The 144,179-nt window shown below is 39.0% G+C and overlaps 1 protein-coding gene across 10 annotated transcripts; it reads right to left on the reverse strand.

Annotated features, from left to right (window-relative positions):
• Positions 1 to 4,631: 4,631 nt before the first annotated feature.
• Positions 4,632 to 80,914, reverse strand: LOC104046888 (TLE family member 1, transcriptional corepressor). Of its 10 annotated transcripts, none has more exons than XM_064439009.1 (21): positions 79,449 to 80,914; positions 78,581 to 78,681; positions 76,875 to 76,938; positions 76,737 to 76,781; positions 57,688 to 57,750; positions 56,667 to 56,771; positions 47,377 to 47,466; positions 37,230 to 37,434; positions 36,486 to 36,502; positions 28,117 to 28,233; positions 24,984 to 25,037; positions 23,291 to 23,443; positions 21,740 to 21,884; positions 20,830 to 21,020; positions 19,360 to 19,436; positions 10,830 to 11,079; positions 8,805 to 9,052; positions 6,711 to 6,858; positions 6,254 to 6,404; positions 5,737 to 5,813; positions 4,632 to 5,578 (listed from the first exon to the last, which is right to left on the reverse strand). In XM_064439009.1, the coding sequence occupies exons 1-21, from the start codon at positions 79,470 to 79,472 to the stop codon at positions 5,471 to 5,473; spliced, it is 2,433 nt and encodes an 810-aa protein (XP_064295079.1). In that variant the 5' UTR covers positions 79,473 to 80,914; the 3' UTR covers positions 4,632 to 5,470. The 10 variants fall into 10 exon arrangements, with proteins under 10 accessions (XP_064295079.1, XP_064295074.1, XP_064295073.1 ...); XM_064439004.1 differs by lacking the exon at positions 79,449 to 80,914 and adding an exon at positions 78,913 to 79,401 and having other exon boundaries at positions 56,697 to 56,771; XM_064439003.1 differs by lacking the exon at positions 79,449 to 80,914 and adding an exon at positions 78,913 to 79,401.
• Positions 80,915 to 144,179: the final 63,265 nt, after the last annotated feature.

Consider the following 144,179-nt stretch of genomic DNA (forward strand, 5'->3'; position numbering starts at 1 on the left):
CTACAGAATTTTTCTATGGCAAGTCAACTACACCAACCAGCTATTCCACAAACAAAAAGTATGAGTATGGAACAATGACACTATCTTTTCTCTGGGTACTTGCTTTAGTAAGGGAAATTATTATTACAACATACATTGGCTGATATTATCTACACAACTATCCACTAAAAGGTTCAATCAGATTCTCCTGTAGTCTACATGTCACCAGACTTGTTAGCAACAAAATTCTTACTAATGCATGAGCCAGAAAGGGCACAGCCTGTTGTTCAACTGTGGGACCTGACAATAAGACATATAGGGAAAAAACCCAACCAAACTCTGCTCAGATTTGAAAATCATAACTAACATTGGACCCCATACAATCAATATTTTGGCGTTCAGTTTTCTAAGAATAGCACTTTAGCTCCAAGGAAACAAACCCAGCTCTCCCAAGAATTACATAGAAGCAATGTTTTGAGATATAGCATCTTTAAGGACATTCTGCCCTCTGACGACAATTATTCATTCATTCTTATTTTCCTTCATGTTTTCTTGTATTCAATTTATAGATTTTTTTAAAGTTACATAAGAGGAAAAAATTAAATAAATCAACACAAAAAAGGCAAAAAAAACCCTAAAGTGCATTCAAAGCACAGTTTTTGCTGGTTTAGAAAATGTTTAAGGGATATCTCCTATATAGGTGAACAGAAATTCTGAGTAAACTTCTCAGAATTGTCAGAAAGCTAGACCCGTGGGGCAGATTTTGAAAGCACCTATTCCTACATGTCTCGTTTCCCTAGCAAAATCTACCAAGCTGCACTAAGCACTTGAGCTGCAGCGGGACATCTGGGAGCATGTTGCTGAAAATGGGATTATCAATTGCTGGAAAGCTGATCTTGAGCTACAAAAATATTAAGTAATGGGAAATGTTGAGAACTGGCTGTGATTTAACTCCCGTTCCTATTAGGATTAGATGACTGCTTATGGATGTCAAAGAAATGCCCACTTCCAGGTATAGAACAGCTCAGGTGTCCTTGAATTACTATGCAGAAACATCTGAACAACTTTACGGAGAAATCGAAGTCAGTGAAATTGCATAATGGAATCTCATTCTAGGTGAATTTCATAGATTACATGTTAGACTACCACTAAATTGTATTGGTTGCATGTTCCCATTCTCTCTCATCCCAATGTGTATTCCCTGTCACAAACTCTTTCCTTCATTCTGGCGTTGATCAGGTCCTACTCTGAGCTGCTTCATCCTCCTCATTCTGTAATACGACATCTCTGGCAGGACACCATGACTCAAGTCTTGTATAGACCTACATTTTCATATTCTTTCCATGCACTTGGAGGGAAGAAAATTAAATCCTTCAAGGAGACAGCACAGTTGGAACCAGTCCAGCTTCTCCAGTGAAGTGGCTTAAGGGGTAAACACTATCAGCAGTGCAAATCTGAATTCAGTATTCTTCTCTAGCCTGAAAACATTAAAATCCACCTTTCTTAATCACTAGAATGGCAGAACTTCCCCATCAACTCAAAATTGCACCAGTATAATAGATAATATGAAGGACTACTCTAACTAGATCACATGATCTCACAGGCTCATAAGTGGGGCAGTCTTTCCACCAAAAAGAAACAAAACACCACCAAAAAAATCAATTTACCCATCTGGGTTTAAGTTACTTCATCAACTTAATTGCTTCTGAAAGTTCTCTCTGCATCACCAATGCAAAGATGTGCCAGAAAAATTATGGTCAATCATTTTACATGAAAGTATGCTTGTGAGTAGATGATAGATTCTACTTTGCTGTTTATATTTGAAAAGTAACACTATTAACAGTCTATGACTGGTGCTCCCTCTTACCTTTAAAGGAAAAAAAAGCTTTTGAAATGCTGAATGAAATTAAAAGAATTTAATGCAGATGAAAATTCTCTCTCAAGGACCAGCGGCTTGTGGGTTGATGTGGGGAATTATCTTTGCTTGTAACTACAATCAAAAAGAGGTAATCTGACACACTGGCAAATGCATTGTGTGGAATAATATCATATTTTCTGCACAATGATTTATAAAAGGTTATGTCTAGTGCACATATACAAAATATACATATTAGAGCTTGCAAAGGTTCAGCTGAATCAATACTACTACAAACCTCTTCTTCATCAGTTATTATTTGCACTGACACCCAATATGTCAGTTGTAAGGACTCCCTGCTTCTATCTGGCACTAGTGTTTGCCAGAGTGGCATTCAGACATCTCTGAATACTGAGGGACACTCAGCAAACACACACAGTCCCAGAAAGGGGGTAATCAAAGGAATCTTCTAGAATTGTAATTAAATTGATGAAAAAAATTTTCATTACCTACACAATAGTTACTGCTATACCTCTTTTTTCCATATGCTTTTCCTAGTGCCTCTTCAGTTACTGCTGGTCTAGGTTGGTCTGTTTCTTCATTCAATATGCAATTATTACCACCCACTACTTTACACAGAGCTATAAGGACTTATAGAAGTTTTAAGCTCTAAGTTTTAAATCTTGTACATAATAGCATAGACAGACATGCCAAGATTTCACCAAATATATCTTTTCATTAAAAATTACATCTGTTGGTGGAATAGGCTTTACTGTTTGACAAATGAAAAAAGTTTCACAAACTGTAAGTGAAACCAGAAAAAAAATTCAGGACTATTGTATGATGTGTCCCCAAGTTTCCAGACCCAAGGCTTAAAAGTAAATCTGGGAAAAAAAAAGAAATAATTTCTTAATTACAACCAAGAAACATACGGTACATATGATTAAATTCATTCACATGCATAAATTAGGTCCAGTTCCACAACTGCTCTGACTCACTGTGTGTTCTAGAAGCTAACAAGAAATCACAGGGTATTTCATGATTTTCCTGACACTATGATTTTGAACTTCCTGATTGCCAAGAATGTGGTCTTACTAACAAAGACTATAACACAATTTAGAGTGGATCCATTATATACATGTGTATATTTTTTGAAGGTCATATGAATGTGTTAGAATACTTCCATTCTTGCTTCCTCTGATATCAACTTTTAAGAAAGGCAAAAGAACACCTATAAAGTAAAAGGCAAATTAATAGTAGTTTGGAAGAAATCTGAATGTTCCTAACTACAGCAAATTTGCCAACGCTGCTAAACAAAGTCAATGATCATTGGCAGAGTCAACATTCAGAAAAACTTCCAATATGAAAACAGGGTCAGTGTAAAAATCAAGTAACCTAGAACATATTCTTTTTTGAAGTTTCACTTTTTAAAATGGCATAGATCTTCACAATATTTCAATGTAGCAAATGTAACTATTTGTTTGAAAAGCCTGGTGAATCTGGTTTGTGCCTCACTATGACCGCCACTTAAGCTGGTCTGTGATTTTCATACAGATAAATATTCACAACACAGCAATAGACAAAGATATATCTATATGTGGATAGAACACTAATCTTAAGTGTCTAGGAAACCAGATTCTCCTGAATGGTTAAAATTTTACATTCCAAATGCAAAGATAATGTATTAAGGCTATTACAATTCTAGGTGCTCTAAAATGTTTTCAGTAGAATGGCCACGTAAACTGAAAAGAAAACAGATGTCTCTCTGAACTGGAAATTGAAAGAAAATTTGCCCCCAGATAAGAAATTGCCTATCCAGTCAATGCATTCAAACCTGTTTCTTCCTAGTTACGTGTCTTTGAAAGAACAGGGATACAGGTCATTGTCAAATGTTAGCTAAATAAGAAAGCAGCTCGTCAGAGATGAGTCTTAACCTGTCTGCCAGTTCATGTAATCTGAATTATTTGTCCAAAGATATCGTTCCGTTCATCTGTACTCGCCATTAGCAACAGAAATTCTAATTAAACTACAGAATGTAGGAAATGTATGGCCCTCACTGGTGCAATAGCTGGGTTTGTCTAGCACACAGGGGTAGAACTCATTAATCTGAAAAAACAGAATAAAACATACACATTCTCTCCTCATCCACTTCTCTTGAGTACACCAAAGACGAGTTGATTTAAAGATGCATAGCTTTGGTAACCGGCTGCTTAGCTTGGCTCTTCACAGATGTCACAGACTGATACGACAGTGGAAAAGGAATCCAGGATTTCTCAGTACGAATACATAAAGCCTATAGGCCTGCGTAACATGGGACACTCAGGAAAATGAATTCTAATTAATTTGTACAGTGGATTAGTTAAAAATCAAAATATTCCTTTGTCAATATTCTCACAAGAAATTAAGCAAATTTAACTTAGTTTAGGTTAATTCACTTCACTTGCAGTCCTGCAAGTATTTAACATTACGTGATCCCCCATAAAACTCACACTTTTGGTAATTTAGTTAAATTTACCTGAGTATCTAAGTATAGACAAGACATTAAGAAGGAAATGGTCATTAACTACCACTTCTCTGTAAAATACGAAGGATGCAACTTATCTAGCTTTATTTAATCATAGACATCCTCTGTTAATGAATAAAGACTCTGATGCACGTAGCTGAAATGTAGTCTCGCATGAATTCTGTTCTGCTGGGGGAGAAAAGTCAATTCTTCTTCTAGAGAAATGACCAAATGAGTTATGATCAGGCACAGATTACTGTATCTACCAATGAACATATATATGGGACATCAGAATAAACTTAAAATAAACTGCACAACTTTATGAAATGTTCAATTTTTATATTTACACTATAATTAGTACAAAATTGCCTTTTAAATTTTCTGTAGCACAAGACAGTATCTACTGGACTTGATACCCTAATTATGTGAAAACAACTACTCTGAAGTACGATAAAGGAATCTAGGAAGAGTTATAAAGAATAAGACACCATTTTCAAACTATACATAGTGTTTGCTTTTGCTTCTAAAAAGGTACTTATATCCCCAAAAGGTTTTTTATTTTAAATAAGCAGGGTGGGCAGGGAGGGGGTGGGGGGGAAGACTGGTTATTGGTACTAAAGCCTTTACTGTAATAAACTAAATATATTTACAATTTATACAAATGTTTGACCTTCAACAAAAATACAAAAACATATCACAAGATGCAAAACCAGGAAACAAGTTCATCTGAGACACCACTGCTCTACACAGGACAGAATGCAACTTGAACTGCAAGGAACAGAAAAGGTATTTATCCCCCATATTCAGGCAATGAGAACAATTTGCATGAGGTCACAAAGAAAGAAAAAAATAAAAGGCTCCAACATTCTTCAGTAGACTTGGCTTTTAAAAACTATGTCAAAAACCTAGGCTACATCTGTCCGTCTTGCCTCTGCGTTCCATTTGGTCCACGTAGCCAATATTTAGTTGCTGGATGTTGCCTTCTATTTTGAAAAATCGGAGTAGTGTCATTTCAAGGTCTCGAACCTCAATACTTTTGTTCCTTTTAAAAAGGCAAAGCCTTTCTACCTTTACAATTAAGAACAATTTTGGCCCAGTTCAACTTCTAAAAGTTATATCCCCATCATTTTTTTTCAGTAGATAACTTCATAGACTGTAGCCTTTTTGTCTCCAGAGCCAGTGACTATGTACTTATCATCCACAGAGATGTCACAGCTAAGCACTGATGAAGATTCTTTGGACTAGAAGAGAAACAGAAATATAATGTATCATTAAAAAAAGTCTGTTACCCTCATCTCAGCATCCCATTTTGGGCAGACCACATAGGTGAAGATATCCGAGTCCACTCTTGGGGCCCTGGGTGTTCTAGTTTTTTCTTTAAAAGCATCATCATCCTCACCTGGAAGATACTGGCTCCATAAGGAGTTCTCCATGCATTAAGAAGGTTATCTTTCCCAGTACTCACAAACCATTTACCTAGAATAAAAAAACAGGAGGACTATGAAAACATAGCAAACTGCCATCTGACAGATTTTGGGTTTTGAACTCATACCTATGGAATCTGTTAACTAATTACTATTATAAAAGTTCTCACCACTAATCAACATAGTATTTTGCATACAATCAATGTGGACACTCATGCTTTTGCAGAGTCTTACATACTAGGAAATCCTTAGACTCTAAGTAGAAATAGCTTTTTTACACACAACCCAATCCTCACAGCAGCCTTTAGAAAAATGAATAGTTGTTTGTAGATAAGTACATTTGAATCCATAAAGCAGAGATTTATTCATAACTTCAAAAACTGAGACACTAAGTAAATTTTGATTGTCAAATAAGCTATGGCTACACAATAACTAATCAGCAAAGCATGAACTAGAGACCTGACCTCCAGTTCTGTGTTTAGGACAACTTACCACAGTAAGCAAACTTGAGCGACAATACACAACTCTCATGAAGGTGCAGTTGATATTTGTCTGGTTTATTTACATGTAGCACTTCTACATTGCTGCTCTCCATTCCCACAGCTAGCCATTCACCAGTAGGACAGTAACCAAGGGAAAATATCTGAAAATTAAACCACATTTACACTTTTTGTTTTTCCCTACAGATATACTTTTTCTTTTTTATTACAGGGGATAAATTAATTGGGAAAGGCAGAGACAGAGAAGGGCCCAATAAAATTCACATAGTTCAATAGCAAGACTGCTGTTCAACATTCTGTTCTGGAAGCTAAACATACAAAAGCTCCAAAACATTGTGTTGTGAGACGCAACAATCTACCAGTTGCACTGGGCTCAATCTCAGCTTTCATCCTGAATGTTTCCCTCCCACCGTACCCCTCCTCACCAAGCTGCACAAAAATCCAGTTACCTGTGATGTGAAGTCATGCTGCTGTAGCTGTCTCCCCTCTCTCAAGTCCCAGGATCTGACAGTGTTATCCAAACCTCCTGTCCAGAGCTTGGTACCATCATTAGAAATGTCAATACAGCTGGCTCCATCTGTGTGGCCCTGGAATTGCCTGATAAAACAAACCAGATTGAATAATGATTTCCTGCCAGAGCTCAAGGTAAACACTGTTGTGGTATTAGTGTTGGACTCTGTCTGTGTCATCTCTTCTGTCTGCTGATGGACAAAAATCAGCCCCTCCTTCTTACTGAGCATGAAATACAACAGTATTACAAAAACATTTTCCAGGTGCTAGAGAAATGAATTGCATCAGGGCTAGCTGAACAAAGTCAAGTATTTCCTATCAGCTTTTGAAAAGCAAAAAAAAAACAAACTGTGGGAACACTGAAGTACAGTAGCTATGGATAAGTGCACTAAGGACAACTCAGATTAAAACAACTGCTGAGGGAAAAAAACTCCTCCAGTTTCAGAAAACAGCTTCTGTATTTTATTTTGGCTGCAAGTCAAGATGATAAAAAATGAGCAGAGATATTAACAGGAAGGGATCCAGACAGAGATCCAGATAGTTAAACACAAGCATTGATGAGTCAGCAAAGTTGCATTCTCTGTGGCAGGAGATCACAAAAATCTAAACAGTGCAGTGTTTTAAAATCTTCTCATTAGTAATTCTCAGCTTTCAGCAACCAGAAGGTCATCTCAAGTTTTCCTTAATCCTTTGGCAAAAGCCTTCTGAGGCTCCTACATTTTTCATCAGCATTTAGCTTTAGGGACATACTATGCCTCAATGTGAGAGGTGGAGGGCGGGGAGGGAAACACAACTAGCTTGGGAATGAAGGGTATGAATCACGAAGAGCTGCCACAGAAAGGTCACGCGGCACATTTTGTTTTGTAGCTCTGGTCTCAAAATTCTACGTGTTATCAATTAACAAGATCAGCCAGCAGGTGGTGGGAACACCTACAGCAAACACTCAAAAGGCAAGAGAGTCATAGGTGGAGAGAGTGCACAGAGACTAAGCATGCATAGGGCAAACTGAAGATTTTATATAACTAAAATCTTTGTTGACCTAGATGTTAAACAGAAAGTAAAATTTGCATGCACATTAATACAGCACTCTGCACATAAATTCAGGCTAATTTTTGATATACAAGGAATTTAACTGAAACATAGCAGACTAAGCAGATTCTTCAGTGTTTGTATTTGGAACTTTTAAAATATCATGGCCTTTCCCAGATTAGGCTCTCTTCTCACAAAATCGCACGTCACCACTACTTTAGTAAGCATAAACCAAAATTTATCTTCTAGTAAACCATACAGCTAGCTACTAAGTGCCATTTCACGCATGGCACTATTTTTCTTTCTCTGTCATAGAACTAATGATGAATATTGCCCTGCCAGTCACTTTAATCTTCTACTAGTATATTCATTAATCAAAGGACAAACAAAAGATTTCTGAAGTAATTTACATGGCAATCCATTCATTATACTCTTTGCAACCCATTCTAAAAGTTTGAGATCAAATTCCCCAAAAAAACTCAAATATCTTTCTCTCATGAATGACCAAACATCAGTCCTTTATGCTTTCCTCAAGAACTGAGGGGATCCACACTTTCAGCCACTTTTATAAGATTGATTTTATTACTTACCACTACTAAGAACTGAAAATTCTCTTCATTACTTAACAAGGCTTAAGATAAAGGAAAAGAACAAACCTCAAACATTCCCTAAGAGGTATGTGAGTCTACATCAATCACAAACCAGCAGAAACACTGCTTGTAGAAACCTGCAGACAAATCCCAACTAACCGAAACCAAAAGGAACTTTTATACTGCCTGCAGTAGGTTACAGACCAACCTTTTAAGCCCTGAAAGTGCATCTTCCAATACTAGGATGAAGCTACCAAAACTAGTTTCTGCCCAACTCGGGTGCAAACTACATTCTTTGGATAAGAAATACTATTTACTTTGGTGTCATGAACCACTGCTCAGGGAGATAAGTACTTATGTAGCTGTCCAAAGAGTAACTCTATTGAAGTTTTCTGTAAACAAGTAATGACTCACCTGACCAACGTCTGATTGTGCAGATCCCACACTGCAATGTTCCCATCACTACAGCAGGAAAAGCACACCTTGGAATCAGGGCTGATAGCCAGAGCATAGCAGGCAGGGGCTGAGGATGTCAGCTCTGCTTTTATACGAGGAGTTGGTGCTGCCAGGTCCCATATGGATAGTGTGCTGGCTTCCCCGCCAACTATTAGGGTGCATCCATCAGGCAGCAATTTACAAGAGCGGATGTAGTTATCTCTGTTCTGTACAACACAAATCACTTCCATGTTAATACATGCCTGCCAATAATGACCACTAATATGATTCTCACTGCATCCAAGTTTTAAACAGCATGCTATTTTTCCCATTACTGAAATACTGAAGAGGAACCAGCAGATCCTAAAAGGTTTCAAACACCTACTTCTCATCACTAACCAGAGACTGCAGCTGCAGAAATTAAACTGCAGGCTCCTGTTGCCACAGTCTACTCTGTTTTAAACCTGACGAATGGCAAGCCTTCCATCTCATTACACAAAACCAGAACCAAAGTAAGTTTGCATTTCTGCAAGTACATTCAATCAGCTATGGTCACCAAAAATAAAAATACTGAAGCAAGTGACCTTTCATTTGACATTTAGGTAAACTTATATGAAAATGCAGGTCAAGCCTCATGACTTTCAGGTTTTAGAGTTTTCTTTCAAAAACTATTTTGCATTCAGCATTTTTAAGTTAAAATATTAAGTATTCCCATACTGGTCCTGGATTTATGTTGGTCCTTTGTTGTTCAACATGATTCTTATCATACTTATATTATTATTAGTTTCACATTTGTGATACTATTGCTGACTGAGAGGTACTACAGGGGATTTAGAGGTGGAAAACATTTCAACCTTCTTTTCTTACAAGCTTGACTCTTAAGTGTATTGGATATCCATTTCTCCGTAACAGCTGCCAAATTAACATCATAAGCCTCGATTTCCTAAAGAACTGTTAAGATCTGTAGCTCAAAACATACAAAAAAAACCCACTGCAAGAAGTAGTCAACAGAATTCCTACTACTACTTTTTTATTTATTTATTTATTCATAGAAAAGGAACAGTACACAATAGTGCAGTGGAAACGTTGGCTTAGTTAGTCAGCCATTACTGGTCCATAACTAAAATGAAGGCAGCTAGGATTGTGTGTCCAGGCACATAACTGCCACAGAGCAGAATACATATTCAGCCATACTTTTGCTACTACACAACTAACATAAGGGTAGCAGCAAATGAAGGGTAAAGGCTGGAAAAACCAAACCAAAACCCCACCACATTTAGTTGGATCAACATTGAAGCTAGAATTATTTTCATTCAGAATATATGTACTGTGCTTTACAACATCAAGTCTTCTCAGTTAACATTTCACAAACATCTATACTGCTTCCAATATGAGGATCACCTTTTACTGAGCTGTTAACTTTTTTGGGTTAGCTTTTCAGCTATCTCTAACTACCGTACCCAGTCCCTTTTGTATCCTGCAGATGTGAAAACAATGAACCAAAATATAACTTGTGGATCACCAAAAAACATATAGCGAGACTTAAAGTGACCTTGGTACCATGCCACATTATTTCAGTATATTTCTTACAAAAAAAAAATTGTCACTCCAGGTGTAAGTAAAACATCTAGCAAGGTTCTCTGCAGCCCCGCACAAGCAGGCTGCATTCCATTTAAACTTATGCACAAAAATCATCAGCATGACTAGAGGGGAAAAGAACGAAAAAAAAGGAGAGAGAGAAAAAATGAGGTACACTCTCTTCTGAGAAATCTTATCTAATCTGTTATTTGACCCTTAGTGCTGATAAGTATCCCTGAACTAACCAGTGCTCTTTCTCTGAAACTCCACCTGTTATGTGTTAAAGACAGCTCAATACATAAAGCAAGAAACAGAACTGCCTACTATTTCCTTGTAATATGAACAAAATCCAGAAAAGGACAGCTATTTCCTTATCGAGTCTCCAAGGAGAAGCCGTCCCTTGTGCACAACTTCCAGTTCACCTACCAGACAGTCCAGCTGAGAGACGGGGCTTTTGTTGCCAGGCTGGCTGATGTCCCAGACTTTGACACACCCCTTCCCACCTGTGTACACGTGTCTGGTGGGGTTGCTGATGGTAACTGCACACACAACTTCCCCGTGGTTCAGAGTGTTGATCTGGCGGGCATGGCGAGGGATTCCTGGACCGATGAGGGCATCAGGAGGGAAAGGAACCGGCTGCATCTGACCATCTGCAGTTACGTGAAAGGAGTAGGCTCTTTTGGGGAAAGGAAAGAAGAAAAAAAAACCCAAAAACCAGCCAGTTACAGTGCTATAACACAAGAATAACAGTGTATATTTAAAACTTTTTCTTTGCCAATCTTTTTCTCATTAAAATCAGACCTACAGTGTTAAGTAATAGAGGCACATGAAACCTCAGAGAGAGACAAGGATTCACAATAGGTATCTTCAGCTTGCCTCACCTAAAGAATTCACGCAGTGGGGAAGCATGTTAAATTCTACCCTTAAATCTACAGACCAAGGCCATGGCTGCTAACCCTCAGCCACCTGGATAACCAAAGGACTTTTCAGCCCCTGGTTTCTAGACAGCAGTTCCAAGTCTCAGCACGACAAATCCTGCAGCAGCAATCCTTCGCCAGGCACTACTCATTCAGCCTTCTTCCATGAGGCTTGCACCTGTTGCCTTGCAGTAGCACTAGCCAAAGTTCAACTTTATGATCTGCACGAGCTGTGTTCACATGCCTCTCTTTACAGCTAGTAACTAGTGCTTTAAACAGAAAACAGAAAAATACAGCATGGCTGCACAGACCTTTCATCAGTAAGTTGATACCATCATCTCATAATTATGTTTTCTTAAGTATGTATTTTGGAAAAGCTGAATGGCTCAGTTTCCCAGGTAGTTTTGGCACTTCTGTAAGACATTTTATTTGTATTCAGTGCATGATTTCAAGGAGGATTTCATGTGGAAGTGAATCCCACCACTGAATAAAATACTTCTCCTTGGGGAAAGTACACAAAATTATTTCTTCACCTTCACTGTAATGTTTAAAGGCAACTTTACTCAACGACCAGGGCACAAATAGCAGCTAATAAAGGTTTCAGGTACCGGGGGATTTGTTTCTTTGTTTTAAATAATAATGAAAATACTACTGCAAAAGGCTGCTTTTTGTTATACTGGTGAGCTCCTTTTTTGCTTCTTCTGTTTTAAGCATATTCATAGCTCACGTTTTTGATATTGCTGTTTAATGTAGCAGCATTCTTTAGGAGGCCAAAGTGGATAATAAATTGTGAGATATGAATATCTTTTTTTAAACTAATAAGCTACCATCTCCCTAGTGATACTTTTACTTTTCTAATATATTCTTGTGTTCAGAATTATCCTTTCTTTCCAAATGTATCTTCTTCCTCAGAAATCTTCAGTCACTGTAGCTCAATTATTAGTATTGCATCCATCTTCCAAGGACTCAGCAACAGATAATTCAATTTAATCTTCTGTTCTGAGTTCTGAGCTAGTATTTTCAAAGTATTTTATTGTATGTTTCCAAGTATTTCACAGTTTGAGAGGAAGGAACAAGCAATATGCCTGGATCTGTAACAGCCATCACAAAGCAACTGACTATGCCCAGGAGCAGATCAGAAGGAAAAAAAAAATAATATGTGGAGAGGTGAAAGAACTCTACAGTTCTTTCATATGAATGGTAACAGTGGAAACAGTCACCCCATGCAATCTCAGTTTTCTCAAAAGAGAAGGGTAAAAACTGGTTAACAGTAACTGCTATTAAACAACGAAGAAATTAATAGTGCATATACATGCAATCCTGTACCTCTTCCATGTTTCACAGTTGAACATGTGAGTTGAAAATCTGCTCAGAGAATACACAGAAATGGAGGACAAGCAAGCGTAGAAGATGACAAAATCTTTTTTGTCATGGAATGTCAGGAACAGGAGATGCAAGATAAGAAAGGAAGTGCAAAGTTTACTCCCTTACGTGTATACAAGATGCACTGTATATCAAATTTATTTCTTCCTATAGGGCCCTTTCTCTTTTTTTGCATGAAGAAGTATAGCAATGATAAAAGCTTAACTAGAAATTTGTATCATTTCTGTGAAGAGCAGTAGACACAGCACTGTCCCAAAGCAGTTATTCACTGAACAGATGAGACACAGGACGGGAGAGGAAGCAGAAGAAGAGTGCCAACAAGACTGCTCGAGGCTGAACAACTGCTCAGGTTCAGGTACAGAATCCAACTAAAGAGTCATAGCACTTAAGAGGGTGAAAAGCTGGGCCCCATCCTGGGCTGCAGATCAAAGTCAGTTGCAGAATATTTGTTAGCACTAAAAGTACACAGAACTGTACAACTTTGAAGTCTCAGCCTGCCCTTGCTTTTATCATGGACAGAAGAAAAACAATTAAGCAAGTATTAAGCAATTTTTTCCAGCATGTTTAAGATGAATAATCCACTTGCACATTAATATGTTTTTTAATAGAATGTTACAACATAAATGCTTTGTTCAATTCAAAATAAAAATAATTGGTGTTTTCAATGCTTCTATGCATACACACAGCTTCTCAGTTCTTGCTGAGATGGGCTGGAGGAAGACAACAGGAACGTTTTTCAAGTGCTTCATGCATCCTGTAGAATTACAATTACTATTCTGCTCTGAAACACCAGAAACTTACTTTTAATTATGTAGAATTTTACTAGTATGCCCATGTGTAAAGTGCAGTTATAAAAGTAGCCTCTCTTTTATCATCATGAGCAGGTATTTGCTTCCAAGACTGGCTGGTCACAACTCAAGATGACTGAGATTGAGGGCCTAACAAACAGACCAGCAATACTTGCTTACAAGCCAAGACAGCTTTTTCTACAGTCAAAGTTACCAGCAACCCACTGTGTAAAGGAATGGCTGCACATTGCCAGATCCCTCTGCCTCTACCAAGACAAGCACACAAAAAAGTAAACGTTCCTGACTGCTTGAAGATGTGTGGCACGTCATGCTAACATCACCACTGTCAGCATACTTATGTGGTCTAGTGTCTTGTATCTACTAGGTATTATGGTATAACTTTTCATTACACACACTTTACATTGAAAAAGCTTGCATCATTTGCAAGAGTGGCACTCCCTAGACGAGGACAGCTTTTGTCTCCAGGAGAACACAGTACTGGAGATAGCAGTGCAAACAACTACTTGCAGCTCAGTCACTGCTCTCATTGGCTACCTCTCCATCAGGTCACCATGACAGAGGGCCTACTCTGCTACTTCTGGGGAGGACTGTACTTCCAGTGCTACACCTACAAAGTTGTAGGTGTACTTACATACAATTAAGAAATTACTCCAATTTTTAATGCACTAGATATATTCACAGGTCTGAATTCTCAAAACTGACAAGCAGTTTGGTTGTCCAACCTTAAAAGTGTTAATAGTAAAATTTGGTAAATTCTTGAGTTTTGTAAAGCTCAGGGTATTTCTCGTCAGGGACCCCTTGGCCACCCATCTTTCTCCTCAACACATTACTACTGACATCCAAATTCCATAACAATGCAAAAATATAATGTGCGTTTTTGTCCTTCTACGATGATCTTTTAGAACTGACAGTGTACGCCAGAAGCTGCTGTTCACCTTCATGATGATCATGGATTTCTGTCTCACTCACGGATTTCTGTCTCTATGAAATGACTGGGTTCCATGATTATTCATCTTTGGTCAAATGACTATAGGATTAAGACAGCCCTTCCTCATGCTGGGCTAACAACCACAGCAAAAAAAGAAAAAGTTCTTCTACAATGCAATTACAATTTAAGATAAAACAAGTTAAGTACCTATCAATTAATATGTAAATATACACTTGTAATTAATTGTATATTATGAAAAGAACAGTTACAAGACAAACTTGCATGAATTTTATTTAGGAAAGTTCTGAAAAACAGTATATAGTCACTTATTATTATATTCTTTCTGAATAACAGAAATAGTCTTCTGATCTATTGCATCCAAAGACTTCTCATCTGTGTCAAAGCAGCACTGCAAACCTGCAGAGTTCCTATACATTACAACATAGTAGGTGATACTAATACAACGCAGTTTCTCAGCTTGAATCTTGTAATTATGGCCCTCCCGTTTTTAAATAAATTTCATATAAGTATATAATAACTAAGTATGATCTGACATGCTGAGGAGAGTTCAGAATAATTCACTGCTCAAGAACACAGCCAACTACTCTAAGTAATCAGACTGATACAATGTATACAATTCCTGCCTACTTAAAGTACCATGCCTTTGATAAAAAAAGCTTCCACTTCATCCCTCCAATTCAAATAGATTTCCTTAACCAACACAAAAATACCCCAGCTGCAAAACACAAAAGCAGACAGTTCCTGCTATTGATGAGTTCATTTTACTTTCACCTCTTCTTTGTACTCCAGCTTATTTTCAGTTGTAGTTATCACAACAAACAGTGAATATCTGAGTATCATGTTTCATGTATAGGACAAAATGCCAAGAATTAAGGATAAAGGTATTTGTGCAGAAATAACAAAAGCTTTAACTTCATACATGTCATCAAATAATTCTATCCAGAGATACAAGGGGGGGGGGGAACCAACCTGTTATTCTAGAATATAATAAAATTAGCCTTCCTTTAAGATATTCCTCATTGTACATTCACTGAGCAAGTGTGAAGATCAGGAGAATTGATATCTTTTTAAACTTTTGCCTTGAGCAATTCCAGAACAGTATACTATTCCTTTCCAAAAACACAAAGTCGGCTTATAACTAGAAGTTGAAAGAGATAACATTTACCACATGAAATTTCCCTTTTCTATTAAAATGAGAAACGTGTTTAACAGTGTGTGCTTCAATTAAAACCACATTTGACAAAAACACTGAGAAATACATGTGTCTTCAGTGCTACCATTAATTCATGAATTTAGACACCAGGGAAGCAATACTGTGGACAAATCACCACTGAGCTTGAAAATCTTGTGCACAATCCGAATATTAGAAGGTGTGATTCACATCAAGGAGGAATCCACAAGAATATTAGTTTAGCAGCTATAGAAGATGAAAAGCTAAATAAGTACCTTGTTGTTAGAAAGGTTATGCAAAGCAAAAAAACATGATTACAACAACACACCAAGAACTTACATACTTAAATGTATCAGAACAACACAGTACAAGACTCAGACACCACATGTCCATGTCCAAAACTAGTATTGATTTCCCACCCCCAACCTAAGACAAAGATAATTACTGATTAAGTGACACTCAAGGCAATCTGGAAGGGAAAAACACCACCCCACCCCTCTCCCCCAAAAAAAACCTCCAAAACCAGAAAAGCTGTTAAGAAAAGAATAATCTACTGATCGGAATCAACTCTGAAACCAAGAACAGGAACACTTATTTTATGCACATTCATACACACACATAGATATCAAGTCCTTGTCCATAAAATAAATTGCCGAACTACAAACAGCTAAAGAGAGAAAACAACTAATATGATATCACATGTGTGTACATCAAAATATTAATGTGAAAAACCTTAGAAGCCTCATAGGAAATAATTAAAAGTAGTCCCACAACCTGCTACCAAATGCAAAGACTAGCTCATTCATGTCATTAAGAAATTGCTAAAGGCACTGACTTTCTAGATAGCTACCCAGTTTCCCAAGTACGTCTGTACCACTGCTAACAAGGTTAGACTCTGCAAAGAGCAAAACTTAAAGATTCACATTCAGGAACATAAAGAGATGGTAATAAAGACTTAGTTTAGTCAAGTTACAAAATAAGGCAAGCAAAAGACAAGCTTTCTGGACAACAGTCCCTTGATAAAAGCAGATAGACAAGTAGGACTGGGTTTGTAAGAGGCTACTAAATTTTCTAACAAGCTAGCATTAACAGGTCTCAGAATACACAGGGGTTAAAGAAAACTGGGTGCTATCAGAAAAGTCATTCGTTTGGAAAGAAAGGAACTTCATTTTCTCTTAGAAACAGGGCTGGGTGAAAAAACCAGTCCCAGCATAACCTTTAATAAAAATGCACAGCCATGAGCATACACATACGGCTGAGGATTCAATAGTTCGGTCTGAAAATTCTCTATACCACTTACAAGACTCAGACTAAAACTCCACCTCTCATTCAGTGTGGCACCTTAATTGCACTTCAGGAAAAGGCAGATTTTGAAAACAAACCAGGAGTAATCCACTAGCTTGTGTGATTATATAACCCATGAACTTTCTACAGAAAACATAGGAAATTTGCCTAATACAGGCAAGAGATAGGCAAAGATGCTACAGGTAGCAAGATGGCATCTAGCTAGCTGTACCCAAGACTAAAACAAGACATCATTCTGAAGCTGTCAATGGAAAGATAACAGATCAATTTATGGAATTTTAGGTTTGCCTTACATACAATAAGAATAAGCAAAGGAGTCACTTTAGAGGAAATTACTGACTCAGTCCAAGTAACACCACCATAAAAAACAGTACAGAAAACATCAAACCAAGTGGAGAGTAGGGAGTATGTATCAAAATAGGCAATCTATGAAGGAGTGCGCATAAAGTGCTGAAAACACCAAATAAAAATATTTTTAAAGAACCGCAAAACCACACAGACTTTAATTTAGCTATGAAATACCAGGATATAAAGTATAGCAGTGCATATATGCACTGCTTTTGTGCCCCAATTAGTCTAAAAACTAGAACTCAGCCGCAGAAAATTTCTCACTGAACAAAACCAGGTTTTCATACCTTATAATATAAAGTATTGCCAGGCATTACTGATGGAATGTCATTAAAAGCTTAAGAATATACTTCTTTAAAAGTAAAAACTTACAGCCACTGGATTATTTTATCTCTGAAAATATTTTCTTTAAGTATGCCAAATTCTACTTAAGTCGGCAAGAATGAGTCTGACCCTTAATAAAAGAATGTTTTAAGAACAAAGCCTGTTCCTTACTGTACTAAATTTAAATACACTACCATCTGATACGTAACACCAATTCACTGAGCCCTCACTTCAGTAATCCTGTCAACATACCACCAACTTTTCTTTAAGTAAATCAAAGATTTAACAGGTTTCTCACACTGCCAATAGACAGCTAAGTCTGTCTCAGAAGCATGGTGGATAACAACAAACAAACATTCAGGACAGGTTACCTTATCTAAGCCTACTGCTTCCCTACTGTTATAGAACAACAGTAGAAGAAAATACTCACTTTTCTGCCTGTACTCTGGTGTACTTTTAAGGACATTTGCATGACTGACATGACAATGTACCACCAGCTATTAACTGGAGTTCAAAATGAAGGCAAACAGAAATGTGTATATGTAACTTTCACCACAGTGTGTCTTCTAACTTAGACAGTATCCTAAAAGTAACAGTTTCTGAATTTTTCCTGAAGCTGCAAAAGGAAAAATTAAACCATGATAGAGCGGTCAAGACGACAGTATGTAACAAGAACACTCAGCATAGAACTGTGAAGTGTTAAATGAGTCTCGAAATTGTGTTATGTACCTAGAGACAAACTACTCTAACTGCAACTTTCTGCTGAAAGGGAAGACAGAACTGAACGCCAAGTGCGAAGGGACAAAGAACAGGTTCTAACAGAGTGCTGAAAAACCTGTTAAATTCTCTCTGCCCCACTCTCTACAAGAAAACAGACTCGTCAAATTTGCAGCTTATGGTCTGTTTGTACCTGCACAGACTAGTTGTCCAGAAATACTTAAAAAGTAATCGCTTTTTTTTTTCAGAGGTCATACGTGTTCAGTACTCTACTGCACATGGATAAGCTCGGTGTCAACAGTCTACCAAAGCTAAATTACTGAAAAATTTGATATATCCTGTTTTGGTGATTTTATTTTATTGTAACATCAATAAGCCACAGCATCACAGAAATATTTTATTTAACCACCTCTTCATCAATAATTAAAATTTTCAAATAAAAAGAACATATTCTGGAAGTTATCCTACATCTGTGTACCACCTGCTGCACAACTGCTTCATCATCCTTTTGCTTTCCAGCTGCACACTTACACAAATGTTTTAAAGAGCTTGCTCCATTACACAAGGTGTGCATCAGTTGCTAAAATAACTGCTTCAGAAAACCACTGTGATAACAGTTGCAGACTCGCATGCCTGATAAAACAGGTGACAGACAAGGAGTCTGCAAGTTCACACTATGCACTTATGCTCAGTATAGTACTAAGTTTAGTTTCAATATGTTTTTATCTTACACGCTTTACCACTCCCAGTCTGTAGTCCTCTTAACTTCCCCTGGAAAGGAGGAAATAAAAAAACCCCTTGAAGTATACATGCAACAGCTTTTTCTTGGAAAAGGGTATATGCACACCTGTTTTGGGACATGACAACTACCATTTGAGAGTTTATATACTACACCTCTTACCGACAGAAGTCTAAAACAATCTCTTGGGAACAACCAGACACTACCTGCTTTGGAATTCTTGTTGACTCACACAAGATAACTTTATTCTCTCTAGATATTGCAGATGTTATAAAAATGGTAAAAGTTACTTACGGTTTTCCCCCAGGAATCCCTGCTAGATTTGGAGGGATTCCAGGTACTCTCATGTGAGGAGGAGGATCAAACCCAACCTGACAATGAAAAATGAATGTCACACTCAGTTTCTCATTCAGCAAGCCCCTTTTCTTCACCCCCAAAATATCACGCATTTAAGAAAAATGTGACTTTTACCCACAGTATTAGATAAGTGCATGTCCCCTCCCAGCAGGGCCAAAACAAGATGTTATCTCTGGGCATGCTTCTGCTGAAAGTATTCATATGCGAATAGAAAACCAATCATGTATATAATACATTCACACCACTGAGCATAACACAAATACTCCCGTGTTAGCACAGAGCTAGCCCTGGAATTAGAGTCCATGGTGTGTCGGCATGTAGCCCTGTAGGCGCTCTTTAGCTCTGCGACAGGGAGTGCGTACCCATGCAGGCACAGCGCAGTGCTGCAAAGCAGCTTCAAGCCCCAGCATGGCTCCACACTGCATTGTGTGGGAACATCAGCTGAGAGATCTCTCACAGAGGCATGCTGCGGGGTGCATACAGATTTGTCTACAGCTTAAATATAATATGCTCTCTTTACATACTGCAATTCCACTAAACTTTTATATCCTGAATAAATACGTAGATCAAATAATCCAAACAGAAATTCTGGACCAAAGAGACTTAGTATTTCTTCTAAACACTATACCTGAATTAAAATTCTTACTCCTTTAAGGAGTACATACGCTATTTAGAATTTCCAAATTTTCACATAAAAGCCCTGTTTACCTGTCTGAAAAAAGTAGCCATATCTACAGTGATAAGAAAATTACAAGCTTAAGTCCAATCTTGCAAATTTACAAGTAGGTAAGTTTGTCTATGCATAAAGCTCCCATCAAGTTCATGTTTGCAGAATGAGGCCCCTAGATTATTCTGCTTGACAGTAGCTATAACTACTATGCTCTATTTACTTACTACACCCGCAAAAGCAACTATTCTTAACACACCTTATCACAGAGCTCCGACATATGTACCAACCAACTTCTCATGTTGATTTCCACAAAAATCAAAATACAGGGACAGAGACTTAGACAAAAAGACTTCTACATGCTTTAAGATTAATTTGTTGCATCTGTATGAAAGACAAATCTGGTTCAGCAGGAGAAAAGCAGATGTCCACAGCACCAATGAAATACTTTGTAGCTACCAAAACTGCCTCTTCATTTAAACAACAAAATAATTTTTGGCATCTATTAATCAGTCAAAACACTGAAGAAAAAAGGAAATGTACATAAATACACCCAGATTCTTTGTCTTCAAGGTGCAAATTTGTTTCTCCAGCCACACAGAAAAGTGAAACACACACCGACGCTCTCAAGCCTCTGGCACTTTAGAACGTGGGAATTTGACAGTGCTAAGTGAAGCATGTAGCTCTTCCCAGAGAACCACAACTCACATGACTCAGATTGCATGCAATGTATGGCCTACCATAGGAGATCTTCCATAGGCAACCACAGCAGCTGCAGCAGCAGCAGCACTCATCTGAGGTGACATATTGTGCAGACTGGCATAGGCTGCCCCTGGACTGGTTAACTCTCCATTCATGCCAGTATGAGGTACCATTCCAAATGGAGCAGGGTATGGTCCTGGTACTGCCAATGGTGTCCGCAAACCTGCAGCTATGGAATAATGAAATCAAGTAGTTTTATTTATATATTCCTATACACAGGGAAGAAAACAGCCCTTCCCCCACAAACACCCAATACCTAACCTTCCCCTCTCACATGCACACACTCACACAAAATATTGCCATAATTTATCAGTACCACCACCTCTTTTCACTCAGTGCAAATAGTATCTACCGAAGTCTGAACTTGCTGATTACTTCTAACAATCTCTTCTAGCATTACCTGTTTCCATTTCTGTAATATTTCCCTGTTTACATTAATCTCGCCTTTGCCAAATTAAGCAGTAAAGCTGACAGACATGGTTTACACAGCTCATGTCTGAAGCAACTGTGCTGCACCACCCTGAATAGCAAAAGTAAACTTCTCCCTGCATTTGTCAAGATTTACACTGCAGCAAATATTAGTAGACTCAGACAAAGAGCTGGAAAAGAGACTGCATTCAGAATAAGTACCAGAAACTTCTCAGAAGTCTTTTTATATTTCATTCAGTCTCTGGATTATTTGCAAAAAAGATAAAGACCAAAGTAAACAAAGAAGGATAAGAGATAGAAAGACATTCATACTCTTAATAATCTAAACATCTGCTTCTCATCAAACCCTCTCTTGATATCACGAACGAAGCAATATATTTAGTTAACATTTGCACAGAAGTACATATGTAGAAAATGATTAATTCTGGAACCATAAAAATATGTGAGATAAAGCATTACCAGCTTGGTTAACCAGAGGGTCCATTGTTGGAGGCTTGCCAAGGCCTGGACGAAGTCCTGGAGTTGCACTAGTGCCGGGGGTTGGCACATCACTTCGAGGAGTTGGTGTGCTGGATTTCAGAACAGGCGTGCTGGCTTTTTCATGCTGGTATCATTAAACAAATTAAATGAGTATTATTTTTAATCCAGGCCATATTACACAATTTATCACAACAGCAGCTGGGATGCTGGGCACCTACTACCTAGTCCCCCAGCCAATTTTCATAAATCCACGCAATGCTGACAACATTAACTTGTGAGAGAGAAATGCTGACCTTTTTGATTGCTGCCAAAATTAAAATAAGAAAAGAAACTTAGAAAGTTATTTTTCTTTCTTCCATTGGCATAAAAAAATGCCTTAGGAAGTTTTTTTTTCAGGACAATACAGGATGCATCAACAAATTATTTTAGCCTGAAATCATTACTATTTCAATTATTATTGGACACAGCAAATCTAACTACCAAACCAAAACACTATCACTGTTGATACTACCAGAAAATTGTGACACAAAAGCTACACACAAAAGCTACAGAGAATCTGATCAAGTTATTAGTGATACTCTTTGAAGCTTTTTCCTGCAGGAAGAACTCATTTAGAATAGCTTAACAAAAGCCTGGAGAACTTCTTAGTGACTATATACAGACTATGTTAAACCATAAATTATTGCTCCAGACAAAAACATTGCTTAAGCAACCCTTCTAGTTTGTAATGAATTTGCAACTCATTTGACATAAATGTAGGAAATACAAAAAAAATAAGTGAAGTAGTAAATGTTCCTGAGGAGGAAAGCCAAATAACAATTTAAAGGTCTGGTCTATTGCAGCTTCAAATGTTTAGAGTCATGTACTTTCTGCGACAAGTAGTTGCAGGAGAATGGAGAGTCAAGACTTTAAAACTACACTGGTTTTGGCTGGGGCAGAGTTAGTTTTCTTCATAGTAGCTAGTATGGGGCTATGTTTTGGATTTCTGCTGAAAACACTGTTAATATGCTTAGCAGTGCTTACATAGAGTCAAGGCCTTTTTTGCTTTTCACACCTCCCCGCCAGTGAGTAGGTTGGGGGTGGACAAGAAGTTGGCAGGGGGCACAGCCAGAACAGCTGACCCCAACTGACCAAAGGGATATCCCACACCATATGACGTCATGTTTGGCACAGAAAGCTGGAGCAAGAAGGAAAGGGGGGGACATTTGGAGCAACGGTGTTTGTCCTCCCACGTAACGATTACACCTGATGGAGCCCTGCTTTCCTGGAGCTGGCTGAACACCTGCCTGCCCACGGGAAGCAGTGCAGTGAGTGAATTCCATGTTTTGCTTTGCTTGCATGCATGGCTTTTGCTTTACCTCTTAAACTGTCTTCATCTCAACCCATGAGTTTTCTCACTTTTACCCTTCTGATTCTCTCCCCCATCCTGCCAACAGAGAGTGAGCAAGTGGCTGTGTGGTGCTTCCTTGCCAGCTGGTGTTAAACCACTACAAGAACGAACATTTAGCTGGAAAACAGACTGCTACCCACCAGACCCATTTCTTTGGATTTCAGGGAAGTAGAACTTCCTGAAGAGGCTGTAGATGCTGGACTGCTAGAGGCATCTTTCTTCAGCAGACGGGTTTTATCTATACCATTTTCACGTGGTGAATGAGTGGGAGTTGCCCTTGGAGATGAGGGGTCCTAAAACAATGGGAATGGAATAACAGCACAGAACTGTGTTATGAGTTGATACACGAACACCACTAAGGAATCTACGGCAAAAAAACAACCTACAAGAACTTAAGCAGTAAGTTCAAATGACAAGATGTTTTGTTATCTCTACAGAAAAAATACCTGAAATCCCTTCATCAGTTTAGAAACATAAGTTCATATAGTAAGCAATCTGGTTTTATTTTACACAACATGTAATCATAAAATATTTCCAAGCATAGAGCTTGTAATTTAAGTGTACCTAAATATACAATGCACGACTTACACTAAGGCAAATGCACACAATGTGTGGTAAGAGCAAGAAAGAACAACAGTAACTGCAGTAAATTTACACTGTTTTCCATACAAGTTGTGCACGCACTGCTAGTGACAGAAAACATTTCAATAATCTCTTTTAGGCCATACAAACCTTGCTCATCTCCGTTTTCAGAAGAAGAGATAAAGGAACATGTTTATATGCCATAATATCTGTCGCTTCTTTCTAAATACCATTTGCAATTCCCTTGCTTTTAAATCTACAAGAAAAACTGAAATCATCTCTCAGGTGATTATCTTTCTTCCAGAGGCACTCTCTGCATTTACTTTAACCTGAAATAGCCAGCCCAGCAAGCTACAATGCCATGAGAGCTCTGCAGGTTCTCCATGCTCCTTTGGCTCATGAGAAGAGCAGCAGGGAGGAAGTAGTCCTCACAAGAGGGCACCATGTCTACTGATGAATTATTGAGCAGTTTCATTATAAACAGGGCTTCTGAAAGGTTTACCACAATCCCTAGTTGGATACCCATATTTCTCCTTGGCTGACATAATTTGGGCACTTGGAGCTACTGAAGAGACAACTTTTCTGTCAGCTTCTCTCCCTGTGCTTTTCACAGAGCAGAACCACCTTGCTACCATATTCAGGCTTCCTAAATCTCTTTGTTGTATGAAATAAAGGATGAAGGGAAGGCCCACCTGTTCACCTTGATGCCACCGCCAAATCTCTGCCCTTAAAAAAAAAAGTGGCTACAACATCTGGTGAATTTTGTGAACTGACTTCCTTTCTGACTTCAGCTGACGTCATTCAAAAAAAAAAACAGTTCTGGAAAATGCTGTCTTTCATGTAGGATGTTAAAATACTAGTAATTTTTAAGGTACCAAAAATGTTTTTAGTAATACTCCTACTATTAAATACAAGGTTAGGTATTGCCTTCCTTTTTAATTTGAAGACAGTGGTTTGAAAACCTCATCCCTCCACCTGCGTCTCACCACAACTCTCTCCACTACAAAGCAGCTATGAAGAGTCAGAACATAACTGCAGAGGGAACAGACCTGGACAAAGCAGCAGAAGGAAAACCCAAGAAAGCAACCAGATAAAGCTCAGAGGAAGACAAAGTAACTGCAGTGCTAACGAAAAGTTGCTGTGAATATTTTAACATATCCACACAGAGGATTCTTTTTCTTCTAACATCCAACCATACTTTTCCGTTAGCCTTTGGGCAAATGTCAAGACTACAAAAATGAAAAAAGTTACCTCATTGGATACATCTACAACCAAGTTATCGTCACTCTTGTCCCCATCACTGTCCTATTAAAAATAAATAAATATAGTTTTCATTTCAATTAGTACATTAAGAGCCCAGAAAGACTACACATCTACTCAGACATTTTGGGTTTTTTCCTAAACAAAAAGCAAACAGCAAACAGCAAAGGCAGCCTTTCATTAAGTTATTAGCAACAGGAAAAACAATGAAAACAGGAACATAACACCTTATTTCTGCTTCAATAATAAGACCCAAATAAGGTAGGACTAGTTGAAAGGTGGTGGTCTCACCATCAGTGCAAGACGGTCCAAAACCCTTCCTTATTATTATCATAAACAGTGTTATCACTACTCCTAAAAGAAACTCATTCTGTTCATATGCTAATCTTATGTGTTAATCTTTTGGAAATTACTGCTTGTGCATACCTAAAAAAAAACCCAAGAGATCTCAGAAAAATGGACCTTTTTGGCATTTGTTTGATGAATCAACTTCCTCAGAATGATAGGACTTTTTTTCCTTTTCTAGAAAGGAAAGTTTTCAAATTGAAACTCTGGGGAAGAAAAAGCTTCAGAAATGCCAAGGCATTTCAACATTTCTGCCTCACAAAACCAAAATACTCTGACATTCCTAAACACAAATGTTTTGTTGTGGCTTATCAGGCTGCATTTTGACCATTTCACATAAATCCGCGTTCACGTGATTTGCTCTAGTGCCTCATAACAGCTGTTTCTCAAGTACCTCCTGGTCCCTATCTCCAAAATGGGCTGGGACGCCCCAGTAGGCACATTCTATGATACACAGTGGTCCACAGTGCACCATGGTCGTTCAAAAAGAAGGTGAGCCTTGACCCAAAACCAAACAAAATAAAACCAAGTGAGCAACAAATCTCAAAATTTTTGTGTGGGGAAGTTTCAAATTTCCAATAACAATACTTTTAGTTAGAAAGTTTCTACACAAACAAATCAGACATACATAATTGCTCAAACTGTCCCCCATCTCTTGCTTTCTAAGCATCTGGGCTATCACACCTAACACTGGCAGGCAGAAAGTAAAACACCAGTTCCTTCCTCTCACTTCAGGCCATGTTTCAAACCCTTCCCCCCCCAAAAAAAACCCAAAACCCACAAAAACCCACACACCAAAATAACAAAACCCCCAACAGCTAAGTTTCAACCCTTCCCTTCTACTTTAGCGGCTGAATATTGCTCAAAGAAATACCACAAACATTAGGGACCCAAGAGTGCCATTGAAGACAGAATGGTGGCTCTGTTTGCCACTCAGGAAGCTGCCCAACCGAAGGGTGCAAAAGGAGAAGGAACAGGAAAGCTTCAGGCCCAGTTATCTGCCACCTCTTGAAACGTATGAAGCACCAGAAGGTAAGAATAGTTTAGAACACATCTGAGCATGTGGGAGCACAGTAGGTGGGACACTTGTCCACCAGAAATACCACCCCTGAGGAGGGCAAAAATAGCTGCCATGCAATGATTAAGTGCACTCCACTGACTTTCAGAAGATTCTCCTCACTAACAAACCCACAGGTTGAAACTATACAGGTCCTAACATGCCAATTAGTCAGAAGTAAAAAATAACAAAAAAATAAAATGCATTTTGGCTCTCATTTCCAAAAGCAACAATTCCTACAATTCATTTCTCTTCCTTCTGACAGAAGCAGCACTTCCTTGTCCGTACAATGGCCTCATCTAAAATAAGCTCAAACTCAGCAGCTCTGTGCAGAATCAGGGAACCTTTAGAAAGAAAGCTCTTCTTCCACATTAGAATAAATCTGGAACTTCCAAATATCCTCATTTTGCTTAATTCTTTATTTTGATGCTGCCTTTATCTGTAAAATCCATTTCAAGCCAACAGTAAACAGAACCACACATTTAAAATGTGGATTAAAACAAGCTGCTTCTGCAGTGCAATAATATCCTTTCCCTTTCTTTCTAGTAGAAATACAAGAAAACAAGCAAGTTAAGCTTTTTCTTCCTTTTTTTCTTTTTTTTAAATCAAATGTAGCTTAAGAATGCTTAATCTTTAAATATTTGAAATTAAAAATTCCCACAGAATATCAAACCCTCAAAGTTGAGGGAGTTACATAGGGAAGTTTTCCAAACCCTTCTGCAATCAAAACAAGATTATTACAAAGTGGTGGAAATACAACTGGCAAAACTGTTACAGTACTACAACACCACAAAGTACAGAAAGGGGAAAGTAACCCCATCTACTGGCAGTAGCTCCAAGGATACCCAAATAGCTGCTCAGAGATATTTTGGGTTCAGGTGGAGATATTACCCTATCAAATACTGAGGAAATAAAATGGCACCTGATTTTCTCCAGGGTTTCAATAACCAGGAAATAATGAGCGATTGGATTCATATAAACCAGACAATTTGCCACATTATTGCTATGTCAAAGAATAATATCTTTTGTTAGATTTAAGTTGTGCTTTTCAGTACTCTTTCATACCAGTCCTAGTCTCTAAAGACTGTTCAAGTACCATCCTGTGATTTCACTGAGCATTTAGACTTGAAGTTGAAAGGCTATGTGAAGTTCACATAAGCCACACTGTTGTGGCTGAAGCATCTCTTCAAAATCAAACAACAAGCTAGTCAAAAATGCAGAACACAAGATGTGAAGTTTTTATATTTTAATTTGCTTTCTGCTAAAACTGCCATATCAACCAAAAGCAAACTTCAGTAAGTTGTTACAGCCTCATAAGATAATGCAATTTGCAATGGTAAATATTAGTCAACATGGTAAATAGAAAAACATATATCAGGAAAACATACTAAAACCCCCACAAAACAACAAAATCCTCCATTTCAAACCTGCAAGTTTTAGAGCAGTCCAGAAAGGATCTCTTGCTCAAACTCCTGAGAAATGCCACAGAAGGCTTGTGAATCCCAAACAGCTACTCCTGGCTCATTATTCCCTGTTGAGGAGTATTACTTGACAATAGGCCGAACTATTGAGTCACTAGTCTTCCCACAACATGAATAATGGTCTCTGTACTACATCAGCTACAGGGAACACATTGCCTTGTTCTTCACAGCTCTTTTACTCCTCATACAAGCGCAGTATGTGCAAATAAATTAATCATTTCTTTGACACAGATTTGCTTACATAGTGGCTGGAATCCTTATCATCCACCTTTCTCTTTTTGATGTCATTGGTATATTCAGGGCCATTTCTGCGTTTATCTGTGCTTCGCATACTGTCCGGGACCAACAGAGAATTACTCTGTAAAGACAAAAAAACAAGGTCAATCAAAAATTCCTTTCAAGATTCCTTCATATATGCTTTAAAACTCAAATTGGGTGTGATAGATGCTTTAGAAACGTGATAGCCACGTAGTCTTTCATTCCATTTAATTCAACTCAAAGTCCTCCAGGCAAACAAGTACAGCTTCATGCATTCTAAGAAGCTTGGCTTTTCATTGTTCAATTTATCAAAAGTTTAGTTCACTTGTCAGTCACCATCTATTTAACTAATTAATTCAACTGAATTTATTGTTTAGGAAAAGCACACTTGCTGTTTATTCATGAGCAGGTAACAGATTTTTTAAAAATTTTTTTTAATATGCAGATCCCATATAATAAGAGACTTAGTAAATATAATCTGACTGGTTGCTCAATTCTAGACCATCATAAATAGATGAGACCTGCACGCATGAACAGATATACAGCACCTTCTCTTTAACTCTTAAAATAACAAATATTTACTAAATAAGGTTATGCAGTAATCATCCAATTGGATGCCTTCAACAAATGTATTGCAAACAAAGATCAAATATTTTTACTTCCAGAATGATGTTCACTACTAGTGTGAAATTAAGGCTAAAGTTGTTTAATCAGACTTGATCTGAAAAACTGAGGCTAACACACAAACACAAAAGACAAAAGCAAAGACTAATCTTTTCCTCAAACTACATGGACTGCTTTCATTCATGCTAAGTTATGCTAAGTACAAACTGTTGACCCAAAGAGAAAGGCATTTTAGACATTTTTCAGTCACATGACAATTTGACATGCCTGCGATTCCCATCCCCATCTCCGTTCCAGCTAAAGCATTAAAAACGTGTTACAATGAGTTCTTTTAAGTGCAGGATTAGCATATGCAAGAGAGCAATTTGTTCAGTGATGTGTTAATGCTGTGAACAATACTGAATGAGTTGAGAAAAAAAAATCTTCTTTCACAAAGACCTGGTAAGCCTAGTTCCTAAAAGCCAAGTACATGCTTACATAAATAAATATATGCCCACATAAATATCTAAGTAAATATGTATTTACATGCATACGCTTATCTCTCACAAGAGGAAAGCCTAATACTGACAGTCCTCAAAGGAAATACTTACATCTGCCCAAGAGCCAGAGATACTTACTCTTAACATATCATAAGCACATACTAATAGCCAGTGAACTGTGCACTGAAAGGCTTCCCCTTTAAAACCTGAGGACACCACGGTAGTTTTGCTCAGACATTAGTGTTTAGTCCCAAAGAGAAGGAAAACAAAACAGGGTACATAAGGCAATCTGAATCCTCTTTCTCCTAACTTCAGAAGCTGCACTTTAAAGCCAACTCTAAGCTCTTTTATTCATGACTATTCAAGCTAAACAAATGCCAAGGGGCTTACATAAAGCATATAGGAGGGTCTAATGAAATTCAGTCTAAAGCAGCTCAAAATAATGTCTTTACCACAATGTTTTGCAGCTAAAAGGTGGGCTTGTTGGATCACTGAACTAATTGCCTTGACAAATACAGTCTGAATTTAACCTCTTATCTCCTCCCAGAAGCACACAAACTCAGGGATTCACTAGTTTGAAAAACATTAAAAGCCATCTTCTTTATTTTAATACTGAATCCATCGTGTCTGTAGCAGTAGAAATATCTTAAGGAGCAAGCTGTCAATTCAAACAGATTTGAGTACTGCACATGTCTTTTCTAAAGTAGGAAGTCTTTTAGTTGAATACTTTGATGAACAGAAATAATTTTTTAAAAAATCTATTTTACTACTGAAGAGCTTAGAATAAAGCAATGAAGGCAAACATAGTAAAGTTAATACATGCAGCTTCTCATTTAAATTGCCAGAAATAGGGTGAATAACAGAAAGGTGGCAAAGGGGCAGCAGCTGGGAAAAAATTAACCACCCTACTATTTGAAGTTACTGCACAGAAGTGTAGGGAGCAGCTTGCAAATTTTGGCATCAAATATGTGTAACTACAACGGCTGATATTTTTTTCTGTTTTAATGCAAAATCTTCCTAGACAACGCTGATAATATTCTCTACAGTTTTTCTTGTAGAATTTCAATACTGTGAAATATACCTAGGAACTCCTAGGTTTATCTAGCTCCCACTGTCCTAAATGCCAAAGATTATTGGATTTGATTTTCCCTCAAAAGACTGATGGCTTACTTATCACGAAAAATATATAATTATAACAACAATCTACAGTCCTAAGGAGCCTGTTCTGCAAAATGCCTCCCCTACAGTCATATCTACACTGCCTTTCTCTAACTTACCACATTCGTTTAAAGCACTGTTCTCTGGAATCAGAGCATCCACGCTAGGGGCTGTTGTAGAGCAGCTTATTCACAATAGCTATACTGCCAATTGCAAATAAGGTCATGCTGTTACTCTGGCAAAATTTATGAATAAACTCAATAATTCAAAAGTTACTGTTTTGTTTCCCTTAGCAGTACAAGGAAGTTCTAACAATTGTGACTCAAATCAGGTAAAGTATAATTTTCAATGAAAAAAGAGCTTGCTACTGTAACCTACTACCATAATTCAAACGACCAGTTGTGTAATATTTCATTCAACTATATGAAAATATACATCTTTTTAAGTAGTGCATATGGTAGATCCAGAACACTAAAGTAACACAGGAAATAAATGAAAATACAAACAAGAACTGGGAAAGAGACGATCATAAGTCTTCAGCTATAGACATCTCTTACCACTGTAACATTAAGGTTCAGGGAACAGTGAGGATAGCTCACTAAAAGCCACCTTTCCTCATTTCAGCCCTGGTGGAGTTTATATTTGCTATATGTTCACTATTGAGCATAGGACCAGCTAGGAGACAGCAGCAACAACTTCACAATGATAGAGTTCTTATTTTCTCTTTAAAGAAAAAAAAAAATCTGTTTAGTTCTTCTACCAAGCCTACTAAGTTCTGACTTATTTTCAAAAGTAGGACAAGCATTTTTTTTTTAGCTATAATATTTACATTATTTTTAACAATATTACAGAAATATTCAGTTGAGATCGGTCTTCAATAATAATTGGTTTGCACAAAAAGATCAAAAAGATACATACAAGCATAGTTGATTTCCTAAAGAGAAACTGCATGACACCAGTTTTCGTTTTGCCTTAATTTCAAGACTAGACACATGATTGAGGATAATCCCTGCTTTCATACTAGAAGTTCAATTTATTAGGGATTACCAGTGTAACATCTGTAAATCATGAATCTCAGATCAGAACAAACGGTCAAAATCAATTTTATGTATTTCTTTTTCTTCTGATAATTCAGAATTTATTCACATGAATCCCTTTTCTTCCATAAGTCCCAAAAGAAGAAAAAGAAGCCTAATGTAGCACCGCTTGCTGTCTGTCACTAGACTGCATAAGGGCTGTACAACAGGCAACTTGGGATCCTAACGCAACTGTGCTGCCAGCAAAAGTTAAACACTGAAACCACTAGCAGCAAATATGAAACGAAAACCTAGTCATGACGCACAGAGAGAATGCAGGTTCCCTATTACCAGTATAATCCACACTATTCAAATGCACTTCTCTGACTGCCTTGCCATTCCCCATAGGAACTACTTCCAAACCGCAAGTAAGCATGCCAGAGGTACGGGCTGAGAGCCCACAGTCTCTCATTTAGTCCCCGTTACAATACAGCACAGACAACTCACTAGAACATGCAGGACTGACAATTAACTTCATGCTGATCATTACAGCAATTAAATAACAGTATTTACATCACATCTGTGCTCACAGTTCAACTACACCTGGTCCCAGTTAAGATCTCTAGTGCAGTGCAGGCCTCCTTATCACTCCCACTCCCCTTTCCCCCAAAGGCACACACACACATACTTGCTCTGTGCTTGGCCATTCACTGACTCACAGTACATCCAAACCAACTGCACCCACCTGCCATTACTACCAGTTATTACAGCTGGCAACTTGCACTTGCCCATATCACCAAGCAGGGCCACTGTGTTGACTTAACCACTATGCTGGCACCACAAACAAGTGCTATCTACAGATATCCATATGTAGATGGAAACAAATGCAATCCTTTGTTGGGTAGGCAAAACAGGATCACGTCTAACATCTACAAACAAAACATCAGCCGCTCAGCAGTCCCACTGCTCATTGTCAGACTCGCTGATAGGAATATGGTGGGCACTGGAGTAGGGACTAGTGCTTAACCAAGGCACAAGATTGCACTCAAAGTTATTTCACTCAAGAATCATTAACTTCCATTTGCTGAAAATTATTCTTGCAAACACACATGTCAACAACCCAAAAATGTACTTATAAAGTTTAGGTTTTGTTTTAAATTACTGGTGATGGAAAGCTACTGACTTCTCTCTCTTTTTGCCCCCCATTTTAAGGTATATTTAGACTAGGATGTTCATATTAGAAACAAGGAGATCTGGAAGCCTAAATGGATTTGAACCACTCAATATTGATCCAATAATTGGGAGATATTAACAGAGGATAAGGCTTCTGTTGATTTCAGTATTTTCTAGCTAATGTTTCTCAGAATCAGGTTATCCATAAAAATTTATACCAGACCACCCCCTAAACCTTTTGCCCTTCATCATCAGCCTCACACTGCTTTGTATCAGCAATAAACTAAACTGCAAAGCAGCATCCCACAGTTTTTCGGTGTGAGCAACTCCTGCTGAACCTAATTTGTGGCTTGCATCCATAAAGACTAAGATTTGACTTATTTTTAAGTTGAGACAAAGCCAATAAAAATAAAAGATATAATCGATTAAAGAAATTAAACTTTTTCGATTACAAGCTATATAATGGAAAATAATACCTTCTTCACAAAGGACAAGAAGCATTCACATGCTACACTGAACAGTGCCCTACTTTTTCATGTAACTCCTACAATTCCCCCTCCCTCCCCCCCATTTAAAAGAATTAAAACACAAAAACATGTTGCATATAATATCAACCAAAAAGTAGCATACAGTTGTGCATGCCCCCTTCCTCCAAGACTGGGAGGGGAAGAATAGGTCAGACAGCTAAGGATACAGAATACTTCTGCTGTAAGAAAGGAGCATTTGCTTTACAAAACAATAGCAACATTTACACTTAACAGTGGAGGCAAAAAAAGTTTTTTGGAAAATTTACGAGTACTTCCTAAGCCTTAGCAAACAAGCTCAACGTTTTTCATGAGGAAAAAAGATAAACACCAACCTTAATGTAAACTCCAAGCACATAATGAAGCCAGATTCACTGTCTACAAATTAGTATTGATACAATAGAGCACTTCAGAGCATTTGCATTTCTATGCTGTCCAAAGACAGTGGGAAGACAAGTGATAAATGAACATCTAGGATGAGTTTGAAAATGTTGCCAGTATGTTCCCTGAGAAAAAAATGTGGACAAAGTTCTTTCATATTGATGTCTCCCCAAATTTTATTAAGCTTCAGTTGCAAAACTTCCTCACTTTGCCTGGCTTCATTACCTGCAGCCAGACTGCGTCACAATAGTAGGGATGCCTGCATTCCCACAATAACAGGACCCAATTTTGGATGGTTAGAGCTACATTAGCCAAAAACAACCTGCCGTTACCTATGTAGTCCTATAACTTAGTTCCAACCAAATAGCTTTAGCAGTTCATGTATGAAGTACACTATTACTACAACTTAAATATTATGTCACAAGTATGCATTTACAAAGAACTTCCTTTCATTTTACTTCCTGAAACTTTAAGTAATATAAAAAGGAATTATATAGCCCTTGACATTTAGATATAGCAGAAGTAGGCAAAATGGACACTGATCACAATCAAGGATAATGAAATTACTACATCTTTATATTCCTTTATAAATAAATACATAAATCTCGCTGCATTGTGAAGTATTTCTAACCATACAGTACATGAAAGCTTGTAACACCTTATTTGCCTATGGAGACTTCCAAAAAATAAAACCAGATCTCATTCAGAAATGAATATGCTCAAATAATATGTTACAATATGCAAAGTTATGTTAAAAAAATCAATTCAAAAACCAAATAGGCAAGCGCTAAATTGTAATCTTTCAACCTTGCACATTTAAAGCTGTCAGCTTCTACTGATAATACCGGAAGGTCACACTAGACATATTTGATGGAAATCATACTGTAGAACTGCACAGTAATACCAAATATCATGATTAATTTAGGTAGCTAGCAGACAGCATGGGTTTTGGTGTCTTGGATGATGAAAGCCAGCCTTTGTCATGATTTCTGGCAGCACTATTACACTTAAAATGTTACTCTGAAAATCAAATTGATCTTATCTTGGTGACCTAGATATTAAAGTAATTTGCAAAATAAGAGCCTACTGCTCAGCTGGAACCGCACATAATAATTAGGCAGACCTGTTGGTATGCCTTGTGTACTTGTGACCAGTTTCTATATTATCCTTAAAAATGTATTTTAAATTTAAAATAATTCCATTAAAAATACAAGAGTTAGAAGTTCAAAGAGCAAATTATTCCCAGCTGATCATTTTAGCCACAATTTGAACTTTACTATCACTTGAAATATGATTCTTTTGTTGAACGTAACATTTACTGTTAAGCCAAGATTCTAATGCAATGCTGTATTCAACAAATTTTAAGTTCAAGTTTAAGTTTACCTGTATTCAGCTATTGAAGTTTAATTTAACTATTAAGTGTTTTCCTCCACAGGGAGGAAAGAAGCTATGACCAGGTAGTAACCTGAGCTCCATATCTCCATATGGCAAAGTTCCTTTATGAAATAAAACCTCGGATTGTTTAAAGGCCACTTATTGGTAAACCCAGCATAAAAAATTTCTACTATAGATAATAACCAAGCAAGCATGAGTTACACATACAGAGACAGAGGTGATAATTTTATGTACTTCAATTAAATAAAATTGACATATATAATAAACTAAGCAAGCGATATTGCAAATCTCCTACAACACAATAGCAGAGTTTAATTTTTGACAGTTCTCAGCTATAAGATGAATTCAGAGTCTGAATTTCACATCACAGTGAAGCATCCGATTTTAAACTCAAAAACCCTTCAGTCAAGTACATGACAGACAGGGCAGGGGAGGATGGGAAGAGAGCAAGAACAGGAACTATAACAACCAAAACACAAAGCTATCATTCTCATATGTGCATGTGTGCGTGCACACGGACACAGACAGTGACACTGCAAACCTCCTTCCTTAGCTCTTAAGAAAAGTTGTAGAGAATCCTGCGCTTGACTAACATCACTCAAAGAAATATGTCCCATTCAAAGAAATATGTCCTTAATAAGGCCAAGGCTTCAAGAAAACCCAGCTTAAAATGATTTCCACAGTTGCACTGTCATTAATAACATCAACCAAGCTGAAATGAATGCTTCGTGCTTAGTAATCTAGAAACAAAAAAGATTGCCACAAAAGATATGCAGATAGTTTCCAGTGAATAATTGTCAAGCTCTAGTATAAAAAAAAGCAGCAATAAAAATGAAAAGTTTAGTACCATGAAGACATCTGTCAAGTAACTTTTCCTAGTTCTTGTCTTTTATAATTGAGAAAAAGAAACAAAATTGAGCCTAAATTCACCTATGACATCAACAAGCATACTAGCTTTGTTACTTTACATGAACGTTGCACGTGCCCATCTCCAACAGATTATACAGCCATATCACTCAAACCACAACACTATTAAAAAGCTGTAGCAAAGTAGTTCTTTCGCTGGTTTTTGGATAAGATTGTCTTAGACCAATTCTAGTACAGCTTATGTCTAAAGGGAAAGAAGTATTGCTATGGAAGTTTTACCTGAAGCACATTCATACAGCTTAAATAGATTCAGTTAAAGAAATTTCTAGGGCCAAAAACCATCATGACACATGAACTTTAAACTTCTCACTGGTTCTGCAACTGTAATTCCTGAAAATCCTACAGGAAAAAAAAAAATCTTAAAGCTGACTAATAATGTTATACTTTAAGCAGCAGTCAACATTGTTTGATTTGTAGCTTCCCCCCCACTCCCACTAAGCAAACTAAAGTTTAAGCTTCCCCAAAATCATCCTGCTCAGAAACAAACCTGATTCATATAGTCCTCCAAACAAATGACTTGGTTGTTCTGCATAAACCAAGAGATAACTTAACAGAAAACACGTATGCCTAGTATCATGAAGCTGACTAAAACGAAGACAAAACAGGCAAACAGTGCAAGGTCTGATTATTACATTACGTAGAAGTGGAAACATTAGCAGGAATGTCGGTACTTACTGTGCCCGGCTCTCTGTCTGCTCCCGCAGTAACCAAGAAATGCACAGACATGCCCGTTCAGACACAGAGGCAAGAACAGAAATAAAAAAGGGGGGAAAAAAAATTAGAACACAAGCCACGAACAGTTTTAAAATGGCTTTTATTTATATAAGTCATTGCACATTCCTAATACAGTGATTTCCTGAAAATTACAGTATTTCGTAAACATGATTTACAGTTTAACCATACACATGGCCTAGTTTTATTTCATGACAGAATAAATTACTTTCTTTTCAAAAATTAGTCAAGTGCAATTTTGCCCAATATTTAATTGCATACTTGAGTTTAAGCCTATGAAACAGATGCAATTCTTGTTTGAACACATTCATCTCAAAATATAACTTCCTGTTCCCCCTACCTTCCCACCCACCCACTTATTGACATTACTTCCTTTGAAAAAATTACCCATTATGCAGTTTAACAGGTTTCCACAATATGGTGCAGGCCCCTGGTGTTACAACTAAGCATTTACCAGGATGTCAAAATGCCCTGCAAACTACAGAGCAGGTGACACCTAGTGATCCCCTTTTAAAATACTGAAAAATTCCAAGCTGAATTTTGCTTCAGTGATATATATGCAGACATTTTTAAGTTTGCCAACAGTTTTTTCTCGTTCTATATAACTTGAATTCTTTAGAGATGCACAAAATTTGCAGCAATGCGCAAATTTGACAATGTCCTAATCAGGCCTGCCATGCCTCTCACCTCTGTGGTGTTCTGCATCATGATGCTTCTTGTCATCTTTTATTGCCAAGTGAGACTGCCCACCCAAAGCACTAGATAGGGCAAGAAGGCCAGCACTGCTTCCGAGTGGAGGAATTCCTGGAGGCTGAAGTCCTGATGGATGTGGTGTTAGAGGCACTGGAGGTCCATGGCCATGTGAGAGATGTTGAGCCTGCAACTGCTGCTGCTGTTCCCAGCAGTATCATCATCCCCAGAAGAACAACGCATAGCACATAGTTTGGGAAGGAGAAGGGAGAAGTTTGATTAACTGAGAGTCAACAGTGGATTTTTTTTCATGTTTTTGTTTTAAATCTAGCCTGTCCTTTTTGTCCCACTACACTATACATACTGCATTACATCATGCTGTCTGTGGACAGCTCTGCTCATGTCCCACAAACCAAAAAACTAGCTGGATACTTGTTCTGCAGCCTGAGGAACAGGTTCAACTACTGTAGGTTGTTTTGGGCAGCTACTGCCTGCCACTGAGTCATGAGTGACAAACAGCAGCAGAAGAAGGAGGCCCGAATACCTTTCCCTTTCTGTAGAGAGGAGTATTGCTGCTCTCAGAAAGAAAACAAGTTTCACTGATTTAAACTCACCCCCACCTCTTCCCCCAGTTTATAAAGAGTAAGTAGGTTTCTATTTTGAATATTAAAAACCTAAAGGACACTGCTCAATTTCATATTTAGTGTAGTTAAATTTATATTTCATTCTAGCCAAACTTTTGGAAAAAAATTATTCATGAACTAACACTGTGTTTAGGAACCAACTTTGAGCTTAAAATCCAGGTCTTCCACGTAGCATCAATGTGGTCATAGAATTCCCAAAAAGAAACACAGTTTTAATAAATTAAAATACCTCCATCTGTTTCAAAAGCAGTTTGCAAGTTCAACATCTTAATGAGTGGACATACAACCCTGTAACCAATCTGGCAAAATAACCTGTAAGCAATTTTAGAAACAGAGTCCTTATAATGGAATGACTTCCCCATAGTTTAAATATTGAGATATTTTCTAGTTAACACTGTTACAGTTTTATTAATATTTTCCAAGTTCAGCTAACCATTTAATTTGCCCAAAATGCTCAGCACAGATTTATTTAGAAAATTAGGCTTCAAAATCATCTTTAGCTGAGTCATAGCTCCCCTTGAGTCTGCTACAGGTAAACAGATTTTCTGCCTTTCCTGCTCCCTTGTGCCTGGGCATATGAACAGAAGACAGAATGAACCCCTCCACCTTGGCCACGCTCCACTATCCCTCCGCTCAAGGTTGATACCATGAAAAAAGCTAGAATAATGCCCAGTTCATGGGATCAAAGAGAAGACAGAGAAGCAAATGTCTGAACAGGATGAGCTCAGCTAGACATGAGAGTTTGACCTGGTGAATGCTAGTGGTCCTGTAGGAGCAGTCAAAATTGTTACAATACTGCTGACAGCTACTGAAATCACACCTAGACTAAACCTCACAATATGTCACAAGTTATAGCAAAATAAATCAGCTCAAAATAATCCAAAAATTTTTTTATCTGCTTTCATATGTCCCAAGACTCTTCAAGACAAACTGTCAACAATACCTGCATAACATCTACTGGCATACGAATTACTTATCTAAATAGTAATAAATTAACTACTGCACCCTACACTTCTATTTCTCATAACCCCTTCCCAAGATGTGCCTTGAACTGTTTATAAATTTATGTAGACACAAGTGACTAACACTGAAGAGCTATGGACTGGACATGCTAAATCTTTCACTTTTCTACTATCAAAACTAATGCAGCCATCATTTACTTATTTTTGATATACAAGACAAGTCTTCAAATTTACCACAATCTTTTTAGTCAATTCTGTAAAGCCACAAGTTTAGCAAATCCTTCTCACACCACGTATCAGGAATTTCTTTTCCCATGCTGCATAAAAAGCCTCACTAGTCTTCACTGTAACACATATCACTATCATTAGGCTTGCCAACCTTTCAGTATGGTGAAAAAGCAAAGTAAGAAAGAGGTACTTCTTATTCTTCTATTTTAATGTATTTACAACAACCCAAAAAGTAACATTTTGAAGGAAATATTAAGAATTATTTTTATTTTAAGTAGTTAAAGTAGTAGACCACTTTCTACAAAATCAAGAAGCTATTGCTAGCGAAACAATTTAACTAAAGAAGTATCAGCAAAGAGCACTGTAAAGTATGACAGGACTGCAGGATTTGGGGGTTTTTTGAGGTTTTGATCCAGCCTCTTAAGAGCAAGACATCTCTCTTCTCACAGACTTTATCAAGACTTCAGTAATTCCCAGCATGTTTCCTTGAATCAGGAGATAACATCATGTTTTGGCAGGCTCTCTCAGGTAAATGCTATCTTAGTTGTTCCCTTCCTGATTGACCACTTAAGCCAGGTTAGTCATCTGCATGCATCAGCGGTACTGCACTGCATTCCCCTGGCATTGGTCTTACTTACTCGAAGCTGCACTATCACACTGGATTGCCTAGTTGTGGTGTGCAATTGGCTAAGAGCACAAAGTGATTTATCCCTTCCAAAATGGTTTAGTGGAGAACAACCTCCTCCCTTCTCCAACAGTGAGCTCAAATTAGCTTCTTTTGCATGTGGGCATTGGAAGGTCAAACAGGGAAATGAAGTTAAATTGTTTCCATTCTTATCCCTATCCCATCAGAAAGTCAGTGACAATTCCCTTTATTCATGCCTCTCTTGCTTCACTTAATTAGCAAACAAGTTAACCCACATCTTTTCAGAAAGCACAGCTTAATGGCTTTAGAAATCAAACTGTTACAGACATATTACCTACAATTTCCCTGGCTCTACTTTGTAGCCTATGCACAGGGTATTTCAAAAGTCCCAGAAATGAAGAACAAATTAATCCCCTCCAAGAGGTTCTGATGCTGAAAGCATGTTATGAGGAGGGCTATGTCCTGTTCCTCTGATGGAACTGCATACGAATGGTGGGGAGCAATGCCAAGCGTGAGGTGGTTAAACAGAATACGAGAGCTGTAAGTGGAAACACGTCACTCTGCATGGCATCTTAGCAGCTTTACAAAATGGTTACTGAGGGTAGCAGAGGAAAATGGTGCCCAAAGATACTTAAATATCCAACTACAATAAACAGACTTAAGTCTGAAAACCTGATCGTGGTCTTTTAAGCCAACAAAGATATATTATGATGTAATGTTTGTTATCTGAGGCTCACTGCTGTTTTAGACTGAAGTATATTGACTAGTTCATATATTGCCTATTCGTAATAGGTTTAAAATTCTCCCTAATACATGGATAAAGATGATCCTTTCCAGAAGTTCACGCTCTTCTTACTGAAAAAACTTGAACTATTAACAGTATATTGTATTCTCTTTCTAGAAGGGGAAAAGGGAATATGTGCTGCACACAAAGGCAGAAACTAAAGACCAGGGGGGTGGATAACAGCAGCGCTCACCAGATGTACTTAGTAACTAGACGTTTGCCATAGTAGAGCCTAGAAACAATTATGTTATGCATATAATCACTTTCCCGTCACTTCAAAGACACTAATGCCTGCTCTGTCACCTTTTAAGAGCTTAGCAGCAGTGAGATATAAAACGGAATAAGTTGGCAGCAATATCATGGTCTACTAGGCATGTTCATTAGCAGTTAATTAAAAACTAGACACCTGCCATAAGAAATGCGTTCAAAAAAGGATGAGTAACAGGTCTGTCTTACTACCAATTATTATCATTACTTGCAGAGCAAGGGCTGTGTCCACTTTCAGAGGGAAGTGGGAAGTCAGAGAAGGGTGCAATGATGTGTACATAACTTATTGCACTGAGATAATTAGCCATAGCACTGACTTTAAAAGCATCAGTAGTTCACCCACCATTTTGTTGCAAAACAGAAGTTCTTCATACTTGCAAACGGAGAAAAGAAACCGCAAATTCAGTTTACTGTAGTGTCCAGATGTACGTTTTACTGCCTCAAATTTCTTTTCCCAATATCCCCATAATCAGAGCACAAAGATGCAAAAATCAACATATGGAAAACACTGAACTTGCTTCTCTGAGAAAGCACCCCCCAACAACTGTAAAGGCAGTACCGTTTTTCACCTCTAACATCCTAGGCCAGTTCCAGCTATAAAGAGTTCTAACTATGACTTAGAACTTGGAATTAATTTTCAGTCTCTGCCAGAGACTTCCAGAGACAGAGTTAGTAAGTCTCTGTGAAACAGAATTCCTAAACACATGAACAATGACACATCTGCTTTAGATTCCTTGCTTACCAAGATGAAGCACAAGCTCCTACAATCCTACTTTCTACCTTGACGTAGCTCTGTTAAGGTCACAAACACCTATGGCTTACTTAAAAATTTAGTTCTGAATTCCTAGCATTAAATTAAGTGTTCTTCTGTTCTTAAACAGATGTGTGATGTACTATTCAGCATCGACTGAAAGCACTGAATTAAAAATTCAGATGCGATTGTACATGAACAGTGGGGAAAAAAGGTTATACTTGGTCCCAAACTAAAATAACTGCCTTCTCTTATGCCCTTCTAAATAAACACCTGAGTGGAAAAAGTTTTCAAAACCTTATCAGCACCAACACATTCCCTTAAGCTACATAGAGGTGTTCTAAAAAAATATCTGGCAAGCACAAAAGTAATTTAGAGACCTAAAATGTAGAAGGCACTATTTCATGTCAACTTCTGTAAAACTGAAGAAATGTGATTTTTTTTAGACTCAAGCAGGCAGAAATACATGAAAGAAAATCATGTATTACTCTCTTCAATTTCATTGCCATATTCTCTGCCTTCCCGAAGGGAAATCCTCAGGTTTTTATTTGCTTGCTTAAGTAGCAGAAAGAAGTGAGAGCCTGTATCAAAAGTCTACGCCCAGTGAACATGAGGGCCACAGTCTGAGCACTGTCTACAGCTAGCTAACTAAGCAATAACCTTCTCCCTCACTGTTCAGAAATATTCTTAAAACCAGCATTGCAAATGTAACCTTCCAAAAAAAGAAAGAATCAAGATTATGCTCCTGTATGATTCAGTCTTCTCCCTCACTCTAAAAAAAAACCCAAAACCCAGCACACACCACCCGCACTACCAACAGTCAAATCTAGCAGGAGTAAATTCATTAGAGAGTTGAAAACATTAATTAATACCTGCATTTAAGTTTCTGGATGTACTTTCAAAAGAGTATTTCAGCAATGGGGAAGAACATATCGCAGGATAACAAACAATGTCTCTTAAGAATATATCCACATTCTTCTACAATGGAGTGAATGCATCAGTGTAGAAGGGAAAAGCTACATATACCATGCACCTAGAGTTCTGCAAGGCCTTTGATAGAGACCCTCACAGCATTCTTGCCATTCAGTTGCAAAGATTTCTGCATTGATGGATGGATTGTTAAGACAGATGAGGAACTGGCTGGATGACCACATCCAAAGAGTCAATGAGAATCAATCCAGAATCAATGACTCAACATCCCTGTGGAAACCAGTAACTATGGACCTGTGAGGGACACCACTAATGGGACCAACACTATTCAGTATCTTCATCAATGACATAACTAGTGGGATTGAGTCCACCCTCAGCAAGCTTGCAGATGACAGCAAGCTCAATGATGCAGTTGATTCACTTGAGGGAAGGGATGCCATCCAGATGGACCCTGACAGGCCTGAGAAACGGGCCCATGCAAACCTCATGAGGTTCAATAAGGCCATGTGCAAGGTCCTGCACCTGGGCTGGGCAATCCCCATTATCAGTACAGAATGGGAGATGAATAGATTGAGAGCAGCCAAGGAGGACTTAAGGATACCAGTGGATAAAAAAATTGGACATGTACTAGCAATATGCATTTGCAACCCAGAAACCACTCGTATCCTGGGCTGCATCAAAAGAGTGGCCAGCAGGTTGAGGGAGGTGATGCTGCCCCTCTACTCTCATGAGACCCCCATCTGCATCCAGTTCTGGGGTCCACAAGTGCAACAAAAACATGGACCTGTTAGAGCAGTTCCAGAGGAGGACCACAAAAATTGTAAGAAAGGACTATAACACCTCTCCTATGAAAGGCTGAGAGAGTTGAGGTTGTTCAGTCTGGAAAAGAGAAGGCTCCAGGGACACCTTACCACAGCCTTTCAATACATGAAGTGGGCCTATAAGAAAGATGGAAAGAGACCTTTTTGCCAGGGCCTGTAGTGACAGGAGAAGGGGCAGTTTTAAACTGAAAAAGGCTAGGTTTAGATTGGAAATAAGGAAGAAATTTTAAGATGCAGGTGGTGAGACACAAAAACAGACTGCCCAGAGAAGCTGAGTGCCCCATCACTGAAGTGTTCAAGGTGAGGTTAGGCAGAGTTTTCTGCAACCTTATGTAGTGAAAGATGTCCCCACCCATAGCAGGGGGATTGGACTTGATCTTTGAAGGTCTCTTCCACTCCAAACCGTTCTATCATTCCATGATAGGTGAACAGACTGATATATAAGCTACCCAGTATGGCTTGCTTACTAGTCCATTTTCAAGTTTTGCTTCAGCAGCAGCAGCTGTGTTTCCTCTTCATTGCTTTTACATATTTCATTTTCATTGGTAACATCACCATTAGACTAACTAATAACAAAATGTATTAACAGTCCCTGCAAGCCACTTCCTTCAGACCTATTTGAATCCTAATCTTTAGTACCATAGCAGCAATCTGCAAAACTAAGGTCCCAGTTTGCTTTCTTTTGCTGATGACACAAAACTGGGAGGAGTGGCTGATAACCAGATGGTTGTGTTACCATTCACAGGAACCTTAACAGGGTGGAAAAAATGGTCTGACAGGAAGCTCATGAAGTTCAACACGGTAAGTGCAAAGTCCTGCACCAGGAGGAACAATCCCGTGCACCAATATGTGCTGGGGGGCACCCAGCTGGAAAGCAGCTTTACAGAAAAGGACCTAGGAGTCCTTGCAGACAAAGCTGAACATGAGCCAGCAATGTACCCTTATGGCAAAGAAGGTAAACGACATTCTGGGCTACATTAGACAAAGTGTTGCCAGCAGATCCAGGGAGGTGATCCTTCCCCTCTACTCATCACCGCTGAGGCCACACCTGGAATACTGTGTCCAGTTGTGGGATTCCCAATAAAAGAGAGACGTGAACATATAGGAGAGCACCTAACAATAGTAGAGAAGGCTAAGCAGTCCCAGCTTTCTCAGCTTGTCCTCATATGTGAGATGCTCTAGTCCTTTAACCATCTTTGTGGTCCACCATTGGATGGTCTAATGGCAGGGCAAGAGGCAACAGGGAGGTTCTTCCTGAACATCACAAAACACTTTTTCTACTGTAATGGTGACCGAGCACTAGCACAGGTTGCCCAGGGAGGTTGTGGAGTCTCCATCCTTGTAGACAGCCTTGTAGATGTTGTCCTGCACAACTGGCTCTAGGTTGTCCTGCTTGAGTGGGGGCGCAAACCAGATAAACTCCAGGGTTCCCTTCTAACCTCAGGCATTCTATGATTCTGCAATTCTTATCTCCTACTGTTTCCTCCTGTTTAAACATGTTTTAGAAAAATAAGTCAGCTACTACTATCATTGCTTAATTTTCTACCTAATTCCTTTGAAACATCTGTGTTTATTTTGGTTCATTTGGTTTCCTTCCTCCCCTTTCTTCTAAATGCTCAGATTTTATTCAGACAGATAGGAAACTACACTATACTACAGTAAACAAACTTGAAACTGCCCCTCACTGCATCTCCAACTGGTGAGCCGAGAACGGAGTCTTTGTGTAGTTGTTTGAAAACTATCCATTATGTGAACAAGCCACAGTGCCTAGGGTGCAGGAAGAGAATGTTCCTTCAGAACAAAGGATCAGTGTCTTCAGCAAGCCTTTTCCATCCATAAACCACGTGAAATGTCATTGTACCTCAGAGATTTAAGTCCACAGACAGTGCTGGCTGAAGTTTGATCTTTGTTATTATTTTCTGCTGTGGGAATCTGCTTTAAACTAATGTTAAATTTCTGAAGAGAAGGCTGTTCGAAGTTTTTAACAGTTCCTGTTTCCACTTGTTCAAACAACACAAACCACACTACTAAGTCTCAATTGTCCATCAATTGTTTTGAAGCAGTAAGAAGTTGCATAAATTGCCTCACAAAAAACAGAAAACTGATGCTATACTAGGAAAAAGGCAGCTTCCCCCCTTACACACTCTGCAAGCAGTTCTTTTCTCACATATTAACTTCATCCCTAAGGTAACTGAAATACAGCTGAGAAGTTGCATTTCATTGCTCCATTGATATATAGCTATATCATAAATGATCTTATGATATTACATAATTATTACACACTTATAAGAACACTAAAACTAAGCCCTTCTGCCACCTTATCTATTAAAGAAATATCAGATACAAGACCCTCAGCATGTCCATGGTACTCCTTGAAGCTACTGCAAAACTACATGAAGTTTATGGTTCTCAAATCTGTTTTCCCTTCTTAACTCCTTTTCTACTTGGTCACTTGATTACTTCCTCCCTGTGTTATTTCCCTCTTTTTCAGAATTCATCTTCAGTTCTCTGCTATGGGATCTTCCTTTAGGAATCAAGTCTTGTCTCCTCTTTGTTCTTAAGAAAACTCAAAATCGGAAAAGTAATGCTGATTTCAACTGGCTCATGAAGATTAAAAAGAACACTTCATGCTTTTGTGCTCTCGCTAAGCTTTTACACTGATGCATACCTGTTTCACTGTAAAATGTATTTCTTCTACAGATTCATGCTACACAGTTTGGCCACAGAACACTAAACCTGGCCAGCTCTAGAGTCTGGGTTTTTTTTAATCTCTAGTGCAAGGAGAAAACTACATTCTTTAATCTTGCTAAAGTAAGGAAAGAGAATAAACATCTAGAAGCATAATTCCCCATATACTTGCTCTATAAGGCTAGAAGTTCTTCTACAGTCTATCTAAAAACCAGTTGCAGTCATGAAGCTGCCACTTCTCTGAAACAAAAATATATATTTATTGATTCACAGTGTAGCTCACGAGAAAAATGATTCCATAGAAAAATTACAACACAAGAAGAGAACACATTCTAATGTGGAGCCAAACCACTGGTGTACATGGGTCACCTCCAGAGAGCCCAGAGAAGGCAACTGAGAGAGCCGACAAGGGTCAAAGCAGTTATACCAAAGCCTCCATCTACCTAGCAAAACTCTAAATTTAATTTTTCACTACTAACACAGGAAAATTTGAGGTCTTAAAATCCTATGACATAAATACTAGCTATATTCTTGTATTTTAGAATACGTTCTGTATTTCATTAGGATTTTTTTTTAATGAGGAAAATTAAGTCTCAACACAAGAAAGGCTTGGGTTGCTATAAATTTGAATTACAAAGCCAGCACCAGCCTTCCTACAAGTACAGACAGTATTTGTGTTGAACCACAAGATCCCATTTTAAATTTTAATACCGTAGTTAGCTTTACATCCCTACAACTGAGAAACAGGTCTTCAATGCTCTCCAATATAATGTAAATAGCAAACCTAAAAATAATTTCCAAGGGTAGCTTATTAACCATTCATTAGCTCCCACATCACCATTATAGATTGCAGACAAATAGACTGCAAGGGAGAAAGAATCACTCTATCTTTTCCTTAGCACTATACTGAGCAGCAAGTCTAATCTTTGCTGTGTGGTTCTGTCTCACTTTAAACAGCTAGGTTACTTTGCCCTTCCTTCTGGCATTTTGAAGGGCAAGCCCAGGCACACCAGGATTAGAGAGAAAAAGAGATATTACACTTCAGGGCTCTTCAAAAAGATCACACTTGTGAAGAGTAATGACAAATGTGGGTGACCCCACCCAAATGATTTGCCACCACACCCAGTGAATGAGCACATCTGTTTTTCTGCTGAAGTGATCAGCAATTAACTATTTAACAAAAGTTTAGCGATAATTGTTAAATGGCAAGATTTTTAACATCCCATTGACATAGGGGGAATAATTATATAGTGCTGCCAGCATGACTGGCACTTCCAGAAGAGCTAGATCTGCGCTAGCAGCCTAGCTACACTCTGGAGCCTCTGCAGATCATCCCACACCAGCAGAGCCCTGCAGTGAGGATGAAGGATATTGCCAGCAGATGTAATTCTTCCAGCTCAGCGACATCTTCTCCCCAAGGTACCTTAGCGCTCCACTGGTGTGGCTGCATCCACATAAGGGCTTTTGCCAACAGAGAAGAAGGATTTTCTTCCCTCCTCCATGCTTTTAGGCACTGTAAATCAAAGTAAAACTTAGTAGCTTATACCAAGTGCAGATCCATTGAAGTACGGCTAGTTATCGTATCAGCAGCTATGCTGGCAACACAACAAGCAACCCACAAACTAAAGAAGCCCTCTTGCTAGCATAATCTTGTATGTGTATACACACCCATATAATATTTTATATATCATATATACAGTGATCTATTTTATGCATCTTAATATAGTCTCATTAATTATATTGTTATATAATATATATAATATACTATACATTATATATTATACATACTATTCTGTATATATTACATATATAGATCATTTATACTTTCATTTGTCATTATACCATTTCTTCTGTGTGTTTGCATATATAGCTTTTTCATTGATAGCTGCTCTTCTAGAAATATGTATTACAGGGCTGGCTTAAGAACAGTTCCTGTCTCAAACAGTTTATAGCAAAAAAAGGAAAAAAATAGAGAAGTTGACGAGCACGTTCTAAGTGTCCTTGTATTAATAATGGTATTTTTTTTCCTTAGGTTAAATAAGTAGAGGTTCTTTTCTCATAGGCTAAATTCTGAAGAAATAAAGGACAAACAGCAAAGCTGAATTCACATTGGAGGAAAAAGCCTCTACAACAACAGAGGAACATGAGAAGCCTTTAAAAAGGGCAGATGCCACAGGGCAGGATGGAGTGGAGGGGTAGTCAGAGCAAAAAACAGAAAAAAAACTATCCTTGTCCAGGAAAACATGTCTTCACCAACGGACTTCTCACACTCTAAAAGAATGTAACAAATTCAAAAGCATGTTCTAAAAACTACAGAAAACGACCTTAAATTCTCTTGGTCCAAGGCAAAGGCTGGTTTTCTGAAACCAGTTACATTTTTCTGATCACTGTCAGTGTAAGTCACTTTGCGAACAAAGCTTTTCTTTAGACAAGCACACACTGCTTTCTCTGAAAATTCAGATGCAAGCCTTAAGTCTCTAAAATTACGCTGTCAGCACACACTGTCTCTGGTTTGCAGAAACTGCCAGCGCATTTTTTCTTCTGGGGCAACCATAAACTCCTGCTATTACTCACCTTCTAACCTCAAATCTACATATTTGCCTTTTTAGCTACTGTTAGCATGCCGCTACCATATAATCACAGTTCAAAAGCATGTTCCTGCTGCCACAGCAGCCAAAACCAACTAGTTCAAGCATGCACCAATTTGGAAATGACTTAAAGATATTACTCTAGAGGGTTTTATTACTGATATGTGATTATCTTAAGAAGTATTTATTTTCCCTCCAAAGCTCTTTTAGTCTCCAGAAACTTAAATCTTGCTGAACATGAAGATAGTAACGATGGAGTAGAAACTTTTTGGTAAATTAAAATCCAGAAGTTAAGGGTGATATTTTAAAATACTATATTTTTGTCCCAGCAACTACTAACAAAAAACTAAAAATATGAGGGTCATGAGAAAAGCATTACACTGATATTTATTTAACAAATGACAATCACTTCTGAACATGGGTTTGAGCAATCTACTTTTGCTAATCCTTGCTTTTACTACCTCAGTACTACCGCTTCTAAGTATTCAATTTAAAGAGCTACAGATACTCAGCACTTTTAAAAACACTACTGGATGTTCTCAGGAAATTAGGTGTTATACATGAAAGCAGCCTTGTTAGTTCAGCAACTACTTCAAAAGAAAGAAAAATTAATGCAGTTACCAGATAACAGGAATCCTGAAGTTGACACAAACTCTTCAGTGTAATGAAGAGTTACGGCAAACTGCTGTACAAACTGTGTCTTTGACCTCCTTTAGTATTTCCTAAAGTTACCCTAAATGCCTATGGTAGTCTTGCTCTATACAGGAACAAGGAAAGCAAGCTTCTCTCCCTTCTCTTCCAGTCCTCCTCCAGAGACAACAGTTTGCTTGCTGTTCCCCCATGAAAAGTAGGTTGCTGTTTTCTTGCACATTTCCAATGTTCTTCCTCCAGCCCCTCTGTACCCTCCTACTCCCACTGACTCCATCTTTGTCACAGTCACCCAGTTACAGGCATATTTTACCTGTGATATCCACACCACTCCCATCAGCACACTGCATTAGTTCACTTCAGTGTATCAGTGTTCTCAAAACTAGACCTTAGTTCCTTTCAGTTTGTATGCTTCATTCTTTGCACCTCTCCTACTACAAAGCAGTCCAGCTTACAGCCCTACAATATTCAACATGTAAACTCTCAACACCTTTCTCTATTCCTACACACGTTGCAGAGCAACTCCATGACCACGCTCTGCTTCATCCTTACTCAACTAACTTTAGATTTGACTTTTGAATCACAGAACCATAGAATGCCCTGAGTTGGAAGGGACCCACAAGGATCATCTAGTCCAACTCCTGTCCCTGCATAGGACAACCCCAATTTACACCATACCTCTGAGGGTGTTGTCCAAGTGCTTCTTGAATAGTGTCAGGCTTGGTGCCGTGACCACCTCCCTGGGGAGCCTGTTCTAGTACTACACCACCCTCCAGATGAAGAACCTTTTCCTAATACCCAACCTAAACCTCCCCAGCACATCTTCCTGCCATTCCCTCAGGTCGTATCATCAGTCGCCAGAGAGAAGACATCAGCGCCTGCCCCTTCTCCCCTTGTGAGGAAGCTGTACACTGTGATGACGTTTCCTCTCAGACTCCTCCTCTCCAGGGTGAACAAACCAAGTGACTTTAGCCACTCCTCAGATGTTTTCTCCTCTAAACCCTCCACCAACATCATGGCCCTCCTCTGGACACTCTTCTAGTAGCTTTATATCCTTAATGTACTGTAGCACCCACAACTGCACACAGCACTCGAGGTGAGGTCACACCAGAGCAGAGCAGAGCGGGACAATCCCCTCCCTCGCCCGGCTGCAATGCAGCGCTTGATGCACCCCAGGACACGGTTGTCCCTCTTGGCTGCCAGGGCACACTGTTGGTTCATGTTCAGCTTGGCATCAGTCAGAGCCGCCAGGTCCTGCACAGCTGCTCTCCACCTCTCGTTCCCCAGCCTGAATGTACATCCAGGGTTGCCATGCCCCAGTTGTAAAATCCAGAATTTGCCCTTGTTAAGCTTCATACGGTTGGTGATTGTCCAACTCTCCAGTCTGTCCAGATCCCTCTGCAGGGCCTCTTTGCCCTCAAGAGCATCAACTTTATCTCATGTGCAGTCCCCAGCTGACTTTCTCTTTTGTCTGGTCCAACCGATTCATTCTTCCCACCCAACTCCTTCCTCCTCCAAACCTACCATATCTCAGACTTCTTGCAAGAGAAGCACTGAAGGTCACATCACATTTTTATCTCAGCCTACTGATTCCACCTACACCAATTCTCCCACTTGTCTCGTTTCAAGTATGAACACAAAGCAGACATTTGTAAGAAAGAAGGAGGTATGCTCACCCATTTAGTTTGTCTCCTCTTACTTCCTTCATAACTTAGGGAAAAAGTGGATAATATTCACAAAAACTATCTTCAAACATGGAAAGCTATTCTGCCTGCATGTGCTTTAATCAAAAGGTGCTCTGAATCACTCTCAAAAGGATTACTTCCTCTACTCTGGGATTAAATAACCCATCCTTCTGTACCAATGACGTTACATATATACATACACACACACATATATATACACACACATAAAAATGTATATATATAAATATATATTTTTAAATGTGAAAAATATGCCCCTTTGCCTGAACCACCTTCAAAACCCTAACCCACAGTTTGTCCTTCTGGTAGCCCTTCCACTTCCTCTTTGAAGCTCACTGTGCACACCTTCTGTAAATCCTTGCCTTGATCTGTACTCTTCCAGAATTGACACAACTTTACTCCTTTCCATTCTACTGAAACTATTCCTTCCAAACCAGTCTGTCTACCAGAATCACTTGGAGCCAAGTTCACAAAAAGATGGAATCATCTCTTCTAGCATATCAGTCTCTGCTTCTATCTAACTAACCCTTCCTGAAACCACATTCTCCATAGACTTTTCTGGTCTTTTGTTTACTATTGCCACATATGCAGGTTTTTCTTATCTTACCAGTCATCCCTGCAACTATCTCCTGCTGCAAAACAGACCAACTTGCAGCTCTACACCATTCAACATGTACATCCCGTATCCCCAACATCTGCTCAAGTAGACAGAATTCTAGCAAGTGGTACCAACTCACTGTTGGTACCTCACATGCTCATCAGAATCTACCTTTTCTCTGCATTCACAGTTGCAGCTGCATATCTTCAGGTTTGAGCTCTAGCTAAGCACAGGTTTTTTTCCAACCATCTCCCTTTCACTCCTTTCTTGAAAGCTGTTTAGCTTCACAAATTTGTAACCATACACTTAGTCTCACCTTTGACTTAGAAATTAGAGCTAGATGAGAGAGCTGCCTAAAGACGTTTTGGTTTTCTTTTTGGACAAGATCCAAGATGCAGCTTTTTCTAACCACCCACACATGAATCCTTGCAATATAAGGGAGGTCTGGCCTGCAACTCAAGTTTGACTTTGGAACACAATTTTCCCCTCTTCAGAATGTCCGAGAATATCTTCTCCAGGAAATTACTGTTTCGTTTAGACACTACCCTCCTCTGTATTGCTGCTTCAAGGTCCTCCATTTCCCCATCAGTCCAGAGTGCATGGAGTGTGTGTGTGGGTCAGGGGCTGAAGCATCAAGTGGAAACCAAGTTTGGTTAACACGATCTATTCATTCAAATTTTACACACCTTCTCCCAGGTCTTCAATTCTGACTAGGACAAACTACAAATGCACATCAGTAATGCTTTCTTATTTTTTCCTCAAAACTTAGTGGCACTAACTAAGAATCTGACCACTGTTTGAGGACTGGTATATTTTGAGAATACCAGTTGTCACGCTGACAAATATCTTCTTCCTCTGCTACCTATTTTAAACTTAGTTTACAAGTCTGGGGCCTTTGTATTCTAAGAGCACCTACCATGACAGAATCCTAGCACGTAATTAAGGTTACTGCATATTTTATAAAAGCAAAATATAAGTAATAACCCAGGATGTTGCCACACAATAGAGTTCCTATTGCCAGTGTCTATTAATTTAGACTTGGGGTTAGCTCGTTTATGTTAAAAGTGAGGACAGAGTCTTGTGCTTACTAGATCTCATTTTATTTAATTTAAAAGAACTAGGCAATTTTCCCTCCCTCAGCACATAATGCAGATCATGGCTGAGGAGGATCTAAAGTAATGCTACAGCTGCTTAGCTCTTTCCTTGCACTAAGTTCTGCATTCATTTCTGCTCTAGTCTGTATTTCTATTTTATAATGAAACATACAGCCTAGTTATTTATAGGCTTTCTAGGGATTAACTACACACTCATAAGAATAAACCCTCGAGAGGTTAACCTCATCCTCTTAAGCTTCACACTCTACAATCCCAGAGATAGCTGGCAACCACAGCCAACAGAGAAAAAAAATAATCCCACATCTTGCTAATCCTTTAGCCAATCACCTCATGCAACAGTGGAGAGGCCTCTCAGAGGCCTACAACTCAATCTGTCTCAAGAGTACCGTCAGTCCAAAAGATACGTATTTCACAGAACCATCAGCAACCCACCTCAAAAGGCAAAAATAAGATATACCTGGCTACTCAGTGGTACACTGAAATTGTGCATCTAAATGCAATGCTAAGAGATTCCAGTTTTCTGCTTATATTTCCCATTCAGATATTTGCATATTCTACTCAAAACTACCTAGTTTATTAATTTGAAAATCTAACAAATTTCACATTGTTTACATGTAGACAGACCAATTTAACTGTCCCTTATACTTCCTAGCATGAACTTTGAGTACTTTCGACTTTACAGCCACATCATATCTCAAAAACAAACAAAAAGAAACACCTTTAAGTTAAACCATGATAATCTAATTCTTTCATACCATGATCTGGATTCTTCATTAACCCCAGATGTGGACACTGCCTGTAGCTGCAGCAGTGCCAGAGTTAACAGGTGCACTTGTCTTAAGTCAAAGGTTTATGTTTCATTTATTATTTATCTAGCAAAATTGCTACTTCATTCAACTTTTATATAACAAATATTAAATGGTGTCATTCAAAAAATTTAGCAAAGAGGTTGTTTAGCCACACTGCTACCCTGTAGGCTGGAAGTTAAAGCCTTCAAGAACATGTGGGAAAATTATAAGGCCAGAGGTATGTTAATAACTAAATATCATTCACAGTTTTCCTGAAGTATGAATTTTTAATCAACACAGAGGATTAGCACTGCTTACAAGCTCACTGAGTCCAACTATATTACTTTTGGGTTTTGTTTTTTTTAACGTGTCAATTCATTCATTCTCTTTTGTACATAACTAATATACAGCAGTTCCGAAGCCTGGCTTTTAACTTTGTAGGCAAATTCTCTGAAAAATCTGTCTCGTAAGACCACAAGTCCCTGTCCTCACAGTCTGTCCTCTAATAGGCTTCCACCTTTTCAACTGGAAATAGAAAAATGTATAAAATAAAAAGGTAGTTCAAAAAAGTTGTTCCCAATAATTAAAGGCTTTGTTCCCTTCCAGAATTCACATATGGCCCAGTAGCAACAGGAATTGCTCTAACTCAGGCAAGCCAACTGGGAAACTCTTGGATTGTCTTGTGTCAGGGAACTATGGCCCATACAGAGGGAAAGGAGGGAGAAGAAGAAAGTGCAACCTCAACAAAAATGCAGATTTTATCTAATCAAGTGAAACTACACCAGTGAACATCAGCTAGCAAAAGTAAACCTTCCTCCTATCCTCAAAATTTATACAATATACTTTATATACAATATACTTGATATTGTATATAAAGTATCCTCAGCAGTATGACGCCAGAGGCTACTCGATTACATCTTCTACTGTTACAGATTGTTCCAGCCTATTTGCATTCTGAAAAGAAGTTTTGTGATCTTTCATGCTCATAATAGATGTCTAAACCGTTAAATTACTATTTCTTTTCTTATCTTTAAAGATGCTGCACTTTAACAGCATGGCCCTTCCATTGTTCTTTACACTAAGTCGGGTCCCTGAACAATACTGACAGCTGCTATCAAACTGGGCCGTGCTCACTCTCAGTGCAGCTGCCGCTTGTAGGAACAGACAGGCTTCTGATGTGTCCTCCCCTCTGGGGAGAGGGCTTGACACACTGCGTGCTCAGTGAGGGGGAGCAAAGGTCCACTGAATTGTCAACCCAATTTTATGCTATTCAGATTTTCCAGGATGCACACCGTACTTTTCAAGCAAAATCAAGCATATGTCAGAGCATGAAACTTATTGTGCAGCACAAGATAATTATTGATCATGTAAGACTGTAAAAGATCTCTGTGACATACATCTAATTTTAGCATTATGTATACGCATGCAACTACATGGTCAAAGAAATTCTGTGCCCAACACGTTCAGTTCCTAAATTCTCAGTTTTGGATTTGTATGGGATCATTTAAAAGTCTTTCAGAAGACATAGGGAAGTATCTCTTCTGGTGACTTCTAGATAATTTAAAAACAAAACAGTGGAGGCTTCTATTCCTGCTTCCAAAGAGAGTTCTTAATTGCTTGTGGTACTTGTACATCTTATTGGTTTTAGAAGACCATATTGTGTAGACTTTAAAAAGAGGCACGTGACATACTTGAGATAGCAAAATTTGTTTTGGCTAAGTAGCACTATCCTAAGTCCAGCAAGAATGCTTTTAAATATATTTTAATACATACTTCCATTGCCCGCATAACAGTCTTTAAAACTAGTTCATTAAAAAGGGTTTTCCATTCCATTTTCATCCTAAAGTAGTAATTTGTTTTAAAAAATGCAAGAAAATACAGTTCTCTAATCTTTGCTAATCAAATACCACAAATGTACATGTGCTGTATTTCAAAAATCAGATCAGGTATTCATAAAGTAATTCATTACACAAGCAAAGCAGAGGAGAATGTGACAAATACAGATGTAATTGTGTGGGTTTTTAAGATGTGATTAGCAAATCAACTAAGTAACAGTCAAAATTTGATACGAAGGAAAAAACAGCACAGATTTGAAGGGGGGGTATGTTTATGCAGAGCTAATCTGTCAAGTGTAATAAAGCAGCTTGAACAAAATTTAAGCCGAAAATCCACTGAAGCTCCCCATTTCAGGGAGGAAAAGCTATTAAAAGGAAATGAAGGTCACCCTCCCAGTTTATTTCACCTAATTGACTGCCAATAGCTTACCACAGGCAAACCGACTGCAGATCTGCAATTGAGAAACTGGTGAAAGGAGAGTTTTCAAGCTGAGGCTCATTCTTTTAATCCTCCCTCACTCCTTTTTTTTTCCATCTCCAGTTGGGATGTAATTTTAAGCACAGATGGATTAACTGGTTCCATTGTCTGTAGACGTCATTGGACTATGGCACTGTTAATCCGTACAGCAGCATGTCTAATTACCATTACAAAGTGTCTGAGGGAACTATAAAGACCAGCAGGGCATCTTCTCACAAGCAATTAACATAAATTGATAAATGAGTAATTTGAATCCGCTCAAGGCGCTCACATATGAATAAAATCAGAAAGGACGGGTTCTTGTTTCAGCTACTTCTTTCACTTAGTCTGGAAGGGCAGAAAACATGAGAAATATTCTAGACTTAGTGGCGGTGCAAATGAACTCATGCAGTGGAAGGAATGTATAGTTCAGAAAGTTCATTAATACAAAGCAAATTACTTGTGATTGACAACCAGTCACAAGCAAGTACTATTAACTTATTTCAGCATATTTAGAAGCACATACTTGGTGAAAGGCTATTAGAACACTGTGTCAGACAATTAATACTACTTCAAAAGCAAGTGAAGTTTCTTTTCATTGCTTGCTAATTTAAAATTCATGAAAGATTCACAAGAAAAGGAAAGAAAGAATGAATAGTTGTACAGTCTCCAAGAACTCCAGTGTCACAAAAAGCATGAGGCAAAGGTAGCTAGATCAACTGACAGACCATACCTACAAATAAACAAGGCAACTCTCCTAATCATGATAATTCTTGCAGGAAAAGTTTTGTTACACACCGCATTGCTGCACAAAATGATGTTCTGACAAAGTAAACTATTAGCTTTATCCCTGCTAAAATCTGTATAAAGCAAAGCAAACATTTCAGCAACATTGGGCATCAAAACAGTGTAAGATATCAAAACATTAAGCTTATTTTTTAAATAGCAAAGCAGTAAGATATGAAAGCAAGTTATACACACTGTAGGAGGTAGACCTGGAAGGCCACGTACCCCGATGATGGCATTCAGTTCAGCCATGGTCACTTGTTTGGCACGTTCTACAGCTTGGGCCACTTGCTGCTGATGCTGTTAAAAGAAGAAAGGGTATGGGGAGGAATTCATATTACAGTATTGACTGCACCAAATCAAACAAGGATCACAAACACCTGAATAACCCATTTGTCTACAGAAGCCCAGGCTGCCTATTGCAAGACATCTTATGCAGGTAAAAGGTAACAGTGCCCTATTTCTCACCTGTTCAAAAGCAAACAAGAGCCTTGGCAGCAGCCAGCTCACCTCTTCCCCCATGCCACTTCCATACTAATTTTCTGGCAAATGAATAATTAGTTTCTAATTGAGCTGACAAGACGCTAATGTCAACTTCACACTACTGTCAATTTTACCATTTATATACTGTGCCCACACAGCAAAACCTACTGAAATTTCAAACTGAGAAAAGTGCTTCACTGAACTCAGCAAGAATTACAAATACTCTTTGTAAACTGTGGAGTTTTAAAAGACATATCTAAAATCTCAGGCTTCAAAATGTAACAGCAGCTACCTACAATATGCTACAATCATAGTTATTCAGACCAGATGCAGGTTTGTAACTCTAGTGTTTTGCATCCAAGTTAACAACTCACCTTTTACACTAAAATTTGATATAACTTATGTAGGCAAGGTAAGCATGCTTATTTCAGAGTCACATTTGATAACTGAATATCGGATAAGCAATCACCAAGATTAGAAATGAAAGCATTTTGTTGCATTGGTAATATTTTACAGACTCCCACTCTCCCCAGGCAATGAATGAAGCTAAGCCATTGTCACTAGTTTGAACTCAGATTTGTTAGACCAAATTAGCAGGGGGTTTGCACACTTCAGCTATAACAGATGTTCCTTACACTTGTGCATTGTGATAAAATTAACATCTTAAAACTAGCTAATTTGCAAACAGAAAAGCAACATAATTGCACTTTAACAGCTGAACAGTTTTACTTACTTCCTGAGACAAAAATGGGATGACTTGTGCACAAATTGTATTCAATCTCTTGGCGATTTCTGTCTATAGAGGAAAAGTATTTTGATTAAAACTGTGTTTTAGATTTGTTGCCATATATTAAATACTGTACAGAATTACAGTTCACATGGTGAAGAAAGTAACAGAAAATCCATGTCTTCATACTACTGCAAGTATAGATAGTTAATATATAAGCCCAGACGAGGACAGAGATTTAGTTAGCTTCTCTAGGACATCTGCCATGTCTAGAGCACCTAATCTGTGTACACATTTAAGCACAAATCTGGTCCTTGTACATAGCTCATTAACAAGTAGAGCATTTCTGAAATCCATTAAGTCCAAGATAAAGCCTTTTAAAAGGTAGATTTATTATTAACCAAATTATCAAGCAGCATAACATGAAGGTGACAAGCATGGAAGAAAAATGTTTCTTTCATGATCAATTTTATCTGCCTATTAGAAGGTAAAATTAGTTTTGCTAACAGAAACACACCTTAAGGAGTACAAAAGAAATACCAAAACAGAAGCGAAGCAGCATGGAGACAAAAGGCAGAAACATCTGAAACATCCATATTGAGAGAGAATTAATATAATGCAGACAAGAAAGAATCAGATCAGAAATGAGATAGTCAATAACAGCAAATTAGTGAAACCGTAACAGAAGAACAATACGGCTAGAAATCAGCCAAGAACAGAACAATCCTTCACTGAAAGCAACAAAGACAGCAGGGCGAAGTGTCTGAGTTCCACTTTGACAGGTTCTTGTATCTCCCTCTTTTATATTTCCAACTTTTGGCATGTCAGCGTGAACACAGGATTTCTGGTGGGGTACAGGCATCTTTTTCTCTCATTCAGTCTTAACCCTGCTTACAGCTTTTCAGACTATACATCTGCCCACTATTCAGAACCATCATAATTAACCCTCAAGGTACTTGGCACAACTACAGTTTTCCTTAAAAACACCTCCTGCAGTCACAGTAGCATAGTTGCACAAAACCAAAATTAGCATCCAGATGTGAACACAGCCTACATACAAGACAGTCTTAACAGCTCTGTCATGTCATATCATTAATCCATGTAGATATTTCTCGGGGTTTTTATTTTGTTTTGAGACGGAAGACAAAGATCCCTGCTGAGAATCATTAGGCCTTCCATGAAGTGTCATGCATAAACCTGAGCAAAGATAAACTCTTTGAAAGAAGTCAGATGAAAACATTTCTAACTCATCTGCCGAGCCTTTCCCTGAGCCTCCCATCATCCTGAGTGTTTCAGGAAGACACTGCAGTGTGATGATCCTTATACATCAGTCAAGCAGTAATTAGGATACAAAATCCACCCTCTGCTTTTACATCTCAGCAGACAGGTGATGTGGGATCTAAATACGACTAGCAAGCTTTAACAACTCTTTCCCCACTTCTGACAGACACAGGGGAAATAACTGATAGCACTGAGGCTTGTAAAACACCACGTCTCTCTGACATAAGCTGAAGTCCTACACCTAACCAAACTCGGTCATTTGACACACCCACTCTAAAGTTCTGTGGAAAGAAGAGTCTCCAAAGCAGTTCTGGGGTGGTTTCTTCCTAGGACAAAAGGTTCCCCTTAAATAAGGGCAATGAAATGATAGTAGCTTTACAACAAAGCTTTCTTCTCCTGAAACAAGGGGAACAGATACCTATTCTCAGTAGCAGCAGCTACCATTTCACACAGTACCATAGCAGTCTGTTACTGCTGTGTTCAGGCTGCAACCATAAAATATCCACCATTCTGTGTGTGCCCTTTAGGACTGCATCCATACCAGCAAATGCGATACAAAGAAGTTACCAGCTTAACTACTATCCGTTATCAGACTTAACTATTACCAAATCTGTTGGTACTTTCAGTGTCTTAACAAGGAAAAAAACCCACACAATTGTGAGAATTTATGTACTACAGGGCATTTTTTCCACATGCCTAGTATGTCTCTCCAGAAAGCAAGGTATGTCAGCTATGGAAAGAAAGTCTATTACACAGCGATCTGGTTGGCTGGTGTTTAGCCAAGATGTTTAGGGTCCAAGAAGTTCATTGTTCTAGACCAATAGGATTAGCTTTGTTGTCGGGACAGAAGCCAGGATGAATCATAGCAGGTAATAATAGGGGAAAGTAAAAGTAAAGTAAGAGCTCATTTGGTTTCTACTGAAAAGTTCTTTGACCTGTATGACCAACATAAGAGTCTCCCTGTTTTGTAGAACTGAGGTAAGGACCTGATTGTAGCTGCAAGAAAAAAAGTCTATTTTCAGTAGTCACAGAATCACACAATCCAAGTTGTCCACATTACTGGGTTTTCCTGAACAGGTCCCAAATATTTTGACCTTCACTGTAACAACATAGCATACAGGATGACACACAATAAGACATGAGAATGTAACATCATTCAATAATTACCAGTCCCAATGCAGGTCAGTTAGATTTTTAAATTTTTTATTTCTTTTCTAAAAAATTGTAGGCAAAATCAACTTTCTCGCTCTCCCAGTCAACCTTACTTTAAAGTGATTATCTCAGTACTATCAAACCTGAAAAAATGTATCCAAGTTTGTCTTTACCAATGCAGGGCATCGCTGAAGATTATATATGAACAGAATCCTTAACATTCATCCACAGTGCTAGGTAGATTTAAATGTACGTGCCATAAATAAGTTTGTTTTGAGATTTCTTGCTGCTGTTACAAGTGCCAGTTTAGAGACATTTACACTGAAAGGAAACTGAAAAGACTATTCTGTACTTCATAACAAAAGTCTGCTTACATTTAAAAGGCAGTTTGCCTGCTGCGCTATTTCCCATGCACAATTAAAGTACTTATTTATCCACTATGAGTTGTCATACATCTCCTGTTTGCTCCCCTCCACTGTTTAGTAAAAACTATTATTATTCACAAACATTAAGTATTTTTGTTCGCTAGTGAGTTCTGAAAGCTAGGTTTTAATGCACAATTCACCTAATCTTGCCCATCAGGAATTGCAAGACGTTTTCAGAATACGAAGGAACTTTCATTACTTTAAATACAAATTTAGCTGTTCAAAAGGCAATCTATGTTCACTTTTCTAGGGGAAATATATGCACATGTGTGTATATATATTCATTCTTGAAAGTAAACACCCTTTCTGAAGGAGTCTAGTCATTAATCAAGACCAGACATCAGTAATTGGTGGCATTAGAGTAAGGTATATAATCCAGATTCAGGGCTCATGCATTGAAAGCCTCTAAAAAGAGGTACTTATCAGTTACTTCTGGAGGCCTCCCAATGTAACATAGCTATTACCTAACTGCTGATCCTGAGACATGTAGGGCAGTCAGAAGAATGAGTAAACAAAGAAAATTTTGCAGAAAGCTGCTCAAGCATAGACAAACATGACTAATTGCCCATGTTCTTTGGCTCCTTGGTAAAGCAGACTGTAGAAGCCTGCATCTCTCATGAAAGCCCTCCTAGCTCTATGGCAGCTCTTAGCAAAGCATCTGAAGTGCCCTTAATTGTTTGTGTTCTTAATGCAGAGACTCTTGAATACATTCATTTTTAATAGAGGACTTGAGTGTGGGGCCCATCAAAGAATGACAAAACTACATCATTCACTGGTTCTTGCTGTTGTAATGATTGTCTTTTGATTTATTTGCAAATGACGAGCTTGTCAGACCCCTGACTGAAGTGGTACCCTCCTTTCTAAAGTACCATTAAAAATTAACATGAAGGAATTCAGCTGCATTTTGCAAAAATTAAGTTGAGCGGGCGGATTTTTTTCTTCACTCATATAATTTTTGCCTCAATTCCATCTAATTAAGGACTTAAATGTTTTGACCTAAGCATTGCCAAACTCAAGTGTTTGCACTTAAGTTTGTCTCTTGCTAAAGTGAATTCGTAACATAATGACAAAGAACAAAGCACCCAGGCTAGTTACTAAATATAATACTCATTTAGATAAGTTATATTACTAAGCAGTTAAGAAAGAACTTGTATATACAATTGTAGTTTTTTCCTTCTGCAATGTTAGAAAGTATTGAAGTGTTTTCTTCTACAGTAGTCCATTCCAGATCATTTTGCGTTTTAACAGCCTGTACTTTCCAAAGAACCATATAAGATATCATACTTAAATCAACATGATTTCTTAAACAACTACAGATTTTTGCACTGGAATGAAAAGATAGTATAATAAAAGTATCCAAACTCTAACTGTATTGCTCACCACACTTAACACACCTGTGTATTTTATCACTAATGCTGGAAGCCCTAGTCTATTGCAGCCACCGCTCTCACTTGTGAGTAAAGAATGCAACCTTCCTCCGAGAAGAATTAGTTCAGCACCTTTCAGCTTCAGAGGTTTCAACAATAATAATTCTGGTTTTGCTCCCATCAGTGTCTACCACCAATGTCCCAGTAGTGACTTTAGCTATAGCATCCATGGTGATCTAAAGCAAAAAAATAGATCTTAACAGGTTATTTTTAACAATCAGTTACATTGTGACAATGGCTCTATTAGTGCTCAGACTCCACACAGCTGTCTAGACCTACCTTTACAAAACAATGCTCAGCTAAAAATGTGCTTAGTATGTCAAGCTTGTTATTCTTTCTTGCAATCTGTACTTCCCATATCACAAAATTTGAAAGCATTCTATCACCACTTCCTAAGGACAGGCTTATGTATTCTCATTTGTTACATTTTTATTTACTTCAATTGTTTCAACACAATTTTGAGAATTACATTTGTCATTACATTGGGACGAATACAGCCCAAATCCAAGAAAACCTAAAGTTCTCATGATACCAAAAAATGCATGTCCTAATCCATTCCTTTAAAGAAAAAGATCAGATAATCAGACATTAATGCACAGAAAGGAATATACTGTCAAATCACATTCATAAAAGCTTTAGAGGGTAATTCTTAAATACCCTGCTTCCACTTCCACTTTCAACATGCAGAAAGCCAAGTACAACATTGAACTCCTTCTGGAAGAACAAAATGGACTTCCTGCCATTTACAGCATGTAACACAGTAATCCACTAGGGAGTAAAGGTCAATGTTGCACTTTTGGTCATTACTGAATCATTTGAGATTATCTGTGGTGGGGATGAGAAGAAAATCGAAGGCTATGAGAATGCTGCAAATGGCTTGACCTCAGACCAATTTTCATCTCCATCTGTCTAACAGACATGTGGATAAAAGCCATCTTTATGGGACATGCTTGACCATTTTTTTTTTAATCCCTGTTGCAAGCCAGAAGTCAGTGAAATACTGCATTTCAAAAGTCCTTGAGTAAGAAACTGCATCTGTATATTTTAATCTTGAGCTAAGGTTTAGTCCCCATTTAGTATTTTCATTTTTTTCCATCAGAATCATTGAAACAGGTAGTACACTTAAACGACATAGCCTTTATTCTTTTTGTGATTGAGATCTTCAAAGACAACAAAAAGCACACATATTATTCACAGAGCAATTACAAAAAGAGAAACATTCCACTGTGCTTAGCTCTCTGCATGCTTTGTTAGAACTTTGCTACAGAAAGACTCAAGCACTTCCAAAAATTTGTGAGGGGATGTTGGAGGTATAATCAAATCTCAAAACTTAAATATTCAAAAGCCTCAAATGATTAAGGCTAGCATTCTGTGAACTTTGCTGTTCATGAGAGTTATTGAATCTATGTTGAGCACCGAGATATGCATATATTATTAATGCCCTTTTATTTAAAACTAATACACTACAATCTGTTTTGGCAATGGCTGCAAAAGGAAAAAAAATAAAGGCAACATGCCATTTAAAAGTTTAAGCCCCCATAGTATATCAATGTCAAACAACAGCATGTCAAGCTAAGATTCAATTCAGGTAAGTGCCACTGCCAAATTTTCTTGTTCCCAGACGTGCTTTAAGATTATTTTATTGCTTAAAATTTAATTTGTTCCAACCCGCGTCTCCATGACAACGTTGGCTAACCCTGCAAATCATTTGGGTAATTGGATATCTTATCTTTCTATTGCTCTCAAATCGAATGATTCTGCTAGAACTGCAGCAGCCAATCAAATTTACAGGCCTCCTGAGAAATAGACTCGCACAAGTAGCCACATCCATCTCCCCTTTACCGGTGTATTAACCACCCTGTGACAAACTGTGGAAGTTGGCCTTCAAACTCTATTTCAAATTATAAACACTGTCATTACTAATATTCTCACCAATAGGAGGGGGTGGGAAGGTTTATTCTCAACAGATACTTGAAATTCAATCTGACAAGCAGCAACGGGTAGCATTTATTTCAGCGACAGGAACAATCTCTGTATTTTGGGCGTAAGCTGTCAGTTTAACATGACATATCATTAACAAATACAGCTTTCCCTCTGCCCCACATTTGTACTACTCATTTAAATTGCGAGATCAGCCACCCACAAGAGGATGATATTAAAACCCCCAGAAGACTGGCATGAAAAATCTTTAGCTATGAAAAAACCCAAAACATCACCATATTGCAAGTAGGAGTGGGAGAAGAAAGAAGTAACAGAAATATTAGAAGAATAAAACCTCAAAATGATAAAGCTACAGAATGCTAGATAGTTTGCACAGTCATATTAGTAGTTTTTAAATCCAGTACCTAAACTACATTTACCTGAATCCTCTTAGATGTCAGTTTAAATTACAAAAAGGTCATGTTAATTTAAACATAAGCTACATATGATGCACAAGTCAACAGCTACACTTGCCAAACATCTACTACAGGTTTGGACTTCGTTCAACTGTAAAGTGAAGTGACTGGATATATTTCAGATGTCTAATTTCAATGCTTTCTATAATAATAGAAAGAGGCTGCTGTGTAGCTCAATGAACCACTGTGCACAACTGCCCTTCCCATTCGCAGCTGTAAATCCTGCTGAACCCAAGCCAACTGGCAACAAAGCAGCTGTTGTCAGGATGTTAAAGTGCTCCTTTCACACATCTTCACTGTCTCAAGACTCTTCTTAAACTTAACAGGACAGTTATCACATTTCTCCTTTAATCCAACTTTAGCCCATCTTGCTTAAGCACTCACAACTACAAAAGGTGCATTTATCCAAATTTTAGTTCCACAGTTTAGTTTCAATGCTGAAGCTAACCTTCAATAAACAAAAGAATTTAAATCTCAAAGTGAGCACCCACCTTCATCTTGTTTTCAAGTTGTTTTCCAGCACAGACAGTTTCCACTTTTAGATTCCATGAGATGCTGAGTTAAGTCAGAGGCTGACTCAAATCCAGAAGAGGTGGTCTTGCTACTTTTGCTTTCAGACACACACATTCTTCAAACTACACTGGAGACATTTGGATTTGTCCAACATCTCAACAAACTAGTCAAGCAGAAAACGCTGCTACAGGAGGAGTGAAAGGGGCAGCTTAGTAGGCCACCACATCAGTGAGTGAAATGTAAGCTATTGGATGAGCTCCCATCTTCCCACAGGACTACACTCATGTGCTCTTACAGTGCTCTAGAAGCATGGTCTCCAAAATTATACAGCATGCTTTGCATTATTACCCTTAAGGGTAGTCAGGGGAGGTTTAGCCTGGATATTAGGAAAAATTTCATTACTGAAGGAGTGGTCAGGCATTGGAACAGGCTGCCCAGAGAGGTGGTGGAGTCACCATCCCTGGACGTGTTCAGAAACAGCATAGATGTGGCACTTCAGGGCATGGTTTAGGAGGAAGCATGGTGGTGTTGGGTTGATGGGTGGACTTGATGGTCCTGGAGGTCTTTTCCAAGTTTAAGGATCCTACGACATTAAGAACTTGATTTACTCTGGACAACTGTGCAACACTACACTATACAAAAACAAGGAGGAGCAAAAAGGAAGAGAAAAAGAAAGGAGGCATACAAAAGAAGTATCTGTAACTGCTACATCAGAAAAGAGCCCTTTTAGCTTTTCATTTAGTTTAGGACATTAGTTTAAAACTACTTCCTAATTTGCTCTCACTCCCACAAGCCACATCCAACTTTCTGTATACATTCTTGCAGCACTTGCCACAGAGCCACTTTGTTGGGATGGCAGGAGAAAGTCCAAGCTCCTGCATAGCTGGAGAAGTGCCTAGAACCACACAGCTTCTAAAACTTAGACCATAAAGTTCCTCAAACCAAGCATATGTGTTTATAGTATGCAAGTCAATAACAAAACTCCCAGTCAGGATCAGCCCTTATCAACTTTCAAGTAAGACTGTAATAGCAGTAGAATCTGGACTTGATTAGAACAATAAGCTTGCCGTATGACAACAAACAAGACACATCAAGACAAGGGAGTGAAATATGGGGGGAAAATTTTGATATGCTACATTGACCAGGAATTTAGAGATAATTACCAAATTAAACTTACCAAGTCAGTCACATGCACTTTTGTATCTTAAATATAATTTCACCATTTTACAATACTTAGTAAATTCATAGCTCAGTTTCAAAAATCTCGCGTCAGAGAAACAATTTAAGGCCTTAAAAAGGTGTTCATATCAATGCTTTAGGTGCCATCAGGTGACTTACTAATGAATAACAAGCTCGACAACTCTTCTATTAGCAACTAGCAGAATTATCCATCATACAGGATTTGGAGGGAAGGTGAAAATAATGGAGACTTTCATTACCTGGGAAAAAGGTTTGGAAGTCTTTCAGCAAGACCTTAGGAACACATCAATAAGTTTTTTCCCCATTTTATTTTTATATATATATTCTGTTGCTCACAGAATAGAAAAAAAAACATCTAGATTACATTCTAATAGAGAAGAACTGATTGCAACTATCAAACAGAAACTGATCTGATTGAGAATGATACACATTGCAGATTTTATAATCATAGGGACAGGAAGGAAGACTGAAAAACCCAGTAAGGCTTCAGGAAAACAAATGCCAACTGGTAAGATCAGCTTTATATGACCTTTTACTGAGGGAGGAAATAAAGTGGCATTATGGAGAGCTGACTTTTTCTTTATGAAACAATATTAAGGACATGGACGACAGTTAACACACCTGAGAATGGAAGGAGGGACAGATAGAAAAGGGGAGGGAAGGAACTGTGCCAAGAGACCAAATCCCAAATTCTTAACTGACTTCATGCAAACAGGAAAGTGTACAGGAAGTGGAAACTAGGTCAGGTGAGGCAGTATGAACATATACAGCACAAGTACATATTCTTGTAACAATGTGCCACTAGTAAGCAACAGCTAAAGTAAAGGTAGTGCTACAGGCTGGAATAGTCAGAGGACACCAGAAAAAATGGTTCCACCCCCTCAATTACAAAGGGAAAGATATGGTCAACGGACACTAAGGCGGCCAAAAAGTCTACACTTTTTTGCATCTGTTGTAACTATACAAGAATCATTAGCAACCACATAATTAACATAAATTACTAGTTATGTAAGGTCAACACTGCAGCATAAACCAGGAAAGGAACAGAACAGAGCATTTGAAGTAAAACGTCTTCAAATTGACTAGGTCTGATAAAATAAAAGAGCATATTAGTGAAGACTGAGCAGCTAGTGGACACCTTGCAGAACCTCTGCAAACATCAAGTGGATAGGAAACTATGAAAGGACAGTGCCTAACAGAAAACAGCAAATGAAAGAGCAAAGACACTCAAGCCTAGTTATTATTCCTTAGGCTTGGGGCATTAAAAAGGCTATAGTTTATAAGCATCTAGGTGAAACATGAATATAAATCACAATTCAGAAGTATTTTTTCAGCAGTAAACAACATCAGAATTATGCAGTGTCCAAAAAGGTAAAGTCATTATGGCTAGGAGAGGCAGATGTTAACATCCTCACTAAGAATTTGACACTCATAGCACTCTTAGGAGCAACACAAACAGCACAGCCCAGATAATATTTCACGAGAACAAGTACAAAACTGCTTGATGATTAAACCATGTATGAATACATCCTTCCCTTCTGCAAATTAAGAAGGTCTGCATGCATGATAGGCCCAGTATTTTTCAGTATTTCCCACTAACAAGCATGAAGATCTCTTCATTTGCCCTAATCCTTAATTTGCAGAGACCTTCAAACTGAGAAAGAGTATGCCAGATAGCTTCAGAACTCACTTTGCAGTGAATGGAAAAATGGACTACAAAGGAAGAAGAAGGGTAGGGATAAATAGGGGTAAAGGACCATAGCATGCCTAGACAGGAACATAAAGGACAAGGAAATAATGGGCCAGGAAGGAATCTCTCGGTCACAGCAGATCAGAAGTTGAACATAAGTCAATGGCATGCTGTTGCAAAAAAGGCTGCACCACAGTAAGCCGTACGCTAAGTAAACCTTCTGTGCTACTCAGCATGGCATTTCCTCCCCTGGAGTACTGCACTTATTTTGGCCACTGTACTTCAGCAGAGCAACAACATTCAGAGAACGAACATGACTGTAGAGGTATACAAAATGGTTCTGGAAGGCAGAGGAATGAGAAAATGCATAGTAAAGAGCTGAAGCTGCAACAGAAAAGACTGAAGTTGCAACTGAGGAAGTACGTCAGCAGCAAGGACATAAAAAACACTCTGCTACCTCGAGAACTTGTGAGTCGCCACTATTGTTAAATCTTTGCTAACATAACAATCACCCTATCAGGAATGACACTGGTAGAGGCAATCCTACTAGGACACAGGGAGACACTAGGTCCTTTCTGGTGCTGCGATTCTACAGTTTATATTTCAGTTTAAAGAAACAACCTAAGAAGTTCCCATAGGTCCTGTTAATTAAAGATTTTGTTTGCTTAACTAGCAATTTATGTCCATCATTTGAGGCCACGGTCTGCAAAGTAACAGCTGGAAGCCTTATAACCAGTTACAAAAAAATAGGAATTCAGAATGACCTTACACCCAAATTCACACAAGAACAGCAGCGATAAATGTTTCAGCTTTTTTTAACAAAAAAAAAAACCAAACTTTTTTGTAAATGGAAACTGTTGTGGCAACACCACAAAAGAATGATCTTTCTATTAGTTATTTTTCCCAAGAAATTATTGGTTTGCCATCCTCTCCCCCCAGGGTTTTAATTCAAACTTCTACATTTAAAAAAGTTGAGCTCATCACACCATGAAGCACAGACCACAGCAATTTGGGAGTTTCAGAACACTTTGAAACAATTTCATTAATAGGCAGATTTCCACAGATCATAAAAACCACCCAGTTTCAGATGTCCTTCCCTTTTCTTGACCTAAAAAAAGCAGGTTTCCTCACAGACTTAATACCTAATCAAAATGCAGCTGAACAGGCATACCCATTCTTTCTCCCCTTCACCAAAACTGAAAGCTATCCTTTTTTTTTTTGGTTTTGCTTGCTAATCCATAGAAGCCTTTAAAATGGCACAAATAGAGGCAGCAGCATTTTGTTCTCTAAATCAATTTTATCCTCAGCCATCAACTAGATGTTCCAGCACAGAGAAAGAACAGTCCTTCCCTTCTAATTCAAAAATCCATACTACCATTGCCCTTGCAAACTGCTAAACAAGCAGTATCGGCAATTCACTTGTGTTCTGTAATATATTTACTGCAAATCCCAAGGGCTTGCCTCCTAATGCAGTTTTCTGTTGTGTCTGTTCTTGTCAATACACTGACTGGTCACCTTACAAGTAAGTTGCTTTGACCAACTGTTTACACAAACATCAAAAAGCTTCAAGAGGAATAAAAAAAAAAGACTGAACAGAAAAAAAAGAACATCCATGCTGCTAGGGGAGGGAGACAAAACAAACAAAAAACCCAACCCTATACCAAACCACAAATTAACCTCAGTTTTCTGTTTTGTTATCATGTAGCCAAAAAGGCTAGTTAGCTTTTCAGATCACCTGAGCAGTACAAGGTATTTCCAGGTAAGCAGCCCTGACACAAAGTTTACCCAATACCCCTCGAAAAACTTTAATTTGCAATCTAATCATCTGTGCTAATTTGTCCACATATCTGAAGAACTGAAAGAAAAGGTGAGAGCAACTCAGTCAATCCCCAATTACAGATTAGAGCAGTCTTAAATACTAGTTAGTCTTAAACACTAGTTATCATTAGCCACAGAAGACTATCATTATAAACAGTTAAGTGAAACCTTCCAGATTCATTTCCTGAACTGCCTTCCCCATGCTAGAAAGCATTTTATAACAACTAGGCTTGCTAACAACTAAAATAACCCTCAACACTTACAAGCCTAAAATACTACTACCCTAGGAAATAATGCTGTAAACCTTTTCCTATTCCAATTTTGCTTAAGCATACTACAATTGTAGTTCCAATCAAGAGAAGTCTACATTGCATCCACTCGTTTACATGAAGCAACAGGGTAGGCTGCTGTACTTTTCAAAGTACCAAAAAAGTGCATCACTATGCCTTCTTTTAAAAGAGACAACCTCATGAAGAAATAACTTGGTTTTAAACATATTCAGATTTCAACTATATTTCAGTTAAGAACAAACTCAATTTCAGCAAGCTCTAATCTACTCTTCAATCATCTCCAGCACTATGCCACAAAGCAGTCACTGGTGGAGTTTCACAGGGGCCTTTACTGCAATTTTTTATGAATATGTTCAGCATTGCAGCCTAGAAAAGACAGCAAGCAGTGAGTACGAAAGCTTGCTCCATAAAAGAATTCATTCCAAGTAAAAACAGTGGCTGAAGAACTGCAAAGACACCTTACAAGACGAAGCAGGCAATGAAAAGAATTGTATATAAATAGAATTTATGCACATTGGGAGTAGCCATCCCTAGCCTCAACGTGAAGTGATGGCTCCTGAGCTTACCGTCATCACTCATGATCAAGAACTCAAATGTGAAAGGTGACTCCAGCAGTTCAGCATTTCGTGGCAGCCAAAAGAGAAATCTGATATTGGGAACTTTTAGTAAAGAAAAAAGAAAAAAGAAAACATCCAGAAAACAGAATTATGTGATAATATAAATATCTGGTTCACCTGCACCTTGAGAACTGCATGTAGTTCTAGTTCCCTTACTTCAACAGGCTAAGTTAAAAATGGAAAATGTTGAGGGAAAAAGCAAGGAAGATGATCAAAGCAAACTACACAACTGTGTAGGCTGGGACTGCCCGACCTGAAAAGGAGTCAACACATGCATTACAACAGAGAGATAAAATTTTGAGTGCATTGAAAAAGCAGCCAGGCATCAACCACTTGTCTATTCTGACAAGGACCATCAATAAAGATAGTAGAAACCAGGTTCAAAGCAAACAAAGGTTGGCTTTTGTCCTGCACCTAGGACAACCTCCTCCCCCAACAGCATAGCCACAGTGGAAACATACTGGAAAGCAGTTTTGCAGAAGAGGGCACAGGTGTCCTGGAGGACAAGTTGAATACACATCAGCCCCACACCCTTGTGTTGGCAAAGACTACACCTCATACTAGGATGCAACAGCATGACTGTAACCAGCTGGCTGATTAAATTAAATTTTTCCCCTATTTTTTCCCCTTGTTTGGCAAGTAGAAAGATGTTGCCAAACTGAGGCAAGTCACTATGTGACACCAGGAAGATGATCAGGGAATCAGAGCACACAACAAACATACCAGGAAGAAGTTAGATTTCTTTAGTTTCAAGTGGAGGATTAATGGGAGAGAAGATCCGATTGCTGACAAAGAGGTGATCATGGAGAAGACTAAGCCAGACTCTTCTCAGAGGGGCACGGCAGAAGAACAAAAGGCAGGCAATGGTCATCAGTGCAGAAAACCCAAGTCCCAGTTAGTGAAGGAAAAAATTCTCCACAATAAGGGTGGGTCAAACACTGGAAAGTGTTGCCCAGAGATGTCACAAGATTACTTCCATAAAATACTTATGATGGAAATTTTATACTTGCAAAAGCACAGGTTGCAAGTCCAGGTTGAACATGGGACCAGCTTGCAAGTACTTTAAAAGCCATGGCTTACGAGTAGTCATAAGGACTGATCCGTTAAACTAGCTGTTTTGACAAATACATGCTGAACAACTGGGAATTCTCCCTATCAGCTGTTGGTTTTCCCCTTTCTGAAAGGAACTACGTAAGCAACTACTATTGCTCAAATAGCTACACCCAGCGCCCAACTAAGAAGTGTGATGCATAAGATGAAAATAATAGTGTTTGACATAATTGCCATTAGATATCCCTAAATCTTACTTCAAGTGGAACGATAACCTCATTAGTTCTACTCGAAGCTGTTATCATTTTTAAGATAACAATACCATGCAGTCTTCTGATAAGTGCCAGTTAACCTAAAATTGTTTCTAAAGGCTTTTACCGTACACCAGTGGTGGCCTACTATCAAACCTAGAAGATCCTATCTTCGATTTTTTACAAGAGACAATGCAATTTTACTGCTTTACTACAAACACTTAAGTTCTGGAGCAGGGTGGAAGGAAAGGCAAGTCAAATGCTCAGCTTGATTTGGTGTAACAACTAGCAGAAGGAGGAAAAACGTTAAGCTTTTTCCCTGGAATCTGTTGTGACTTGAAGGGGTACTGCACATTCACAAAGCATCTTCCCTCTCACTCTTCCCCCTGCCTCCAAAAATACCAGGAATTTTTTCTGTCCTCTTGAACCGATCCATGAAGTATATCAACAGACATTTGGCAACCTAAGTTCCAACAATGCAATGGAAGTTTAACAACGTAGCTGATAGGAAGGCATTTCCTCTCTTCCTCCACGGTTCTGCGAAGAACCTGAAACCTGGTAGACATCTAAAATGCGAGATTATCAGGCAGTATTTAAAATACAGTGTTTATACTGTGACAAACTTTCAGATTAAGTTTTGTAAGGAGTTGACATAATACATGGTATTTGACAATATGGTTACCTAGAAGCCTCATGGAGATGTACTTCACACAGTGCCCCGAATCTGTCAGATAAATCCTTAGGAATAATGCTGACCTCAAGCTTGAATGTGGTTCAAAAGTCAAGAAAGTTAGGGTCATTACTCTAGTCTTTCCTCCCCATTCAAACTGCCAGATCTAGTTATGGTTGAAATAGCTGCACTGGTGATACAACTGTACTCATTTAGAAACCCAGTATTTGTAGAATAAGTACAGTTTTTTGAGTGAAAAATATTGTCCCAATTAACCTTACCATTTTCTCTTTTAAATAAAAACAGGCTTTGCATGTCTTATGTGGCAGTGACAACTGTAAAATGCTCCTGAAACACACACTGCACACCACCAAAACCTTAAGGATTCATGAAGTTTTTCATTCCAATAATTAAAATGCAAGTAGGAAAAAAAGAAAAAAATTAATTTATCTTTAAATCCTTTTCAACAGCACAGCCATCCTACTCAGGAGCTGTAGAGAGCTAACTAAGCTCCTTAATTCTCTTCTATTTAACCCACTCCTGAAGACTGATGTTCTAATGAGATATCAGTAGAAAATTCTGTCCTTTGCTGTAGAGCATTAGAAATGATTCCTCAAGACGGTCCAGGCTAAAACAGACATTTAACTCTTGTACTATCGGTTAACATAATGCAGTTTGGGAGTTTGTATACTTCTCTACAAGAGGCAAGGTACTGAATGACAGGTCTGCCTCCAGGCAGGTCACAGAGATCACAATAAGCCACCCAAAGAGAGGGAAACCTAGCTGTCACTGTTGGGATAGCAGAAACCCACATACTGCAGTAGTTTATATAGTCTGTCAGTTGGTTCAGCAGTGATGAATTTTTCTTTCTTTGGCTGCCTGCCACTGAACAAAAGCTAATCTTGCACCTAAACAATCCAGGCATTAAACACACAGGAAGTCTTATCTTCTGACTTATGACAGAAGATGACAGACAGAGCTGGTGAAAATAAGGAGGCACTGCCCTAAGAGCCAAGGGCAGCAACCCTTTAAGTACAGCGTGATTTTTAACACCCAAGCAACTCTACATCTTGGCATTAGCAGTTGATGCATCTGCTTTGCCAGCCATCGATGTCACAGTGGGAAAAATGTGACTTGGACAGTATAACACAAAGAAACTTAAGACCACACAAAACATCCTTATTCATTCTGTCTTCTTGACACATATGAAAATGACATCCGAATCAAGTGCGTCTATCCTAAACAAATCCTCAGGTGCTTGTTTCTGTTTCAGGTAAGCAAACTTTGGTCAGTAACTATCCACCTTAAAATAATTACCTCTGAAAAACAGTGTAAAAATCCACACACATCATCCTCTTAAGAACCGACCTTTGAAATTTTAAAAAAAAAGAATTAAAAATTTTAAAACACCAAACCAGAAACAAGACCAAAAGACCCCCAAAACACCCCACAAACTAGCCACAAATATGCTAAAAAGATTATTTCCTGACCACTGTTCAGCCAGCAGGCTGAAAATCAGCAGCTGTACCTGGATTTAAGCACACAGTTATGCAATTAAGCACTACAAAGTGCCAAAGCTAAAGTTGTGAAGGAAGCCTTACCTGGCCATTTCTGGACTCAAATGCAACATATTCAAGTGGAAAGCTCTGCAGTACAGCTGTTTGTGTATGCAAAGTTCACCTCAGTTAAGACTGTTTACAGCAACATTCAAGTGCTGACTAACTTTGTTTTAGTCAAATTGTAATAGATTACCAAATCAAATGAAGAGGGAACTGCTGAAACAACTGTATCAGTACAGGAAATCAACCCTTTCACACGCAGGCAAACTGCAACTACTTCATTTTATCGATGTGGCTCTACCTCAACAGTGATGTACGCACTGCACTGCATAAAAGAAACACCGCTGCAGTGTAATTTTTTGTTTTTCAATCAGCAGCCCAAGCGCTCTGAAGGGCTTCACACAGAGCGAGTGCAGCATCCACACAGGAGGCAGGCCTTAAAAACATTAAAGCTTGTTCAGTGGAAAGTTTCCCCATCACCGCATTTTTCAGTAACAAAGATGTTGTCAGAAATGACAATTTTTCGTGTCCCCTGATGATGCCTTGCTAGCATTTGGTTATAAGCCATAAAGCAGGAATAATTTCAGCCTGTCAGGAGTCTAGCTAATGCCCAGTTTCCCCCTAGAGAGAATTCCTGTCAAACGTAATGAGAGCTCCAAAGGCCCTCTCTACAACATAATGAGCACTTAGGCCATGCTGGTGATCAGCCAGCAAAAAGCATCAATTTGAGCCTGGCTACACCCTTGGGGCTAGACGTCACCAGTTTTAATAAGAATTATGATTACTATCTGCCAAAAGCCTCCTCAGAACTCAGCATTAGCAGTGGAAATTGAGAAGAATGTCATTGGTAGATCGCAGGAAACAAAAATACCTAAGACCACCTACATACCGAACTGTAACACCATTTGACATCCTCAGTGCAGGCATCTAAATCAGGACTCTTTTACAAGAGGTGCTACTTTTATGAGAAATTAGAATTACTTAACATGTAAAAGTATAGTATCTGAGACTCATATCCAGGGGAATATATTTATGTCTTCAAAAGCTTATTCTTTTCTTAACAGCATACACAGAACGAGTGTGCTCTACTCTCCCCAGTTACAACCAACACAGGAATAACGCTCTGTCATAAGTCTTAAAAGCTTCCGAAGCATCACTGCCTACTCGATACGTAATTATAGTTGCCATACATACAGAACATTAAACCCTTGCAATACACAGATGTTAAGGTCAAAGTGGAAACCTCAGTTCTCACACTCTTTAATCTTGTGGGTTTAACTGATTTTATCTAAAGTTAATTCGTAGTACATTTACTGAAGTCACATGTTCTCATCAAAGATCATCTGAAAACAGCATCCATTTTGCACCAAATGAGGCTCCCATACAGATGTTGCCTTCCTCACAGGTTACAGTATGCCAAAGTTGTTTAGAAGAAAAAAAAAACACAAATAAATCCAATAAAGAAATCTCTGTATCACAAAGCTGGGAAAAGAGCCACCTCACAGAAAAACTGATGTTCTTCTAAAACACAAGACGACTAATGCAACTACAGTGGAGAACCAAGTCAAACATTACTCTAGTTGTTCTGTCTACCTATTCAGTGCATTCCTTAAAACACACAAAAATGAGGTTGTATAATATTTCTTCTTTTACTGGCACTATGGATTCAAACCAGTTTACCTCTAAAAACCAAGAGAGGATACACCTACTCAGCCTTGCAGACAGAAAGTTATCATGGAATTACAATGCCACCTCATCAAATATGGTATTTTTACAGGAAAACAAAACAAAAATCAAAGAGTTCAGAGTTAGAAAAGCAAAACTCAACTCTGCAATTCACTTGCTGAATGAATGTCTTTGAATATACTGAAGATCCAAAGCCTGAACTAATCAATTGCTTCGCTGTGCCCTAGCCGGTCAGCCATGCTCTTTAATTTAATGAAACAAGAGTTTTAGATGAAATAGCACATACACATCACGAAAGAATTGTATTGTTGCACTTTGAAATGTGTCCAACTGTGCAACTTCATCTAATGATAATTTTTTTTAAGAGGCCATCGATTTCTGAAAGACTTATTGTACCAGCATCTTGATGAAAAAGTGAATGTCAGCATATCTACAGAATACTTACACCCTGCCATTAATGCTTTATTTGGCAGACAATGACTACTCAATTGAGGGTCCTCCGGGCTGAGCAATCATTTAGCTTTTCTTCTCTTATGAGGTCCTTAGTGTCTTGTTCCAGTTCAATACTCTTTTTATTCACCATTATAGTGGCCATAAGTGTGAATTTTATGGGAACTTGCAAACTCATAGTCATAACTAGAGCTTTCCAAGTCACTAATCTTTTCATACCTTTAAATGGCAAGGATTTGAGCAACTATCACTACATATGCTACACACGCATAAGACCAGTTCTACATATCAAAGGCTCTACCACCGACAAAAGGAAACCACGTAAAGTACTGAACTATACTTTTGAAGCCACAGACACAAGACTTCCTATTTTTGCCAATGTCTTTCAGGACCAACACCAAGAAAGCCTTGTCACTCAACCTAACCTATACCTCATTTGACAGCAGGTAGGCAAAGGTTTACTAACCACAGCTGCAAATTAGCCTATTGATTCAGGCACATGAACACAAACAGAACAGCTACATTTAAATGAACTAGGCAGACTACAGATTTTGTGGTTCAGAAATCAAAAATGCCTTACCTGTTTGTGCATTTCAATGTTTAATCCATACGACATTTCATAATACTGCAAATAAAGGAGCATACATTATTTTCTTATGTTGGTTTACATTGTATTAGGAGATAATTACTGAAATAAAGAAAAAACAAATATACTTACCATCACATAGTGCCTCTGCATTTCTGTCTTTTCGCTTGCCAGTTTCTCACATTCCAATTTAAGGCTACAAAATAGATCATACTTTAATGTAACTGTTATGTCAATCGTTTTGACATCTACCCACTTTATCTGTATTTTGACAGAAGCAGCTAATTAAAAGAACACTCATAAACTAACAGGCAAACAAAGACTTAATTAATACTTTAAATACAAAGGCTGAACAGGAAATTTAAGAAGTATTTCTTGGGTGCTGTATGAGACCCAGACTACCTCCAGAATGCAAACACATCTAATCTGCATGCGCTGACAAAGAGTTGCTATGAAGTGCTACAACTTTCAAGCTGTAACAGGGTTTGAGTTTCTCCAAAGTACTTCTCAGTAGTAAAAGAGAGGTATTTCTTTGGATACGACATCTAGTCGGCTACTGCCACGTAAAACCACTCACGTTTACAATTACACCTTGAGTACGTCTACAATTCTTAACCTTAAGTACGCTCTAGCTAATGTTATCTTGTCCTCAGCTTGAAAAAAATCAGTAACTTTGACTATCATTTACCAGCAAGCTTGTTTCCTATTGTTGTTTTCATAAATGAAAAAGTGTTGCATTTGGCACTTGCCTATCTCATCAATAACAAAGGCACAATTTTGACTGCTTTCACTGAGGGCTACACTCTCTTTGTTCTCTGGCAAACTGATATTTTTTTTTTTTTAGTGACACTAGTAAGCATCCTAGGGAAGAGTTAGTGTGTTAGCCAGCATTTTTCACTTACAGCTGCGATACCAAATGGTTATAGCTTACACTGCATTCCCAAAGTAATAAATGGCTTAAACGAGTTAACGATTTTAGATAAGACTAAGACTACAGTTATCATAGGTAAGAAAGCAGAAGCCTAATCAAAACCAAGCGATTTCTAACAGGGAAACCTGCAAAGCTTTTGTTCCTAGCCAGACCTTGCAGGTGCGCCTAAGAGCAAAATTAAGGAAGATTAATGCCCCTTACCGCCAATTGCCCTGTGTACACAAGAACCCATACCCTCAGTCTCTGCAGGGACCTTAGCAGCAAGCACAAATACAAGAACGTCTGAAGGACAGCACAGCAATCAGAAACGCATGTCATGGCTTCAATAGATTCATGTCAACTTTATGCCTGTACTCCAGTACTTGTGTGCTTTAACAATCCTTCTCGGCTCTTTAAGCACCGCACGTCGGCATCTTATTAATCTTTGCATTAACACCACACACAAATGAGCAAACATGAGAATTAGCCTCCTTAACGCTCTGCGCCACAGAATTAGCGCAGGTTTTCTCTCGATACGCTTAAAAAAAAAATCTTCCACATACGGATCCCTAACAAATTTTTTGTTTTTAAATGAACACAAGTGCCGAACGCCTCCAGCTTCGACACTACCGCCCTTCCGCAGGTGCCGGGGCAGGGCAGTACCCCGGCGGGAAGACCCGCGCAGGGCAGGGCTGCCTCCTCCCGAGCCGCCCCGTCCTCCGAGCACCCCCCCGCCACCGCCGGGGCCCGGGGCTCCCCGCGCCGCCCCTCACCAGAGCGGCCGGCAAAGGCCGGGTCCCGCGGCGGGACTCAGCCGCGACGCCGCACGCCACCGCCTGGACGCGGCCGCTCGGTGCAGCCCCCCCGCGCCCGGCCGGGGGCGGCGGGGCGACTACCCCCGGCCCCGCGGCGGCCCGCCGGCGCTCACCTGTGGTATTGCGCCTGGAGGAACTGGAACTCCTCCTTGATGCGGTCCAGCGACTCCGGGATGGTGAATTTGAAAGGCTGGCCCGCAGCCTGGTGCGGGGTCTGGCTCGGCGGCCGGCGCGGGAGAGAGGCACGTTCAGACAGAGCCGCGGTCGCCCCAGGGGACGGGGGATGGGACAGGACGGGAACGGGACGGGGACGGTGCTCCCCGCCGCGAATGGGCCAGAAGGATGGAGGGAGTCAGGGGGTTGGGGGGGGGGGGGGGAGGAGGAGGGGGGGAAGCAAGGAGGGAGACCCCGGCCCGCCCCGGGGCGCTGCGCACTTGTTACCCACCTTCCCGTCCCTCATCTGCGGGGGGAGGGAGAGGGGGGCGAGTCTACCCAGCCTCCGGGAGCCGCTCCGGCCCCGACCCGCCCGCTCCTGCCGCCGCCGTCTGCCCGAAAGCGGGGCGTGCCGGCTCCTCCCCGCCGACCCCCTCCGCGGGGGCACGGCCGGCCCCGGCCCGGGCGCCCCGCTCGGCCGGGAGGGGGGGATGCTGCCCGGCCGCGACCCCCCCCGCCGTCTTTCCCAAGGCATATAATAAGTTGCCCCACGAAACAAAAAAGGTCGGCGGAGGAGAGTGTTGGGGAGGGGGCGCGTCCCCTCCCCAGCCGCGCCGGCGGGCAGGATGCGCCGCTCCTCCCAGGAGGGGACAAACTTAGGAGGGCGCTCTCCCGACGCCCCCTCAGCCGGGCGGGCGTGCACCCCGGGGGTGCGCCCCTGCGGGGCGGAGGCGGCAGCTGGGGGCCGCCCGGACCGACCGACCATCCCCGCCGTGCTCCCCGCCCGGCCCCGCGCCCCCACAAAGCGGCGCCCCGAGCCGTACTTACGGGGTGCCGGCTTTGGGGGAACATGGCTCCGGCCGCGGCGGGGCTCCCTCGCTGAGCGGTTCTCGCGGCGAGCCCCCCGCCCTGTCCCGGCTTCGCACCCGGGGGACCGAGGGGGGCAGGAGCGGTGGCAGCCGCCGGCCGCCTACCCTCCGCCGCGGCGGGCAGCAGCGGAGCGAGGCGGCGCTCAGTGCCCCCGCCGCGGGGACATCCTCCGGCCGCGGCGTCCTTTGTTGCTGCTGTTGCGGGGAGGGCTGGGGGTGCCCCGGGGAGGCGGAGGGGCCGCGCTCCAGACGGTCACCACCGCGCCGCGCTCCTTCGGCGGCGTCCACAGCTCCCGGGCGCGGCGGGACGGGACAGGACCCGACGGCGCGGGGTGGTGGTGATGGGGTTGCGGGTCGGAGGGGGGTGTGAGCCGCGGCTGCCCCGCTGCGGGAGCGAATAATCCCCCTCTCGGGCTCGCAAGTTGCCGATGCAGTCGTAAGGCCGGAAACCCCGGGCGGAGGCGACTCCTCTCCCCACTTCTGCCTTTTACCAGGAGGGGAAAATCCAGCCGGAGGAAGCGGGACGCGGTGTCAGCGGCGGGACGGTCGCAAGCCGGGGGGGCGAGAGAAAGTCTCCAGGGAGGGCCGCGCTGTTCCCGGGCGTCGGCAGAGGGGCCAGGTCATCGGCAAGACATGGAGCGATGAAAAAGAGAGGAAGGCGGGAGGAGGAGGAAGAAGGGGGTGGGGGGGGACTCCGCACAGCCGGCCCCGGTCGGAGCAGCTCCAGTAGCACATGCACGAAACGCAGGAGGGCAGAGGAGGGGTAACCACACACGCAGCAGAGACTCTTCCGTTAGTTGCAAAGAGGTCCCTACGACAAAAGAAAATCAAATCTCCTCAAAAAGCCCGCTGGCCCGACCGGCCAAGCTGCCCGCCCCGTCGAGGGGGGAGGAAGGAGGAAAATAAAAATATATATAAGGGTCCGTATCGGGGCTAAATCAGACGCGAAGCTCCTTCGTGCAACGGCACCACTGCAGCCTCCTCCGGGCGGGCGTGCGGGCATCGGGGAGCTGCGCCTCTCACCAGAGCTCCCCGAGCGCGGTACATCGCAGCGGCATCATCATCACCAACAGCAGCAGCATCCTCCTCCTCCCCCTCCGCCGCCCTGCCCCACCGCTCCTCGCCGACCCGGGATAAAGTTCTCCCCGGCTGGGAAGAAGAAAAAAAAAAAAAAAAAAAAAAAAAAGAAAACAAACCCAAACCCAAAATGCCCCCAAAACCCGGACCACGAGCGGCCGGAAACGCCACCGGCCTCCTGTCCCCTTCCCCTCCGCGCCGGCCGGGGGCACAGGGGGAGCCGGGGCGGCGGGACGGGTGCGGGGCCGGGGCCGATCGCTGCGCTCCGCTCCGCGCCGCGCGCGCTCTCCCGCGCCGCTTACATTAGCACGCGGTTTCACACTCCGCCAGCTAACCAGCCGCCCGGCCCCGCCCACGCCGCCGCCAGGAGGGGGGGGGGGGGGCAGCCGCCGCCACCGCCCAATCCCCGACCCCGGCACCAACGTGGGTCCGTGATGCGGGCCGGCTCCGCGGGCCAATGGGGAGAGCCGGAACGCGGCCGCCTCTCAGCCTTTCGCTGGGAACCGTTTCTGGCGGAGCGGCAGGAGCGGTGCGAGCTGGCCAATAGGAGCGCGCGGAGCGCTCGGAGCGGCGAGGAGGCGGGGAAGGTCGGTGGGAAGGAGAGTAGAGAGGCTGAGCTGTCAGTCAAAGTAACGTGGGGCAGGCGTGCGGGCGCGGAGGGGCGGGGCGGGGCTGCCGGCGGGGCGGGCGCGCGGCGGCGGCTCGCGGCCGGCGCGGCGCGGCTCTGTGCGGTGCGGAGCGGTGCGGGGCTTTGCGGTGGCCTGCGGTACTCTGCGCCTGCAGCCCGCCGGAGGGTTCTCCTCAGAGGGGCTGCGCGGAGAGGGGCGGCGCGCCCGGCAGCTTCCCCCGTGCGTTGCGCGCATACGCTGGCGGGTGGAGGGGGGTTGGCGGGGCACACGCACGCACACACACGCACGCATTCACCGTGCGCGGACCTGCGTCCGCCATCTCTTGCGGTCGACTACGGGCGCGCGCAACGCGGCTGCGGCGGCGTGAAGGAGCCGGCCCCGCACCCACGGCACTGCCCACACGGAGCCTGGCCCAGAGCGCTCAGGGCGGAGGCTAAACTTCCCTGACCCCAGGCTTTGCTTTGTAACCCGGTCTTATTTCTGTAGCGATGCCGGTGCGTGCGGTAGCACCTGCCACAGTGCTCTCAGCTCTACAGAAAATACCATAAAGGATAAAACCTCATGCTCGTTTGCGTCACTCAAATATACCAACTGAAACGCTGGTTAGAGCGACCCTCCATTAAGACAGAAACTGTCCTTTGGGGAAAATTGGCTTCTTTATAAGAGGGGCCTGCCGGAGGAAAGCTGTCAAGAACTTGGCTGTTGGGAATGGTTTGTAGGCCCACTTGGGGTAGATGAGGGTCAAACAAATTCCACGCTCTGTGTGTGACTACTGAGATGGCAAATGGTGACACACCTTGCAGTGGGAAGTAAACTTCAAAACATATTCTCTATTAACAACCACCTTATTCATAGCAGAATTACATGATAAAGTGTGAGATGTGGTACCTTCAGACATAAAACAACATCGTAAGACATTTTTATGATGTTAGTATACCTGCAAACTACCTAAAAAGAGGCCTTAAAATGTTGTATCACATCATTTAAACACAGTAAGGGTGATTTTATAATTTGAATTTTCTTTAAATTCCCAGTTAATGTGTACTAGATACACTTATGTAGAACCGTATTTCGCTTCGTCTTGTATCCTAAAGAAAAAGCAGCCTATGTTTAAAATTTGATGTGGAATTTGGTATGTTGCAATATCAAGATACAGCTTTACTTATTCAGAGCGCTAATCTCCATACTACATTATTGCCAGTTTCACACAGAATTGAGCAAAGGAAAAGAAAATGAAACTGTCCCAGTCTTCTGCAGTGAAGTTTGGACTTCATTCCAGGACCACAGAGATTTGACACTGAAGACAGATGCACCTATGTCTCTGTGCATGCGTCGGTGTGCGTGTACATATAATAGTGTCTGGTACCTATAGGTGTCTGTACCTATACATGTGTTTGTGTGTGTGTGTTCATATTTTTATACATAATATGTATGTGCAAACATGTTTGTGAATGCGTAATGTCAAGACGTCTAATGTTTTTTAAGATAAGGCAAAATATCCTTGATAGGGTGACCTTTGGTAGATTGTGGTTCCCAGACAGGAATGTAAACTTTTCTGGTGTTCTGCGTGCAAAAGTAAAGCTAAAACTCATGCGTTCTGTTCCCAGCTCTTCCCTTGTAGTCTTGGACAAGCAAACTCACTGCTCTGTTCATGGCATTAGAAAGCTTAATTAATTAATGCTTATAAAGTACTTAGATCTTCAGATGAAAGATGCCATAAAAATGCAAGCTATTATTATATACTTTGTGTGTGTACCTAGTAGCTATGGAGTCTGTAATAACGTAACACTTACCTAACTTTGGTTGTACTTTGCTTAACCTGCTGGCACAAGTTGTTAATGAGATATTAACAGATATGACATTAAAACAACACTATGTTTTGGAACATAAACAAAAGCTTGCTTTTTTTTTTTTTTTTTAATTGCTCGCCTACATGAAAGTTGAAACGTCTTATAACCTTTATTTGTCATCATTAAAATGTCCAAGGCATGTTTTAACAGAAACCGAAAAGCTCTATTTTCCTGATGTTTTTTAAAAAGTGCTTTTAACCTACTTAGATTCTGGAATCAGACACTTAAGGCTATTTTGAATCTTCTTCATTATAATTGAGATAGAAGAGCTGTAAAAGTAGTGGTAGAATAAAATATGATTATTTCTATTCCTTTTTTTTTCGAACGAAAGTCACAGACATTACATAGGATGAACAATATCCGTCATGATCTAATACTTATCTAATTTATAATGCATCATAATTGGCTGATTAGAGCATAAAAATTTCCTTTTTGTTAGATGGGTATAAATCTGGATTAATCCAAGAAAACTGAGCATCCTTATTCCATGGTAGTACTCACTATTTACACCACTGAAAGACAGGCCAGAAATTGACGAAGCCTCGTTGTAAAGAGCTGTATTCCTCTAAAGGTAGTATTTTACACCAGATCGTTATGCCACAATACTGTACTCTACACAATTCTTCAACTGGATTAAAAATGATTGTGTTTAAACCTTTGTCTCATATTTTAAAAATACAATAAAAAGATGGCCTTCAGCATTAACCCCCCAAACCATTCTGTTTAATCACCAACCTGACTCTGCTCTTTGAAATCAATTGTTTTTCACTGTAAGCATTTTAATGCAGTGTTCCTACCTTGTATAGAAAAGGGCCTAATCCTGCATTTACTATGTACTGAAAACTCACACTGGAAGCAGTTGGAACTTTGAGTCAAAAAAAGCAGTATTGGGTCCAAAATGTAGTTTGGATATACTGAAAGGGCTTCAGATGTAGCATCTGTTCTTTAGGGAAATGACGTATTGTATGATGCTCAGTTTACCATACTGTTTATGTTTTTTCCTTTGCTGTTAACAGTACTATTTGCAAGCAATATTTTTTAACTTCCCACGAACTGGCACATAAAATAAAAATGTTGATGATGTTAATCACCAGGAGTTTGCTGCAGGTGGGTGGGAAACAATTTAGCATATTTGTGATTTATCCCACTGTTCTACTACCTATGGTAGTGAGAGTAAATCAGTGGAGGAAGCAATAACAGAATTCAATAGATTTTATGCTTTCAAAATTTTAAGTTGTGACATCATTGGATTTCAGCTGAAAGAGAAACAGTACACTGAAAAATTATGAATATGTACGTGGGGGTAGGGGATTGTTCTTTTTTTGTTTAATGGTGGTACAGCACAGGTGGAATAGAGAAAAAAACTTGTGTCTGAGTCATACAGTGCATGTGGTGTAGTAGTATACAGCTGCAAGAATAATAATTATTATGAGGGCATGCAAAACAATATCACTTTTAAAATATTTCTCTATTTATAAAGTGCAAATGATGTGAGCAGGGTAAAGCAATTACATTTCTAATTATTTGCTATCTTTTGGCTAATAGCCATTGCATACCCTCTTTGTAATTTGATTTCTTTTTAATTAGTAGCTTTCCTTGTAGGCAAGAATGTTCAAAAAATTGCACTAGGTCATTTTACCATAATGTCTGTATTCCCTTCCCCCATTCTTTCACCCTTAAAAATTTTCCAAGTAGAATTTAAAAGAAAAGTCAGTAGCAGATCGTGCAGCAGTAAAACCTCAAATAAAATCAGATCCGAAGAATCCCTTGTGGTTTCACACAATATGGTAAAATTAGAGATTGCAGGAAACCAACAAAATTAAACTGGGAACATTTGAAGAGAAATGACCAGGCTTTATGAAAATGACACATTGACTGGCCAGTGTGTTTTTTTATCGACAATTTCTTTGTTGAGGCGTAGATCAAAGAAACCTGCATATGTTTTCGTTTTGTTCGAAGTCTAACTAGAAAATTACATCCAGATGTTTAATAGGCATTCTGTTGGTTTTTCTGCATTGATTGGATATGTTGGTACTGTTTGCTTACAAGTGTAGCCGGATCATTAGCTAATGCAAAGAAATGTTTGCAGCGAGTTGCTAATTAGGTCTTTTGGAAACTCTCCATACTCAGGAACAATTTGTACAGTGGCCAGAAAAACTTGCGGTACTTGAGAAGTCGCTTTCCCTTCTGTGTCTGGGAAAAAACAGTCAGTCGCTTTCCCTAATCTTCTTTTGCCTACAGGGATTGCAGCTTGATCCCAATGGGCTGAAGTGCAAATAAATTAGGAAGGGACCACACGCACGCGCGCGCACGCGCGCGCACGCACACACCGCCCCCCCCACCCAATCTGCTCTTTCAGTAAAAATGCAGTTGTACAATCTTACAAAAAGTTAACCAAAATAGAGTGTTTAAAACTAAAATGTGTTAAATTCTCAACCTTCATGTTATCAAATACACAGCATTTTTGAGCATACTTTAGAGACAGATGGGGAAGCCCTTTATGATAAATGAGTGTACTTGAATTCATTACTGTGGTACTTAAAGTAGCTCTTTCACAACTTCGATACTTCTGCAGGGTACTTCAAGACAAAGCTTATGGGAAGTGTATACATGGAGGGGTGAAAGAGGTGCAGAAGAACTTTAATCTCCTGTTTTGTTAAGTCTAAAAAGGGGTCAGAGATATTACCTGTTTATAATATTGTCAGAGAAATTGTTGTAGGCTTCATGGCTCTGGCCTGATAACCTTCTAGGTGCAATGTCACCTTTCAAAAGAGGCTTGACAATGTCAATGACCTTTTTAATAAAGACCACCTGCTGGTATATCACACTTCAGTCTGTTGCAGAATGAGGTCTCCACCACAGGAGGTGACAGCAAAAGGAGCAATGTGTGTCCATTTTGTACAGTAAACGGGGACACCTGCTCAAACCAGCTCCCTGATCCTGTCGTCACACACATGATTAAGCTTACTTCTAGAAATAGTCCCTCTAAAGTCAATGACAATACTTGCATGGAAAAGGGTATCTCTGTCTCAGACTTCACCAGACCAGGGCCACACATACAGAATTCGTAGGCTGTGTGTGATATACATATGCAAAACACATGTATTTTACCAATGAGGCTACCTGTAGGGGAATAGACAGGGATCGGCGACCGGAAGATTACGGGATGTGACGGAAAGATAGACTCCTCCCCATAGGAGTGGCAGGAACAGGAACCGCAAGAGCTATATAAGCGTGTGACGCAGCCAAATAGACGGACATTTTGTATCCATCATATTGATGTCTGTGCATCACTGTCCCCAGGGCGGGTAGAGCCCTGTGTCCCGGAGGTATGCGGCCCAAGATAAGTTCTCCCGCAGAAGCGTACAGCTACAGCTACCCAAGTGTAGAAGACTGGGGTTTATCCCCTTTTTTAAGGAGTTACCTAAAAGGGAAGGGTGTCATAGATGTGCAGTTAACCATTTCACTTCAGCAGACTAGTCATGGTACACTATTTGTCCTTGACTTGTAAAACTTTTCCAGCCTCTTTTGGTTCCTTACGTATTGTCTTTTGACACAAATAGTAGAATCTTTTAATTTTTTTTTTCCTAAGCTGTCAATAACAACTTAACATCTTAGAAAGAACCTAGAGATCACCAAAGATCCTTAGACTTAAAACCACAGGGGGAATAGCATTAAGACAAACGGTCTTTGGAAATGTTGTTTTCACATTTGTTGAAATGTGTGAAGGAGGTTTTGTCTTAAAAAGAAAGAGATTATCCGAGGGGGAGAGACAGCTCCAGGTGGTCTGGCATTTCAGTGTTAGGAACAACAACTGCTTGCTGCTGCAAAGGTACATGAAGCCCTGTCCTTTACCCTGTGTATGACAGCAACAACCTTGAGGGATATTTTAAGTACAGATGTGATACAAAAACATTGTGTGCAAAATCATGACTCTCTGTCAGCCAATAGGAATTAGGTTCAACTGGAAGTTGTCTGGATTTTGGCAGCTATTTCTCTAATACTTCTGCCTCTCAATTCTTCAGAATTTGAGTTCTTGCCTACACTGAGGTTATAAACCCCATATGAGCTGCTTTCATACCAACCTTCTACTCCAGACATCAGATTTCAGTCTGGTGGAGTCTAGATGAGAGCAGATTGTGCTGTCCTGCTGTCTCTTCATAATGTGGATGCTGTAATGCGCTGGCATGCTACGGCTGCAACATCTGCGGAGATGCTCTTCCAGCACTGGTGGCACAGAGGCACTAGGTCTGTTTCCAACTTTCCCCATGCCGTAAAAGCTCTGGGCTCCCATATTCTTGGGGGAATGAATTTACCAATATGTCTTTTAGGATCCAATGAGAATTGGAGAGATTATGAGAACGAAGTTGCTGGACAGGGATATTGATGGGGAGGAGAACTGGGGAGAAGGAAAGGAATTATATGGGAGGGAACATTTCAGTACCAACGTGATGAAATTCGTAACAAATGTGGAAATTTCCTTAGAAAAACACCATTGAACTTCAGACAAGATTGTAAACAGTTACAGTTGCTCACAATATAAAAAGAAAATAATTAAATATCTCCGTTTTCCAGCACTGTCCACTTCTCTGTTCTTCTCACTCTGAACTTACTGCCTTCCAGTACTCTCAATGCTGGTGTCTCAGTTTATATCCTGAAGGACTAATATGTAATGACAACTGTTGATTATTAGTAGAGAATATCTGTCCTCTAAAATATGAAATCATAAATTCCATAGTTTGACATACACATAGAACTGTCACTAATATGGATGCCCTACTCACCCCTGAAGTGAATGCTCAAATGAAGCATCCCATCAAAAAGACATCTTGCAACTATTGATCTTTTCTGATACATGGGTATGTTTGTAATCAGTGGCATCAATCAGTATCAAATTGGTATAAAGAAGAGGAAAAATAGATCCACCACATGCAATGCCTCTTACATATTACTGCCTCTAAAATACCAATAAACCCTCTCCAGAGAAAACCACATGGTATGATTACAAAGACAGTAACCACACATCAGTAATCCAAGTATCTGAATATTTAGCAGTTAGAAAGATGAAGAGTTAAGATTAATACTGGTTGAGGAAAGAGCAGCCAAAGTCACTGAACAGACATTTTTTTGTGAAAACAGAGGCCTAATGAGTACAGTATAAATAGGATGTTGTACACTGAACTGCTTGGGTGGTGAGGGGATGTTACATGGGTTTTTTCATCTTTTTTTTTTTTTTTGGTGGTTTGTACAAGTCTGTCCACCTGAGCTCAAAACCAATGAGAACTATGTACATGTCCATAATTTACTATTATAAATTCAACAGTTAGTAGTGAAATATTTTCCATCCAGCCCCTCACATTTTTTGCTGTAGCTTTACTGTCTGTTAATGTGCTTATGCATACTCAGTTGCTCAGCTGTCTGAGTTAAGCAGCATCCGTGCAGGAGAAAATCTCTGTGTTACATGGCCCCAGAGCATAGCCCAAGAGAATGTCTGTGTTTTAAAACTGGCAGTAGACTGTACTTCAGTAACAGACTGGATCACATAGTGAAATCATTATATCTTCATTAATTTTGCTGTAAAATAGTTGCAGATCTCACCAATGCAAACCACGAAAAGCAAGGGTTAAGCAACATACAGGTGTGTGTATACACCATTTTACATACACACATGCAGCATAATTATACCTGGGATTAAATATCATCATATTGCCCATATGGACAGATAGCAGTTAAGTGTCAGTATTTTGCTTTTGAATTCAGGTCTTTCACTTAAATGGAAGAGACACATGATTAGTTGTCTGAAGGCAGTTCAGTACAAGAGAGCTTTTACCAGTCCTCTTCACATCTGCAAGTGAGATGCCCTTGAAAGATAACAGTATTTGGGGATTTGTAGAAAGCCACCACTTGTGTAAACCATTACTGAGGTCCTATGAAGTCGGACACCTTTTCTGAAAACATTCTATTCCATCTTGATATACCGACAATACTTTCCCTTCTTTTTCTTTTTTTTTTTTCCTTCCTCCAGATTTTGCTTTTAGCTCAAGAAAGCTGGGGAATTTTCATCTAACAGAAGGAAGATGTGGATAAGCATTTGGGGATATGTTCTACATGCATTTTGCATGGCAAATTTTGCAGTCTTGTAGAACAATTCAGAATACGGCATTTAATTTTCAAGACAAATGTACTATCGGCAGTGAAGGGCAGTAACTTCAGTGCAACTCCTCTAAAAGAGCAGAGGTATTTCATTCATTTAATTAATCTGGTAAATCTTCATCCGTTTTGTTTCTATTGATATCCTTTTCTTAGGAGCTTGCTTTTGCCTGTGTTTCATATAAATTGTGGTATGTCTGCATGTAGATAGGCACCTGAACATCTATCACAGTTTTGTATTTAAGTAAGTAGATATTTTTATTTTGAAATCACATCCTCTAGTTTGAGTTAGAGGTCATACAGTTTCTTTTCTTATGCTATCAATTCTGCTGAAGAAAAAAAGCAAATAAATGTGGGTATTAAAACCAAATCACAGGTCATTGTTCAACTTTAGGTCTGGCGTAGGCTGAGACAGTATGGAAAGAGAAAAGGCGATGTTCTAAACCAGTTTTCTTTAAGTGGTTCACACAGGGCTCCTGCTGAACTGGCCAGATGGTGCAGACAAGGTCACACATGTTTTTAAATAATTTTTGAATATTGGTTGGTTCACTCCAAACTAGCCAGCCAAACCACAAGACAACTTCTGAATCCTCAGTTGAGCAAAACTCCCACAAGCAAATTGCTCAACAAAGCCTGGCATGTTTTGCCCCTGTGTTTGAAAACAATAGGAACGGGAAGCATATTTCCCAATTTACTTCAATCCCAAGCTGTGAGACACCTCGCAGAAGGCCCTAGGAGGGGAACAGGTCGTGTTTGTCTTCTAATGGTTTCCCTTGAATGGGGGCTGCCAGTTGCAGCACAGCCATAAACTTTGTCTCCTTTCTCTGCCCCACACATCACCCTACGTTGTTTAATATCATAAATCAAGCTGATGTGCATCCCTGTCTCCTGGGTCATAAAGCATGAGAAACTCTTAATGCATGAGGTACAGGGCTAACTATAGGAATACCAACTGTGTAGGTGTCTTGCTCTACACATTCAACAGGTGCTATTCACTTCAGCTGGGGTAGGATTTCATCCCAGTTATCTGACATGTCTAGAAAATACACTGTTTAAGATACCCCAAGAGTTTTCCTGCTTGGGATATGTGATGAGAGTTTAAAGCAATGATCCAGAATCACTTATCTTAACCTAATTGTCAAGCATAGCTTTCTTCTCAAGAAACCTCTGCAACTGCAGAAATATTGCTGGGTGTAGTTTGCAGAATTTTACTGTAGAGAATAGTTGTCCCTCTTAGTCCACCCTTTCTTATTTTAAGGTCATTAATAATTTTGCTGCCCTGCATGAATACCTTCTTCTTTTGCCTGCAAAGGACATCTGGGGCTTGTTACTTGCACAGAAAAGTGCTAGAATATAGTTTATCTGGAATACAGTACTAGAAAGTATATTAGCAGCAGCTGTTGAGTTCAGGAAAAGATACATCTTTCTCTAAATAGCCTTATATCACTTACTTTTGTTTTGTTGTTGTTGGTTGTTTTTTTTTTTTAATTCCACAGAATTTTTAACTTCTAATGGGAATGTAGTGGAACTTTAAAAATAGAAAACTTCAAATCAATCAGCTTATTACATTGGCAGTCACCTGGAACATTGTTATATCATTGCAGGAAGTTGAAACTCTGCAGTAAATCTCCAGTAAAACCAAAGAACACATTTATCAGGATAATAAGTATTTGAAAAGCATGACAGAGTGGAAAATAAAGTTTAATTTATTTTTAAGTGCTACTTTAGGTATTTGCTTTGCTGGAATATTATTTTTTTCATTGAAATTTGAGAAACCATTACAGTTTGGGCCTAATTAGATATTTTCTTAATGAGTGAAAGACTACTAGCTAGACTACTGGCATCTGGCCTAAGCCAGAAATATTATTATTTTGTAGAAGATAGACTGTATTCACCTAAGCCTCTGATTGAGCTCCTTATTCTATCTAGTATGTGACTATTTGTTGCCCACTCATGAATAAGTTGTATCACTTTTAAAATTTTACTTGAATGAAAAACGTGATTTTTATGCTTTTGCAAATTTACTGGAAAAGCACAGTTTTGTAAGCATGCTCTACTGATAAGATAATAGCAAAAATATATAAATGTTATTCCCATCTTCCTCTTACATCAGCTAAGAAGAAAGGGAGACTCATAGGCACTATTTGGGTCACTAAGTGTGGACATTATACAAAAGCTTGCATGGTACAGGGTATAATTTTGTGTTTCTTTGTTGTTTTGAAAAAAAGAGAGGTATGTTCTTCAGTAAGTCGGGAAGTTAGTTATGCATACATACATATATATTGGTAATATATGTACATGTGCATATACATGTATACATATACAACAGCATGAGGTGACAATTGACCTGTTCAATTCCCAGGCAGGGCATTCAGTAAACTCAAAGAGTTGGGTAAAGAGAACCTGACCCAGAGGTTTAAAACTTTCAGTTCATGCTGTGATTAATTGAATGTCAAATCAAAGTAACCTCACTTTTTTTTCTACACCTGTTTGAAACAATTATTCAAAATTAATACAGAATGCTTAAAAATATCCTTGTTAGAGTATCAGATGCCCGGGAATGTTGTTGTCTTCTGCTTTCACCATTGTATACCTTCTGTTCCTCAGTATAAATGGCAAACTGCAACTGGCACGTGAGAAAGTGTTAAAACACACTGGAAGTATTGGAATGATGTTGATAAATGCAAACAGCCTGCCTGAAGGAATACCACCTTCATTTAGATCATCTGTTTTCAACTGTGTGTATCTGTGAAAACAGACATATTAATATAGCTTTTTTCACCAAATCAATACTTGGAGAATAATTTACATGAAATCTGTAATATCTGTTGATACCTTAAGAAGAAAAAAAAAAGCTCCTGAAGATAATTCCATAATTAAGAGTCCAAAAGACTTTAACTTTTTATCATACGATAAAAAATCATGAAACATTCTTCTTGCAGTGTAAAAGTTTCTTTTTTCTCCCAAAGTATATTTCTCCCTTTTCAGTAAAAAATTCTGATTTTAGTAAATGCAAACTCACTCAGCTGTAAAAGTGCCACCATATTAACTGATCCAAAGTTGTGCATTAGACTCTTTTATTTTATTGTTGCACTTTCCTTTGAAGGCAGCCTGTCCTTTTCTGGGGCAATATGCTTCATTTAGATGGGGTTTAACATTCACGTTTTCAAACATGAGAATATGCTCAACTTTTTCTCTCCCTCCATATGCACACGTGTGCACACACACACACACACATTCATATATTCAAACAAGCAAATACAACACTAATCAAAAGATGTTTCATTATCATGGAGATGGAAAGCCACGGGGATTTGTGATCAATTTATGCAGAGTAGAAGAAATTAGAAAAAGTATTTGACTGTGTACTGGTGGAAAGGGTATTTTAGCTGATGTATATGCTTGGTCCTTTAGCTTATTAGATGAAGGCTGACATGACATTTTACATTTGTAGATAGGAAGCAAACAAACTGTGAATTTCTCTTCATCCTTGAGTCTGGTTAAGGGAGAGTATAAGAATAGATGTACTTTTCATCTGCATACAAAGGGTAAACTGTGAGGCCCCGTAGCTAGCTTATGTGAGGTTCACACTGGGTCTGGTAGGCAAGGGCAAAGTGACTGCCGTATTCAGTACCAGACTGAGATTTAGTACCATGAAGAATGACACATTAGAGCTCATAGGGAATGGTGGTATGTCTGTATTTCCTCTGTTAATTTGAAACTCTCAGATATTGTTTTTAGAACACATGATGCTTTTTCTGAGATGACACTTTTTCTGTTCCACACACCATGCCCGCATTTCCCGTTTGCATTAATCCTGCTGCCTACTGGTAAGAGGGGGAAAAGAAGTGTCTTGCAAGGCTGCAGAGCATTACAACAGATGTGCTCAAAGGTTACGTCTTGCTCTCCAGCTGCTGTACAACAAAATGAGGGAGTCAGTGGTTCGTTAGGGGAATCCAGCAACTTCCACTGTGGTGTACTCCTCTGATTTTATGAAAGAACACTAGAGCAAATCAATTCAGAGGTTCCTGCAGGACTTGATGTATATAGTTGTGTTGGTTTGGTCCCACAAAAGCACGACTAGGTGTTTTTTGTTTTTTTGTTTTTTAACATGCTAGGTAACACCCCTAGATTTCAGGGTAAAAACAGCCACCGTTATGAAACCCTGTTTCATCTAGTCTTGTAATTCCAGATTGGAAAAATTGTTTGGCTTGATGTCTAACCCATTTACTTTAAAGGGAAGTGAGAATGTTTCTGTCAAGCAAAAAGAAAATTAGTCAAATATTTTTTCATTATATTAAAATAGTGTAATTAAAAATCTTGGTTTTGTCAGTTTAGATCAAAGAGGCTGTTGTTCTGTTACCACTTAAAACTTATCCTTTACTTAAATCTGTTGAATATTCATGTGCCAGAGGTATTCAAGAAAGAGGATTTAGTAAAGTGGAGTTATTAATCATTTGGTTGCAAGTAGGTTGGGCCTAGTCATTTCCCGGCTTTTTGTAAACCCAGCCTTTTATTCATGGGTATCTGAAGGACTGAGGGGTTTCCGTCTCTGAGGACAGAGCTGTTATGTGTCCAGTGATTGTTTTCAGTTCAGTAAGGGCTTACAGGTCCAGCTACAGCTCACTGCTAAAAGACCTCTCCTTTTAGTTCAAAAGGGAGAAGACTGTAGTTTGGAAATGAAGTACAGGGTTCCAGTTACAATATCTGTAGGTGTTGAAGGTTGTTAAAGGGAAATAGTCACATAACCAAGATTAGGTGTTACCCCTTTTGATTTTTATTTTTACCAAAGAGAATCACATAGAATTTAAATTTAGGGCTATACCTTTGGCAACAAGAATACATTAAAAATGTTGGCTAAAAAACTAAGGACTGCTTTTAAAGTATTTTTTAATAACTGCTTTGGACTGCTTTGCAGAATGCCTAAGTTTTAGCTTCACCTATCTGATTATTGTGCTATCTTTGTAGAAACTGAGGATAGGATTAAGAACACTAAAAAATAAGTAATGTGTATTTAATTTTTTCTTTCATGTTGTCAGAGGGGCAGAAACAAAGATTCATGTAACCGAATTTCTTCACAAATTCTATTTAACATTATGTTTCAAAATATATGGGTCTATGCTCATAGCAGCTGTGGAAAAGAAGATTTAAAATGGAATAGGAAGCATGCTAAAATATGGTAAAGAGATGCAGTTCAGAACCTGCTTTACAATTAGTGATCACAGCTAGATCGCTTCCCGTGTCCGGGCTACCTCCTTTAGAGCTTGTTATCAACCACGTACTGGGTAGTTTGGAGGAAACTAGTCCTTGGAGCTTCTCTGCAAGGAAAAAACCTGCAGTTTTGCAGTACACTGACTTACCATGTGGAGTAAGGATGAGGTAGTTCAACCCATTGTAATGGGGAACTAGCTGGAATAACCACAAAACAACATTGAAGAACTGAAGAAATGTGTCTGGGTGATAATGTTATATATTAAAATAATCTCTAAAGATCACACTCTGGCCTCCACTGGAAAAAAACAACAGTCAAAACATTGAAATTTTTGTTTGGCATTTACAGTTGCTGACATACAGGAACAGCAACCCTACTTTACTGATTATTTCAAAATACTGGAATGACAGCAGCACAAGACGATAAGGTGCCAACGTGAGAGAGGAGCAACAGCAGCCATCGTGGACCATCTTACCTTTCCACAGAACATCAGGATAGCCAGTAGCTAGAACAGCAAGAGGAGAAGCTTGGTCTTCCAAAACAGGGTAGCCTCTATGTTCCTTTTCAAGGAACACTTCCCATGGTTCCATTCTCCTTGTGTCACGGAGGGTGTTATTGTCAGATACTTGGAATTGATAGCTGCATAACAGTGCTTTCTGATGTGGAAAGAGCCTGTGCAGGTCCTTCTGTACTGGCACAGTTCCCTTCTACTTCTTGAAAAATTTTGTGTGCATAGTCAGGTATGATCACGACTATATCTCACTTCTTTTCCTTTTGGTTTTTATTTGTTTGTTTGTTTTCATCAAATATTTGCTTTGACATTTTAGACAGAAATTCAAGATAGAAGAAAGATGCAACTGAAGAAATAGTAAAAGTCAGATGATGTACCCAGAGATACAGCGACAAAGACAATATGAGAAGAAAGAACTCCAGACATCATGGATGACAGCTTTGTGCTCTTAAATGTCTAGATCTAATAGAGCTGCAGTAACTTGCATGGGGAAGAAGCCACATCAGCAGACACACAGATTTCATGCTAGCAACCCCATGCTACATTGATAATGTGTGGTCTTAAGCTATGTTTTCTTTCTAGTGGAGTTTCTCCCAATGTTTAGACAAAAAGAACTTTAAAACAATCTTTTGTGGCAGTTTGAGGAATATAGGCAGATATTTCTATACAGAGTGAATGGTTTGGTTTACGTATACAAAAAAGCTCTCTTTTAAATATACTTAAATGATGAAAATTATGGAAAGTATAAAAAAATCAATTGATCTAAGTTTTTAATCAAATATATTTTGAACATTCTCACAAACAGCAAGTCACAGGCATTCCTGCATGTTTATATGTATGTTTGAAATGATAAAACTCATTTAATGTGAGTCTAATTCTCTTTATGCTATTGTTCAGGTGCTGCATTATTTAACAAATGTAACTTCTGGAATATTTTTTTTTCATAATATCCATTTTATAAGCATTGACTCAGATTTCTCAAACGTGTGAATGAAGCTTAGTGGGAATTGATAAGCCTTGCTTAAATAAGAAAGAAACCTAATGGCTGTGAGTTGCTGTTATGTGGTAGCAGTCAAACTCAGTTGTCTTTCAATTCTACAATTTTCTGTCTACCAAGACGCTGTTTCGAACCTCTACTAAGTGTCCTACTTCATTTAGATTCTCACATCTGAAATCCAGCATAATGAGGAAAAGCAAAGAGCTAGTCTGTCCCCGAGGAAGTCTGACTTTTTCTAATGGGAAAGAATACCTCTCTGTCAATCATGGATGATATTTCCTCAGGACTGAGACCTACATTTTCATAGTACTCTCAGCTGGAATTAGTAGATCGATCAACAAATGGTCGCAGCTTTCAGTATTCAGTGACCTTGACTGCAGTTCCTGGCATATTATTGCTATTACCTTAAATTTACTTCCTTGTCCTTCAGAAATCAACTATTTTGGTTCTTTTTATAAAAAAAAAACCTGTGACTTCTTACAGAAATACAGGTGCATCCAAATTGCTTGAAAGAAGGGACATTCAATTTCTGCATCTTGTGATGTAATGTTATTGCTCCTTGATAACGTGTTCCCACTTTGCCTGTCAGCAGATTTGCACATTATGAGGTTGAAAGCACTTACAATTTAAAACTTATATTTTAAAATATCTCTTTTCCTAATAGAAAATAATTTTTTATTAAAAAGATCTGGTAAAGTTTTCAGAAATTTTTATGTTCCCTTGAGTCATTTTTGTTCTTTGCATGCAAGCATCATTGATATACATCAATATGTAGGAAGGACCCACTAGCACTGAAAAGTCACAATTTTTAGTGTGCAGTAGCCCAAGAGGGGCATCAATTGTTGAAAGATCTAAAGCCTTTCATGGGCTAAGTCTTCTGGGAATTAATATTTGTTTGGAAACGTAGGTTACTCCATATCTTCCATATCTCCTTGAAGGATTTGTCACCACTGTTCAAGGTTTCCAGTTGAAAAGAAGACCCACTTGCTTTAAACTTGAAAAATAAGTATTTTTTTCTCTTATTATGAGAAGAGTGAAGCATTAAGAAGCAACAAAAGAAAGAGTAAAGTAAGGTATTTATGACATAGCACACCATGTTTCTTTTGTGGCATGCTGTATTCAGTCTGACTCAGAGAATGACAGATGCCCATGGGACTCTTTATAAATTTAAAGGTGAGTTTTATAACTTTGGCAAGTGGAAAATACAAATTTGTTCCAATATGTCACCAGAGGTATCTTCTGTTGTGCTGATAGACTGTATAGTCACTGGAGAAGAGACTTTACCATAGCGTTACGTCTCTTTATGTAACAGTTGTTTTTGCCTGAAAAGAAGTAATATGTATAGGATTCCAGAAGACTATAAAAATGCTATAAAACTATTCACCCACAAAAAACCCACACCAACATCTGGGTGCTCCTACAAAACACCCTATTTCTGCAGATCCTAATCTGCAGGACTCTCGAGTAAGAATGCTTCCCTGTCTCAGTCCCCTAGGAGGGAGACCCCTGTAAGAATTTCAAAGCAGTGGCTGTCAAGAAAGGGGAGCATGCAAAATAAAATGCATTCCTTAAATCCATAGATATTTGGTTGCTGACTGGGCAAGGTGAGGCACATGGCTTCCACTTCTGTAGGTCTTGTCTGTGAGATGGATGCACCCCCTGAAGACGACTTCGAAGGGTTTCTGCAGAGAGGGCAGGCAAGTCCTAAAAACAGACTACATGGGCAGGCCTCAAAAAGTAGAAATGCAACCGGAAAATTTCTGCTCCGACATCAAGATAAAAAGTAATGGAGAATCTGGTCATACTTCTGCGGAATATTTAGGGGCAGCATAAAGCCAGAGAGCCTGTGCTCAGGCTCATGGCCGGCAGAAAAATAGCCTTGGTTTCTTGTGGTAGATCTGTGAGATTAGAACTATTACCATAGGAGCTTACTAGAAAACTTCCAGTGGAACAGTATTTCATCTAAAAATGCTGATTGTGCAAAATAAAGGAACTATGTGAGAACATGTTGCCTCTGTTGTAAGGCTGAGTGGGTACCAGGCAGACAGGTAGTCCAGGATTACTGCTGGGTGGGGCAAAATGTTATGCAGAAATTTGAGCTAGGTGAAAAGCAGAATTTCCATTTTGTGGCTAAGAATCCTTGATCTATGGAGCTTAAGGTGCATATTTCCCTTGAAATAAAAATGTGTTGCATACCTTATGCCAAAATATTCTACAAAATACTTCCTAAAACACACAAAAAAAAGGTGAGGACAAAATTTGTGTTCTGTTCAATACTGATTGCTCTCAACCAATGATTAACAAAACCTCTGCAAAATGCTTCCAGTGGAATTTCTTCTTGCAGTCTTCTTTTGTAGGTATCTCCATGGAAAGAAAACCTATCCTTTTTCTTGTATCTATTAATCCCATTACTGCCACAGTTAATGACAAATTATTGTATTAAGTAAGTGATGAGGAATCAGGCTTTCAATAGGTTGAAGCAGATATAGCGCATGTTATGTGGTTTTCAAACATTGGCAGATAAGCTATTTAGATGAAAAAGATTAAACTTAAATTTTACATATTAGGGACTAATGTTAACACATTCTGTATTATATATCAGTGCTAGTTTGAATGAGAAGAAAGCAAGCACAAATTTCTGATAGCGTGGTTCAACGGATTTCAACAATTTATAAATCATATCAATGTGAATGTAAATTGCAAAACAGATTCTTTGGCAGTTTAGTGCCTGGAAATTCTGGCCCAAATTCTTGGTTAGTGAAAAGTTAGATCATATTTCAGTTAAAAGAGAAATGCTTGCCAGTAGGCAAGCAGGCAGATGTATGCCACTGCGCAGCAGCGTGGACTCTATTCCTTTTTAACCTCTAACGTAGCTGTAAGAATCTGGTTTATTAGCTAGACGATCACCTTTTATCCTTTGTGAAATGTGGAATATGATGTTTAAAGAGAATACTTTCTTTCATATTTTCAGGTAGTGATAACTGAGGCATGATTTATTTTATCAATCTTCTCATTTTCCCTTGTTTACATGACTAAAGTTCCTGTGTCATGCGTGTCTGATGCCAACACATGGCTCTGTTGTCTCTTTGTCTTTTCCACTAAGCTTAAAATCAACAACCAACATCTCTATCTTTCCAGTCTTGGATTTCACTTTACATGCCATTCAGCTTTTAGAAGGCGTGTGAAACTCCTTTGGAAACAAAGTAGTAATTCATGCTTACCACTGAAAGAAACAATTACCTGTCTCTCATTTTCAGTAATCCATTTCTATGAGTAAACACTGTTTTTAAAAAGCCCTGCATTCATAGAAAGTGAATTAACTTCCTTACTGCTCAAAGCCTTTTATTAGTAATAACATGTCTCTGTTTCTATTCTTTGTATCTATGTTATCTTTTACTTCTGAAAAACATAGATATAGATGTATATTCTGGAGTGTGTAAAAGCAGGTGGCTAATGACATTTCCCTAAAGTCTGACTGTCTGTCAGGCTAGTAACCAGACTGACAGAACAAAGGAATAAGGGCACATTTATTCTCTGCCTGTGCTCTCCACCACTAAACCAGCTGTGCTGAGACTCACCTCAGTGGAGGAATGAAGGCGTGGGAAGGGAGAGGGAGAGGGAGAGGGAGAGGGAGAGGGAGAGGGGAAGGAGAGGAGAGGAGAGGAGAGGAGAGAAGAGGAGAGGAGAGGGGAGGGGAGGGGAGGGGAGGGGAGGGGAGGGGAGGGGAGGGGAGAGGAGAGGAGAGGAGAGGAGAGGAGAGGAGAGGAGAGGAGAGGAGAGGAGAGGAGAGGAGAGGAGAGGAGAGGAGAGGAGAGGAGAGGAGAGGAGAGGGGAGGGGAGGGGAGGGGAGGGGAGGGGAGGGGAGGGGAGGGGAGGGGAGGGGAGGGGAGGGGAGGGGAGGGGAGGGGAGGGGAGGGGAGGGGAGGGGAGGGGAGGGGAGGGGAGGGGAGGGGAGGGGAGGGGAGAGGAGAGGAGAGGAGAGGAGAGGAGAGGAGAGGAGAGGAGAGGAGAGGAGAGGAGAGGAGAGGAGAGGAGAGGAGAGGAGAGGAGAGGAGAGGAGAGGAGAGGAGAGGAGAGGAGAGGAGAGGAGAGGAGAGGAGAGGAGAGGAGAGGAGAGGAGAGGAGAGGAGAGGAGAGGAGAGGAGAGGAGAGGAGAGGAGAGGAGAGGAGAGGAGAGGAGAGGAGAGGAGAGGAGAGGAGAGGAGAGGAGAGGAGAGGAGAGGAGAGGAGAGGAGAGGAGAGGAGAGGAGGAGGGGAAGGGATGGTGCTAAGGGTAATGAGAAAGGTTAGTAGGTGGATATGGCTGGAGACTGCCTGGATCACTGAGTCTAGTTCCTTGTTTCCATGTATGCCACATTATAAAAATATCTTTGCGTGAATCATTAAACTATCTGCCTTGAGAGTTGTGTATTTAATAGTTGAACAAATAAAAATGCCTACATGCATCTTTCAGTTCTGAGTATCACTTTTATAGTATGAGACTTCGTTATGCTATATTACAATTGAGTTTTGATTGATCCTTAAAGTAAGTTCTATTTACTTAAAGGAAAAGAAAGTCTTTGGGACTGGAAGATGATTCAATTTAAAATACAAATTTAATAACTAAAAAATTCCCTGTGAGCCTTGTATTTACCTTAAACATTTTTTCCTAATTATATTCCTCTAAATACTTTTAAATATTGCAACTCAAATTTGGCTTCTGTTTGGAGATAATTAATAGAACACCACATACGCCATTTCCATTACACAGAACCCATTTTTTCATGGGTTTGCAACTGCCTATATTAATTTACACTGGAATTATACATATTTTAATTCACAGAGGTTGTGAAAATTTTTTAGGTATTACTAAGTTCCTGGACTATTGGCTTCTCATGTTCTTTTCTAAAAACATGAATTGTTAAATGCTGTAAAAAAAAAGCATTCTTAATGTATGATAGACATTTTATACTGCAAAATCTATGGTCATATGATTGTGCTTCTATGTGCCTTTTACAGTAAATCATTAACTTCTTATTTTAGCAACCCCAGGTGAGGTCTGGGATCCCTTTGTGAAACATACAACACAAAGGAAAAACAAGACACTTCCTGCCTCAGAGACTCACAATCTGAAATTAGAGTTTACATTCATCCCTCCTGGAAGATGTTTTCTCTTCTACCAGATAAACAAAATCTGATCTACCTTCTTGGCAGGCTCAGTCATCAGGAAAGATGTAATGCAGGAAGAGGAAAGGGAAAGATGGGCTCTCCTTAAGTATCTATCTGTGAACTGCACAAAACAAATACATGCCATTCTGCATCCTGTTGTCATGGACAATTCAGAAATGCACATAATTAATAAATGCTGGGTAAGCTTTTTAATGTAATTAACAACACAATGTCCAGATGAACCAATGTTATGAAATCCAGTGGCAAAACATACAAGTGTGTAATCATCATCTAATTAGTGGATTATCTTTAAAAAACTTGTTGGAGGAGTGGATTTCTAGATGGAAAAAAGTAGGAGAGGAAAAGAGCTTCTGAATTATTCTTATGGCAGTTCTGACTTTGCCTTTTGCTGATTTTACAAAGTTGGTCAGCTACTGCATGGAGACTAAAGCTTAAGGTCATTGCTTTTTAACATCAGCTTTTACTGTAGCAGATGCTGTGTTGGAAGTTCAAGGGCTATAGAGTCAATCATCTGATGAATAGTATACCATCTGATGAATAATATCCTAAATTATCATTTCTGTTACTCCTTTTTATCTGCACAGCTATAGTCTTGCAGTGTTTGGCCTACAAGAAGTAGTTTAAGACTGTTAGGGAGATTTTTCTTTTGTTTTGTTTTCATTTGAGTCAGCGTGTAGAAGGGGAGTAGTTTCCCAATTTTAATCCTGCTTCTTCATGGTTTATAACAACTTTTGAAAGTCACTTTACATTAGAGAAAATGTTATGGTAGTCTTATGCAAGACATACAGAGCAAACACCCACTTTCAATAGCAAACACTCATTCTGAATAGTATCATTATAAGGTCATTCAGGCAGTGAGCCGGAGACTGAACATCATAATTTTCATTTCTGTTTTTATGTCAGCCTATCAGGGTCATGTCAGCAGCGGTGCTTGCCTTGCTGTGTGACATGTTCAGAAGAGGAGTGGCAAATGGAAATACTGCTCTGAGGCAGAAAGCTGACACCTGGGATTGAATTTCTGGCAGATACTAGATATTTTTTATAATTTTCTGCAGGCAAGTCGACTTTTGAACAGAGGGACAAAATTTACATTTCATTGCACACAACCCTCCAATTTTGTCCCCACCCACTTTCTTATAGAAAAGTGTTGTTGATCGTCCTAGGGAAAGTGACAACAATTAAAATTCTTTTTAAACACAACAACAGTATTACATCTGAGACTAATAGTTCATAATTAAAACGAGCTGTTTCTTTTCAAAGTAATACACAGTTACACTGTACCAGGACTGCCAGATGGTTATTTTTCACTATGACAAGGCTAATCTTGGTTCTGTGCAATGTTGTACTTGGTGTTAAGATGAAGGCCACAATCAGGGATTTTGAAGAATGTAAGAAGAGGAATGATTTAAAGAGCCTTCTGGGCTAAAAAATCGTTCCAATATTTTTTAGTTACACTTTTCCCCATTTCAAGTAAAACTGAAGCCTTATTTGTAGGATAGCCTGATCCTTTGTTGACTTGGGTTAGAGGTATGACCAAGCCATATGCTAAGGCCCTGGGTCCATACAAGGATTTAGGACTTTTGATCACCCTTTTTTTCAGGCACTCGTCCTTTGTGTTCCATGGTGAATGCAGTTTTGTGTTGCACATTCAGGTTACTGGTACAATGCATGTGAAAAGTGAGGTCCCATGAGACCACTGCTTAGAAAACAGAGCTGCCTGAACTAGGATGTAGGGAAATTTCAGGACAGTCAATGTCTTAATTTCTGTCTCAGTCCATCACTTAGGCTTGGGACTGTGGGGGGATATTTCTCTCATGGAGCACCTACCTCCACAGCCCAGGGCATTAACCTTTTTTTTTTTTTTACAGTTGAGCAAGGCAGAGTCACTTAAGTGCATTGAACAAACAGAGAGGAGAGAGAAAGTGGGGAATTTCACTCCCTTTTTTCCAGCATAGCACCCTGTTTCACCTGAGCACCAGCCACTGGACTACTACCCCAGGAAAGGGTTCAGCCTGAAGAATTCAAAGCTATTCTCGTGTGAGGATACTCTCATTTTTTCATCTTTGCCTCAGAATACCTAAATGGTCTATGTAACAGCAAGTTATAGCATAGGAAGGAACACATTCTCTTACTCGTCAACCATTAATTTAGGAGAATTCACTCAGTGTGTATATTGGGCAATTATAAATAATGAAATCAGTCCCCAAATGCAGAAGTGACGAGGGATGCCATCATGCTTACAATGAGAAATCTGGCTTGGAGCTTCTTGACATTTTGTAGAACCAGAATTTCCACTTTAATGTTGCTATAATGTTGCTTTTAAGTATAATTTTTTTACATAACTTATTTTACCTTTCCTTCCTTGGAGTGGATTAAAAAAACCCAAAACCCTAGCTACAGTTCAACCACCCAAAGTATTTCTGCATCTTCTGATGAAATACTATTTCATAACCACGACAGCATTTCTCAGAAGATGTCTTTTACCCTTCCACAAATAACAATATATTTCAGAGGACTTTTCTAGTTCGCCTAGCATCTGATCAAACAAATAAACTGTTGTAACAGAACTCCTGAACTGTTCCTGTCTACCACATTAATAGTAAACTGTTATTTTGAAAATGCATTTTGTTATGAGGCTCCAGACAAAATTTTGATGAAGAAAGCCTGTCTAATGTCCACATTTTCTGGGTACAAAATGGCGCCTCAAGTCTTCCAGTATTTCAGTAGTAACTGTGGAAGTCCATTTACAAAGGTAATGATAAAAATACTGTCCTTCAAAAAATTTCCCTTAACTTCCTTAATGTGCTCGTTTCTTTTTTTAATGAATGTAGTATCAATCAAGCAGCAGGTCGACTTACTAAAACAAGCAAATATGTACTAAAATCAAACCTGGTGTAAGAGGTATGATGTCACTGACTTCTGTGGGTTTGTATTAGGGGTGCATTTGCCCTGAATATGTAAGCTTCACATGAATCATAAGCTCCTAAGGCACTGAAGGACTGTGATAGTTTTAAAATCAACTCTGTCCTACATACTGCATATGAGTAATAGCATTTCAATTAGTGGAAAATAGTTCCTCCCTTTTCCTCTTGAAAGCTTATTGCCAGCATTATAAAAATTAGTTTTGTGAGCTTTTACCCCCTCTGAGTATTTTATAGTCTTTTCTCAGAACAAGAAACTGAATTGCCATCTGTTTTTAGCCAGTATTGGCTAAATTTCAATGATTTAGAGGTTTTGTCACATCTCTATAAATTATATACTTTATTTATTATATATCTAAATGACAAAATACTTTCAAAGAAGTAATCACATAGGACTTCTGATCCCATGACTGGTTTTGTCCACACTTGACCCAGCACTCTTTGAACTGGTGGTGTATTTGTCCTATTGCCACACCCCTGAACCATGGAGTCCCTTAAAGTTGAAATATCTTATTTGTCACTTGTAAATACATGTCAGTATTTGATAATGTTTAGCTCACAGCAATGACATAACAGTACAGGAGACTCATACTAAGCCAGTTTCATTAGCATTCCTTGTGTTGAATGAAGCTATTATTTTTAAATAGCTGCTCTAGTTTTGGTGGAATTACCTGTGAAGTAGAAAAACAATACAAAGAGGGGGCAGAAAAAAATAATAAGTATTCACTTTGAAGTAGACCCTTGTACTAGGTTCATCGAGCTGAGGATTGTCACAAATTATGTTCTGTAAAAATAAAGGAAAGAGATCACAATTTAAGAATAAACACTTTTAAAATTTTTCTCTACAAAATTTGTATTTAATTGCCTCCTAGGTATACTTGCTGGTTATCAGAAGTGCTTCATCATATGTGTTATTATTTTATACTCCAGGATCTTTGATAATCTCCACAGGTAAAAGCTGTTCTTTGTATATAGGAGCCACCCGATGTAGCTAAGTGGAAAACATACGGGAACACCAATATTAGTCTGAAAGGAAAAAACTATAAGCAACTCTATGAGTACAGCTGGGAAGTGAATCTGACTGCTAACCTGGCAAAACAGCAACAATCATCCTCCTTTCTTCTACAACCAAAACCTATCTTTTTAAGTATCTTAAAGTTTCTTAAATTCCAACAAGAGTTTATGTCACTTGCATCTTTTCAAGTGTAAAATCGCATTGACTCAATGAAGGGCAAATATTTTTTCTGTTAAAGAACTTCTTGAAGAATTTTTTCTTTATTTCTAGGAAAGATGAATGTGAAATTCTGTATTTGTGAAGCAAAGTCAAAGAGCAATTCTGAAAGAACTGCTTAAGGGGACAAACAAGAAAAAAATGTAAGTATAGGAGAGTGAATCAATAGTAAAATATAATCTTAAGACACAGTTTTGTTTAACACTATGACATTAAATCATGTTCAGATTAGAGGTAAGAATCACACTTGCTGATAGAATTTCAAGCACAACCAGAACGAAATAAGCTACAAGCTTTTTCATTGTAAAAAGTTTTAACTGCAGCTTTTCAAACCTGTGTGTGCACATGAGGATGTGGTCAGATTCCCTCTAAACCTCTTACAAGTAAGCTCAGAAGTATGGTACCTTCTGCTGAGGTGCAGAAATGCCAACATGGCCTTAGGGAAACAGGATATATGGAAGTTTTAATCTTTAAGAGGGAAAGATGCTGGCACCTTACCTAAACTATGACCAAGCCTAAGCTTGCAGAAGTTTGTGAAAAGGAGAGCAAGTAAATTTAGCTGTGCAGTGCATGGGTGGGCAAAAGTCCTGACCCTATGGACTGCATGCAAAAATCTGCCTGTGCCTGAGAGCCACACAGACAGACCACATGCTTTGCCAATGCAGGGAGAGAGGAGCTGTGTCAGCTGCCTACGGACAAGAGATGCATCTTGCTTTCTGTGAGAGATGGGGAAGGGCATGGTGTAGATTCCTTTCAGTAATATCAAGGATGTGGCTGATGGTGAGAAGACTAAGACAGAATGAAGAAATGCTCCTGGAAATTTCCATTTATAAGGCAACCTTTTCAGAAGCCTGTAAATTCAGTTTGCATGCCACTTTATGCCACAGGGGTGCCAGAACTGGTGTGACTCTTTTTCCATTGCTGGTTTGCAAGTACAGGCCTGAGAGCAAGAATTCAACGATGTAATAATAAAAAAAGAGCTTTGATGAAGGCTAACGCCCTCATTGTTTCCAGCAAAATTCAAGATAATTCCATGAAATAATAAAGATTTTTATTCTAAGGCAGTTAAACTGCCAACGAGCTCCTAGCTAAAATCCAGACAGAAATGCAGTCAACATTGACCCTGGCTCAGAATATTAACTTTAATGGCAAACTATTGTTCTGAATTTGGTGCTTTTACTGGTCAATCCCATTGAAAAGCATTATATCACAACATCTGTATTTGCTTAGACCAGCGCCTGTTATTATGCAGGATGTGCCTTTTTTTTTTTTCTTAGATAAGTTTTAAAGGCAAATCGTTTTAACTAGAGTTAGTATCTGTGGCTGTTCAGAGCCCATGAACAGTATACATTTCTAATTGTGACCTACTTTACAAGTCACTTAAAGTTAATGCTAAATTTCAGCATCACATGAAGTGGAGATCCTACGTCAGTTGTCACTGTAAAGTCCAGGGCATATGTAACAGTGTTAGGATATAGAGAAGAAATTTTAGTAATTTTTTTAAAAAATGCTATTAGTTATGCTTTCTGGCATCTCTCTTGATTTATATGCAAATTTTTGCTCAATTCATTTAATACTATGACAGTTTCTTCCCACCTCCCATGCCATTAGATCATAAGGTGCTGAAAGGAACACTAGGTCCATTTTCAAAGGACTGATCTAAGAAGCAACTCCCGGACCATACAGACATCTGAAAAACATTTTTAGTATTCCAGAAGTCTGAACTGAACAAGTTCTTTTAAATGCTTCATTACAGTTATTCTGGCAATCATTTACCAGAATGCCATATGTTGCCAATAAATAAGCCTTCACTAGATAGCCATTGTCCCCTACAACAGACATAAACACTTGTTAATTAAACCTAATTAAGCCAATAGCATACATATTGGAAACACATGCTGACCAATTTGCTAACCAAAGTTACTGTAGCCAAGTCTTCAGCTTTTGGCAGATTGCTGACATCTCAAAGCCATGTGCATTAAGAAAATAGTCGGGGTATTTGGGAAGACAGACATGAAAAAGGTTTGTGTATACATACAAAACCCTCATGTCTGTACAGATGTAAGGCTGATTTTCTCTGTGGCCTGAGAGCCAGCAATGCTTCCAATTCAGAGAATTCAGTTATGAAAAGTGTCTCAGAGAAAAGAGAAATCACATGCAACTTCTTTGCCACTTTGTGAATGGCTACAGACAGGAAATGCGGGTGGGTGTATGGCCAGAAGTATTGTGCCTTTGCAACCTCACAGACAGCCACATTGCACCTCCCAGTGCAGGTGCCAAAGGCTGATTCTCCACAAGTACCTACCCACCAAATACTGTGACCCATTCACAGAACACTGAGTGTTTTTATAAAACCAAGAGCTCTTGGTTCACAGATGTCTGTGTGCTTTCAAGATCAAGAGCAGATAATTTTCAGTTTTTTCATAATTACATTAATCTGTACAAACCCTTTCATACATTAGCAGACTACTGTGATGTGAGAAACAGTAGGGGAACAATACATAAAGCTATGACACAGCTGTCATTCTGCTTTAGAGGAGTTAATACCCAATTGACAAAAATATTACTACACTTAATATTTTATTTTCTTTTCTCCTCCCCTCCCCCCCCCCCCCGCAATTTACCATTCCAGCAATCTGGATAATTTCTTATTAGTCCAGATATTTCAGCTAATACTTTTGGCAAAGTCTGCCTGAGCTCTATAACCTGGCACCATCAGGGCGGTGACAGAGGCAGTTGCCCATGGCACAGCCTGCAGGCAATGGTGAAAAGGCTGTCTGGTGTCTTAGTGCACATTTAGTGTTCAGAGTGTCCGTGGGCTTTTTGATTAGTGGTAAAGCTGCCTGACAATGGCCATGCAAGAGTCTTCTTACAAATCATACAGTATAAAAAAGACTGCAGTGGTCTTACATTTTCATGAGGTTATATTCTTATTTTAAAATAATTCTTATCTGACTAGCAAATTTACTAGTCCCATATCACACCTGCTGCCTTTTAGAAGATATAAGCAGCAGTATACCACGAGCAAGCTGAGGACATAATTTTCAACACAACAGATATATACTGAAATAGAGACATTTTAGGAACATTGGCAGGAAAAACGTGATTGTGTTTTGTCTCTAACTACCAACCATTGCGTTTTTTTATCCAGAGTTTTTTTTAATAGTATAAATTGCTAATAAGACTAAAGAAGAGCAATATGATTATACATGTTCTGATATACATCGTTGCCTTAGTCTTGCGGTGCAAATTCATTCACTTTTCCAATGTCTAGTACAACATTTCAGGCGTAATGCAATAAAAAGAAGGCACCTATATTTTTTATTTAATTCAAAGCAAAATTTAATTCAGACATCTGATACGCAACCAAATATATGTATTAAATATCCTGGGTTTATGAATATTGTATTAGGAACATTTATTAGTTGGCAATTTCAATTAACCTATGTTTACATATGCAACATTAAACCACAAAAATTGCATGTTTCCAATTACTATAAAAGAACTGAAACTATTTACAATGTTTAAAGTAACAGAAGAGAAGTTATTGCATTTGAATAGTGGGACAAGAACTGGATTTTAAAACAATCCAACATCTATGGATTCCTTAGAAGCCTGATTTACACTATTGCCTTCACTCAGGAATCAAAAGTATCACAGTCATGTGAAGTTTAGAATATGGTGCCAAGAGATGGTGAAGTTATGACCAGATGATGAATTAGGTCACAGTACCACCTTATACAGAGTGACGATGGAAGTTTGCAGGAAAATGTGCAAGCAATTTTTCCTCCTGGAAGTAATTTGAATTATTTCCCTTCCACATACAAAAGAGAGATAACAACAGGTCCAAGTGTTTCTACTAGTTTTCTAGGACTACATGAAAGCCACTAAATGCATGTGTATACTTTAGGAAAAATTAATTTATTACCAATATTGCTTTACCTCCCCTGATTTTTGAGAAGCAGCAAATAAAATGAAATAACTTTTCCAGACTTTTTTTTTTTCCTTTGTTAGAATGCAAGTAAAGGCAAGGACAAGCTTAAGATGCCAGAACGTACATTCAGGGTCACAGTGAAAACATTCTTGTTGCTTTCTGAATAATTTCTTTTTTTTTTTTCTCAGAGTGGTAACTGCAAAATAAATCCTTAACCTCAGGTATGGTATTTACTATGGATTAAAGTAAGCCAGCATCTGACATGGCCAATCTAAAATAGACTTTTGTTTATAGAATTAGTAGCTAGTTACAGAAGTTTGTACTTTGTAGTGTTTTGGAAACAGAGTCATTCATGCCAGTTATGTCCATCAATTTTTCTAATGAATCTTCCTCAAAGAGCTATCTGATTTATTTCATTCCTTAACTGTGCATTGTATGTTTACAGAGATTATTTTTAAATGAAATTTCTTTATTTTAACATATTTTTAAAATATGCTGCATTAGTTTACACAAAGGTTCTGTGTGTCTTAGGCAAACTTTGTGTACAAGTCCATGAATCCCAGAAACCGTGCTTGCAAGAGAACAGTTTTGTTTACGGGATTTGCAGATATGATGAGCTTACAACTGTATGAATTTTACTAAACTCTGAAGAACTTTCATAATCTATACTCACAGAAAATAATTTATTGCAAGCAGGTGCAGGTGAAATGCATTAGCTTTCATCACACCACTGCTTAAATGTCCATTGCAGATCTCTGATGGACAGACTTGGATTTGCATTAAAAAAGATGATTTTTCCTCCTCACTGTATCATTTTCATTTTGAATCTGAAGACTTTGGATAGAAGCTTGACCATGGATTTCCTCAGAAAATATTTTGATTTTCAGGTCAAAATGATGATTCAATGAGAAACCATCATAAACACAAGACACCTAAACACATGGATGGATTCCCAGAGAAACAGAGTCTAATTTGAAAGTTTTAACAGATCAGGTCCTAATATTTTTTCTTCAGATTTCTGTTTCATAAATGCTTACATAATTTCTATTTCTCACTCCAAGATGAAGGCAAAAAAGTCAAAATTTTAAAATTCCTGTAGGAATTTTGTTCCCAGCACCATGCAGAAATTATACTATTCTCCACAAGCCTTGTCATCACTTTTCTTGAGAAAGACATGAGAGAGATTCCTCAGATTGACTATTACATTTCTTCAGGTTCTCATATACAAGAATGCTGTACCAGCCTTTTTTCATAATAATCTGGCTGAGGATGGTAAAAGGTTCACTGCCATACCATTAGATTTGGCTTGAGTAAACCAGCTTGATCTCCCTGCTTGTCAGCAGTTTCATCCATAAAATAAGGTTATAGTCTTTGTTTCATAGAGGCTTGTAAAAATGAGTATGTTTTGGCTACTAGCTCTTTGGAAATTTTTAAGTATTGCTAATAGAACATTGTACTGTGCATGTAAAAACTATCCACCTAGTAAAGCCTGGTCTTCCAGATTCTAGCCTATTAAAGCTTGTTGGGTTCAGTAAGAATAATCATATGAGAAGAAGTTTAAAAGGACTGGTCATAGAATCAAAAACAATGATTTAAAAAGTACAGTCAGTCTTTAATTATTTCTTTCCCAAACTGAAAATGTAATCACCCACAGAGTCTATGATTTCTAAATAATTAAGTCAGTATAGAAAGAGACAACATGTGTGTGTTAGGTTTGGGGAGGGAGGCATGAAATGTCCAGTAAAATTCATTTTGTTTAACAAACCTATTTTATCATCAGTTTGTTATTGGACCTGTGATGATACATAAAACTATGCAAAGATAATCAAGAACCTGATTTGACATAGCAGCCTTGATTACTGTGTCTAGAACAGCAAATAGCTTTCTGAGGAGAATTACATTAAGCATAGGCTTAATGTTACCAGTCACTTTCAAGAAATCTGCTAACCATTTTAACACCTTGCTCAGGTAAAAAGGTCAGCTATCTGACTGCCAGGAATAGGAATTTTACAGAAGGTGAATAATGAGATCTGTTTCCTCTCCAAATGAGGACAATATTAGTGTCTTAATATGTTTCTGAAGCAGACCAAGGAAAGACAGATACAACACTTAATGTAATCCATTCTTTTATTCATTACAGTTTAGATAATTGTCAGAAATCCTTCAACTAGACTGATTAAGGCTTGTGTATCACAAAGCAGTATTTTGAATAAGTTTTTTCTAGGATTGAAGCTGTAGAGAAACTGGAATGCGCTGAAGAAATCCAGAGTCCTTTTGAAGGAAGCACGTTGTATAGCACATAGTAATGATTGCTGATAAAAGCAATGCAACTGGATACAATTATTATAGAGATAAATTCTTTGAATGCATTACACATTCTGCCATTTAACTGTTTCAATGTTTGTACTAGGTGGATGGGGTTTGTTTGAACTGGCTGGGATGGAGTTAACTTTATTGTCAGCAGACAGTATGGTGCTGTATTTTGGACTTGTGACTAAAACAGTGTTGATAACACACCAATGTTCGGTCTACTATTAAACAGTCCTTGCCAGTGTCAAGGTTTTCCCTTTTCCCCACTCTGTCCAATCCCACAGTGACTAGGCTGAGGTCAAGCAAGAAATTTGAAAGGGACATAGCCAGGACAGCTGACCCAAATTGGCCAAAGGGATATTCCATACCATTGTAATGTCATGCTCAGCAATAAAGCTGGTGTAGCAGAAGAAAGTGTCATTTGAGGTTTTTATGTTTTCCAGGGTGGCTGTTGCTCAGAGACTGGCTGAGCATCAGTCTGCTTGTGGAAGGTGGTGATTTGTCACCTTTGTATCACTTGATTTTTATCTTTCCTTCATTTACTAAACTGTCTTTTTCTCGACCCATGAGTTTTCTTGCTTTTGTTCTTCCTGTTTTCTCCCCTATTCTGCTGCGCAGAGGGGAGTGAGCAAGCAGTTGTGTGGGTGCATGGCTGCTGGCAAGGTTCAGCTCACCACAACATTATACCTATAAAATAATTTTCTTGCACTCGCAGTTGTATGTGTTGGTATTGGAGAAATAGCAAATGCTTGTCTTTTGAAAACATGCAATGTACTTCTGCTACAGGTCGTGGCACGTGAAGATTACATGACTCCTTTCTCAAGTTTGAGCCTATATGGCTTCTCCCCAAACCTTACATATATGTATACACACACGTGTATATGTATACATATATATGTATATTCATACAAACTATTAAGTCGTACTGTTCATAATTCCTGCATCCTTACCTCCAAGTTTCATCAGAAATGAAGGAGATTCTGGGCCTACTACCATAACTCTTAATCCCATGCATACCTTGGCTGAAGCAAATATACCCACTAAAAATTTATTAATCTGGATAATTACCTGTCCTTTCTTTTTTTCTAACTTGAATTTGAACTCTTTTTTTTTAGGAATAGCTTGACACCAAAAGACTTTCCCATATCTTAGCAAACTAATATATATTTTCCCTGACATCAGGAAGTGTTCTAAGCACGAAGAGCATTTATTTGATTTAGAGATTTTATTAGGCATAACTAGTCTTGATGTTTTGTTTGGCACGACATTCTTGGTGTAGTGACTTTGTGGTTGAATTCTGCAGACTTTATGCAACAAGATCCCCATTTAATGGTTTAGTGTGGCCATATTTCAAAAACAGACAAAACATGATGCACTTTTATTTTATAGGCTTCTCTTCCAATTTGTGGCTTTCATTTGGGATTTTTTTTTTTTTAATAACACCGTATGCCCTTTACATATGAATGGCAGCAGCCTGCTAGGAAAGAATGCTTTTTGCATTATTTGATGTCAAGAATGTGTTTACATGTTGCTGTAATTTTTAAACCTTGAATATCACTGTACTGATTCAGGTAGTAATCTGAGGAAGCTGAAAGGTAGCAAAAATTTTTGCTAAGTACACGAAGAGTCAGAATTCAAGAATCTGTAAACACAGCAGGGTGATTTGTAGATGTTCTTTTACATTGAGAGATGTAAGAAGGCACCAAGGGTGCAAGATGCAGTTCGCCTAGATGGCTTACAGTGTGAATATCTATGTCTTCGCTAGGAACATCTGAGGGTCAAAGGAGTGAAATGGGCACTTCTAGAACATGATTCATCTAAGTTATTGGAAAAAAAAAAAAGCCTTAGGGTGAGAGGAATGACAACCTAGAATTGCCTTTTTGTGCTGACTGTAGGAAAAGGCCAGAAAACTAGCTTATATGTAGACACGTCGATTTGGGCAGAGTAGCCCCACCACCAGTTTCATTTTCAAAGACTGCAGGATCCCTATAGATTTATTTTATTTCTGTCACATTTTTAGGCATCTAGACACCTTTAAAAAATCTGGCCTACAGCTCCCAAGGAACTTGCTTAAATACTGCACAGGCATTAGACTAGCACTCAAGCACCACGATTCCTGTCCTTGCAAAGACTAAAGAACTTGGGACTTGCTGATAAGGTAAGTGCCTCGATTCAGATCATTGGACCTCATTGACCTCAGTAACAGAAATATAGTTAATAAAGAAGAAAATATAACCTAACCTAATATACCCTGCTGTACTCTGGGTGTTCAAAGTCGACCTGGAGAAAAATACTTGGAAAGCAGTGGCATAGTTCATGGTTTTCTCACCTGCTCAGCTTTAAGTCCTGAGTACAACTCACTACCATTTCTGCTATAAACAGAGGTGCTTGCTTTGAATTTAGGTTTTGGTTACTCGTTGCATAATTACCATGTGTGCTCTTTAAAACTGCCTACTTGGAGACCTTGAAAGCAGGAAGTTTCTTACAATGCTGGTGCTGTATTTTTAAAGCTAAAACAATTGACAAAGCCTGGTGTTCTGTTTTGATGAGAAAGCCTGTTTCAAAAGCTTTCAGGATACTTTATGTTAAAAAAGATGTTTACTACTACAGAACATTAAGTCATTGTTAGATTTTATACCATATTACTTTCAGATAAAGGCTTATAGGAAAGAGGAAGAATCAGGTGCCCTGCCTCATAATTTATAGGTTAAAGCTTTGATAAGTATGCTGTTCAGACACCATAATTGGTATAGTTCATAGAAGTCTCCAAACTTCAGTGGTTGGAATGTGAACAAATAAAGTAGAGAGAAAAACAGAAAAATAAGTACTGTTCTTATACATTTCAGGCAAAACATCTCTGGTATCTTGCAGTCTTTAAATAGTAAGGCTTGTAAGGAGAACCTGTGCCATATTCCCGGATGTGTTGTGCTAACATAGCACAGTGTGGTACCTTATAAGGTACTTGCCTAGCCACAGGCTGTGCTGCAAGGAAGTGGCTGCACTGCTTCTATTCAGTTTCAGCTGTGATATCTCTGCACGTCACTGCTTCATACTTTGCAGGCCTACCCAATCAGTGTGTCACTGAGAAAGCATGTTCATTACCTACTTCATTATTAGACTTCTATGACATATGATTTGCCATACCCATTGCAATACACCAGTGTGCAGCCATAGGCGAAAGGCAGAAATGTAGCTTCTGGCTAAAGTCAGTATAGCTGGATAAATGACCTAACACTTCTGCACTTAGCTCATATACCTTTCTCATCCTTAGGTATCTGAATTGCCTTCAGCTGGGCATTAAACAACCATGACTAATATATGCCATACGTGGTTTGTTCTTATCCTTTGTCTTATATACAAAATGCAGTCTTTTGTTTTGTTAGGTTTTTTTTTTTTTTTTTACTATACCCATATAAACATGTTGTGTTAGTGCAGTCAAAGCACTTGGTCTTGGAAGCAGGAGTAAAAAATGGTAAAAATTGTGAAGATATTTAGTTTCCTTTCATATTTTTACACTACTTCATACAAAAAGCATTTCTCTAATAACTAATAGGCTTTCAAGTTGCATTGTTCCAGAGGTACTGCCTGTCAGTCATGGTCTTTATCCTGGCATATGTCTTTTAGATGCAGTGAGACTGAGCAATAAGCATGATGAATATAAACGTCTAAACCTTTAGCCTGTCTCCACATTCTCTGATAAACCAGCTTAATGACTACAGTATGTTTGTTATCTTTATGTCAGCCTGTGCAGGTAAGGATACCGGTGCAGCTTTCTTTATAGGACAGATTTCCCCAGAGACACCTTTAGCCTTGCTGTAGTTTCAAAGTGTAAGGCTCCAAGTAACATTTGGTCCTCCCACTAAGGCAAAATTCTGGATCTTCCTTCATCACATTCATAATAAGCCCAGAGGGAAACCAGCTATAGGCAAGCATCCATTCCCATTAACGTCCTGAATGGGAATACCAAACAAGATGTGAGTGCTGTGATTCTGAAAGATGTCAAAATGACATAACTGTGCAGTCTAGCTGGATCCAACAGCTACAAGCATAGTGTCAAAAATCAGTGTTTCTATTTTACTGGAAAAATGGAAAAAGAAAAACTAAACTCCAAAACAACAACCACCCAGTGTTCAATTTTTGGAATGTAAACTAGATTTTTAAAAAAAAAAAAAAGGATGGGAAAATCACCCATAAAAATTATACTAGTTATGAATTAATGAAAATATTCTGTGTAGAAAACATGAAAGCAGAAGAGATTTGGTGTTGGGCTCTGTGAGGAAGCATGGAAGTCATGTTAACATCAGTTCAAGCCCTCATTGTTGAGGTGTCCAGGCTTCCTGCTGGGCTGCTGGGTCTTCTTAGGCTTCCAGACTCTGGTTTCACAATATTATGAGGTTCACAAATGAAGCTGTCTACAGCCACAGTCAGTGCTTTAGGGGCAAATTGTACAACAGGTATGCTACCGAAATTCATTGGGTTTTAGGCTTTAAAGAACCATAACAGGTGAGATGGCAGAAGAAGAAACAGCTTTGCAAGGGAATGATGACTGTATTTAATCAAAAGATTATAAAAATGAACTTTTGTGCCTCCTGTGACACAATAAAACTTTAATCGAATAAGTGCTCTGAAAAAACCGTTTTATGGAAAATTCTCAGCCATGAAAGCCCCAAACTCTCAGTCATACAACAATATTTTCCAGAATTATTTTTCAAGTTTAGTGGCTTTTTTGTGGTTATTTGGATGAGGAGGAATAGTGAAAAAAAGTTTTTCATATGTCCACTTACACAAGTCTGTCCTGTTAATTTGGTGACTTTTTAAAAATGCGGTCACCAAATGGAACAACATTTCTGGAAGATGTTTAGATATAAATGCTATAAATCAACATTAAATCGCAATGGACTCCAGGCACAATAGCAGCAGAATTAATCCTCCCGTTCGAGCATCTGTGTAGTATATCAATTCTATAAATATTGCTTAATTGCTAGGAAAATATCTTCACCTAAATTAATTTAAGAAAGTATGTTGTGTTTCATTTCTTCCTTGGGCTGGTTTCTAGTAATCATCCATGATGAGCACACAATATTTTTGAATTTCTGTGGTTGGTTTTCAAATGATCAACACATCATAACTCTCAGCAAAGTTTTCCATGGCTTTGTCGTCATCACTGGTTAATATTGAAGTCAAGTAAATACAGAATAAAGACTCTGGTGGCTAGTGATTGCTACTGAGCAAGAAAAAGCAATTAAAGGTGCCTTTCATGGTGGCCCCATGACATTAACCAGAAAAAATACATTGTTCATAACTGGAAAGTAAATGTATGTATGGAAGAAGACTCCATTTATAGGAGATTTTCTCATTTCTTGACATAATTTTAAAGATTCATATGAATTTAGCAATACCTACATAGCCTTCAAGCTGACCTTCAATACTCTCTTAATGCCTCTCGATTAAACTAAAGATCAAAAGAATTTGCTATTTACCTTAAATCCTTTATGGGGACACTTTCAGTAGTCTTTATAGGGGAGTAGTAAGAGAATCATTGAACTGTATTTGAATTTCATAACTGTATTTGAATTTAAAAATTTAATTTGAAAAATGTCTTTGAAAATGGACTGCACCTTCAATAATATTAGAAGTTCCGTTGATCTAAGATCTGAGCAAGATGAGATGCCTTTACAGTACTGTGGCTAGGCATCCATTCTAAGTTACAAGCCACACGATAGAGTAGTCCCTGAGTGTAAGGAAGCCAGCAAGGAACTTTCTGACAGTAGATAACTGCTTTCCAAAGCAAGTGCAAAATTAATAGCTAGATGTCGAGTAAGTGAATATCGCCTCCCGAGATCTCATCACCCTTATGGGATGGAAGCCGTAGGATAGAAAAACAACCCACACAAAAACACAGAACTGAGGCCTTGGTATGCAGGATAGAAGGTCAGGGGCACAGCTGGAGCACCGAAGCAGGAGAGCGCGCTTATCTATGTTTATACCATACGTGAAGCTAGTGTGATAGAACACATTCAGAGGCGGAGAGAAGGGAAAAATACTAGCTGAGGAGGCAGACTATATGAAGGCTGCTTTTTTGTGAATAAATGACTTTGGCTTTGCTTGTGCATGAATATGGAGTCTATGTTGTGAATCGCCACAGCTAGATTTAGAATTGGTGTTATTTAGAACTGTATTACAAAGCCAGGCTCTGTAACTTGATAAACATGTGGCAGCAAAACCAATAATCAAACAACTTTCACGTGTCCTTAAAACTGTAACAAAATTGTTAAAATCAGGTTCACAAATCTTTCACAGGAACCTATACTGATATGTACATTTGCATTGTTAATACTATTTCTTGACAATCTAGGACTCTTTGCAACTATGTAGAAAGACTTAGTGAATTTAATTTTGAGATCTTGGATACATTTTAATGTTATTCTGTTGAATCCCAAAAGCTTTGGCCACATAAGCTGGCTATACAGCAAAACTGCCAGGCTTTGTAATGCCTTCCTCATGGGTCTAAAAAGCCTGGCTTCCATCTCTAACATTTAGTGAACCTTTTCTGAAGGGTGATGTTCTCTGTTCAATCCCTCCTTTTCTTTCCTTACCTCCTACACAGACTCAGTTGTCTGTTTGGGTTGTTTGGAGATGATAGTCAGACAGAGCCTAAATGTCAATGGCTTTGATTCTTCTTCTGATGCTTGGAAAGTTGAAATAAAACTCAATTTAACTGGAGGGCTGTGACATGGAAAGGTCTAAGAATTAAACAAATCTCACACTGGATCCGTTCCGAAGATGCTACTGCTCTCAAATTCCATAAAGTGACCTTGATTCTCCTGTCAGCACCAAGGCATCCCTTCTGTTCATCTATTCACTGTTAGTAGGAACATCCAATAGGAAGTTAAAATACCTTGCCACTCCATGTGACATTACCTGCCTAATTGGATGCTGCCAGCAAACTCAAGGGTCGTTACAGGGACAAAAATAACAAAACTGCTGTAGAAACCACATGTTTTCTATCATACAGGGGAAAAATAAGGTCAGTATGGGCTTGAAGGGTTGTAAAGCTTTAGTCTGCCTGAATTATTTTATGCTTGTGAAAGTTAAGCAGATGAGAAACACATTAAATAAGATGACAGAATTTAGATTATACCTCCTCCCCTCCTCGTGCCCCTTCCCGGTCTTTAGCTCAGTGGATGAATTCCTCCCCCCATTCCCTTTTTTTTTTTTTCAATTTGTTAAGATGCTGAAATCTGCTTTGTGTGATTTATGAAGGAACTTGAAGCGATTAGTTTCACAGTGCATGAAAATTCCTCAGGTTCAGAGGGATGTCCAATCTGTTACACTGTGAGCTGTTGACTGGATGAGAACATGAGCAGCTCGGAGCCATAAGGAGATTGTGTTGAGTTATTAAACACTTGTGCTAAAGCTGCTTATTGTTAATTCCCCAATGTCCTGCTGAAGCGATCAGATAAGATCAGATCGGATTAGATCAAAGAGCCTGGGAACCAGCCTTTCGAGCAGATTCATTTAATCAATAAAGAGGGCCTCCAAAGAGAGAGAGAAGCAGTACCAGGATCACGAGAGATTAGACTAGGGAAAATAAGAAACAACAGATTATTTTCCTCTTATTTTTTTAAATGTAATTCTGTAAGCAAAAGCATGATTTTTTGTGCATATGTGTGTGTGCAAATTCTTGTGACCAAAGCAGCCAAAAAGGATACAAATGGTCCCTTAAAACTTCATTACCAGGCAGACAGTTTAAAACCAAGTATTTTGTAATACTGTAATACTTTATAAGTCAAGACACTGTAAAAGTATTATTAAAGCAATCAGTACCATGAAATACCTACTGTGAAAAAAAGAACTCCTATTAAGAGTGTTTCAGCAGAAGCAGTTTTTGCTTTAATGATTCCCTAAGAATAGGGGATTCTGGGTGGGTTAATCTGCACAATTTCCGATCTTTCTTTCATCTAAAAGAAAAAAATGCAAGCAAAACCCAAAAACAACAACAACAAAAACCCCACCCACCAACATCGCATCAAGATCTGAATGTATTAAATTAATAACACTGGCAGATGTTACGGAATGTGCATTGTTATAATACATGTAATTACAGTACCACTGCTGTTGTTAATGCTTGTACAGCGAATAAACTCATGTATAAGTACTTAGAGAACATTGCTAAATCTGTACTAAAATCTAGAAGCTGTCGGTGAATGATTAGAAAGTCAACCCACAGAATAAGAAAAAGAAGGAAAATACAAAGAACAAAGAATCAATTGTTGATACTTATGAAGCCATTATGTAACTCCTTTTCATTTCTACAGGAGCAGAATTTCACCCAAAATAACTTGGAGAGAGGGACACACTTCCTTCAATGATTATTGAAGGCCAGGTTAGATGGGACTTTGAGCAACCTTGTCTAGTGGAAGGTGTCCCTGCCCATGGCAGGGGGGTTGGAACCAGATGATCTTTAAGGTCCATTGCAATCCAAACCATTCTATGATTCTATGATTCTATGATTATTAACCATTATAGCATAATAAAAAAACTACATCTGCTTTTACAAGTTATAATTTATATTCAGAGTTAGGTAAGGATACATATCTATAAATCCTTTCTATAAAATGTAATTTTCCATCTAGATAGGCTGATGACTTCAGGTCTTGCACACCTTTACCAATTGTTAATTACTGTGGGACAGTTTAACACTATTTTCCAAATCAGCATGCATGCATAAAATGACTGCAATCTAATTTGACGTATTATTAGTGATGATTATTGTCATAGATAAATTAGATTGAACAGAAAATAACCTTCATCCTTAGCATGTTTTAGCTCTCAGAATTAATGTGATTTGGTGAACACATATAAATAAAGTCTGATGAGTCCCTGCTGACTGCAGGGCCTGCTGGTGCTGAAGTGTATCAATTTCATGCAGATGATGAATTCCTTAAGCATTCAATGATAATCATGCTTGATTTGACAAGACTTTCTCATGCTATTTTAGGGCCTTAATTTTCTGTGAAGTTCTGTCAAGTGTTCATCAAGCACCCACTTATCTCCCTATCTTAACCTGGCAGCCAATCCAAAGGTTGCCTACCAGTGCTGCTACCGGTCCCAATCCATTAATATTCTTACCACGTGACTGTCCACAGAGAGAAGCCAATCAATGGCTGATTAACATTCAGGTCACATGATGCCCAAGGAGAGTAAATGAGTTACACAGTAAGACATCAAACAAATTTTCATCTTGAAAGAGTGATTGCTTTTTCTGCTGCTGTGATGTTTGTCAAATTCGCTCTAGCCTTGTCCAATTAAGCTCCATGAGCTGAATGACTAATGAAGAGATGGGAGTGCCGTGCCAGCATGACAGCTATGAGAAATACCACTGAATAAGAACTGCTAAAAAAATTTTAAAAGATTTTTTAAAACCCCACAATGATTGAAAAAGTCACATCTGGATAACTGGCATAATTGCTTTCAAATTTCAAATGCTGTTTGGAAGTCTCCAGTGAAAAATATCAATCGCAAGTTGCTGTATAGGACATTTGCTTTCTGTCTAACTTACCATTGAAAAAGCAGTTTGCATTTTCTTATAATAAAATTATTTTTCAGATTTTAAACAAATATACATTAACTGGATTATTGCCAGCAAATGTGTTAATGAACTTTTGCAGGCTGCTAGAGACATACTGGTGACAGAAGAGCCAATCTTAAAGCATCATCCAGCATGGATAAAACAACACTTCATGAAACTGAAAAAGAGGGAAAAAGGAAGATATTTAACAGATGAAGTGGGGGAGGAAAGCAAGTTTGTGTAGTGGACTGTAGAAGGAAGCAGCTTTATAGGATATTGACTTAAATATTGGGTGAGATTCTTAAATAATATAATTTGGCACAACTCCGTTTGCATCTTTTGAGGAGCTGAACCAGTATAGATTGATTATTTTATTTTATTTTACTTTATTTTATGTCACTACTGTATGTTTGTTGCTACATTAAAATTGCTTGAGGGACAAAAATGGATGTTTGAATAAAATTATAATCCTCTTTAGCAGAAAGCTTTTAAAGTGGATATCCAAAACTACATTCTGGGACATCATTGAAAGTCTATTTAGTCAGAAAGTCAATTGCATTTTAGTGCTGATACTGTACTAAATTCTGGTGACATGTTTAGAGTAGAGACCATATGACTAATAAAGCTTTCATCCAGTCACTGAAAGGAGTTACAGTCACCTAATGGATTACTGAAGATATGAAAGAATGTCGTATCCTACTTATTAAGTTCTAGCATGAAATTAGTTAAATTCCCAAGGCATTCTGAAGCAATATTTTCAAGTTGGCTTAATAAGGGTGTTAGAGCATGCCAATTAACTGGCAGCCTGAAATAAACAGTAGTTGGAGGCATAAGACAGTGTTTATATCTGCAAAGTTAATAACATTTTAAATGGGACTTCTTGGTACGATGGCTCAAGGTGCTGTAAGGAGGCAAGATGTGGAACATACTGTATTCAAAAGACCGTAAGTCAATTCTCAGCACTGCTAGTCAAGGATGGAGACTGCAAATAGAGAAGCAATGAATTTCTGAGAGTCAATGAGAAGGGAGACAAGAAGGTAGGGGACTGACAGTTCGGTGAAAGAAGAAGGGGGTGTCAAGTGGATACTGTTGAAGCAACCTGTGGTGAGTGATTTGGCCAAGTGCCTGCCTTTAAGGCATCACCACAAAGGCAAATTATGGAGTAGAATGTGCAAAGGGGGCAGGGTACAAAAGGGAAGAATACATTTAAATAGCGATATGGTGTACTGTGTGCATAAAACATTGTTCGTAGTAAAGTAGCACAGTAAACTTTAGAGCTCAGCACTGCCTCGACATGAAATATTAGCTCATTAGATTACTGTTTTACTTGTTCCTGCTGCAGCCGTGCCACAGAGAATTCACAGGCATTAAACCATTAGCTGCTCAAATGTTAACAAAACAAAAAATGGTGAATATTATTATAAGCGACACCACTTGCTGACACCTTTAAATCAACAGTGGAGAAGGTGTCTAACTTTCTGTCAGTCACATTAGGTGGTTATGAATAAAAGAGTATTCTACTTTCTGCATAACTTTGCATAATTAATAGTTTTTCATTCAAACTATTGTTTGCCTTAATTGTTGTTTCAACAGCTGTTTTCATTAAATTGTAAAGCTCTTTGTGTCTAATCCTTTGAGCTGCACTATTGATAACAAGAACGAGCTGGAGCTAGCTTTAGAGGAAGAGAGTCCCTGCCAAGCTGGAAAGCAGTCATGAAGTTACTTGAGAAATAAGGCCCTACAGTGGGACTGGTTGTGTAGCTAATCCATTAGTCTTTTCAAAAGGACCTTGCTCTGCACCCTTATGGCTAAATTGACCCAACAACCTATCAATGCCTTTATTTGCTGAGTGGTTGTCCATGAAAGGTCTCCGTGCTGGATCCAAGCTTTAATCAAAGCCTCCATCAGTACCAGGGCCCTGATGACACAAATGGCCAAACTTTCGATGAGGCTGGCTGGCTTCCAGCCACACCATTTTGAAGATACAAAGAGGCTGTGTTGTGCTGTGGAATTCATTTTCTTGTTTACTTCCTACAGAAACAAGAGCATAATCAGCACTCAGTGCATCGGATCAGACCGCTGAGTTGTTGACAGAAGCTTGGAGAGGCTTGCCAGCTTTCCACATGAAACACTGGCTTTCTTCTAATACACCCCCCACCGTCTGTGGCCCTGCCAATTGTAGCACATCAGAGCGGCCATTGAGATAATGACCGTGAAGTCTCATGATACACTTTGATGAAGTGTAACATTTTTTAAAGGATTTTTGTCTGTGCCAAAATGATAGAGACAGCTGACTAAAAATCACCCCATCAAAATCAAGGCTGATGAACAGCAGGCAAAGACATGTGCTTCCACAGAGAAAAGGGAGGAGAATTTACAGCCAAAGACTCTCAATGACTATGTGCATCACAGATTCCTTTATTTTGCTTTTAAATGATCCTTTGTTTCAAATGAATGTATGTAACTTTGCCAAGACAGCAATTTCCCCAAATATTTTATTTTGCATCAAAAAATGATTCAACATTTATCTTTTATAATGCTAAATAAATACCTTGACTACACAAGCTAATTTTATTTCTTAACATTAATTTTTGCAACCTTGCAGGGTAATGTTTTGGAATAGCTGGGACTTAAATATCTCCTCAACTGCTTTTAAATTATCTAGTGGCTACTAGTTGAACCAATTTAGCTTATGGCAAAACAATTGGAGATGTGTTTTCCACGCAAACCACAGGGGAAAGAAAAAGCAAGACAGTCACTTAAACTTTTACCCTGCTTGCATCAGGAATGTAGTCTTTTTCCTAACAGGAGATTCATTACTAGCAATAGATCCATTGATATACACCAGTGCTAAGGAGCCTGGTTTTGGAGGTTAGAAAAAGCCTGCAGAATTTCTTGAACTGGCCATTTACTATGGATCTAGACCACCCCACTGTGCTGATGGAAGTGTGGTTAGGAGATCTTTGAGCTGAATCAATTTAAGTTGGAATTTTCCCAGTGTATCACAGTTACATAAACACCTGTGCAAAATACCTTTGAGCTGAATTAATGGCATGGGGGTGAAGGGGGGAAGGAAGTAGAGAAATGGAGTAGGAAAGAGAAAGCTGTTTTCAGTAGCTTTCAAAATTTCCTGCTTGCAGAAGGTTGGTCTGGAGGACTGTATTTTAGATTTTCTTTACTGTAACCAGTACAAGAGCTCATGTATTTCTTTTTGTTGTCTCCTCAGTACTGTAAAGCTAGAATTATATTCTTTAAAATATCTCTCTCTCTCTCTCTTTTGCTGAATTCCTATTAAAATATATTTTTGCCAAGCTCAAATTTGCAAAGCATGCTGGAGATCTACAGTGGCAAAGAAGGATGCAGTAGTCTTCTGGAACAGAGCAAAAATACTGGCAAGAGAACAAAGGCACAAACTTCACTTTGAACCCAGGTATGTAGCATGTTGCAACCAACACTATTATAAGTGTGTAGAATGCAGAGCTTTCCACAATATACCTGTAGAATACACATAGCTTCTCTTGTTTCAATTTGTACTGCCTGTTTGACTTTGAAGAAAGAGTAAAACTGGAAAAAAGGAGTGTGGGTGAATAGAAGTTTCAGCACTCTTGCCTACTTTCCCGGAAATGCTTCGTTAGAGAGACAGGCGCTACTTCAGAGCAAGAGGATATTTCTTTCTATTATGACTCAGTCTCTGTAGTAGACTAAAAGACAAACTGGCACATTGTTTTCTCTGGAGACTGCCCTTTGCTCTGCTCTCTTGATATAAAATAAGATACTTCAGCCTGACAATATGCAGTTGCTTTTCATATCTGGAAAAAAAAACAGGCTCAAAATTTACCAGATTTCAAGTGGTTTGTGCACAGCAAAAGCAGGCAATACTTTTCATTTTGTTACCATCCCTCCCAACAAATCCAAAGCAGCTCAGATTTGCTAAGCAGTGGCACAGACTTGATTGACAGTTTTACAGGTTTGAGCATGTCTTTCAGTGAGTTTTGATAAACCAGGCTTTCATACCTCTATCTCCACTTCAAAGCAGGGCCTAGGTTATGCTTTGCATAAGACATGCTCTATGCTTTTCCATGAACACATAGAATCATAAAATCATAGAATGGTTTGGGTTGAAAGGGACTTTAAAGGTCATCTAATTCAACCCCCCCTACAGTCAGCAGGAACATTTTCAACTAGATCAGGTTGCTCAGAGCCCCATCCAAGCTGGCCTTGCACCTTTGCAGGCATGGGGCATCTACCACCTCTCTCTGGGCAACCTGTTCCAGTGTTTCATCTCTATCATTGTAAAAAATGTCTTCCTTATATCTAGTCAGAATCCACCATCTTTTGCTTTAAAACCAATACCCCTAGTCCTATTGCAACAGGCCCTACTAAGAAGTCTGTCCCCATCTTTTTATAAGCCCCCTTTAAGGACTGGAAGGATGCAATAAGGTCTCCCCAGAGTCATCTCTTCTCCAGGCTGAACAACCACAAGTCTCCCAGCCCTTTGTCACAGGAGAGGTGTTACAGCCCTCTGATCATTTTTGTGGCCTTCTTCTGGACTCGATCCAACAGGTCCATGTCTGTTGTATTGGAGGCCCCAGAACTGGACACAGTAATCCAAGTAGGGTTTCACAAGAATAGAGTAGAGCAGCTGAATGACCTCCCTCAACCTACTTGCTACACATCTTTTGATGCAGCCCAGGAAGCAATTGGCTTTCTGGGCTGCAAGTGCACATTGCCAGTTTCCCCCAGCCTGTATAGATATTGGTGATTGCCCCAACCCAGGTGCAGGATCTTGCACTTGGCATTGTTGAACCTCATGAGGTTCACATGGGCCCACTTCTCAAGCTTGTCCAGGTCCCTCTGGATGGAATCCCCTCCCTCAGACATGTCAACTGCACCACTCAGCTTGGTGTCATCTGCAAACTTGCTGATGATGCACTCAATCCCACCATCTATGTTATTGATGAAGATATTAAACACTGTACTGTTTAAACAAAGTACTGTTCCTAATATGACCCCTGAGGGACACCACTTGTCACTGATTTCCATCTGAACATTGAGCTGTTGACCACTATCCTCTGGATGCTTCCATCCAAACAATTCCTCATCCACCAAACAGTCCACCCATCAAATGCATCTCTCTCCAATTTAGAGAGAAGGATGTTGTGGAGGAACATGTCAAAGGCCTTACATCAGTAGATGCACACTAGGAAGCTGGTGCCTGAAACCCTTTCCTGTCACAGGCTAGTTTAGGATGAATAACTGGTTAAGAAGTCGTGTTTGCTGCTAACTTGGTGAATGTCCTGTACACCTAATGCAGACGTCCTAGCAGAAACAGCAGTTGTAAAAGAGCCAGGAATACAAAGGTACCTCTACCCTCTTGCCTTCTCAGAGGCAGAAGTCACGTGCAAGCATTCATCATCACATATCCCAAGTGCCTTTCCATATGTTAACAGCAACAGGTCTGTTGACACTAGTATCACATTTGAAACACAGTGTCTGTGGAAGTGATGGCCAAATTTCTGTTAATGTGGTCTAGTGGTGTTAAAGCAGCAGAACTTCCCTATCTTAAAGAATAGGCTAGAAGGCACAAAGAACTGAATGCATCATTAGAGAAAATCCTGGCATTGCACTGTCAGTATGTGTGAACATGAATGAACCAGGAACTATTCATACAGGTTGAGAGTGTTATTTCCCATCTCCTTCCTTTTTTTGAAAGAATGTCCTGAGAGTATTAATTTTGGAAAGCAGTTCAAACAATGAAGTTATTCAAGCTGACCTTATTTTTGCTGGCTGGTAGATGCCAGCACACATGGAATAGGTACACTTCCAGCAGCCTGCATGGGAGTCAGAATAATTAGAACACTTAAAAGTTTTGTACCTTAGAGGCAAAGGTTGTCATCCTCCCACCTCCATTTTCATTCACATATTGCAAAACTGGGTAGGAAAGGGAGGACCGAGTTAGGCGGTTTTGCATCTCTGAGTGGGCATCTGTCACTGATAAGCAATTTTGATGGAACTTTGCCGCAGGGAATATTCAACAGTAATATATTCCTAGCTCTACCAGTGAATTTATTCATTATGTATGCCAGCATGAGAAAGCTGAATGAAGTCAAGGGAAATGAAGAAAAGGTTGTGGGGAGAAGATAATGAAAGGAGTGAGGAGGGGGGGAGACAGTTAGCAATGTAGGCACATATGTTTCAAAGCTTCTCAGATTTCCTGAAACTGAGCCTAACTGAAATGAGTAATAGTTAGAATTCAAACACAGTATCATGACAATCCAGGCATTTTGGAAACCACTTCCCTACAGTGTCTTTAAGGACTACTTGATGTTGTGGATTATGGTTGGAGGAACTAACATCTGTTGTATTCACCCAAAGCCATGTATATGTTTCCATGTTTTCCCCTGTCTTTTAATGATGATTTTCTTTCTTTTTTGTTTTGTTCTGTTTTGACTTGTTGAATCAGAGTATGTCAGGAAAAAAAAAAGTTGAATGCATTTGTTTATTTCTGGTTTTCTTTGTAAAAATAAACTTACAGATTAGAAGAAATAGAAATTCTTGAGAGGAAAATAATGAACAAAGTCATGTTAAGTGCTTATAATTCCTACAAAAAAGACTCTCATCTCAACATATAGTATAAAGGTAGTTGGGAAGCCTACTGTGTTATGCGCCTATGAGTACACACCCAAACCATGAAGATTTTAACATTAAATGAAATACAAATATTAATGTGAAAATTGTTAAGTTTTTTACATGCACTTTTGTTTATTTTTTTCTAATTGATTAATTTTTATTCATGGCTGTAATAAGTAATTTGGAAACAATTCAAAGTCAATACCAATTCAAGCAACAAGGTCATATTTATTGCATGAAAATAAAAATTATTTTTAAAATTCACAAAAATCTATGCTAGTCTGTTCAAAGGGGGCAACAAAATGTATTTTCTTCTACCTTCCCCATCCCACTTTGCATGAAACTATATGCGAAATAAAACAATGAGCTATTAAAAGACACACTATTGTAGAAACAGTATGGTTTTCATGCCAAGTTGATTGTATTTGCCTTGCTGTGGGCTCAAAACCTATGATGTAAAAAACAGCCAACATACAGTAATGAAAACAACTAAAATGTTTTTTTCTGCTTAGAGGCAGAACCTTGTAGAAAAAAGACATAGAACCTGACCTCAGTTTAGACTCTAACCTGTTATAAAGCTTATTGAACATTTTAAAACTAAGTAATGAATGACATTATGTCATTAATGTAAAAAACATTGAAGGGCTTCAAGATCAACTTGTTTTAATTACGGATTAAAAAGTAGGAGAAGGATGTGACTCTCTCACTTCTTTCCCATTCATACAGCGTGTACATACATGAGCATTCAAGGAATATTACCAATTTGTACAACCTTTTGTCTATTCAAATTTTGTCACTCTGGATATACAGTCAGACACTTTTCATGTACATGCAAGTTATAGGGCTGTAGAGAGACACTTTCTGATTAGACATAAATGAGTGTGTGCATATATATACATGACAGAAGTGGTTGTTAGCTTTATGAGTAATATAATTCATCTGATTCCAGTACTTTCGATCATTATAGAAGAGGTTTGTATCTTTAGAAGAATGAGGTCCCTTTCCCCTTGCTTTTTTTCAGATGTTATATGGATGTTTCAAGATGGATGAGAAGGAAGTATTTAGTCTTCATTGGAATGAATGGTATTTGCATACCAAAAATTTATATCAAAGAACAACAGTAAAGCCCCAACTAGGCCATCCTTTATGCATCATCTGAAAGTAAAAATTTTGCTGGGATGTAGGTTCACACTCCCTTCCCCAGACTATCAGAACCTATACCCTGACTGAACAACCACCATGGGACTTGCTAGAGACTGTGAGCACCTTGGGTCTCAAATACCTGGGGTTAGTGACAGTGGGAATAAATTTACGCAATGAACTGTTAAGCTTAGTGGTGCATTTTTTAACATGTTCATTTATTCTTACTTTATTGATCATTTTAATATTTTTTGTAATTATATTGGAGATATTAACTAAAGGCAAATATACTTTCACTAAGAGCAAAACAAAATCTTTGTCTCCCTGATTAGGTGAAGCTTCACTGATGGGACATGTAGCTATTAGCAGCATCAAACTCCAATGCAACACTTATTACAGATCATCCAATTGCATACATATAAATAGTGGCTCTTGCCTGAATGCAACAAACAGGTTGTTGTGATCCAATGAGGGATTACAGTTCATATACACTATAAATCCCCTTAAGATACAGTGAGAAAGATTATGTGCTCTTGCACTCATTGCAATGAAAGATTTTTAGCTGCCAGGAAATAAATAGGTTTTTCTCTCTTGTTCTGTTTTTAAGAATTATTTATCTCTGAAGGACTGTATGCCTCTGGCAGATTCTGAGTTTTAAAATACAGAGGCACTAAATGAAATCCTGAGCCCAGTGAAGTCAGCTGAGTTTTGCCATTGAAATCTGCAGAAGCAGAATTTTGTCTACTGTTTGGAAAACGTTGCTTGCAGTGATCAGATAGCAATCATTGCTGACATCTAGCAGAGAAAACACTAACTACGCAGCTGTCAGTAGCACTCAACTGTTTGTTTTTCTCCTTGTGCAGACACTAGGGTTATGTGACCAAAACCATGTAAGTGGTTAGAAGTAATCAGTGCTCCAGGTAGCAGAAATCATAGGGTTAAGCTCTTTCTCCATGTAAGTTCCTATAATGTAAGGACCACTGCTGCCTTATATTTTTTCCTTCAGTCAGATTTCTTAAGAAGGACAATGGCAGAATCTGTTCAACACAGGAGAGCAGGGCTTAAAAGTCTCATGAGAGACTTCAAATATTTACTGGTATGTTCACAAGCATCAACATTCTTGTGTAAATTTATGTAGACACGGTCCTGGCTTTGGGACATACAATTAGAATAGCTTTGATGAGATAGCTCTTGCACTTATCTTATGAGAAATCTGTTTCAGTGAGATTCCTTTATTGCCGTAAAGGGAAGAACACAAAAGTCAGATCACTTCACTTTCCTTTATAGCACAACAGCGTGAAAGTACAGGGAGCTGTTCATCAGAGATTCAGACTCAGGAAGGCATGAAAACTGAAGCCTGTTTATGGTGCATTTTACCTTCTTGCTTTGAACTGCTATTGCTTAGGCAAAACAACTAGACTCTGTTTCTACTGTAATATGGCCTCAAGGGGCTCACAGGAGTTTTTTAGAGTATGTTCTGTGTGTTGAAAGTGTTTTGTGAGAGAAATATTGAGAAATTTTAGTGAAAGGTCTTTTAGATGGATGCCTGAATTTAGGAGTCCTTCTCCATAACCCTCAAATTAACAATGCTTCTGTTCGTTACATCATTTGTCCTTGAGAAATCCTATAGACACTTTGGTGCTGTGGGAGATAAAGATGCACAGAAACACCACTGCAATGAAAATAGGCCTATTTTTAAGAGGCAGGCCTCATTTTTAGAGAGTACTACAATGTGTTACATGAAGTGATTATTTAGAGGCTTCTGTGAGCTCTGAAATAAAACGATGGCAACTAGATTCTCCTTCAGGAAATTATTTTAAATCTCAATGACTTCATGTGAAATTGGGACCTTCACTAGAAAACTGGATATTTTTTCTGTGAAAGAACAATAATATTCTAAACCTTAAATCAATACTTAAACTTGATTTAGATGTGTTCTGAAAATGTGTTTTCCTTCCCAGCTCTGAGAGCCTCATCTTTTTTAGTTAAAAACCTCACAGAATTAAGAAAAGGTATATTAGTCCATGTGTACAAATGAGTATCTGTGTGAGTGTAGGGAACAGGTAAATAACTTTAGCAACAGACATTGCTTTACAACAAAGAGACTTCTGAAGAAATCAAGCTGTGGAAGTTCTGAATCTTTAGCTCATAGTTAATTTGATAATTAATGGACGTTTAATGCTTCAATATGGACTGCTCTGTCTGTATGAGCTCTGCAAGAGACATCTGTGTCTGCAAAACAACATTTCCAGTCACCTCTCGGGTTAGATCCTCACTGGATTTAATTTATTTAACAAAGTTACTCTGATCTTTTCAGCTGTGGATTTGACTCTGCAGCCATGTAGTATACCTAAATTCAGTAAAGACACCCCTGTCACTGCCATTGAAGTTAATGGCAAAACTGTGACTTTTTTCCAAAGGGATTGGCCAATAATTTTACTCTGTGTATTGTGATTGGTTTGATGTTAGGTACTGCATTCTGAGTACAACCCACTATTTATTTACCCCAATGTTCCAATATTTCACAACCTTTCATTAAACCTCATGCATCTTTCTCATCTTTTGCCTTGTTCTGATCATATATAAATTGGTACAAGACAGTGTTTGTCTTGCTACCTGCTACTTGCTCCACAGAAGTTAAGTGATTGCTTTCCTTTGTGATTTGAAGTTCTTTCAGGCATAATTCTGCTTTCTGCCAACCATCCATATTCATTTGTTAACATAGCTCCTTTTGTAGAATGAATATTGATTTAGAAATTCCCAATTAGAAAATGTGTGACCCACTTTATTTTACCTCTCATATGAATGTGGAGTGACTAATGTGCTGAAATCATAACATCAGGTCATATAATTTATTAATATATAATGATATGACTCATCTACATTAGGAGAGAGGTAGAGAATATTTCTGTTGACTCAGACCTCCAACCACTGGCAAACAGAAGAATCCCATGGATTGTTTTCTGTCAAAGCATCACATTTAGCAATGTGGCTCAGCACCTTGTCTCTCCAAATTTAATGTGGCATTTTTTTGCCAGAGGCCCAGCAAGTCCTATTCTTTCCCTGAATATGTATGCTACTGAAATCTTGCAGTTTAGCAGAAAAATCTTGGAGGGGCATTTATTAAGAGCCTATTAATATATGCCTGTAGTGTGCTGTCAGGCAGGATGGAATGAAAGCCAATTGGCTTAAACTACAAAGAGGAGTATTAATCGGTCATTAATGTGCACCCTAGAATACCTTTGCATTTAACACATTAGAAAGGCTTTTTTCCCTTTTAAACGGTTAGTTTTTAAAGTTATTTTTTGTATAAACAAGTTCTGAAGAAGGCAGAACATAAAGAATATATATCATTTGATTAGCAGGCTGGAATGGGGCAGAGGGAGGAGGAAAACTTAAATATGGGGAAAAACAGTAGGCAAAATGCCTATAAGAAGGAATACTTTAAATATTAGGAAATTAACTGGCAAAAACATTTTGAAGTAATGCAAATTTTCATGAGAAGTTGGGAGGCAATATTGTTGAAGAAAGTCAATGCTACGTTAGATATCCATTCACAGCACTTAAAAAGAAATTTTGAAATAAATTCTGATAGAATATTTGAGTCTTGAAGTTGCTTCCAGGTTTATTATAATATTACAATACTCTGTTAATAGTATATGATGAAGATCTAGGGAGAGTACAGAAAGTCACAGACTGTTGAAACAGATTTAAAAAATGCATTTTAAAGTCCTGTAATTTGGTAATCTCTTTTTAGTTTCCATTAACAAAACTTGGCCCATGATACCGACTATGTAAAGGGCTGAGGACAGAGAAGAAAATGGGAAGCAAGAACTCCTCTTATTGTCATTCTCTCAGTTGCAGGTATTTACATATTGGCACAAAAACCTTTTTGTAGTGTTTATTATTGTATGTGTGCAAAGAATTGTATATTTCATGGAATGAATTATTTTAATTTCCCATCATCTAGTATTTGTGCACATTGGATATTATTTTGCTTGGGTAGCTTGAGGCTTGTGTAAAAATGGGGAATGACCATTAACAAAAGGCAGGTCTCCAAGGCTTTCTTTCCTTGAAGTATCATATTGAAGGGAAGGAGAATTAACCTAATGTGCATGGCTTTACCTCAAGCATCCAATTCTGGCGTTGGGAGATCAGGTAGGGAAGACCATTCCTTTTGCATCTAATTTTCTGGAAGGGGAGTTTTATTAGGAAAAGGAACTTAAGTGGAATCCACCATTTTGCTTCTCCTTTTCATGGAGAAGAGAGGCAATCAGACCAAAGGAAGTTATTCCTCTTGGGTTTTTTGTAGATTATATCTTTAATTTTGCAGTGATTGGACTGTTAAAAATATCGGGTGGTGAAGAAAAACTAAATGAATGGGACTACTTCTCTGGAACTATGCTAGAGAGGTGTACTGTCCTAGAAAGCTATTGAGAAGTGCAAGTGAGTGAACACTGGTAGTATTCTACCATGTTCCTCATGGTGGGTCCAGAAGCCTGAGCAAAAGACTCTGAGAGAACTGGTTATATTTTCCTGGCCATCTTGACTCTGAATAAGGACTTAGAAGGGAAAGACAGAGGGCGGCCACTGGCAACCCTCTACCTTTCTCCCATGAGACAGGATGGAAGGTTGACCACATGCAGCTGCCCTCTAAACAGCGCAACACGCAGAGCTTTGAGGCACTTTAAATTAATCTGGTAACACCTATACCACTGGCACATGACACAGCAATTTAGTTCCCGTAACTCCAGTATTTAGCTAAACCTGTTCCATACTTATCTTTTCTAAATGTTGTTTTGCTATTAAAGCAAATCATATATTCAAGAAGGTTGGCAAGAAATACTGAATTGGTTTTTGCTGCACTATACAATCTTGTTATTTCATAAAATATCTTTTGCCATTAATTCAAATAATAGATTTGGGAAGCTGAACAGTCACTACAGGTTTTCCACCTATACTAATACACAGGCTTCATATTAAGTAAATCAAATCTAAGTTTGAATGTTTCAGCTGAACTATGCTAACATATTTCTGTCAGTCATTTTTAAAATAGTTACTAACTTACTGAAATCATTATCAGCCCAGTAAAGCAACTTCAAACAAAGGGAACTGCTCCATCTAGAGTTCCATCTTGCAAACAAGCTTATTAAATATTTTAATCAACTATTTTATTGGCTGTCATGGCCCATAGCATTAGCTGTCTCTGACTTTGTTATTTAAATAATTTAGGAACAATGAATCTGCCAACAACTTTAAAAAAGTGTTTCATGTGATCTGGTGGTCTCAAACTAATTATAAATATCTGAAATATGGTGTGCACATAACAAAAGATAACTAGTTTTGCAGTAGTGTAGTGCAGGAAGAAGTTTTCTCCAGAGGTGAAGTGTTCAGATTCTGATTTAAATCATGAAGATGGTAATTCCTGTAATTTTATCAAAGCTAGTCTAAAGCCAGTGCACATTTCTTCAAATACTTATTTACATAAGTAACTTCCTGTGGCAATGAGTTCCACAGAATATAAAGTTATCACCTAAAACTATACTGTAATATGTACATAGTTTGCATTTTAATTTACTGAAAGTGCTTTAGGTTTTGTATTCAAAGAAAATAAAATATAATTCCTGTATTGACCTTGTCTTGATCTTCTTTGTCCTACTTAATGCATCTGCAAGTCCTTCTTACTAACAAGTTTAGTTTCCAAATTAAACCAACAAAAAATTCTTTTTAGATTTCTGCTTCCACTGTACCTCTCCTCTCAATGTTTTTATCTTCTCTTTTCTATTTTCCAGTACATTTTTTTGAAACTAGTTAATCAAAACTGAATGCACTCATCAAGGTGAGAAAATTGGTAATTGCATTTTAATTAATCAATTCTTCCACAGGGCTACATCAAGACAGTTGTTTTAGAAGACAACATTATGCAACTCAAAAAGCTAGTAGGGGAAAAGATCTAGATACAGAAAATCACATAAAAATACAGCAATATTCAGTACATTTTGATAACTGAGGACTGAGACAATGTGTAGCTTACGTCAGCCAAGCCACGGTAGCCACCTGTCTGCCTGCTCTCAGCCCATGTAAATAAGATGTCGTCTAAGCTGATTTAGCTCAGTCAAGCTGAACTGAGTTATTCTGCAGCTGCAAGGACTATCTGTGTGCAAACTGTTGCCACAGAACAACTAACAAATGAGAGCTTGGTTGCATTTTTTGAATCTCAGTGCTAAGTACAGCAAAGGTGACTTCTTTGCTGAGTCAGCTCACCTGCTGTGAGCAATGCTGTGCTCTAGCTAGACTGTTACTGCTGTCACTGGTTTAGAGCTCACTTACATGTTAACGTTACATGGCAGTCCCTCAAATCTGACAACGTTGCTTAATTTGGCCTTATCACAGTGTGACAGGGGTTAAAGTTAGAGGTCTGTGTCCATTCAGGAGGTGGGACATATTCCTAGCAATATTCAGAAATAAGGCAGAAAAAAACCATGTGACACTGTCACCAGCAGGATAATGGAAGAGGAATATTTAGTAGACCTACTGGAATAAATGTGCTAAATTTTAGGACCTGGGCATTCAAGCAGAGATATATCAAACTGTCAATTAATTTTGCTAAATGCCCAAGGCCTGATGCGACTCATGGTTATTATTCTGACTCAATGTACACAATGGGACTCAGAGCACAGAGATCTCATCTCAGATTTGTAAATGCCTGAGAAGATATACACAAGTGAGATATACAATTATAAATGACACTGCACTTCTTAAAGTTTTTAATCTTGTTTTTAACTGAACAAAATGAATTATACTCCAGACAAGTATTATGTGACTTATCTTTATGATCTTTCCAAAAACAAAAGTTAAAGATGGCTTAAGAGTTTCTTCTCTCTCTCAGGATCATTGACTAGTAAAAGAGCATGCAGACAAACTAAGAAAAAATGGCAAAGATTTAATCAAACACTGAATTATGCAGGTTGTTCTTCAATGTTCCCATGGAATATTTATGTGAAAGTGAAGGCCTGTCTATTTTATATGCTCGGTAAAAATCAGGTATTAATTTATTTCACTACACAGTTTCTAATGTAAGGGTAGATATCTAGGCACTCCAGAGGAATTGAGAGGAAAAAATCCACCCTACTATCTCTGGTTTTGTCTGTGTAAAAAAAATCAAGGGGAATGTACATGTCCTTCTTGGAATTATGAGGCCAATGTCTTTTTCTTTTACAGTATTATCACACAATTACAATCACAGACTGGTAGGGGTTGGAAGGAACTTCTGGAGATTATCTCATCCAACCCCCCTGCTTGAGCAGGCACACCTACAGCAGGGAGCACAGGACATGTCCAGGAGAGTTTTGAATGTCTCCAGGGAAGGAGACTCCACAACCTCCCTGGGCAGCCTGTTCCACTGCTCTGGCACCCTCAAGGTTAAGAAGTTTTTCCTCATACTCAGGTGGAACTTCCTGTGTTCCAATTTGTGCCCATCGCCCCTTGCCCTGTCGTTGGGCACCACTGAAAAAAAGTCTGGCCTCATCCTCTTGACACCGACCCTTCAGATATTTATAAGCATTGATGAGATTCCCCCTAAGTCTTCTCTTCTCCAGAACAAATGCAGGTCTCTCAGCCTTTCCTCATACGGGAGATGCTCCAGTCCCCGGATCATCTTGGTAGCTCTTTGCTGGACTTGCTTGAGCAGTTCCCTGTCCTTCTTAAACTGGAGGGCCCAAAACTGGACACAGCACTCCAAATGTGGTTTCACTAGGGCAGAGTAGAGGGGGAGGATAACCTCCCTCGACCTGCTGGCCACAATCCTTTTAACACACCCCAGAATACCGCTGGCTGCCTTGGTCACAAGGGCACATTGCTGGCTCGTGATCAGCTTGTTGTCCACCAGCACTCCCAGGTCCTTCTCAGCAGAGCCGCTTTCCAGTGGATTGACCCCCCAGCCTGTACTGGTGCATGGGGTTGTTCCTCCCCAGGCAGAGGATCTTGCACTTGCTGTGGTTGAATTTCATGAGGTTCCCCTTGGCCCAGCTCTCCAGCCTGTCCAGGTCTCATTGGATGGCAGCACAGCCTTCTGGTGTATCAGCCACTCCTCCCAGCTTGGTACCATCAGCAAACTTGCTGAGGGTGTGCTCTGTCCCATCATCCAGGTCCTTGATAAATATGTTGAACAGAGCTGGACCCAGCACAGACCCCTGTGGAACACCGCTAGTTACAGGCCTCCAAGCAGACTCTGCCCCATTGATCATGACCCTCTGAGCTCTGTCATTCATCCAGTCCTCTAGCCACCTCAATTTTGGATATCTTTTAACATTTTCACAAAGGAGCAGATACAAATCAGTAACTAGGAGCAAGTAAGAAAGATTGATGTGACCCTTTAAAAGGACTGATAGAATGGGGGCAAGTCATGCTCAGATGCCCAGGCAAATACCAAAAGTGTAGGTTTCTTTTTTCTTTTCTTATATTTAGCTTGCTGTACACTAGATCAAAATGCCGCCTGGAAGAAGGCCAACCTGTGGTCTTTTACAGATAATTTCATTGATGTTTCAAAGAATTCTTGCAATAAAACACAAACTTTATCTGCAGCCAGCCTACTTGTGTTATATTTGCCTCATAAAGTAGTTCTACAAGTGAAGGAAAGTGCTAACACACTAGTCATGACTTATTGCCAAAATTGTTCTGAGGAACCCAGCTGGCAGACTGGGTTTCTTTTAAGAACAAAACAGAAAGGTTCGTGTAAGAAAGAATCATGTAGGCACAGGAAGAATCTCTGTGAAGTTGCTTCCAGTGGTTGTAAAGTATGCCCAGCTTCCCTCCTCAGATACAGCAACTGGGTGAGGCTCAGAGCGCATTGTCCCTCTGAGGGATTGCTACTTCTCCTGAAAATAATTTGTAAGACTTTTGACGTGTTCTAACTGACTGGAAGCTGCCTTAACAGTTACATTTTTCAGTTCATAAGAACACTCAAGGCTTATCTTAAAAACATATCTCTGACTCTCAAAATACATCCACTCCAACCATCCCATTGTTCCACAAAGCCTCTGCTTCAACTTGACACCAAAATAGACACAGGGCATATTGGAAAGTGGCACTTTTCAATAACTTCATTCCAAGTAAAGTCATTATTATGGGCAGGGAACCCAGGAGGGAAGTTCACTGTAATTTGATCCTCCTCCACTAATTGAATTCTTTTTTTTTTTCAATTGCTAGTTTAATCCTTGATACTAATTTTGATACTACCAGAAGGTGGAGGATGGGGGGTGGAACCCTCTCCCTGCTCAGGGCCAAATAAGCCTTTCAAAGATATTTTACAGTCACTAACACATGCTCTAGTAATAGCCAATAAAGGTGCATAAAAAGAGATGGCAATGGGCCTGAGGAAATACAGTCATGGGCTGTACCCAACTTCTGGATCATAAGTTCCCCACCCTTGTGGTTCATAATAGAGAAAGAATTATTGATGATTGCTACAGGTTTGGGTATGAAACCTACAAATTAATCCCACTTTGAAATCTACTTCGTATTCTGTAGGCAAGGAGGCTCAAGAAAACAGAATGTATAAGCATGATGGAGGAAAAGTACAGTAGATGAATGAATCCACAATAGGCAGCTGCAGGACAATTATCAGATGCTGCTGGTCCTTAACTTGCACTTCAAAAAATTTTGTAATGACATTCATTTAAGGTTTTGGGGAAAGGAGAATCCACTGCAATAGTCTAAAAGTTATTAAGTCAATAAGTCACATAGGAAATGTGTGCTTTAAAAAACATGCCTGTGCTTTCCAAAACTATTTTAATGTTGTTTATATATTAAAAAAAGAGGCAATTCAGCCTATTCCCAAAAATATGGTGACATTTCCTTTTTCTTACTCCTATATTCCCCTTACATATACATACCGTAAAGAGGAAAAATAAAAGTTTACCAGATGTGTTACCAGTGTCTGACAGAAGTAGGAATACTATTTTTTAAACTTCATATGCTAAAACTTAACCTCTGTATACTGCTTTGAAAAAGGTGAATAGCAATGAAGAAAGCAGACGTTTTCAGCAAAAGGGGTACACATTTGACTCAGATGATAATATTACATGAGCATTCACGCTACACTGAAGTAACTTGTAAGACAAACTAATTAATTTAAAAGGGACTAGAACTGTGCCAAGGACACTGCTGCTACTAACATGAATAGGACATTTCACATATGGGGTTCTTTGGGTCTTTTTTCTTTAAAAGAGTGTGAGGATATGCATGTTTTTAATATTATTAATATACAACAAAAGTCAATCAAAGAACTCAAAATATTAAACGACAGAAATATGAATTCTTATAACTTTGTGATCAAGATGGAACTGCAAACAGCTTCAAAGTTGATTTGGTTCCAGGTTTCTATATTACAATGTTTATATGACACTTTTAAACAACTGATGGCATTTAAACAAAAAATGCGTTCAGGACTTTTGAGTAAAATGCTTACTGATTTGTAGAAGTTGGTCTCCAGCTGCAATGTGTCTAAAGCACTTTGAAGAAATAGGCAATTTAAAAAGTAATAAGGATTTTAAAAATGAGTGGCTACATTCTTCAGTATTCTTAACGTACGTCTAGGACTACCTTGTGGTTTATCCAGGCCTCTGAATTATGGGACTGCTTAGTCACAGTCATGTGTTTTTGTTTTCTGGAGTACTCAGCAGAAGTATGAATCATGTTTGTCAGTCATGCTCATAATGTATTATTTTTCATAAGATACAACTGTATCACCCTATAATTGTGAAAGTACAATTAAAATATGTACTCTTCCATTAATTATATAGTTTATGATTTACACAATTAAAATGGAGATAGGTGATTGATATTCTTAGTTTAACTCCTCTTTTTCTTTTTTTACTTGCTAGTCCCAGCCAAATAACATTCTGTCAAAAAGCCAGATTTTTTTTTACTTGAGTTTTCCTTTTGATGTTATTTTAACAGACTAAATAAAATAAGGATGAGATTTTCTGAAGCATTTTTGATTGCACTAACATCACATTCACTCAAGTCAGCTGCCTCTTTTAGGAGCAGTAAGCCAAACCTGAACTTCAGCAAATTCCTGAAAGCTTGTCACCCTAAGTCAGTCCCTTTCTATTGCTACAGTGCTTCCGCATGGTCTGAAACTAATTTGACTGCACCAGTAGTTTAGAATCTGCTCTAGGGCACTCGAGAAACAGTTTATCATTTAATGTATTTCCTTAAAGTTAGATAGATCACAGCCTTGAACAAGGCTGTCTGATCTTAGGTTTCTTTGGGGAGGAGGTGTTTTTCCTACCTCTGATGAGTTTCTTACCTTTATTTGAACTGATCTTTGCCATTTTATTTGTGAAACATTTATTTGTACAACTTCTCTTGTTTAACAGACAAATTGAGAAATTCCTGAACAAGACATGGCCACTAGATAACAGTACTCTTAAGGCTTGCTGTCACCTTCCCTCACTGCTCCCAACTGCTTCTCTCAATCTCTCAATCTCCATATAAAAATGGGCCATTTCCCCCCATTTTTACAATTCACAGTGAAGAGTCTGGCTAAGTTTTTGCATATGTTAGTTACACTTCCTTCGAAATTCCTTGCTTACTCTTCATTTACTACCATTATAGCAAAGCCAGTAACACCTTCACTCAGCTTTCTTAGAGTGTTTTTTTTCCTGTAACTATAATACCTTCAGACTATATCTGTGTGACCATGGTAAATGGGTACCTCACAGTTGGAGCTACATGACATTTTCCTATTACTGATGCCATCAAAAAGTTGTAGTTTGATACAACAAACAGCAATGAAACACAGGTGAGTTTCTACTTCAGTGGTACATGAACAAAGAGATTGATAAGACACATTAGCTTCTGAGGGTGTTATTGATGATTATCCACAGACACTTTAATGTAAGGGAGGGAAAGATAATCTCATAATTTTAAAAAATAGATGAGATTTCTCCCCTTGCCTCAGTCCCTAGGTCAAAGTTGATTCATCATTCAGTAACATGGAAAATTCATGGTAAAGATGTAAACTTTATCCAGTCTGAGAAATGTTCCTGACTGGACCGAAGTATGTATTATATCTTTCTTGCAAGAGAAGAAAAGTGAAGCACTTAGAATCAAAGAATCATAGAGTGGTTTGGGCTCAAAGGGATCTTCAAATACCATCTAGTGCAACTGCGCTACTGTGGTCAGGGACATCTTTCACTAGATCAAGTTGCTCAAAGCCCCATCCAACCTGGCCTTGAACAGGCATCCACAGTTTCTCTGGGCAACCTGTTCCAGTGCCTCACAACCTGTATCATAAAAAATTTCTTCCTTACATCCTAATCTACCCTCTTTAAGTTTAAAACTTTTGCCCCTTCTCCTGTCACTACAGGACCTGGTAAAAAGTCTCTCTCCATCTTTCTTATAAGCCCCCTTTAAGTACTGAAGGGTACAATCAGGTTTCCCCACAGCCTTGTCTTCTCCAGACTGAACAACTCTCTCAACCTTTCTTCATAAGAGAGGTGCTCCAGTCCCCTGATAATTTTTGTGGCTCTTCTCTGGACCCTTTACAACAGGTCCATGCCCTTCTTGTACTGGGGACACCAGAGCTGAATGCAGTACTTCAGGTAGAGTCTCATGAGAGCAAAGTAGAGGGGCAGAGTCACCTCCCCCAACCTACTAGCCACACTTCTTTTGATGCAGCCCAGTAAATGGTTGGCTTTCTGGGCTTCAGGCACACATTGTGGATTCATGTCCAATTTTTCATCCACCACTATCCCCAAGTCCTTCTCCACAGGGCTGCTTCCAATCCATTCACCCCCCCAGTCTATATCAATATTGGGGATAGCCCCAACCCAGGTGCAGAACCTTGTACTTGGCTTTGTTGAAGTACATGAGGTTTGCATGGGCCCACTCCTCAAGCCTGTCAAGGCCTCTCTGGATGGCATCCATTCCGTTTAGCAAATGAATTGTACCACTCAGCTGGCTGTCATCTGCAAATTTGCTGAAGGTCCACTCAATCCCACTAGCTGTGTCATTGCTGAAGATACAGTATTGGTTCCAGTACAAGCCCTTGAGGGACACCACTCATTACTGGTTTCCACTTGGACATTGAGCCATTGACTGTAACTCTTTGGATGTAGCCATCCAGCCCATTCCTTATCCATCTAATAGTCCATCCATCAATCCCTGTCTCTCCAACTAAGCAGCAAGACTGATGTAGGGGACCATATCAAAGGCTTTACATAAGTCTAGGTAGGTGACTTGCTAAACTACCTTTGTGCTTTGAAAAATATTGATGTGGGGAAGGGTGTCTCTTCAGTTGGCATGATTTACTTCGGTTCACAAATAGCTTCTTTCATCAAGAGCTGTAATACAGAGTTTTTCATCCTTGCCTGTTCTCAGATTCTTTAGCTTTCCTTTGCTAGAGACTGAAAGATCAGTGCAGAGCAGTTATGACAGGTGAGTTTCTGTATAGAATTGGAAACACCTAAGACAACTACTGTAGTTCAACAGGCAGTCAGGTACAATGATTTCATTAGTTATGATACCAAAAGGAGGAAACTGGATAGCACACAATGAGATCCACAGAAGCTGAGCTTTACCAAGGGAGCTTAATTCCCAATTCTTGGAGTATGGTTTAAATTTATACCAAATAATTCATAATGTCACAATTTCATGCCTTTATTAAACTAGTAATGCCTTCCTGCTTCTGATGCATTACACAGCAAATTTCCCAAGCAGAGAAATTCAAATATGTTTACATCCACATCCAAACTGAGAAGAAACACCTTCTGGTGATGCAACTATAACTAGATTAGATGAGTTTAATGTAAAACAAGAATTATGCATCAAAACGGTTGATCCCCAACTAGTACTTCTCAGTAGTTATCAATCACTAACTTACACTATTCAGGTTTATGCTTTGAATATGTTTGTTTACAACATACAGGACTCTGTAAAGGTAACTGCATGTCTAAATTTGTATCTGTACTTTAAATCACATAGTGGTTAACAATCTGGACAAGTACAGTGTGTAGGAAAGCAGTTTAATTAAATTGTAGTTAAATCAACAATATGTAAGTAAGGAAATCACAGTTACAGTTTAAAAAGGAAAGGTATTTCAGGATAAAAATAAACAACAGTTTGTTGACTCAGCTCAAATCAGTTTACTGTCAGTAGAACCTAACTTCTAGAGTATCTGTAGAATAGAAATTATTTAGGATTAAAATCTAGCAGAAATTTTTTCTTATAATAGTTTTTTATTTGGGAAACGAATCTGCAAAACAGCTCCTAGATGTTGTAAGCATGTATAAGAACTCCCTAAGACTCAACACACCCCTAGCAACAGATAGCTATTCTATGTAGTCAGGTTAGTATTTCTGGAAAAGATGTGCCACTTCTAAGTTTCCTGACAGGCTGATAAATCAGTGTGAATATTAGAAACTATGCATCCATATTAATCCAACAAGTTCCTATGCCTGTATTTATATGCAGTCATACGTAAATCTCAAAAGAGTCAGCATTTTGCTTACATTCAGATGTCTGGTCAAATGCTAAATGTTCATTCAAATCTTATCCAAACCTCTCTGGTGTGAAACTCTAAAGATAAGGCTTTCTTATATGATTTCCTGTACTTCCTCAGTTTACCTAATCTGGCAGAACAGCCAAAAGAAGTGAGTACCTCTGAAACCACAACAAACCTGAGCATGCTCATTCTTACCTAAACTCTCTTTTTCTCTGGTTGAATACTGTAAAGTTGGCATTTATTATGAATGCCATGTACATGCATTTCTAGCATTTGAGTAGTGCCTTAGAAATCCTGAGTAAACAGGAATTTCATTTTTGGCTGCATACTAATTTTGTCCGTGGCTCTTTCATGTTTCCTATTTGGGAATGCTCACAGACCAGGTTTTTGTTTATACAAAGATTTTGAGAATGACTGTTCTTTGTAGAAATACACCTGTGAGCAAATGTGTTACTATACAAAATCTAAATATTGCCTAAAATAGTTATTTCATGGTGTACTCTTTAAAAGTTTCAGTCTTACAACAAAAACATCTAACAACAAATACTCTCATTAGGCCATCTCCTCCATCTATAGTGGGTCATGGGGTGAGACAGGCCCACATAACAGAGGTCTAGAGGTGGGGGAACCACTACTGGGAATGTGCTTACAGGTGTCATTGGGAGGACCCTAAGCATCTTGTAGCTCGCAATAAACCTATTGCTGTATTAGCTTTGGTGAGCTACCATCCTGTTGTGGCTCTGTTCACATAGCTCCAGAGTGCAAAGCTGCAGGTCATATACACAGCATTACCAATTCATTGACAAGTCATTGTTAGCTTGTCATGCTATCACTAGTCCTGTAATGGCT

This window comes from Phalacrocorax carbo, chromosome Z (assembly GCF_963921805.1).
Source record: "Phalacrocorax carbo chromosome Z, bPhaCar2.1, whole genome shotgun sequence".
In the NCBI taxonomy this organism is placed as follows: Eukaryota; Metazoa; Chordata; class Aves; order Suliformes; family Phalacrocoracidae; genus Phalacrocorax; species Phalacrocorax carbo.

Excerpts from the sequence above, each read along its gene's own strand:
- LOC104046888 (XM_064439003.1), bottom strand. The coding sequence starts at position 79,386 with ATGGTCGGTCGGTCCGGGCGGCCCCCAGCTGCCGCCTCCGCCCCGCAG. Across the intron at positions 5,814-6,253 it reads GCTCAAGTTTGCTTACTGTG|GTAAATGGTTTGTGAGTACT; the intron begins GTAAGTTGTCCT and ends TTTTTATTCTAG. Across the intron at positions 5,579-5,736 it reads ATGGAGCCAGTATCTTCCAG|TCCAAAGAATCTTCATCAGT; the intron begins GTGAGGATGATG and ends TTTCTCTTCTAG.